The sequence below is a fragment of the Phoenix dactylifera genome, chromosome 18 (assembly GCF_009389715.1).
Source record: "Phoenix dactylifera cultivar Barhee BC4 chromosome 18, palm_55x_up_171113_PBpolish2nd_filt_p, whole genome shotgun sequence".
Taxonomy (NCBI): Eukaryota; Viridiplantae; Streptophyta; class Magnoliopsida; order Arecales; family Arecaceae; genus Phoenix; species Phoenix dactylifera.
Window position 1 is genome coordinate 3040184 of NC_052409.1, and position 121274 is coordinate 3161457.

The 121274-nt window shown below is 38.4% G+C and overlaps 11 protein-coding genes across 29 annotated transcripts in view; 4 read left to right on the plus strand and 7 right to left on the minus strand.

The window, feature by feature from the left end:
• LOC103724253 (sucrose synthase 6-like) overlaps positions 1-5 on the minus strand; it is a 720-nt gene extending 715 nt beyond the window's left edge. Inside the window, exon 1 of the mRNA XM_008815456.2 lies at positions 1-5. This exon is cut by the window's left edge and continues 133 nt beyond it. The gene's annotated coding sequence lies outside the window, so the exon portion shown is untranslated.
• A 5096-nt stretch (positions 6-5101) lies between these two features.
• Positions 5102-9909, minus strand: LOC103723621 (protein indeterminate-domain 5, chloroplastic-like). 5 transcript variants are annotated; one of them, XM_008814608.3, is made up of 5 exons: positions 9619-9909; positions 9406-9499; positions 8923-9201; positions 8060-8456; positions 5102-6712 (listed from the first exon to the last, which is right to left on the minus strand). In XM_008814608.3, the coding sequence occupies exons 3-5, from the start codon at positions 9098-9100 to the stop codon at positions 5518-5520; spliced, it is 1770 nt and encodes a 589-aa protein (XP_008812830.2). In that variant the 5' UTR covers positions 9101-9201; positions 9406-9499; positions 9619-9909; the 3' UTR covers positions 5102-5517. The 5 variants fall into 5 exon arrangements, with proteins under 5 accessions (XP_008812830.2, XP_008812824.2, XP_008812816.2 ...); XM_008814602.3 differs by having other exon boundaries at positions 8923-9214; XM_008814594.3 differs by having other exon boundaries at positions 9406-9503.
• Positions 9910-38188: 28279 nt separating this feature from the next.
• LOC103724260 (trans-cinnamate:CoA ligase, peroxisomal-like) lies at positions 38189-40367 on the minus strand. Its single transcript, XM_017846671.3, has 2 exons — positions 40077-40367; positions 38189-39983 (listed from the first exon to the last, which is right to left on the minus strand). Exons 1-2 carry the CDS (start codon positions 40272-40274, stop codon positions 38412-38414), a joined length of 1770 nt encoding a protein of 589 aa, XP_017702160.2. The 5' UTR covers positions 40275-40367; the 3' UTR covers positions 38189-38411.
• A 7754-nt stretch (positions 40368-48121) lies between these two features.
• Positions 48122-53919, plus strand: LOC103723650. Of its 11 annotated transcripts, XR_005506806.1 has the most exons (7): positions 48124-48416; positions 48647-48890; positions 49001-49093; positions 50131-50191; positions 52691-52925; positions 53009-53135; positions 53437-53916. XR_005506806.1 is itself a non-coding variant. In XM_008814626.4 (3 exons), the coding sequence occupies exons 1-3, from the start codon at positions 48333-48335 to the stop codon at positions 52846-52848; spliced, it is 303 nt and encodes a 100-aa protein (XP_008812848.1). In that variant the 5' UTR covers positions 48122-48332; the 3' UTR covers positions 52849-53352. The 11 variants fall into 11 exon arrangements, 2 of the variants coding, with proteins under 2 accessions (XP_008812848.1, XP_008812862.1); XR_606685.3 differs by lacking the exon at positions 53437-53916 and having other exon boundaries at positions 53009-53389; XR_606682.4 differs by lacking the exon at positions 53437-53916 and having other exon boundaries at positions 48122-48416; positions 52691-53352.
• Positions 53920-59325: 5406 nt separating this feature from the next.
• On the minus strand, positions 59326-61395 carry LOC103724267 (trihelix transcription factor ASR3-like). The gene is made up of 2 exons (XM_008815480.4): positions 60586-61395; positions 59326-59888 (listed from the first exon to the last, which is right to left on the minus strand). Exons 1-2 carry the CDS (start codon positions 61292-61294, stop codon positions 59572-59574), a joined length of 1026 nt encoding a protein of 341 aa, XP_008813702.2. The 5' UTR covers positions 61295-61395; the 3' UTR covers positions 59326-59571.
• A 4457-nt stretch (positions 61396-65852) lies between these two features.
• Positions 65853-71654, plus strand: LOC103723680 (ras-related protein Rab5). 2 transcript variants are annotated; one of them, XM_008814669.3, is made up of 8 exons: positions 65853-66084; positions 66181-66258; positions 66354-66521; positions 66639-66687; positions 66872-66945; positions 69099-69192; positions 70570-70670; positions 71374-71654. In XM_008814669.3, exons 1-7 carry the CDS (start codon positions 66046-66048, stop codon positions 70668-70670), a joined length of 603 nt encoding a protein of 200 aa, XP_008812891.1. In that variant the 5' UTR covers positions 65853-66045; the 3' UTR covers positions 71374-71654. The 2 variants fall into 2 exon arrangements, with proteins under 2 accessions (XP_008812891.1, XP_008812900.1); XM_008814678.3 differs by having other exon boundaries at positions 66872-66933.
• Positions 71655-71811: 157 nt separating this feature from the next.
• LOC103723692 (tropomyosin alpha-1 chain-like) lies at positions 71812-74671 on the plus strand. The gene is made up of 5 exons (XM_008814690.4): positions 71812-72481; positions 72574-72786; positions 73710-73793; positions 73906-74031; positions 74297-74671. The coding sequence occupies exons 1-5, from the start codon at positions 72296-72298 to the stop codon at positions 74426-74428; spliced, it is 741 nt and encodes a 246-aa protein (XP_008812912.2). The 5' UTR covers positions 71812-72295; the 3' UTR covers positions 74429-74671.
• Positions 74672-74865: 194 nt separating this feature from the next.
• LOC103723699 (probable adenylate kinase 1, chloroplastic) lies at positions 74866-87434 on the minus strand. 3 transcript variants are annotated; one of them, XR_003383112.2, is made up of 7 exons: positions 86939-87434; positions 84838-84978; positions 82005-82277; positions 76273-76630; positions 76016-76183; positions 75661-75934; positions 74866-75557 (listed from the first exon to the last, which is right to left on the minus strand). XR_003383112.2 is itself a non-coding variant. In XM_008814704.4 (4 exons), exons 1-4 carry the CDS (start codon positions 87248-87250, stop codon positions 76487-76489), a joined length of 870 nt encoding a protein of 289 aa, XP_008812926.1. In that variant the 5' UTR covers positions 87251-87434; the 3' UTR covers positions 76216-76486. The 3 variants fall into 3 exon arrangements, 1 of the variants encoding a protein (XP_008812926.1); XR_005506807.1 differs by having other exon boundaries at positions 74866-75177; positions 75411-75557; positions 75661-76183; XM_008814704.4 differs by lacking the exons at positions 74866-75557; positions 75661-75934; positions 76016-76183 and having other exon boundaries at positions 76216-76630.
• Positions 87435-90471: 3037 nt separating this feature from the next.
• On the minus strand, positions 90472-104080 carry LOC103723706 (polyamine oxidase 5-like). Of its 2 annotated transcripts, XM_008814716.4 has the most exons (10): positions 103603-104080; positions 101666-101781; positions 101382-101470; positions 101163-101276; positions 94578-94665; positions 94408-94493; positions 94202-94304; positions 92809-92906; positions 90960-91389; positions 90472-90865 (listed from the first exon to the last, which is right to left on the minus strand). In XM_008814716.4, the coding sequence occupies exons 1-10, from the start codon at positions 103646-103648 to the stop codon at positions 90557-90559; spliced, it is 1479 nt and encodes a 492-aa protein (XP_008812938.1). In that variant the 5' UTR covers positions 103649-104080; the 3' UTR covers positions 90472-90556. The 2 variants fall into 2 exon arrangements, with proteins under 2 accessions (XP_008812938.1, XP_008812946.1); XM_008814724.4 differs by lacking the exon at positions 101163-101276 and having other exon boundaries at positions 103603-104079.
• A 5902-nt stretch (positions 104081-109982) lies between these two features.
• LOC103723717 lies at positions 109983-111296 on the plus strand. Its single transcript, XM_008814736.4, has 2 exons — positions 109983-110444; positions 110822-111296. Exons 1-2 carry the CDS (start codon positions 110218-110220, stop codon positions 111138-111140), a joined length of 546 nt encoding a protein of 181 aa, XP_008812958.1. The 5' UTR covers positions 109983-110217; the 3' UTR covers positions 111141-111296.
• A 3038-nt stretch (positions 111297-114334) lies between these two features.
• Positions 114335-115850, minus strand: LOC103724275 (F-box protein At5g49610-like). The gene is made up of 2 exons (XM_039115653.1): positions 114877-115850; positions 114335-114434 (listed from the first exon to the last, which is right to left on the minus strand). The coding sequence occupies exons 1-2, from the start codon at positions 115848-115850 to the stop codon at positions 114335-114337; spliced, it is 1074 nt and encodes a 357-aa protein (XP_038971581.1).
• Between the last annotated feature and the right edge of the window lie 5424 nt (positions 115851-121274).

Here is a 121274-nt window from a genome sequence, read left to right on the forward strand (position 1 = left end):
TTCTTGATCTCTATCTACATATATATTGCTGCTAGAGGGCAACACACTTTCGAGATGATAGCTTTAAAGGTAGAGCTCAAAGCAGCATGGAAGAGTATCACCTACGTGAGACGGCTAGACAGGTGTTGGGACTGGAGAGTATCCTCCTTGAAGGAGACTCAGCCACGGTGATACAAGATGAGGGGCGGAGGAGGGTTGGACAACTGCTGCTGTGTGACATTCGTTGGCTAACAAATGAATATAGCGCATTTCAGGCCGTGCATATGTATCGAGAGACGAACAGAGTAGCAAACTTGGTCGCTTCCTTTGCTGCTCAACACTTTTGGAGATCCTCAAGACATATCATGCAACTGCTACTCTATCCCTATGTCATCTTTTTTTCGCTTGACTGGGTTGGCAGTACTCATGCTAGATTCATGTGATTAGTCGTTGGTTAAAATATATATATTTCGGCAATTTCCCCATGACTTATGTGCTTACCGTCTGTCCTGTAGTAGCTTTTTGACCGTTGCCTTTTTAAACTTTTTAAAAGAGACCAACTGGCAACGCCGCTAAGAAAAGAAAAGCAACTAAAAAAAAAAGGATAAGTTTGTCGTGCCTGATCAGATTCAGATGACGTAAAGTCGGAATCCGGCGGAATGCAGTGAGGCCGCAGCCGGCTTGGAGCCTCGCCGGGGAGCCACCTGAAGGGCGAGACGAGGCTTGGGAGGTCGCGAGCGAGCTCGTCAGAGACGCGAGGACGAAGGGGACAGAGGGGATGAAAGCAGGAGGATGCCGAGATCAAAATTATCTTCATACCAATCCGGCTTTTCTTGATGGAGTAGTTTGGCCGTTCTTGGATGCGATGGAGATTTGTGAAAACGAATCTCGACGCGGTTTCTTTATCCGCCTGATCCTGATCGTGCGACGGGGAAGAGAGAGCCTCAGGTGGAAAGCAGGATTTCAACGTATTTTTGTTCAAAAATAAAATGAAACATCAATGACATGGCCATGTATGGACAAACTCATAAAAATCTTATGCGGAAGAAAATACGCATACAAACAAATATGCGGGAATTTGCACCTGATCCACCTCGAGGCGAAATAAAATTAAGAATAGAGCGATTCAGCGCGGAATCGTGTGCAGACGCGCGCATAAAATTTCTATGCCGAAGGAAAAGGCTGCACAAAAATGTATATGCAAAAGTACGCATACGATGAAAGTTATGTACTAATGTACGTACAGCCGCATAAAATAGCTATGCGAACATACTCCGCGTAAAAAGTTGGTATGCGGACTACCACACTTGGGGCTTGCATGGGGAACAAGAAGGCTTAAACGGTTGAATGGTCTAGGTTTGGCCCAATTCGAAAACGGGCCAAACCTTTCATGTTGAACCAACCCAGTAACAATCGACGCAGCTCACAACATGCATGTTGGGCTGAGCACATGGCGTGTGAGCCCAACCCTTTTTGCATCCTTCCAACTAGAAGGTGAAGGTCAAGCAAAAATGACAGTATGAATGTTTGTAGTTTGCTCAGCCTGTTGGTATGTTACTCTCCAAGTGACAGGTCTCATCTCTAACCATTCTTTATTTAGTGATTAGTCCATAGTGTGGATAATTGTGCCTTGTTTCATGCCTATTTAAACATGCACAGGGACTAAAATAGAGTTATAATCAAACCAGTGGCAAAAAAAAAAAGGTTATTAAGGACTAATCATAAAATGGCAATCAAACCAAGGGCAAGCTTTAGTTCCTCTTTGAATTTATGATGTACATATATGTAATTATACCTCCTGGGCATCCCATCTCTCTCTCTCTCTCATATATATATATATATATATATATATATATATATATATATATATATATATATATATATATATATATATATATCCTTTCCTCCCTCTGTGTAAAACTTCGAACAATACTTTGGACCAACCAAAACATGGCAAGAGTTGGAGTTCATCCAAGCAACAAAAAAGTTAGCAAGGTGCATTATACTTGCAGTTATTTTATCAACCATATATGATTGGGGCTGGACATTTGTTGACTTGTTAAGAGCAAAATATGGTCATATATCTTCAGTATAGAAGGGCACAAATTTAAGGTTTTCAGTTAGACCTAGACATTAGCTTGAATTGATACCAAGCGCCGTCCAAAATGACACATAACATACAATAAAAGCCGGGTGGCTCCCTTTAGCCTCCCCTTATCCTCAAAATGACACATGTAAATTAATTACCCTCCTCATTACGTGGATTGATGTGAAATGATATATCTCAACATGTCAACTAAATTCTTTTATTTTAATTTAAATAAATTTTAGTCCGTTAATATCAAAAATCAACCAACATGTCAACCATGTTTCCACACGGCCCGTTTAATTCGATCAGTAAATGGGCTTGGCTATGGACCAAAAATGTTTGCAAAATTGCCATTTCAAAGGCCCAGCCCAAACAATAGAAAGAGTTGATCCGCTGGTTAGCCCATTTACATCACTATCGGATACCCTACCAAGATGGCTGAAGCCACTCGGCTTTTGATCATCAAAGCACACAGATACAAGGAATGTTCCTACCATGGAGCAAATTATCCTTTGTATTGTAGCACTCACGGGGTCATGATGTTGTCGTCTTTGCATGTGATATTGTGGCCCTATGAGTATTATGAGTCAGAAGCATCCATGGGTCACATTTGGAATGTCCTCCTAAACTTAGGATTCACCTTTTAATCAAATCAATTCCCTTGAAAGCTAGTCTAAATGTCGTACCAGAAGGCATGCCTCGAAACCATATAGGCCAACAACATCGAGACAACACCAGAAAAGAAGCCCATGTGCTTAATATAATTATAAACAAGATCGACAGAGATCTATTATCTTGGCATGATGGTATTAAATTCTTATTTTGGTTTTATTATATGATGGTCCTAGAAATCACCAGCAATACGGATCGAATATTGTTAGAGGAGTTTGATTAGGTCCCCGTGAGCATTGGATCCAGAAGTCTAGGGGAACATGGTCATAGTTTCTTTTATCAATAATTTCAAGCCTAGATTCCTTGCTTGTCCTCTGATTTTCGCAGCAGTGAATATCTTGCTGCACCACCGCGTGGCCTCTTGAGAGAATAAAATGCAATCTTTGATGTCTCAGTGCTCGGAGCGGAGCTGAGGGCATCCTAAGAGAGTATCACTTACGCGAGGCCCATCCCATGAGCAGATTGTATTCACCTTTAAGATGACTCTGCAATGATGATTGGATGGATTTAGGACCCATCTAGAGCGGATGAGGAGTACCCATTGCTGCATGATATCCGTAGGCTGGTGATGGGCTATGTTGCCTTTCAGGTCAGTCATGTGTACCGAAAGGCAAATATGGCAGGTGTTGGGGTCGCTACATATGTGGTTCAGCATTCTGAATGCATTTTGTGGGAGACTATTCCTTCTTTTTTTAACTATGTCTTATGTTCTGATTCTTTTTGGATGTACTCATACTAGAATCATATGATCTATCTGTGTCCGTAGAGAGTTTGTCGTATTCTATTCAAAATATTAAAAGAAATTCGTATGATCATAGAATAACTCTCTCTCTCTCTCTCTCTCTCTCTCTCTCTCTCTCTCTCTCTCTCTCACTCTCTGGGTAGTAAGTTACCATGGAAAAATGATTGTATTCTATCAAAAAAAAAAAAAAACCGCATGATCATCTCTCCAAATGTAAACTTTACCAATGGCCACTTCCTTGAGTAGCTGAATTCAAGATTTGCTGATGTAAAACTATGACCTGTGCCCCACAATATTATCAAGTACCTATAAGCATCACTGGGATACTTTGAATGGGTTGTCGGTGTGAAAAGATGGGCCTCGTTGAAAGATTGGAGTGCCCTCAACCATCGGGTTGGGTTGTATCTTTCATGCAAAAAAATAATTAATTTTCTTTCATGACATTGACTATTGAAATACGCTCCACATAATTCTTCAAGCACTTGTAATTTTTTTATTCATCCATTTGCACATATTTTAAAAAAATCGTCGCATGATCCAACAATAGATTAGATTCGTGCAAAGGAAAGTGATTCCTTCTTTGAAAGATACAACCCCATCCTCCACCAATCTATCCTCCACAGGTAAACACAACTGAGCGACACTTCACCAACGATAGGCGTACAAAACACTTGGAGATAATACATGCAATCATAGACCATGACACAAACAAGCACATGCATGTATCATACCTTTACAGTGTCACTGTTTTCACGTGGACTCACAGAGTGATATGCCTCATGTCCGGAACATTTAAAAACTCTGACGGTAAATGAAGAGTGTTCATCATTGATGGAGCCATGATGGTGATTTGAGAGGAGAGGAACAGGTGGATTAAAGACCAAAGCTTAATCAAGTTCAACTTTAACACTCAAATAAAAGATGATATGACTCCTTAAGTCCAAACGTAACCCTCAAAAATGCCACACGTCAAACTGGTAGACTTATCCCTTCATCTAGTGGTCCTCGTAGCTGCATCCTGTTCGTGCAGTATATTCTTGATAACCCCGAGACCCAATTACGACAATTACGACAGCCCAAGTCGGACCCTCCTGCCCAGATTCGGAGGACAGAAAAAGGAGGAGGACAAGCAGACAGCAGGAAACGTTAAAAACACACTAACCTGCGCCGCTCTACGCAATCGGCGCACTTTAGCAGGGTGGGGCCCGGGTGGCGTGCACCTGCAGCGGTCAACCGCGTCAAACTGCCGGTGGGGAATGTCAGCATGGAATTATTTATTTATATATGCTTGTGGAATTTCCAATGCAGTAGAGAAAGAATGTATAGATATTAAATTATATATAGAGTTGAAACCTTAAAAACATTCTCCACGTAGAACGAAGGATAGATTTATTGTTACTGAAAGCCCCTCTTTATTCTCTCTCTTCTTCACTTCGTTCCCAACACAAAAACACACGCGTGCATGCACTCATTTGACCTCATAACCCACCATTCTCTTCATCTCCCATGGCCTCCTCTCCCTCTCTATCTAAACTCGCACAAGGACATGCTCACTTGTGTGTCCATGTGTCTGCCAGAGAGAGAGAGAGAGAAGACAGAAGCAAAAGAACACAAGAGGATAATGACAGTGCATGATTATATTGATTCACAAGCGTAAGGAGGTATCCTTACATTAGGCAGAGACGAAACAGGTGTACCAGCGCTGTCCCAAGGAGAAACATACTTTTTATCAAGCAGCGACAACATCTTAAAGAAGGAGAAAGGAAGGAGAAAAAGATGAGAAAAGAAAGAAAGAAACAAAACCCTGTTTCCAGTTTAAAGACTACCTACAGCCGAGAACTTTTAACTAAAGAAAGTAGAAGAAATGAGAGATAGGACTTCTAGGAAACATGCAGTTACCGGGACCATGCTACACTAATAAAACAACCACCCTAAGGTAACAATAACTTCCTCTACCAGTTGACCAAGTTGAGTCACTTACCTACTAAGTATTCCAGCTTCTTCTTACTGCCTCCCTTGGATGTCTTTATTACTGTCACAGATTTCCTCCGCCAAATGATCGAGCCGAGGAACCAGACTTCATTTCTGAATCCAAGGAGCCTACGTCGATACCAAGATGCTGTTCCCTTGGAGATATCCCTCCCCCCATGCTTCTGACCATGCTGTTCACCCCAAGAAAGTCCCTGGTTAATCTATCGGACCCTCCGATGCCGCTGGGCAGTAGGTTCGGGTGCAACTTGCCATCATCCATGTTGCACAAGCCTGGATCGAAGCCACCAAACCCAGTCTGTTGTTCATGTCCTCCACTAAATATTCCAGTGCTCCCATTGGCGAGGGAGTTCATAAGGTCTTGGAAATGGTTCTCATTCTCTACCTGAGACCTTGAGCTCTCTCCACCACCACCACCACCACCACCACTAAATGTGACATGGAAACCAGCGGCTTTTGATCCATTGAAGAAAGAGCTGCCAAATCCTCTAAGCAAGGAGCCACCGCTGCCGCCACTGTTGGTCGCACCCATTTGGGCAGCCTTCTGAAGTAGTGCAGTTGCCGACATCTGGGGTACTGAAGATTCATTGTGCATTGAGGTGTTATACAGAGAAGATATGCCCGAGGCCATGTGATCACTCATGAGATTTCCCGAGAAGAGGGTCGTTGGTTCACTACTTCCGTTCCCATTGTTAAAGTGATCGGAGATCAGCAGATTGGTGTTTTGGTTGCCAGTGTTGTTGCTATTGTTCATGGTGCTCGTGCTGCCACCATTAGAGAAGAAGCTGAGATTGAAAAGATTGGCAGCAGTGGCAGCAGCCGAGGAGGAAGATGAGGCATTATTGCTGTTGGCTTGGAGATCAGGGAGTTGCATCAAGCCATGGAAGGGCTTGCTTTGGAGCAAGGGATGAGTGGATTGAGGGTCGTCATTGAAGCCTTGGCTTGAGCCACCACCAAGAAAGAAGGGAGAGGAATGTGGGGGCTGAGGCTGACGGAAGGAGGAACGATTGAGGTGGTCAAATTGCGTCCCACCACCACTTCCTCCGAGGCGGAGGAGGTCGGCGGATGGGTGGTTTTGGTCTTGTAAGGAGGACATTTGGGAATTAACTTGGGAGAGGCCCAAACTCATGCTGCTGTTCCCATATAAATGGCTGCCAATGGTGCTCAGGCCTGTCGGAATCCTCGCGCTCTCTTGTGCTAACGCATCGCAGAAGGCTCTGTGAGTGATGAAACTGTCGCGCCTGCATTAGTTAAACTAAGCCGTAAGATAATTCAACTGTTTCCAATTCATTAATTAGAAGAGCACACCAGTAGAAGCACAATATTTCGATTAATAAATTTTCAGGTCAAGGTCATGAAGTCACTTGCAGTCTCGAAATGAAAGGAAGAAAGAGAGATCTTCTTAGCAGGAAAGAAAGTAAAATAGTATCTATTTCAATACCTAATCTTCCTTTATGTCCTCTTAAAAATTTCTTCTTAAATATCAGAAAACCACATCAAGGAATATATAGATCCGAAGGAGACTAGGTTTAGAACAGAAGCGGAATCTTTGAAGGTACCAACCAGATCTCCAAGTTCCCCGATATAGGAACTTGGATGGATGGGGAAAGCTGTCACCATTCACCAAGAAAATTAACATATGCAGAAACAAGAGGTGTCGAGTTCGTCCACTTCCATCAAGAGGCATTTGGAAAAAGAGTAAGGGAGAGGAAACTCTCCTTGAAGTTGAAAAAGGGTCGGTCTATCTGAAGAGAAACCCAAATCTGGGACTGGCCCTTCAATTAATGCAAAGTGAGAAACTTTGCGAGAAACATGAAAACTATCTACCATCTACTAGCTCTCATTCCTTCATTAAATTCCAAATGCCATGAACGCCTTCATCCATCCCAATGCAAGATTTTTAACCAAAACCATGAAAGCCACGAATCAGTAAACACAATTGTGGGACATCCATCAATGCCCAACGCCCATCAACATCCTGCGTTCCAGCATAAGCAGCAAAATTGCAACACCTCCTTTTCCTACAACTCCTTACACCGTGAGAAAATAATGCATGTATGTGTGTGTGTGAGAGATAGAGTAGGCGAGCTGTACCCTAAAACCGAAGGTTTTGACGAAATGGGGACCTCCAATGAGCAAGGCCATGCCCACTGCAGGCCAACCCACAAGAGAACAAGATAAACCTTCGCCTAGATGTCACCACGTGAATAGGAGAGAGAAAGGAGGGAGAGAAAGAGGAGGATAAAAGTAGGCGTTGGTTTCAAGGGAGAAAGATGAGTGCCTTTTTTTGAAATCTAAATGACCATGGCAGTTCAGTTCCATAGACAATTCACGTGGGAGCAGTTCCTCGATGTACCCAGATCTTCTCTCACTCCAGTCGCCAGGGAATCCAGCCATAACAACCCTAACCCTAACCCTAACACAGGAAACCCTAATCACCAAGCCCACGGGCAAGCATGTCTGTCTTGTCCGTCTGTGTGAGTGAGTGCAGCTCAGTGTGCACCACCATCACCATGACGGCATGAATGATGATGATGGTCCAATCACTGATGGATTCGATGGTTGTGATGGATGGATTGGTGTTGTACCTGGAGAAGAGGGTGCCGCAGTCGCAGCGGTACTCGCGGGTGCCGCAGGTCTTAGAGTGGGCCTTCCAGTCCGACTGCACGGCATAGCGCTTGGAGCACTTGTCGCACTTCCACTTCTTCTCGCCGTGTTTGCGGCAGAAATGCTTCTTGATGCCGGTGAGGTCGCCGAGGGCACGCGACGGGTCATGGTGGACGCAGGTCGGCTCCGGGCAGAGGTACACCCGGCGCCGCTGCTCCTTGGGGTTCTTCTGACGCAGTTTCCATGGTAGGTTGTGGCCGCGTCGGTGCAGCTGAAGGTTCTGCTCCCGCTGGAATCCTTTGTTGCAAACCTCGCAGATGAAACGATTTGTTGCGAGGAGCGTCTTGGGCGACAGTGCTATCACCTCGGCATCTGGATCTGCAGTCATGATTGAATGAATGGTGATGGTCATCTCATTCGATGTACAAAAACCCGACAAATATGATGAAATGATTCGAGGCAAATTTGACATGTCATGCGCAAAAGGATAGGGATTATTGCTTGTTCTGATGTGCCAATAAAGGACCAACAGATCAAAAGTAGATCAACCCATCAAGTTTGAAGCTTAATTCCCTGATTTTTTTTTTTGTTTTGTTCTTGGAGGATAAGAAAAACATGGAAGAAAGAAAATGGAAAAGAGACCATTTCATCAACACTCCAGTACCGATATCCAATCCATCAGACAAGCGAATTGGGCTAAAGTAGAGCATGATGGAGAAAAACTATGCATCGATTCTCAGAATTAAGAGTTTAAAAAGGAAAATCAGAGTTAGGGTTTGAGGGACTAAGGAGGAATTAAAGGGGAAGTGGGAGTATGCGAAGGAGTGAGGGTGTGGAAACTTGCTTGGATTTCCTGGGAGATTCCTTTTCTTCTTTTGAGGAGGTGGTGGTGGCTGAGAAGCAGCAGGTGCGGAGGAGCCCGGAGTGGACGACGATTGCTGCTGCTGAAGATGCTGCTGTTTGTTGTGGTGTTCTTCCTCCCTGATTCCAAAGAAGGGTGCCGACGACGAGGCCGCTGCCATCTCTTGGACCAAAGCAGCAAAACAACACCGCCCTTTTCAAACCTTGATGGTGTTCTTGCTCTTGGTCTCTTCCTCGCTACTTACTGTTGTTTTTTTGGTTTCTGGTAAGGATCACTGACTAGCCCAAATCAGAGCCACAAAAAAAAAGAAAAAAAGAAAAAGAAAAAGAAAAATCCTCACTACCCAACATAGAACCATGAGGTCCCTTTTGTTCCATCTATGTATCCATCCGCCCACCCTTTCCTCTCTCCCTCTTCTAAATCTACGAGATAAGAAAAAAACCCAAGAGAGGAAGAGAGAAATACCCCAAAGCTTAGTCCATAGGGTGTAGTCTGCGGATCTGTATACTTAGCAGACAGCCCTAACCAAAAGCCTCCAAACTCTACCTCCTGACTCTTCCTACCTTACAAAAGAACAAAGAGAGAGTTTCACTCAAAACAAGCAAAAGGTAAGAGAGAGTGATAGAACAAAACAAAGTAAGCGAGAAAAAAAAAAGAAAAAAGAAAAACAATACAAACCAGTCCAAAAGACCTCTTCCTTTCCTCTCCTCCTCCTCCTCCTCCTCCTCCTTCTCTTTCTTCTTCCAGTCCTCCCTTCTATAGGGATTAGGGAGAGAGAACTAAGGGGTGGCTATCAGATTTCTTTCCGTTGCTTGTCATACCTTTCCCTCTTCCATTCTTCCCCATGGCTGATTCTCTTTTTTGTGTTCCCCTGTTTTCCCCTTCTTCCCCTCTATTCTTCTCCCTTTTGCACCACAAATAAGAATTCCAACAAAAATCTTTGTAAATTGAGAGAGAGAGAGAGAGAGAGAGAGAGAGAGAGGGAGGTGCTGTTGATGGAGGCTCACGCAGGCAAGGGTGTCGTTATGTGGCGAGGGGTGGGCCCCATCGGGCTGTAGACCTTACCCTCTCCCCACCTCCTCCTCCTGTTTCGTGTCTCCTCGCTGGAAGGCGAGGACAAAAGGATGCAACCTATTCCCACCCGCTTTTCTCCACCTGGTAAAATATTCACACTCCCCCTGTGCCACTACAAATGTGATAAGTAACAAAAAGTGATTATCTGAAAATAAAAGGTGACAAAAAAGTTATTTAAATAGGATGGGGATGGGTAGATGGAAGGGGCACTCTTACCCTTTTCAATGTTTCTGTACTTTTCTCCTTAATTGTTCCTCTTCCCCTCCTGGATATATATGCTCCAAGTCATTATATATATATATATATATATATATATAATCTCTTTTCTCTAGTTGGTTGGCTGCCACAAAGAGAAGTAGAATTCAGATTCTATCAAATTCAGCCATCTATCATCCATTTAGATAGTTATGCTTATCAAAGGTATGTGATTTGAGATGAGGGAGAACCTAATTTATTTATATGTTAATTCTTTAATTAATCGCTTATTTAGTTATTTATTTATTGATAATACGGTGGGAATGATGTCACCAAGGTTAATTTGAATGCTAGCCAGCCGGGCTAGGGCAGATTGGCAAATCCTTATTTATTCTTATTTCGTCTTGTATAATTAGTAATGGGACCACCTGAAAGCACCGAATGGTGGTTGATGAATATAAATTGAATTATGCATGCACTTGAACTAAAGAGGATATGATAACAATAGATAATTTGAGAAGTCTTGGTATCTACGTTTTTGCGATTATAAGATTTAGGGACTGCTTAGAACCCTATAACTAGAGCCACATGCCGCTCAAAATACGGATGCACTCGAGCCTAATTTTTTGGTAGGTTGTAACTCATACATTGCATGTAGCTTGAGCTGATGGAGAGGTGCAACTCAAGCTTTGATTTGCCAAAGCTTGTCTCATGGCCAAAACAAGCGCATGACGTGGTGCGGCCTGTTGAATGAGGCACCCTCGCTCTCTTGCTCTCCTATCTCAATTTGGATGGCCCTAGCCTCTCCATTGGATTCTTTTGTACACTGTTTGACCCTCCTTACTCTCCTTCGTTGCATGTCCAATTAGACCTCCCCCACCTTCCTTGCTCACACCTTGCTAGAATCCCTCAACCACACCATACCGGACCTTCCCAAATCTTCCTTGCTTTTTTTGTTTTTGCTGAAACGGATGATTCATACAGATTTAGTATAGATATATCCAAAAAAGTCACAATACAACATATCTCGGAGTGTACTAGGTAGCTCGTTCTTTCCAACCCAAAGGGTAATCCTGGAGTGGTTGGTCATGTACGAGGCTACCTAGTATGCAGCTCCGTTGGCTTCTCTATAGATATGCATTGTATGAAAGGCCACCCTACCACAGACCAAAGCTTGAATGTCTTGGATCAGAGGGTTGCACACGTCCGCACCGCCAACCATCTGCTAAACCCATCCAATGACCGTAACCAAATCCCCCTCAAGCAGCACCGCGCTAGACTGCAATACTCGCCAAGTATAACTAAGCCCGACCCACCTCCCTTACTCATCTTTCCGTTTTCACCACTCTCTTCAATAACCGTTACCATGCAAAGTGCCCCCCCCCCCCCCCAACCCCACCTAAAATGCCCTCCAAACATAATAATTTTGCAAAATTTTGACACTAGAAGGAGTGAGATCTATGAGAATTCTCCCATTCATGGCACTCAATCTCTAGCAAAAAGCAAACAAGTCCATCTCCACCTCCAATCTCAATCTTGATCTCATTCTCTTCTCTGTTCCATCCCTAAATTCTGATCCAGTTTTCCTTAAGCCTCATCGTCCAAATGTTGAACCTAAACCAATCACCAAACTCCAGTGGTGAGATTTTCTCCGACATCCAAGGCGTCTACTTGATCCACTCCACACCAAAGAACACTGACTGGATCACTATCGACACTAGAGGCCTCCACCTCAATTTCTCATCCTGTCTCTCCCACCCTCATCCCCCAGCACTCTCCGAACAACATATATAGGTCGAACCCCTACAAGTGGATTACTTGTAACTCAAGTTGTATTGTAGCTTGAACTATAATGATGCTCTTCCTACAAGGCCCCAAACAATCGCTTCGATGCCTCTAGCTTGATGGTATGTAATGTATTAAATGCGTAAGAGCAAGGATGGTGATAAAACCTCAACTTTTTATATATCAAAATTTTCAAGAATAACTTATTTCATGAATAAGATGTCAAACAAAACTAATACTCGATGAATAACCTATGTTATGGCTCTTGACCTCATTGATAGCGATAGTTAATTGAATTCGTAAAGTTGGTAGTTTGTGGTTTAGAGTGAATCCTATAGTAACCTAATTAAAGTTTGGGTTTTCTTAAAAAAATTAACAAGCTTCCAAATGCAGCTTCAATTCAACAAATGATCATATATGATTGGGAGAAAAATTATGCTCAGCCATGTTTGAACAAGTGCTCTCTTGCTTAATAAAGTGGCCTTTGATTCAAAAGATTTGGCACAGATTTTGGGAAAAATTGCTGTGTTAATTGTATGATTTTTATTGAAAAATATTATAATGCTTTGATGCACATTGCTCCTTTCTTAATATTATGTTCAAGGCAAAATTACATACATTTATTCCAAAAAGATACCCTATTCCTGACCATCCAATATTCTCAATAGTGTGTTGAAATATGGAGTTCCCGATTCAATGGCTCCATATGTTCCTTCGTCCGGCTCGTGAAATTCATCAAAGAGCCATAGGTCATAGTAATTATTTGCCCCTATAAAGTCATTTCTCCTTGCACTTGCAAAATAAATTCTCAATACTTTTGCTATATTTGCAATATAATAAGCAGCCCTTCTAGTAATTTGGAATACTGAAGGAGTGCAAGTGCATGTTGTCATAATTAATTAGTGAAATCTATCTTATTATCTACATATCCAAAAAGATCATGCTTGTTTATTTAATCATAAAAAAATAAGCATTCCACCATCAATAAATGATGCAAGTAAGACCAAGGGAAAGAGAAGGTTTTTATTAAATTTCATATTTCATGAGGTATACGAAGCAACCATTACATTAGCCGAGAAGAAACTGGAAATCATGAATCATGATTGCTTCCTAACAGCACAATATGAAACCTAAAAATATTTAATTTATGCCAACAATGATTTAGTATTGTTTTCTTATGAGTGCATGTTGAATTAACCCATGACTATACAAAAGGCATCATTGGCAATGGAGATCAGCTAATTATTGGAATAAGCTTAGTCTCCATTAGGGTTAATAAAAGCAATGAAGCTAAAACTAGAAACATGATCAAGACAGATCACTAAATCTGTTGTAGACTATTCTAGCAATTTGGGTAGATCTGAATGGCACTCGGGAGCAAGATCCATTACATGAAGGGTTTGGTTGTGGACCACAACTTTTGGAGATCATAATTTTCAAGCTCCATTACATAAAGGATTTTGTTGTGAACCACAACTTTCAGAATCATAATTTTCTTATCTGGTGTCCTTTATTTGTGTGCCAAGTTCTAAAATGAAGCTTTCTACAAGTACTACAAGGTGGAACCCCTCAAGGTATTTGTGGCACCTTATGAAAATGAAATTTTGATGACTTTTGAATATCAAAATGGGCCAATCAAAGTAAAAGTTTCTCTTTGAATGAAAATTTGATCAGATATATTTTACAATTTGGGAGGAATTCGATGACACGACAAACAACAAAGTTGAAATAAAATTTGAGGTGATCTAGTTACATAAAGATTTTATCTTTTTACGAATTATTTCAGCTAGTAATGATTATTTAAGAAAGTTGTAATCTCTTCTAAGTAGAAGAGAAATGAGTTTCGGATTGTAAAAGGGCGGACTCACTAATATAAATATGTCTGATAATTTTATTTGTTTAAATTAAAATATATGACTTAAAATCCTGCTTTCGAAAATTGTTAATACTCTTTCTTTGTTTTTTTCTGATATTTTTGTCCCTGATAGGATCAAATCACCTTGGGCATCATTGAAAGTTCCCTCTTAAGCTAACAGGTCTCGAATACACCATAACATGAGCCAGAGTCTTGAAGGTTTGTCATGATCACTTCTTGATCCAAAGCATTTTTCAAGTGAAAAGGGTTGAAGCTGCTGTTTCACATAGATTAGTGAGACTTGGTCATTATACTGGCCAGCTGCCTTACCGGCTTAAGCCACGAGTAGGACATGCATATCTGGATGAAGTTGACAGGTTTTGTTGGTAATAAATGATACTCACATGCATTCACTAGCCCAGGAGAAAATAATGAGATAAATAGGTGTAACGTACGTGACTGAACCATGACTGCGGGCTATATATATAGACATGTATCTCAATGTGAATTTAAAGTATAAAGCCAAGGCAGCCAAAAAACAAAAGATAGTAGGATTTTTTTTTGAGCAAAAAGAGAAAAGGCAATAGTTGAAGTAAAATAACGAATTGACGATCTGCCGTTTTGGTTCTTAGAGAGTATATATGACATGGAAAATGCACGTACCTCAAAAAAATCTAAAACTTATCTTAAAACTCTCTCTTAATAAAGGATAAGTAAAAATCATCTTACAAATGAGGACCATCAAGGCAACATGTAATGATTTTTCCACAACGTTGTTGTTTTCACAAATTTCAACACCATCATCATCATCACCATCATCATCATCATCATATCTATATATATATATATATAAAACATTTTCTGTTTCGAGTAAGGGTGCATTTCCATGAATTTTCTTTAAATATTGATTAAGTTATGACATTGTTATTTTAATAGTATAAGCATGCATTTTAAAAAAAAACATGAGGATAAAAAAAAAAAATCATCTGCTACAATTGAGGAGCACTGAGGCAGCACATGATGTTTTTTTTTTCCAAAAAGAGGGAATTTTCAGAGTTGTTTTCACAAATTTCATCCTCATATTTATATAGCATTTTTCTGTATGAAATAAGGTTGCACTTCCATGAATTTTCTTGAAATATTAATTAGGTTACGACAATAATATTTCAATTTTATAAGCAAGCATTTCAAAACATGGGGGAAGATGAGATACATTCATCTCTGGTCCCAATATCAAAACATTCGTTGACAGAGAAATGCCACCCGACCTTAAAAAATAATGGCAAGAGACATACCCGTAGGTATGTCCTTTCTTGGGACTAGAAAACATTAGCTTTCATTAATATATTCCTTCGTAACCTACTGACCTTCACAGGAGGCAATAACAGCTTTTATTGCAAACTTTTGTCTTAATTTCCCAGTTTGGTGGCTTTTCAATGTAATGGGTCTTATTCCATGGATGGTGTGAAGTTCTCGGCTTGACAATATATGAACAGGTCCGTGATCTAACATTTGGACAAGGGTCTAATAATTAAAAGTCATGTTTGGTTTGGACAAGACCTGTCCTCCCTATATCATATTATCTCTACGGCTACCAAATTAGAGATGTGAATAAGCTGAGGTCTAGGTTAAGCATAAACAAAAATTTCAATAGGCTTCCATCGATGGACCATGCTCGCAACAAAAAGATTAGGCCCATGGTTTGGACCATTTGATATCCTTAACTGAATCCTTGGCAGGTCTGACCAAATTGAACAGGAATGATGTAACATAGGTTGGGTTTTCCAAGCTTACACATTTGAAAAAAAAAAAAAAGGTTAGATAGGCATATGAGTAATTCTCTAGTTGTATTGTTCATATTTCCATCCTAATTGAGTCCGAGTCAGATATGTACGCTATACCAAACCCACTTTCAAGCATAAAATAGTGATTTAAGCTTAGCTAAACTCTCTCATCTCCTTTAATTTGATTGTAATTCTCGGGTCTGAGGTCAGGTTCCAAATTCGGGTCCAAGAAGCTTCTTTCCTTTTCTACTCCTATACTTGTACCGATGCAACTAAAACTTTGACCTCAGTCAACAATGAAAATGGCCTTGTTGGAGATTTTCTGAGCTTCGTTCACTTTGCAAAATGTCCATCTCATATTCTTTTTCTATTAATTAGTTATTCTTGGGTTATCATGGAGTTAAAATATGATAAAAAGTAGGACATGCATTTTCATTCCATCGTTTTCAGGCCCCTCTAAATTAGGTGGACACGGATGTCAGGGATTAATCAAAAGAAATCTTTAAGCTCCGAGCCTTGATGCTTATTTTGGCTCTTCCTTTGTCAAGATACCAAACATCAAGAGCCACCAATTGGCTAACAAGACCTGCGTAAAAGCCTAGACCTACTATTAGATCAGTATCTTGCATACCTCTAGCAAAAAATCTCATTATTGAATTTATAGGAAAATGGAGCACATTTAGGGCGAGTATGCGAGGACTCGTGCGGGCGTGTATTTAGTCACACATTGGTTATTCGCTGGGTAGATCTTGTGTACTTATATAGGATCAAGAAACCCAAACAATACTTTCCGGTTAGCTATTGTGGGCGAGATCCTGGGTTGGTACAAGTATCTTGCATACCTCTAGTAGAAAATCTCATTATTGGATTTACAGGAAAAAGGAGCGTCTCAAGTCATATTATATATTTTTAAAATTATTTTCAAGTTATATACTACAAGGTTTATATGTATATATTTAATTTCATTTGACAATGTGAAACTATTTAATTAAAGGGTGCTTTCAAGACCTATGCTATGGGGCACAGCACACATTCTTGCCTACTTGCAGGCATATAATTTTCTAATTAATAAGACTTTGAGAATCTCATGAGTTCTCGACATAAAATAAGCAATACCCCCAAATGTTAGGCACCCTTAACTTCAAAAGCAATTGAGCATAATGCAAAAGTCAAATTGTTACCAAGCATGATGGTTTTTGTCATATTGACTTTCAAAAAGCCATCAGATCTCCTTTGAGTCCATTTACAGAGAAGAAAATTAAAAAAAATAAAAAGAAAGAGTTTTTTGATTCACTTATGCTATTTTCCGTTATGTTTGTCATATCAATAATTATTATTTTTTTAAAAAAAGAAAGTGGATACATCCATATTATAATTACTCAGGTTCATTCTTTGTGATAGACCATCGAAAAATTTATTCCAAGTGTTTTGATTGCCAAGCATGACCGCTAGAATCAATAGCTAACTTGAATAACCCTGTAAGTATTTGCACCTACAGATTATTATTTTTTTGATGTAAAGGGGAGGCAATAAGGAGCCACACGACTTTTATTGAAGATTAATCATATTTGCAACAGAGATGAGTTAAATTATCAAGAGAGGAGAGGAACAGATACAAGAAAAGGAGGCTAAATATTCCAAACTAAGTGTCTGATGATCAATAGAGAAAAGAACCTCATCCAGACTAATAAGCAGAAGCATTTGTTGCCAGAATGTTCCAAGCAATTTTACAAATATTTTAACAAATAAACACCAGAATCTAGAATGGCCATAAGCTCCAAATTTCAAAAAAAACTTGAGAAAGTCTGACACAAGAAATAACCGATTTTCCACTACCAATTTGAATACCACGTCTGGTATCTCCTCTGTAGCATAATATAATACAATCTGTTGGAAGGCATAACATGATGAACAAAAGCTGTAGCTAAAGGAGACAAAGTTGCAATCCTTCAATCATTATAGAGGCTGATTATGTTTCAGAACTGCATAACAGTTGAAGGGTAAGCATGACAAAATATGCTCCAATCATATTTAACGTCCAAGAGAATATCTCAAAGAAGATATAGCTGGCTAAAATCTCCATCATATGCAATCAATAGCAGAACCATACTGAAAAGGAAGAACAAAATTCTCTGTCCAAGCAATCTGAAATGAGAGCATTTTCTAGCGCAAAAAAAAAAAAAAATCCAACTGATATAGTTCAAATTGTATTAGTTATCCACAAGCTTAGAGACAACATTCTGTATCTACAGATTATTGTTTTGCCATATCTTCCTAAAAATAATTAAAAGAATTAACTAGTTTTAATTCATTAAATTTATTGCAGAGAGAAGATGGAAGTATCAACAGAAAGAGCAGTAAGGATGTTTGCCGATAACCTTCAAGTATGGAAGGGACAATGACAGAATACCTTTCCATGACTTCAAGACTCATCTAAAGAATCCACAAAAGTTTCCAGAGGACAGCGATCCATCAACTTTCCGTGCCTTTGTATCCTTATCTCGGCCAGTCCTCTCCTGCTGCCTCACATCAAAAACTGTCCCAAGTCAAATGATAATTATTTGCTTTTCCTCGAATGTTTTTTTTTCTTTTCCTCATGCCATTTCCTTTCATGCACGCAGAAAAATGCCAATTGGAAGATGGTAGCCGAGGCATAACGTGGCGGCCGTTGGAAGGGCACTGAAAGCCTCGTATCCTCATCTCTCAGACAGTGGTATTGTACGTTGCAATGATGCGACCCTCCCAATTCCCAAGTCCTCTCATACTGCCGTGCATGAAGACCATCGAAATAAGTCATATGATAATTATTTGCCATTTCCACCTATGATTCTTTCTTTATTTCTCCCATGTCATTTGTTTTCATGCACGCAGAAAAATGCCGATCGGAAGAAGGAAGCCAACATGTAACACATTGGCCGTTGTTACTGTTCTGAAGGCCGGCCTTCTGTTATGTCACAAACAGCCATTATTTAATCAGTATTTGGTTATAACAGCTAAAAAAATAACAGAAGAATACCAACTGTAATTTCATTTCCATTGTTTATCTTGATGAAGTAACACATCATAAATTTAGATTTGCATGCCAGCTTTAACATTTTCACCTTCTTTTTTGAGAGAAGGGAGGGGGGGTGGGGGACGCTACTTTATGTCATGAATCATTACCTTTTGTTATGATACCTGTAATGAGCATCATGTTGCAATAATTCATTCCGAATTGAGCCGAGCAAACAATGACCGTCATATCGAATATTGATGTTATTGGAGTCTTGTTAGAAACTTCTTCTTTGGAAGATTCTTCTTTTTCAGAAAAAAGGGAAAGCTACTAGATGCACTCCTATGGACAAAAGAAATCACCTGCCCATCTTCCACATATCAAAACTAAACGTAGGATTCATACCCAGTGTGACTCCCAAGATGCTGGTATACTTGTGTTTCACGCAAACAGGTCTGGAAAAGAAAAACAGAGCTCGTACATTTATTATCTTTCCGGGAGCTTTTTCTATTGTAATGTACCATTGAACAAACTGACTGTATGTTAAAGTTCCAGTCCTTGGGCTATTATTCTACTTTTTAGTTAGCTTTTGGCGTTATATGAGTGGGTAAACCACCCTTGCCTTGGAAAAAGAACAACACGCTTGTAAGTGGCATGTTGTTATTGGAGATAATTTTCTGGGTATCAAGTGAAGATGTACCCAAGAAAAACTGCAAACGTATTTTAGGTCATATGAAGTGTAATAAGAATGATTTTACTTTAAAATCCATTTCGAACTTCTTCTACAATTCAGAAGTTCCAAGTAAGGAATCATGTATGCAAGGAACTTGGGTAAGGAAGGAACTTGATCTTGGGCTAGATATACTTTATCTGATTACATCAATTATTTTTCTAATATTTTATTTTTCTTTAATCATTTTTTGCAATATGATGTTTAATTTAAAAATAATTTTAAATCATTTTTACTAATTTTGGGTGGATAAGTTCAATCATTAAAACTTTGCTTTTAAATGTGTTCATTAAAACCTTTAATCTCACATTAGAAGATTTAATGCAAGTTAGGTTGCATCAAGCACTTCCTCAGCTAGTAGCTAGTGGGATCCAAGTTGAATGTGTGGATCTTTGGAGTGCTCGCTATACATGCTCAGGCTCGGCTCAGCTAATCATACACATGCAAGATGTGTCACGAGTAGGAGACTCCTCAGGCCAAGCTGAAGGAGTTGATCAGGGCTAAAAATATAATTTTTAGTTTGATTAGATTTTTCTTTGCTGTTTAACTGGACTTAATAATAGAAGTTATTGGGCTACTCGTTGGAGTAGCTTTTATAACTAGACAAGCCATTGATGTGGCTTTATTAGCCCAATATGGCTAATAAATCTCTCGTGCACTTACTGCAACCTTCATGAGTCAGGTGACTAGCTATTAGAGTTGTTATTCGACTAGCCATTATACAAACAATATAGTCCATGCAGTATGTAGATCTTGGACCTGAGCTTTCTCCAGCTGCAATAGTTTTTTTCTCCACAAATTCCTTTCTTTCTCACCTACAATCATTATATTTGCTGCAATTTTTTGTCAATATTTCAAAAGTATTATTTCAAGCAACTGAAGCAGTCTATTGAGTCGAGCCTTCCATATGCTCATACAAGGAGTTGGCCTGAACCAAGAAATTGTTGTACCTTGAGTGTTAGAGCCATCTGCTTCGCATGCATGAGAAGGGCAATAACGCTCTAGGGCAATGCCTAGCACTCCTCCAATCCACATTTTCATATAATTTTATTAAAAGCATTTCTTCTCCTGTTATATTATTTTATAAACACAATTTTCAGTCATATTAAATTCTGAAATTATTTTAATTTACCTTCAACAATCTACGAGTGTTTTTGGATTTAATTTTTTAAAAGTAATTTATATGACTTTTAGACACAAGCTTAAGTTCTAATTTATGTATGCAAAAATTTAATCTTCTTTATGAAATATATTCTGTACATTCTGCCATAATTTTTGTGGCTAGATATCTTTAGAATCAATTTCTATCATGTTGTTAATTTTAATTTTAAAATTAAAATAATTAATTTTAAACACAAGCTTAAGTTCCAATTTATGTACGCAAAAATTTAATCTTCTTTACAAAATATATTCTATACACTCTGTCATAAATTTTGTAACTAGATATCTTTAGAATCAATTTCTATCATGCTGCTAATTTTAATTTTAAAATTAAAAGAATTAGTTTTAGTTCATCAGTGTGAATAAAAAAAGCTGAAAGCATCCATACAAAAAAGGCAGCAAGGAATCAAGGATGCTGCCCCTATGATAGAGTTGGGATCCGATGCATCTCAAAGTATCGAATACAACGACCGAATACCTTTCTACAACTTCAAGGCTCATCTCATTCATCAATAAAAGTTTCCAGAGTACAAAGATCCAAGACCTTTCCAAGCCTCGTATCCTCATCTCGGTCGACGTTATCGCTAGGAGAAATGATGTCATGCACACGCCCAACTTCCAAGTCTTCCCACGCTACCGCAAATCCAGACCGTCGTAAGTCAAATGATAATTACTTGCTTTTCCTTTGACGATTCTCTCTTTCTTATCTCTCATGTCATTTCCTTTCATGCATGCAGAAAATGCCAATCGGATTTTAGGTAGAAACCAAGATAACGGTCGTTGTGAAGGCCTGCCGTTATATATATCACTAATATGCATAGAAGATTTTTCAATAACGGGCGTCATTTAATCATTATTTTGTTCGAACAGCTAATAAAATAACACGTAAAATACCACCTGTTTTTCTCAACATCTTCCTCTTTCTGCCTCATCTGCAATCTCCATTTTATTTGCTGCTATTTTTTTTAACGTTTATCTACTTTCACAGATATTATTTTCGGGCAGCTGAAGTCGATCCAATCAATATGGTATATATGATCACCTAATACACGATAGAAAGTGATGAAATCTAGTCTTAGGAGTAGTTAATATATAGTAGATTGGAGAAGAAATGAGAAGGGTGGGTTGAAGCTCTGAAATAAACTACTAGTATGACAGATTATGATTTATTTTTTAGTGAAGCATGATTGGAACATCAAAACTTGTTAAACGTGAGGAAATAAAGTTTGCGGTCGGGTAAGGGTGGAAATGGATCAAGTTTGGATCAGGACAAGATAGAAGCTATTACTTGTCAAGTGAACCATGTGTAATGCTCAAGAACTTGAGCATTAAAATACTCACGGATCTCAATATGAGATCAAGGGCTGGTTCTGCATCGAACCATATATCCAAAATCCAATAAGAGTTAAACCCAACCTCCTCCTCCTCCTCCTCCTCCTCTTCTTCTTCTTCTTCTTCTTCTGGTTTCTTTCAGATTGAATATCAGAAACATTTGCACTGCAGTAGGTGGAGACAATCTCAAAAGAAATCATAATTCTCATCAGTTCGAATTTGACCCAAAAAGAGCTGCACGGGAAAGTGAATGTGTGACGCAAATTATATTTCTCATCTGTTTTCGCCGTATTTTTTAGGACCTGATGATGCAGGGGACATGATCAGCTGCTAAGGCCCACTCTCGGATGCTTGTCCACCTAAAAGATGACGATGGCCATGCTCAGGGCTCAGAACTACACAACTTTCCACCTCAAGGTGGAGAAAGTCTCACCAAATTGCCTGAAGGGAAGATGTTCTTGTTGGCATCTTTATAGTTTCATCCCTCTTTGGTTTGCTCATTCTGTATGTAGTTTCAACACCAGTTGGTACTCGTGGTCCATCCTTGTCCGGGGCAATCTTTGTCTCCACACCTGAACAGATTCTCTCCTAGTAAACAACCCTTTAGTCCCTCCCTCTCTCTCTCTCATATTTTGCACACTCATTTCCACCAAAGTATTAAATTAAGTGTTCCATGTCTAAATGGAATTATGCATAAAATTACCGATTCTTCACGATTTATATTACGATTGGCATGATTGTGGAGCATAATTAGGTGTAGAAGTAGTGCAATGAGGCATATATTAAATATCATGGTTGGGCATGATTTATGTTAGTCTCAAATAAAAAAATTACGGCATAAACATTGGATACATGTGATATTTATATTGAGATATTTCATGTCCGAACCTTTATTTCGATTAGCAATTTTTATTTAGTCCTTGCAAATGTATTATTTTATGTTAGTCATGCATGAAATTTGATTGGTATTTTGTATATAATTAATGGTGCAAGTTTTGCACACACTTATACTTATCTTTGTATATTACTATATTTATTTTGCATAGATATAATCTTAAATGTGTACTTAACCACATAAAATAACCATCAAAATTAGAGGGTGACATGAAATTTTCAATCAATAAATAGTAAACATATAGTGGAGATCAAACTAGGGTTGGATCCCAATTTCTCATGTTATATCCATTCAGAGGTCCCGAGTTGATGAATATTTTGGCTAAGAATAACTATTTAAAACTCAGAAGTAATATAAACAGTTCAAAAAATAAAAGAAAAGAATTACTTGTTATTTTTCTCAAAAAATAGTGATATATTTGTGAAGATATATAATTGATATACTAATGCATTAATTCCCTTGTATAAAAAATAAGTATCAGAAAGACAATAATCATCAATAAGGTCAAAACATACAACATTCACAACAAACCATTTGCATCGTCTTGCATTGTTATTATGTCTGTCGATGAACATATTTTGCATTGTTATTACGGCATTCAATGTACATTCTTCTAATAATTTCTGAAGAATTTGTGAGTAATCCTATGAGTTTTTGAATAATTTTTTATTCATAATTGTACTTGAAAACATTCTAAACAAACAACAGATCAATGAAAAATTCAAAAATAATTCAATACTGTACCAATAACATGGACAATATTTTGATTACCATGATTACATCCTATCCTGGGTGATAGATCCAAGCTGGTACATTGGTGGGCCCCGGAGGCCCCGCCTATGCAATGTCCCTTTCTCGTCATACACTCATATATTAATTGCTTGTGCAAAAAATAATTATTAGAAAGACAATAATCATAAACAGGAGCAAAACATATTGCATTGACAGCAAACAATCTGCAAATATTTGCATTATTTCTGTCTTTCAATGAACATAATTTACATTATTATTATTATGGCTTTCAATGAACATTCTTTTAATAATTTATAGGTAATTTGTGAATAGTCATAACATTTGTGAGTTATTGAATAATTTCTCTACTAATCAAAAATATTCTAAACGAACAATAGATTAACAAAAATTTCAAAAAAAAAAAACAATACATGGTCAATATTGTTACCATCATTATAGCTTATTCCGAGTGACTAGATGCAGGCTCATATGATAATGGTCCATGGCAGCCCCACCAATGAGATGTCTCTTTCTCGTGATATCCTTGTGTATTAATTGCTTGTGCGAAAGATAAGCAATAGTAAGACAATTGAAAAAAAAAAGAAAACAAAACAAATACCACTAACAACAAATAATTTGCATCTACTTGTATTATTATTATTATGTGTCGATGAATATTCTTTTAATAATTTCTGAATAATCATAGCATTTGCAAATTATTGAATAATTTACTTAAAAAATTGTAAACAAGCAATTTATTAATGAAAAATTCAAAAATAATTAATTCGATAATATAACAATAACAATGGCTCGTACACTGGTGGTCCCCGGCAGCCCCGCCCAGGCGACGTCCCTTTCTCGCGTTGGGACCTCAGGTCCTCAACCCGTAGGCTGATATCATGCGCTGATTACTGGATTCGAGGACATCATCTCTTGCGGTCCAAATTTTGCACTGAACTTGAGGTGAGCTTCTCAAGAACTTGTGTGTCAGTGTGACCTTTTTGAAGGTCATATAGTACATTAGCAAAAAAAAAAAAAAGGTCATATAGTACACATAGAATACTTTTTGATGCAAGCGTATGTTACAGTACTAATGGTTTTGGAAAGGAAACTGTGATGCGCCTAGGAAAGCCTTGGGTGATCATTTCGTTTTTTCACCCATGGATTAAGTAAAATTTGCAATGGTTTTCCCTTTTTATAATCCAACATTATTTTCTACTTTCTCCCTTCTTCCAAGCCAACAGCTTGAAGCTCAATGGTGCGTAGTATACCGCCTGCTAGATTGAGGACAACATGCACCTCAATGTTGGGGAGGACATCTTAAGCAATAGACGCAATCACTCTCCCATTGATTCTTATTAGTATGAGTGCTTTGATGCAAGCTAACATAGGCCAGGAGCACTTTGAAACAAGATTGGTGTTTTTTTTTTGTACATTTCATCATTCTTCATAGTAGTTTAGGCGCCCATTATTATTGATTTTGACTATATATGGATAAATTAGGTAGAGGGTGCACCTTGGTGTAACGATAAGATTGCTCCATTTAAACTTAAAAGTCGTGAATCTGAAATATGAAAACAACTTCTTTTTTTTTTTCTTTTTTTCTTTTTTGGTCAAAACGGCAAATTATATAGCTCTAAAGTGAGTACATCCTGCCAGATCACAATAAAGTAAGGAGTACAGATCAGAAGAAATACATATGGAATAAGACTGCATATATTTAACTCTTCTCAAACTCATCAATGATGAGAGCCTCGTGCACTCCACCTTCTTTTTTTAATGGATAAATCATATAATATATTGTCCTCTGCCAGATTTGTATAGAAAGTTTATTGTATGTAGGGAAGAGAAATAAAGTGTTCTTTTTCTCTCATTTTTATTACAAAAATATAAGTTTTTTTCTATTTGAAAGTTTTGATAACTTAAGTCCACTTCTCAATAATTTTTCAATACTTCTCTAAAAAATAGTAAATTCCCAAATAAGCTAGAAAATTCATCATGCGCAAGTTCCGATGCCTGAATAGATTGTCCATCGGATTCTCCTGCATATGGCTATGGGTGGCTATTGGGGAAGACGAGTTGATGGCAGAAGAAAGTTTAACTGATCGGAGAATGTTGGATCACCCAATTCTCAATAAACTAAGATATTGGGAACCATCTCTGGGATGAAATGAGATCCCAGTGCTATATAGGAGCTGGCTCTCGATCGCATCAATTTTTTCTCTTTTACCACCCCCCTCTATTCCCCTTCGATTAATAGTCAAGCCTATCCAGTGGCAGTTTATCTAGTATATTCAAAATTGGCCCTACTTAACCATCCCATCTCCACCACCATCATATCCCGACAAATCTAGCTACCTAACACCACCATCAAGCTCGCGAGCTAGTGCAAACATCACATTGACATCATGCCAATGCGCATGCACAAATTTATACTTTAGTGATGAAGGAATCAACTTCTACCTTTGAGTGCCAACAATATTCAAGTGTAAAAAGAAAATTAATGCTCATAACTCATCCATCCGAGAAAGAATACGGTAAAACCCTAGAATATTTATTTTTTTAAAAAAATTGATTTATGTCTAGATTCAAGGGATCCTTGGGGGAGATGATTGAAAGATCTTGTAAAACTTTATTTATCACCAAAGAAAAAAAGAAAAAAAAAAAACATGGATGCCTTATCAGCCAGCAGTTGCCAACGTGGCAATGTGGACAACTCTGTATTTATATTTGGTGAATCCCAGATTCCTCGCCCGCTCGCTGCGATGCCCCTTTCCCCAGGGAAGCATGCCATGTGAGTCCACGAGAAATCATACCAAGTTACATCCCTATCGTACTACCCCCATGTCGTCCCCTCAAATCAAGACTACCCGGCAATTGGACCACCTTTTCCTGTACGGTCAATCATGAGACCTCTGGGCCACATAAAACTTCTATTTCATTCCTCTGCAATTATATCTTTTCCTTGTTCGAATACCTTGCCATTTGGTCTAAATTATTCTAACCTCATTAACAAAGAAAAAGAAAATTACTTCCTTATCAAATTATATACTTCATATTAAGTTTTATAAAAAAGTAACAATTCAGAATCGATGATGATGGACTATCCAAAAGTCAGGATCCAAATAGATCAATGTGATTTACTTTATAAAAATACTTAGAAACTAAAAGTTATGTATCTTGGTGGTTCTTAACTGAATCATCAAGTAAGTGTCAAAATGAATGGTTTTACTAGCACGATAATATATTTTATTGTAATTTAATAATCAAAATCTAGTGACTTTAAATCTATCTGCATTTCATGATATGTAGATTCTGATACATAAAGTAAACATTCAATTCCTACGTCCTTTTATATATTTTACTATGCTAGTGCAATCTGATATTATTATTTTTTATGCCGACTTGATGCATAGGTTAGGAAACACTAAAATATATGAATTTTTTATTTTTAAATATTTTTATTGTATAAATCATATCTATCAGTTTGGATCTTCAATTGCAGTAGTCTATGATTGATTTATTTACATATATATGTTTGCACTCTTATAATCATATTAGAGATATTCATTTTTACTGAACTTTTTAGCTCAGCAACCACACTTTATGCACCTCGACTATCTGTATACTTTTTCTCTATAGTAATACAAAGTTCAAATCTTCTCTACTTTATGGTGGAAAAAAAAAAGGTTTCAATTGGTAATTAGTAACATCTATATATCACACAATAGCTAGCGACCGAATGGCCCTACGACACGCTGCTTCATATAGACCTATACCGTATGAGTATTGAAATACATCCAATCATGAATTATTTATGACACAAATAGTTGCTGCTTGCCAACTTATCCTCTCCAATTCATCCCCAAACTAAAAAAAAGATTCCAACCCAAATACTAATGATTTGATGCAATTTTTCCTTCAAATTAAACAAAACAACAAAAATCACAATGCAGATGACAACTTTGGATATTTTTTATATCACCCTATTTGAGGGCGTATGTGTGTGTCTGTCTATATATATACACACACATCAGGTGTGTAATTTTTTTGAAAAAACAAAAATTACTGATGGTAGATTTCAAGAAAAAACAAGCAAAAGTCAAAAAAAAAAAAAAAAAAGTGGGGGTAAGTGTAAAAACTGATGAGCTGAGCGATGGGGCACCCCTTGTCGTCTAGAGAATGGACCCAGGCGGTCTGCCTCGATTCCATGCCTCCTACGGCGCTGACGTGGAGTGGGGCCCGCCCTTCTACCATGCACGGAAGGGGGGTCACGGGCACGGAAGACCAGTGGAGGGTCCACCTCTCTCCTTGCGGGCCCCCCACAGGAAGAGGACACCCAAAAGAAAACACACGCACAAAAAAAAAAAAAAAATGTCTTTGTTCATAGGAGAAATATCCGCTGCTGGTCCATTAGATATTCCTCCTTCCAATACTCACTCTATCAAACACTCTCAATCCCATTAGCTTTTTCTTTTTAATCTTATGACCCAAAAAAATGATGAGTTAAAGGTCATACCTAACCCAACATTTTGCTTTTATTTCAGTGATGTTCGAACTAGGTTCGATTCTATCAAATGGAGTATTTGACATAGGATTGGGACCCCATTGGAATTTAAGTTTTTCGATATTTAATTCATGGGATTGGATTAACAAAGATGGTGAGTCTAATGGTCTCCGTTGGAAATGCATAGAAATATAAGAAAGGAGGACTAATGTACACATACAAGATAGCAGAAAAAGAAGGATTTTAAACAAAAAAATTATTTTCAATTTGTCATATTATATACAACCATAAAAAACTTTGAAATTCGTATCTGGACTGCACATGATAGTCTCCACATATGGTCCTACATTATCTGTAAATCAATTTGTATTTATGTTGAAGATGCGATTTGATGAAATTTTTCTCTTGTTTCATCTCCCTTTCTACTTTCTCTTGTACATTGCTGTTGTCTTATATTGTTGAGGCACTAATTAAACTTTGCCTTCATGGAGACTGTGAGAGACCCTATTGAATAAAAAAATGCTAGCACCGTAAAAGTTGGTTAATTTTTTAGGAACATAGTCCGACCGGACTACGAATCTTCATCATATTTCAACGATTATAACAAGCGATGGATTGTTGGTGAGGATGGACTACTAATAGGCGAGGCTAGATTGAAGAAAATTAAAAAAAATAGAAAATTAAGAACCATGAGAAGATACTAAAAAGACAATAACTAGCAATCGGAGTTTCTTGGTTTAGGTTGCTATAGGATTCTAGAGCTATCTAATGAGTTAGCTTTTCAGGTTGCTCGTAGAAATTGATATTGAAGCAACATTTTTATGAAAGTTTTTTTTTGATATTTCTTGCTCTTATTTTCGCTCTTTCTAAAAGCAACCGAGAAGTTTGCAATCAAAAGTTCTAAAAATCTTATAAATATTTTTTTTTTGAAGTAAGAGGAGATCAAAGACATTGGGTTCCTACAAGGGTTGCCTATTGAAGGGCAAGATCTGGGCAACTCAACACCATGGTCTTGGCCCATGAGAAGGTCAGTTGGAAACAGGCTGGTTGTACATTTTGAGTCTCTTAGCCTATTGGGCTTGATCTAAATAAAAAGAACATACTAATAGGCTTATTCATAGGGATGGAACGAATTCACATCTCCTTTTGTAATATTTCACTCGTTATGAACTCTTTTATTTCTAACAATAATGTTGCTTTTGTTCGATTTCGGAAAAATGCTATGAGATGTGGATTTATTCCAACAAAAGTCTTCTCTTGTTTTCTCTCAAAACAAAATTGCCCTTGTCATCATGGCACAAGCTCGGCACATCTTGTTTGGAAATATATGCAACCTTTTCACAGCCTTTATTTTTTGTTATTTTCCTTTACCATATGAATTATTTTCAAATTCTTTCCCTTCCTTCTTTTTTAACAAAAAAAAAGTTTTGTACATTTATCCCCTGCCAAACTCTTCCTGTGTGAGTGTAACTTGTGAGTATGTACGTTAATTAGAAATTGATCAAAAAAGTCCAGTAATGCTGGCTCAAACATTTGACACTGTTATTTTTTTTTACTTTATTTTTTGGGGAATGATTGGTGGTAAGTGTGACCAATATAAGCATATACTTTTTCTTCTCTTACTTACAAAGGCCCAGATAGGGCCAGGTTATATGCCAAGCCATTTGGGCTAAGATATTGGACCCATTTATCCAATTTGCTGAACATTGTCCCAGATCCACCAAATCACATTTAATCTTAGAGACAAGTCTTTCGAATATTGTGTGGGATTTGATTTGCTGCAGAATCTGAACCCGATTTTCGTCGGTAAAGCAATGAGTGTCGCGGGATAGAGTTCGATTAGCAGAATATCCATGCAGCTTGTAGCAATTAGTTTTCCAATGTCCGAGAGCCCAACAATAATCACATTTGGGGAGACCATGACCTTGTCCTTTGGAGTTAGAAGAACAGTCGTGATTTAGATTTCAATTAGCCGCCACTACAATAGCATCAGAATTGGGAGTGGGAAGATGAAGATTCAGAGTTGGGCATGGTAGAAGCTAGAGGATCATATTGGCTCTGATACCATGATAAGAGTGGCAATGAGAGGCAAGTGAAGTTTTCTGTATTTTATTTATGCAGCATGAACAGTCGTATATATACAAAGTAATAAAATCAAATCCCACATAATATTCATCAAGAATGGAAAATATATATTGTACAGAATCAAATTCCACATAATATGATAGAATCAAATTACAAAAATAATATGCATCAAGAATAAAAAAAATACATATTATATAGAATCAAATCTAGCATAATATGATAGAATTAAATCCCACACAATATGCATCAAGAACGAAAAATATATATTGTACAGAATTAAATCAAATCTCACACAAAATTTGTAAGAACAAGAGATATGCTTCTGTACATAAAACAAGTACTACTCGCCGATTCCATGCATTGAGTGAGACTATCAACATATCATTGGCATGGGATTTGGACTTCCAACCTCTCTCTCTAGAAAAAGAAGGTATCAATACTTGGGCGCAATGCCTGCCCGGTCTTCTATTTGTTTATTTATAAAAAATAGAAACCTGTAAATGACTTAAATGCAACTAAACTAGCAGCATTCGATGCCATTCCGGATAAAACACTAGTACAAGCATGTTTCGGCATCGATCGCCAATATGTCTTTTATTGAAATTATGGAAGGAGATTTGACAGCTATTGCTATTTAAGAGACACCTATAAGTCCTTCAATCCATTTCACCTCAAAAGAACGTAATAGGAGGGGTCACATCCTGGTATTACTACATGGACTGCATATAAACCTCACCCTAGGAATGCAATAACATGTACGGACAAAATTCAATTTCCAGGGAACTTAGTATGCTTCCTATTGATACCGATTCCATAACGCCGATGCAATGTTTTCTCCATGAACATACAAGATAATAGGTAGGGTCAAAGAGCGCGAAGCTCTCCAATACTTAAGTTAGAAATTAGTAAAAAGTGAGAATGAATGAAAAAAATACCAAGATAAAACTTGATAGCTATTAAGATAGTATTTATCCATACACTACTAGCATCCATAAACATATATTTTGGGCACCAATAGAATTTTACAATATATATATATATATATATATATATGTATGTATGTATGTATGTATGTATGTATATATGTATGCATGCATGCATGCGGGGGAGAGGGCCGGTTAGTTTTTCTCAAGAGAAAAAGGGAGAGGGGGTAGTTTTGCTCAAAAAGGTTTAGATTTAATTGTTTTTCTCTCTTTTTCAATGCTTGCGTCATTGATTGGATGTGGATGGTTAAGGTGAGAGACAAGATGACCATAAATGCGATATAGATCCCTTTCCAGTCGAATGGCATGCATAACGTGGCCACGTTTTTCTCCATGTCAAGTTAACAATTGAAAAGGAAACTGCCTTCTCCCCAACGCACGCGCATATAAAGTATAAACGGCTGCGGTTGCTGTTTTCCCAGTTGCTGACAATTGCCATGGAGATTCTTCTTTGAAAGGACAAGACGACCGATGTCCCCCGCGTTCGCACGGCAACCTCGAGAGGCGAAGAGCCGTGCAACATGCCATCAGCCTGTGACGTCGCAACATCTTATCAGGCCCTGGTGCTGCTGTTCATTGGGTGCAACGTGCCTCCCCCTGGCGGAGCCAGGGATGGCAAATGGCAGTAATGTCAAAAGGTTCTGGATTTCTTTTATTTTGTTGCTCACCTGAAGCACAATATTTCATGTCTGAAGGGCAATATCAAAAGATTACACTACTTCACAACCTAGGCATCACATGTTGTTACTTTGGTATCAAGATGGAAGAGAAAAAAAATTCTTTACATGAGCCATGGATCTTGATTGTCAACATTATTGTCGAACAATAAGTCTAGTAATATATCAAAGTTGCATTTTCTGAAAAAGTATGTCGAAATTGCTATGAAGGTGTGCCACAATACTAGAAGTGTTTCCTTGGTTCTCTTGGGCTAAGGAGATTGAAGCTTTAGCTGGCTTTGTGTTATATTTATATGGCGGTGGTTGCTTTAAATCTTATGATTTAATGATGTAACTCTGGGTAGGCTACGCATGATTAGACCAATTACTACTGGTAATTGGCTGGCAAACTACTCTTGCTATTTTTGAGCGAATATTTTCAGAATTATCTAATCATGACGAAAGAAAGAGATGCGCTTTAGGATCTTTTTGAATATTTGTTCAAGATTAGGCTAAAAATTTTTGTAGGAATCGAATCTGTTGACTCATTCAGTTCAAAATCTGACCTTAATCCCAGCCTGCAAATCTATTAGGTTGTAGAAAAAAAAAATACATGAAGGACTTTTTATTCATTCCATAAAATTTAGATTGAAAGATGTTTCGGTTGATAGAGTCCATACTAAAATAAACTGTCCAATCCACAAATTCAGCAAAAAATTCAGTCTAATAATTCTTCCGGTTCACTCAAACATGCCCGATCTTAGTAATCCATCTTTCTTTTTGTACAATTCCAGTACTACCACACAGGCCAGCTTGAAGGACACCATGCAAGACACGCGAAACTGGAAAGATCAAAAGGATACTAGTTAGTTTCTTTTGAATATACTTTTCTTTCTATCAGACGTGATTCCCACTTTAATTTTCACTTGTTCAACGTCAACAGCACTTTGGAGCAAGGCGTTCAATAAACCTGCGGTCAAAAGTGGTCGTATGGAGAAGATATTAAAGTAACATGGAGGGCCCCGTGAAACATTCTGCTAGGACCGTAAGACCGAGAGAACAGTCCTCGTATGGCCTTGCCCTGCGATTAAGCTGGGAACGACAGGCTGGGGCTTACGACCATAGAACTCTCTCTCACCAACCCTGGTTTCTAGATGCTTAGATTTTTTGACTGGTTATTAATTCGGACGTGGCTTGGACCGCCACATTGCAGTGTTCCCCTCACACAAAGATCCAAATCAAATACGTACTTAGTTGAAACTTCCAAACGTTTATAGACCTCCATTTGTCATGGCCCGAACTCGCCATCTGGTTAATCATATCAAATACTTTGTTGAAACTTCTAAACGTTTATAAGCCTCCATTTGTTATATCCTGAACTCCCCTTCTAGAATTTTAGATTTTTTTGACTGGTCAATTGGATGTGGCTTGGACCGCCACATTGCAGTGTTCCCTCACAAAAAGATCCAAATAAAATACTTAGTTGAAACTTCTAAACGTTTATATGCCTCCATTTGTCATGGCCCGAACTCGCCGTCTGGGTTAATCATATCAAATACTTAGCTGAAACTTCTAAACGTTTATAAGCCTCTATTTATCATACCCGGAACTCGCTGTCTGGTCGATCATGTGACACGACAATATTAACTCTTGAATAGTGCCCTAAAAATTATGCGAGGTCTAAAATGAATAAATTTTTAATAACTCTATAAATTTAAATCGACAGTTAATAGCTTAATAATCTAACTAAATAAATCCATCTTGATCATATAATCAAACTTATTCTATTATATATTTTTTAAAATATTTATTGGTTTCAGAAAACAAACTAACTAATAACTTTGATGTTCGAACTTTATACTCAAATGATTCAAAACTATGTATCATGTAACTCTGGAAAAAAAATACAGCAGATAGATAGGAGATTTTCAGCCCAATAAGAATTTTTAGATATCCACACCTTTTTAATAATAATTAATGAGAAATTATCAAATAATTGTTACTTATATAAATTTCACACCACAAAATACCATCATCATAAAATGTGCATAGCAAACACATATTTTTTAGTGCAATAAATCACATCAAATAAATATCTCAAATTACCATATATTGGATTCGATAATATTTAAGTTCTCAACTCTGGATTACCACAATTACGTTTCCAACCCATGGTGGGGCATCAACAATACTATATTTTCTACCGTGGCAGGGCATCTACAGTACCACATTTTCGTCCTATGGTGGGGCATCAACAATGTAGCTAGCACAAAGTACCACAACATGTCACTAAAATATACAATTCAATTACATGCTTGTTATGTAAATATAACTCAAGATCATACTTTTTTACATAATTCGATGCATGCAAGTATCAAAGTCCACACAAATTAGGGTCAATAATATATGATACACAAATTCATAAAGAATCACATATACCTAACAGATAAATATATATTGAGCAATTATTATATCCCACATAGAGCAAAATCATCGTTGTACAAAATAGCTTATACATAGTTGATTAATGTTCGGAAATTCTTACCTCTATTAGTAACAAACTCAACTCTGTACACACCTTGATTTAAGAATTGGGATGTCAAGAACCCTGCTTGACATTCTTCTATCTAGAAGATTGTTCTCCTACAAAACGAAGTCCAATATTAAAATAAAAATCATAAAATAGAAACCAACTATCTAGAATCCTGGATTGGGGTACCATCAAGTCCCCTAAATTTCCCTTCCCTAACCTTTTAGTCCAACTAGAGAGAAAGGAGGAGAAAAGAAGAGTGGGAAAGGAAAGAGAAAGAGAGAAGAGATGGAAGGATAGAGAGAAGAGAGAGAAAGAAAGAGAAAAGGGAGAAGAGAGAGCTCTCTTCTGCTTTTTCAAAATAGGAAAGACTCCCTCGTCCTTTCCTTCTCAAACATAGCAATGGAAAGGCTGGTGGATAGTGACCTACAATAGCATCCGACGGTAGCAATGGCGACAATCTCGTGCAAAGGGTCGCGACTGGCGATGGTCAAAAAAAAAGAAGAAAAATAAAATAAAGGAGAATGTCAATTCCCATCTGGCAGCTCGTTGCTCCAAATGAAAGCAACGACAACGGCTAGAAAAGCGAGAAAGAAGGGAAGAAGAAGAGCTTAGATTCTTTACCTAAGTCCGGCGAGGCCAAAAGTGTGATCCATCAATCTTTTTTGGTAAAGATCTAAGGAAAAAATTCTAAAAAAAAACTTAGAAATGGCAGCAATTTCTTAAGAGATCGGTGATGTAGCTTAAAGAAGCAAGAGAGAGTATTTTATAGAGGAGATTCTAGGAGTTTTAGGCTGAATTTAGTACACCCTAGGATTCTCGGTGTCCATTGGAGTTAGAATAAAGAAGACTCCTGATCGAAATCTTCTTCTCCGCCTAGCACGTGCAAACCAATGGGCTTAGGCCTCTTCAGGTCAGTTGATTGGTTTAAAGAAACTGGGTTATCACACCATTAGTGTCGGAATTTGTACACACACACACACACAGAGAGAGAGAGAGAGAGAGAGAGAGAGAGAGAGAGAGAGAGAGAGAGAGAGAGAGAGAGAGAGAGAGAGAGAGAGAACTGAGTGAGGCATGATAACTTTTAGACATTAGACCATCACCATCAAGGCCAGATGACGAAGGTTTACATGTATGCTATATATGTTTGCAATTATCTGAGAGCTATTTAATGGAGGACTACTTGAATTAATATTTTGGATACATTTGATTGATCATGGTCTATACTATGTAGGGTGGACCATACTCAATAAACATTGTGGTTGGTGCCGACGCCGATAGCCCGGGGAGGAAGTACATGATACACCTTCTAGAAAATTTTATGGACCGAGTGTTATTTTTAAGTTCCTTTATCATTTTACTATCTCCTCCATGTGTCTAGTTGTGAGGACCCATGCGGGGGTGTATTTAGTGCCACATTAATTATTCGCCGAAAAGATCTTGGATACTTATATTGGACTAAGCAACCCAAATAATACCTTCCAGCTAGCCATTTTGGGTGAAGTACTGGGTTGTTACAAATAGTATCAGAGCTAACTCGACCCATAGCCTATGTGGATTAGGAGACACTGCAGCACGGGTTAATAATGAAGGCTGACCACAGACCTATCGTGGTGCATGTGCTTAAATTTGAATGGATTTAAATCCTTAGCCTGACGAAAAAGTCAGGGCTTAAAGGGAGGAGTATGTAAAGACCCATATGGGCGTGTGTTTAGTCCTATATCGGTTATTTGCCGAGAAAATTTTGGGTACTTATACAGGACTAAGGAACTTAAATAATATCTTCTGGCTAGTTATTTTGGGTGAGGTTCTAGGTTATTACACTAGTAGTTAATTTATGTTAACTAAAGTCTACAACGAAGTTACCAATCTATTCCACTTGGAGAAACTACACGGAACTTTTTCTACTCACGGTCCAACATAGATCGGTTCAACTGCGACCAAATTGGTTTTTGGTAGACAAAATGATGATCTGGCTTAACAATAGCTATGTGAAGCTTCTGCGCTCATTAATGTACGGTGTAGTTCTAGCTCCTGGATATTGCAACAAAGACCATGGGTTCCTATGTTCTTTGGAAGTTTATGAAAAAAGAAAAAAAATAGGTTTGTTGCCTTCCAAATGTACACGCTGCTAAAATAAAGGAAATATCTTATCCACGAACTTCTTATACAATTCTATTTGCTGGCATCACAATGCGTGATTAGAGAGTATACTTAATTTATCCACAGGACTAGAGTACTAGTACCCATCTCTTCATTTCTCGTTCAATTTTCAGATCCTATGTGACAATCAGGGACTGGTGCAATACATGAAATATAGGCGACTTTTTTTTTCTTTTTCAGTGTCGAACTATCCTCAAAATACCACATATAAGTATCTGTTAACTGCCACTTGGTGCAATAATTAAGAAATAAAGCTATGTTGCTTAGGAATTTTAGCATGATGAAAGTTTTTTTGTTAAAATAATCTGAGGCAACTTCCAGTCAGTACATGCTCCTGCATTGTCTAAGATCAGTTAAAAACAATGTGGGTGAATATGACTTTGGTTTCTTTCTGATGCATAATTATCACCTATTATTTTACATCAAACGAGTGATTGTTGGTATAGCATGCGGGGTTGTGGTTGTGGTGGTGGTGAAGATGACCTTGCCATCCGATAAATTCACAAATAGCAGTTAATAATTTAATTGAACATCTATGAGAGGATCTCAACCACATGAGCACAAGGTTAGGGGCCAGTTTCCAGCTGTGAGAGATGGCGATATCTCGGATTTATGATAGATATGGATCTCTTTGGACAGGTCTTGGATGTAAGTAACTTTTTATTTTTTTGATAAATCAAATGCATTAAATTAAACTAGATGTGACTAGAGACATCCATGGGAGTCAAAAAAAAATAAAATATTTAAAAATTGAACAGAAAGATGAGCCTAAAAAATCCATAATGTTGATCTTATATAGTTCGCCATCTACATAAGATGCCATCCAATCAGCAATATTATTAATCTCTCTGTAAATATGTAAGAGGTCATTAGACAGCTATATGCACATTATTTTCCAACAATTTTGTAAGGATGCAGACAACTAACAGCGCGAGATAGATTAGAAAGCCATTTGACAACCGTCATAAAATCATCCTCTAAATAAATTTGTGAATCCCCCAATATGAATATAACATAACTCAGTCCCTTTTAAACCATCCTCAATTCTGTTATTGAAATTGCAGTATTAAAATTCTAACACCATCTACTCAATGAAAGCACTACGAGCACTTCTAATAATAAAACTCCATCCCTCAGAAGCATCTTATTTCTATACATTATCATTAAAATTGGTCTTAAAAAATAAAGAGTGATAGCTTCCCGAAGAATATGTTATTTGTAATTAACTTTCAACCTCTGATCCATCTAATGATAGCGGTATTTTACTTCAAAATGTAATCTTCCAGCTTCATTCTTTTGCAACGTGCCCAGGCTGTACAAAATTCCCGACATGTGACAAACAAAGACTATCTACTAGAAAAAAAAATAAAGTAATTAAGTACCACCCGTTTACCCCATCTGAAGTTCCTCGTCACCAATAAGAATTAACTCAACCGCCACATAAAATTATGTGCTCTTAATAGAAACATGCAGACAGTCAGGAAAATCATGAGTCTGTTTTTTTCTTTTCATCATTTTTTTTTGACTTTATTGAGTATACTCATGCTTGATGAGTGTAAGTTAACTTACCACTTATATATATATATATATATATATATATATATATATATATATATATATATATATATATATATATATATATATATATATATAAAAGAGCATGTAGAAAAGCACATGTGGATACAACATGGCTCAAAAGCTTGACTTCCCATCATGTCTTTTTCTGTGCGCCCTTAAACACTAACCAAGTCATATAAACAAGGATAAATTGACTCAATAACTAGTTTTATTCAACAATGCATGTCTATGATAACCGTGCCGGCCCTCAAGGAGGCGTGCACCACGTTGGATAAAACGCTGTCGATAAAACCCAACAATATCTTAGGCGGCATGCATAGATCACACCAGACACCGACTTCATATCACTATACCCTTCCCCTTCTTTTTCCTTCTTTTTTTATTACAAAAGTTTACCAACATCCACTTGTCTCCTCTTAATCCAGCTACCAGACTCAAAGGCGAGAAAAGGCTAACACTTGCTCCTGAGCCTCCGGTTGGCCGTGACCGTTATTACGGTTTACATAACCCACCTGGGGCTTTCCTTGTGGCGCCGCCCCTCCTTGCGGCGTTCGGTTTCCCTCCGTTACCTTGAGGCCACGAGCCGTCTCTCTCAGCAGAAACTTCTGGATTTTTCCCGTTGAAGTCTTTGGCAACTCCTCCATGAACACCACCTTCTTTGGCACCATAAACCTGGACATGCTATTCCTACAGTAGGATATGATATCCTCTTCTCTGATGCTCCCTGCTTCGCACTCTCTCTTCACAGTTAGGAAGGCGCATGGTGTCTCACCCCAGTGCGGGTGCGGCATCGCCACCACCGCCGCCTCGAGCACCATCGGATGCCGGTAGAGGATCGTCTCTACCTCGACGCTGCTGATGTTCTCGCCGCCCGATATGATCACATCCTTCGATCGGTCCTTGATCTCCACGTACCCATCGGGGTGGATAACCCCGACGTCGCCGGTGAGGAACCAGCCGTCTCTGAATGCGGCGTCGGTGGCCTCGCGATTCTTGTAGTAGCCCTTCATGATGCTGCTCCCTCGGAGAACTATCTCGCCGAGCGAGTTCCCGTCCCGGGGAACGCTTCGCATGGTTTCGACGTCCTTCACGTCGACGTCGGCGAGGGTCAGCACGCTGATGCCCTGCCGAGATTTGAGCCGGGCCTGCTCGGGGGCCGGGCGGTGGTTCCACTCTTCGCGCCACTCGCATACCAGGGCCGGACCGGTCGCCTCGGTGAGGCCGTAGGCATGGGTGACGCGGAAGCCGAGTCGTTCGATCTTCTCGAGGAGAGGCGCAGGGGGCGGGGCGCCGCCGGTGAGGACGGAGACCGGGGCGGCGAGCGTTCGGCGCTCGGCGGGGCTGGCCTCGAGGAGGATGTTGAAGACGATCGGGGCGCTGCACATGTGCGTGACATGGTGGTCGGCGATGGCTCGGTACATGTCGCGGGCCGTCGTCGCCCGGATGCAGACGTTGGCGCCGCCGCGGGCCGCCATGCCCCATGTGAAGGTCCACCCGTTGCAGTGGAACATCGGAAGCGACCAGAGGTACACAGGCTCGCTCCCCACCTCCCACTGGAGGAGGAGGCTAAGGGTGCTCAAGAAAGCCCCCCGGTGGCTGTAGACCACGCCCTTCGGGGCCGACGTCGTGCCGGAGGTGTAATTGAGTGCTATTGGATCCCACTCGTCATGGAGGGGGCAAGGAAGGTACATGGGATCGCCGCTTGCGATGAGCTGCTCGTACTCGAGCTCGCCGAGCCGGATGCCGGTCGGGGCATCGATATCATCGATGACAACAACCAAAGGCAAGGGTGCGTTGGCGTCGTCGATTAGGTGCTTCAGGGCATCGCGGGCGAGCCGGACGTACTCGTAGTCCACGAAGAACACCTTCGCCTCCGAGTGCTTCAGAATGGTTGCCACGCTGGCCGCATCGAGCCGGGTGTTTACAGTGTTCAGCACGGCGCCGGCCATGGGCACGGCGAAGTGCATCTCATACATAGCTGGAACGTTGGGAGCGAGCACAGATACCTGGAATGAAATTAATATCGGTAAATTATCAGAAAATATGCGACGAAGCATTGAAAATAGCAGAAGGTGACGAGTTGTATTGCCGATGCTCACCACATCATTCTTGGAAACATTCAAAGATCGAAGGGAAGAGGCCATGCGTCGGCAACGGTCATATGTCTCCTTCCAAGTGAATTGGATCCCTTCGAACACGACAGAAGTGCGATCGGAGTAGACCACAGCAGCTCTTTGCAGAAAGGTGATGGGGCTAAGAGGAACATAGTTGGCTTGGCATTTGTGTAGTTGATCCATTTGTAACTGTTAGAATGCTGTTTGTGGTTGGGGAAGTCTTGGAAGAGGAGGTGATTAGGGAAGAGAGAGACAGAGCAAACAAGAGGATAGAAACGATGGGTGGTGTGAGGCAGGAAGGTGGAGGCGATGAGGGGTTTATATAGAGGAGATATCTTGAGGAAGTGGGGAAGGTGGCATGGTGGGCCCCTCGATTCGAGAAGGAAGGCCAAGGGATTTGTGTGGAAGCTCCGAGGAAAGGACCACAGAGCTTGGACTGTTGACCCGTGACAGACCCAACGGTTTGAGTGTTTCACATGAATTGCCGGGTCCTATGTCTTCCTCGGGAAAATTAGCCGGCCATCGTATTGGGTTGACCATTTAGACAAAATATGTATTTCGTTATAAATTAGGTAGTTTTTTTTATTACCAACCACTCAAAGGTATATTTATGGATGGACGAGGCAAAGTTGCCTCGTACTTTTCAAAATATATTTCTTTTTAATTTTTTGGACTGCATTCATACATATTTCATATGATATTTTCGTTTCAGCAAAAAAAATAAAAATAAAAATAAAAATTACTTTTTTTTTTCCCTTGCCTTTACTTTGGAGTTTCTTAAGTACAGTTTTCTACTCTTAATAATTAAGGATTTGAACAGAGAGTTGGGTCAAATGGGAAGAGATCAACCACATATCTCGGCCAGAACAAAGAAAAGGCCTTGAACTTATTTTTTTTTCATCTTTTTTAAAATTAAGCAGAGTCGTGCTGCAAAAAATCTGAAACAAAGTATTTAAATTTTCAAAAAGAAAATATGGCACGTCTAGATTTACATGAAACAGGCCTACATCCATGAGCAAAGATATAGCAAAAAATTTACTATAGTCAAAAAAAAAATGAAGTATAAAAAATAGAGCTATCTGTCACCAATATCTTAATCTTCAATATGCACCATCTCACCTGCCTCCCGAAAATGGAGTAAACAAAGATCTATATGAAAATTGAGTAGATCTATAATGCGGACACTTTGCTCATACGCCAACCGCAAATCTTACAAAAAGCTCCAGATAATTTATTCTTTTTTTCTTCAAACTTGTTAAATTGAATCATGGAGCATAGGGCAGATAAAGAAATTCAAGGCAGGCTTAACAAGCAGAAGCATATAAAAGCTTGAAGTAGAACCGATAGCAACAAGAAAAAGGGTATGAGACCTAAGTGCATGATTTGGTTTTGTTCCCAAGAGAATCATACTTGGCCAAAACTATATTTGGCCCTCAGCTTGTATAGACTTGGATGCACAAACATCCAAATCCCCTCGTCCTCCCGTCTCCCACTAGGTAACAAAATCATGTCGTCATTCTCCGAATGAACCAGTATGAAACGCAGAGTGCCTTTCTCTGCCGCGTAACAAATGTCCGTGTGGTTTCATGGAGAAAAGATGAAAGGCTGAGATCTGGCAGCCAGGTTGTGACAAACAAGTCTCATTGTCATGCCCCAAAGGCGCTTGTCACAACTTATATCTGATGAAAACGGCTAGCTCGCTCTGAGGCAATAGCTTTTAGCTTTGAAATTCATGCACAATCGGTGATGGCAGAAAGACAGTTAGCGATGCTGCCGCAGGTGGGAGCCGGAACGATATTCTTCACCTGAGAGCCTCCACTCTTAAATTTTTTTGAGGTCAACTTCGATGGATGCATGGTAGACGATGGTAGGAGGGGTGGTCCATGCTTCATCATTAGAGGCCCAAACTCTAGGATAGTTTTTGATGGTGGGTGTTAGATCTTCGACATCTTTGCTCCATGAGCGGAGCTAAGGGCGGCGTACGCTGGTCTAGGTCATACTTGGTGCGTTCTATGGGCCAGAGCAGTCCTGCTTGAGGAAGACTTGGCCACGATAATCGGCTGGATCTAGTGGACATTGGTGGCGTGGGTGGGTGTCACCCTTTGTTCCGAAACATTCGGGTTATAGTTAGTGGTGACGTTGTCTTCCAGGCCGAGCATGTTTGTAGAAAGGCTAATGGAGTTGCGAATTGGATGGCCTCGTATGTGGCCAATCACTCGGAGGTCTTATGGGTTGGGAAGAGAGAGTTATCTAGAGTACTCTGAGACTTGCTGTTTTTGGACATTTTTGGATGTATCCATACTAAAAGAGTATGAGTCATCCATCGCAGAAAAAAAAAAAAAAAAGCGGGGCTCTTGTCACTTGATACGTACCAATAACATTAGAAAATGGTGACAGAGCCATTTAATTGGTTTACATGCCATCAAAAAACACTAAAAGATATGTGAGTATTAATTCATAGGATCTTACATGACTTGGGTAATAAAAATTTCTTTTTGTCAAAGTACTTAGTAGTTAGATGGATATAGATCATTTTGATTATGATCGGTATATCCTTTCTCAGTGTATTCACCAATGAGAAGGCTCAAATTCAAGCCTAGAAGGTGATATTTCTATTATATTTGTCAAAAATCAAAACAAAAGAGAAATATGCACTTAGTTGTTGTGATTGGATCTAGCCTTGACAACAAGCTTGTCATGAGGTCTATAGTGATTCACGCTCTAATTCGGATCAAAACTAACATTGTTGTGTAAACAAAAAAACAATATATGTTTGTCAAGATTTATCCTTGCACAAATATATTTCCATCCACATGCCTAGAAGATAACAATATTCTAGTTGCTCTAGTATTCTTGTATAATTTTTTTGACTTCAAATTTATTTATTTATTTTTTGGTACATGAGAGATATAGATTTTAAAAAAATCAAAATGAGGAAAAAAAAAACACATCCATAAAAGCCCACATTTACAAGTAAAGAGAGCTCCAAAGGTAGATCACCATCGCCAGCAAAATCTAAATTAAGGTTTCAACCTAACAATCAGTCAGTATGTTGATTACCTACCTTCATAGTAAATATGGATGGCATTAAACCAAGACAGAAATTTGGAGTGGTAATAATATCCCTCAACAATGGATTTTCATAATCTCATCTCACAGAAGTGGTTTTTATCCGGTTAACTATGGTTGACTCGCTAAATGGCATGTTTTAGTTAATTAATTGAACTCTAAATTATTGTTTTACATGAACAATAATTTGATTAATGTTTTGCAAATTAATTAAATTGAGAATGAGATAGGAAGGGTCTGTACTATGAGATTGGAAGGGTGTGTACCTCAAGGAATCGAAGAGGAATTAGGAAATATTTTTACTTCCATGTGGGAGAAAGTGGAACAGACAGATTTTAGCTGCCTAGCTTGGAGATGTGGTTGCTAATTTTATTGGAGTAATATTTGAGTTATTAAAGTATTAATTAATTTATAATGCACTTGGTTAACTCATTGAGTGCAAACCAAAAGAGAGAGAGAGAGAGAGAGAGAGAGAGAGAGAGAGAGAGAGAGAGAATCAAAGTATTCAACACATTATTTATCTTTTTATCTGAAATTCAATTGTTAGTAGAGTCTTTTTAAAATACCAGGATGTTTGGTATATGCATTACTTTAGTTAGAGGAAGCAATCTTTGATAGATGGCTATGAACCAGTATTGTTTAAATCTTAAACTCTCTCTCTCTCTCTCTCTCTCTCTCTCTCTCTCTCTCTCTCTCTGCATTGGTATATTTTTTCTTTTTCAGATTAACAAAAAAAAAACATTTGCAGATAAAGTGGAACTTTTTTTATTTTTTATAAATATAATATTAAATGATCTATATAGAGAATCACGAATTCAACAATATTGAGTGAAAAATAAACATTACTGTCACGCTCCGATCTCAGAATCAAAAAGTTCTGATAGTGAGCCAAACCATTCAACTCATTAGGAGATAATCTGAACTTTTGCATTACGTTCTTTTGTTCATACGGTTGCCTGGGTTTATATTTGAAAGTTTAGTTAAATAGGCTGAGGGTGGGTCCCAATGCTTTTGTTTTTTTGCAGCACTCGGTGCATGCGTTTCATGTGTGTAACCCGGATGAGGCATGCCCTAACACGAGGGTCAGCCAACAACTCCATTTCCCGGCTCTTTTGCGCCGTAAAACGCGACAAGTCCGTGTACGTACCACCATTAGATACAAAAGTTCTTAAATCAGGCATTATACTTTTCGGACTAAACATGTATACCGAGAGACCAACAAAATAGCAGACTAGTATTAAAAAAATATAAAATATATAAAATAAATCTACCTCATCCTATCAGCTTAAACTTTTAGGATAAGTGGTGATTTCAATATGGTATCAGAGCAGAGTTCCTGAGTTCGAACTCTGTCTCCGCACTCTTTAACCCTACTATTAAAAAATTTCACATGTTGGGCTAATCCATTAACAAAAAATCCGGCTCACATGTGTGAGAGAGAGAGATTTCAACAACTAGATGACAGCATGTGTGGTCAGGCACGTTATGGACTGAAGAGAGAGAGTTGTTCAGGATATTATATAACTTGCTGTTTGCCGATTCTATTGGATATATCCGTATTCGTGATGTATGAAATATCTACTTTAGTAAGTAAAAAAATACAGGCATTACCATCAAATTAATAAGTGCTTGTTGAGAAAAAAAATCTAACGTTAATGGAAACATGACATGCGCATGCCTCCATTGAATAGAAACAGTCTCATTCTCTGACTCTAATTAGATAGATGGGGATTAGAGGATCCCAAACTTGTCAAGATACTGACTAGAATAAATATAGTTCCCCACGAAAGGTGTATTGTTGGCAAAAAAAAAAAAGGCCAATTTGCTATTTTAGCGGTCTTTAGACAGGTGCAAAACGATGCAATAGAAAACTTGTAATTTTGCTTTATTGAGGACTTGGGGGTCGCGCTAATCACGACAACCTTGAGATAAATTAGTGACTTAATTAATATATGCATCCTTGAGTCAAAACGATGCACATATAATTTTTGGGAGAAAGAAAACCCTAATGCCGTTTCTTGCGAAGTGAGTCGTCTGATAAAACGATGCACATGTTTGTATCAAAAAAAAAAAAAAAAATCACGTTTAACTTTATTTTTAATGATAAATTTTATATAAATAAATATTAAATCATTGACTCAAGTCTTTGATCTTACGGTCAATGGCTATATAGAGAACAGGAAGCCACGCGAGGGGACACATCCCACGCACCAACATAATAGTAGAATATTGTGTTGTATGCTTAAATAAATGATAGTTTTTGATCTCTTTGGATTAGGCCTACTAGCTCAGCGATGGACAAATCCAAAGCTGGCTAGAATTATCTTCTTGCTGTTGTTGAATGTGAAGTTGTGATCAGCTTAGCAGTAGAATGGCTCAGCAAATCAATGGGCCGATCCATGGGTCTTAATCCTTTCCCAGACCTGAGTCACTGGGTTCCTCACCCAACTCATGCATCCCAATCTTTCTAAATTTTGGACTCCCGAATTGTATCCACTCAACATCAATTTGTAGCTTATTTAACACAATTGGAGTGGCAGAAAAATTTTGAGCCCCTCGTACCCAGTCTAATGTCTAAGATCAAGAACTCCTCTAGATGCCTTCAAGCCGACAACAGCCGCTTGATTAAACACTACTCTGTGAAGCCATTGAAGTAATTGAGCGCTGGACTTCATTGTGGCTTTAAAGATGTTTTATTATTATTATTATTATTATTATTATTATTTGGTAACAGGAAGTAAGGTAACGAATGAAAGAAATGCCCTCTATATCAGCTCTAATGTAGTTTGCCAGACAATCTGCTACTTGGTTACCTTCCCTAAAGATATGATTGCAGGAGGAATGAGAAAATAGGAAGTAAATTTTCCATATTTCTCAAAGCTGGATGTTGTGCAATCCTGTTGCCATGAATGCATGTCTTCACAGTCTTCGAATCTCCTTCTAAGATAATTCTGCCATTCTGAAACATGAATATCGCAGTTTGGAGACCGCATCAAGCAGCCAGGCTAAGTCAAGGCTATGTATTCGCTGCCAAATGGAAGATTCTCTCCCTCAGTAAAACAGCATGTGGTCTAGAGTTTCATGGTGGCTTCTGCATCTTTCTCACATTGGTGGTAATGAAGAACTTTTGCTTGCTAAAAGAGACATCAGTGCTATCACCTAGTTCAGTCATCCTAAAGGATGACTCGGCCACGGTCATCAGTTAGATCCAGAAAGGTCCGAGGGTTGCTGCCGGTGACCATCCATTGCTTCGTGACATATGAATGATGATGAGGGATAGAGGTGTTGTCCAGGCTAAGCATATGTTTAGAGAAACCAATGAGGCTGCGAACTGGGTGGCCACCTATGTGGCCAACGATGCCGGCAATACCCTGTGGATAGGGAACGAGGAGCTGTCTCGAGAGCTCCGTGATATTTTGTTTTCTGACTTTATTGGATGTATTCATGCACGTGTTGTATGAATTATCCGTCGTAGCAAAAAAAAATAAATAGAAAAAGAAGAAGAAGGAGGAGGAGGAGACATCGTAGGAAGTTTACCCAGCACCAACTTCCATGAAAAATGTGGTCTAGGAACGAAGTTGTTCAGTATGGTGCTCGTTCTCTTCATAGCTGAAGAACATGTTTTGTTTCTTTCCTGCCATCTTTCTTTGTTTTATGTTGGGCTGCAGCCCAAACGCAGATGCAGAAATGCCCAATTAAAATATTGGATAACAGCAGGCGATGGCATCAGTAGAGCCCGGGTGTGAAGTTGTCGGCCCAGAGTTTGCACAGTGGAACATTTTTGGAGCTGCAAGGCCCAGTGGAATTGCCCACTACATCGACAGCCTGTGGGCCAATAATATGAGCCCAATAAAGCCTGTTTATATCCGCATCGCATTAGGACGCTTCCAGATCCACCCCACCAATTAGATTTGCAAATCCTTTAGGCCTCTTCAGAGCCAACAAATTTGAAGAATACCATGAATGAAAATGATAGCCTCAACTCAATTCTGTTTGTCATTTGTTTTAATTAAGAATACCCTCTCATCTCAAAAAATATATTAATTAATCTCTCTGAGCACAATTACGGCTCTCTCTCTCTCCTCTTTCAAAGATTACCTTATTTTATTCATATATTTTTATTAATAAGAAATAAATTAGAAGATTGAACTCTATCTTATCCTTCCAATTAAAAAATCTCAATTTTCCAGGCACTCACATTTAGCTCTCTCTCCCTCGCATTTCCACTCTCACCCTCCTCCTCTCTCCCTTTGTCTCTTTCATGTATCAACCGTTATTGCTTTATTCCTAATTACACTTTATTGTTGTAATTCATTTGATTTTTTATGTTTGTCATATTCTTTTCTTGTTTTTCATATTTTTCATGTTTTAGTTCGATTAATCGTATTTGTACTTCCATTAATCGTTTTATTTATCATTTCTAGTTTATCCTATCATTTGCCAATTAATCTACTTTCATTTTTATGCTAAATATATAATTTTTAATTATTTTGGATATCACATCAGTTATTTAGCATCTTTAATTTCTTTTATTCTATTCTACTTAACTCATTTTCTAATCTTAATTCTTCAAATTGTTTCCCATTTTTTTATCTTCAGTTTAGGTATATCTGTATCATATTATCTGATTGCATGCATGCATACATACCTACATACATACATATATATATATATATATATATATATATATATATATATATAATATTTATTTGGATATCTATTTTGTGATTTATATTTTAGTTTTACTAGATTTGCATTATAATGTTTGTATTTTTTATTTATTTTTATTTCTTATTTTATTAAGTTTATTATATTTTAAGCACTCAGTATATTTTTCCAGTGATCCGATTTCACCATTCTTTTATATATCTTCCTGTTTCATTTCATGTTATTTTTTTTTATGTTATAATTTTTTTACTTTTATATTAATTAATTTATGTTATTTCATACCGCAACTCTCCAACCGCACCCACGAAACATTCTAATTATAACACAGTAATCTTTGCGAATAATCGTCTCTCCAAGCCAACGAGCAGCTTCATCGACTTCTCCTGGGCTTCAGCCGCTCTTGGTTTGTTAATCCCTTCCTCGAAACCCTAGTGTTTCCATAATTCTATCCCCAAATCCCAACCGATTTCTCGGTGGAAGTACCGATGGAGAACGTCCCACCGCATGACGAGAAGCAGCGTCTCGTCTCGTCTCGTCTCGTCCTTCCTCGTCGGCCAGACCGCCGACACCGCCACGCAGTTCCTCGAGGTTCGATTTTCTGCCGGAATTTGTTTTTTTTCTTTTTTGCAGAAATCTGTTCGAGATTGCGGTTTTAATATCTTTTTGGCTGTTATATCCTTCTATTTTTACCGAAAGTTTAATTCCTCTCGACTTAATCGAACATTAAATGAAAAAAATGGTGTTTTTTACGTTATGGAACGTATAGTTGTTGTTGTGCTGCTGCTATTCTTGATTGGGTAACCGATGATTATTTGAAGGGTTCTTTGTCTGCCCACGGACCTGGGTTTAGAGCGCTGAGTTGGAAATTTAGGGTTTTGATGTCAGGCGTTGCGTAGTTCAGTGAAGATACCGAGCGGCTTATTTTGGATTTGAATGCGTTGTATGGATCGTACGGGCCACGAGTTGGAAGCTTGAGGAAGCTATCCGGCTGTTCTATGCTGAGAACGACAGTGATGCAGTGGCATCATTTCCCTTGCCACCGCCAGTGAATGAAAGCCCTAGGTGAGTTTGGGAGGAGCGGATCAGAGTTTTAGGGTCTGCAGTATGGAAATCATGGTATTTCGTGAATTTGATTGCTATAATAAGCTTCGCTTCCCCTTTGCACTTTGCAGGAAAAGGGAGAATGTTGGGTTGAACCAAAACATAGGGCAAGGTGCTGGAGATGATGAAGTGCGTGCGCCCTTACCGGTCAAAAGGGATACTTTGTATGAAGATGCCTCCTTTATCACCTTCGCTTGCTATTGCTGTATTCCATGAGATATAGTTGATGTGTTATTGACATGGCTTGGTTAGTTTTTAATGGATAAGTTATCATCTTATCACCATATTACATTAAAAAGAAACAGGAGGATGATTATCATCTGAAAAGCTTTATTCTAGTTTTTAATGGACCAGTCAGTTTAGTTTCTTTTTTTTTCTCCAGATTTTCATGTATTGACAGATTCTTTGTCACATTGGAAGCCACACTAAAGATCTTGGACATAGAGAGAGGATGATGATGGAGAGAGGATAGGGTTCACAGACGAAGGAAGATAAAGGGGAACAAAAAGACTAGGAGAGATGGAGAAGAAGTAGGGTTGGATAGGGACAAAAAATGGCAGGGGCTTGTGATGCCTCTCTTGTCTCCATATAAATTAGTTATGATAATTGTTTGCCAATTGCATAAAGATCCAACTGTGGTGATTATGATATGTATATTTAACATCGGGTTAAATTGTTATCAGGTCAGATCTTGTCTAAATATGTTCCATTTGCTGCATTGGTAATGGGATATGAATCTTATTGGGTTAGCATTGTGGAAATCCCTGCTAGTTTTGGATAGTTGGATCATATTTGGATTGGATGTAGCTTATAATCCAATCCATTGATAGGCTACTCAGTTGCCCACCTAGATGTGGCAGAGGATAAAATTGATTTAGGCACCATTTGGTCATGTAGATGGCTTAGGTAGGATGTAGATGCTTTTCTAAGGGCATGTTTGATGTTGCTTCTACTTTATAAAAAGTGAAGCCAGAAGCTAGGTTTACTAGCCTCTACTAGAAGCGCTTTTTTTGTATTTTGCTTCTTGTAGAAGCACTTTTTAGATAATGTTATCAAACGCTTACTTTTTTTAAACACATTTTCTTTCGAAGTCGCAAAGGCAGTTTTTAAGCAATACCAAACATGCCCTAAGTGTTAATAGCCAGCTAAAATAGTTTAAACTTATATAATTAATGTTTTAAAAAGCGGCTGGATTATGCAGGTGGTCAGGGGACTGTGTGGCGAAAATGCATTATGCAGGTTGCATTGTGGGTGCATATGTGGTTAGTATTTTTTTTTTTTTTGTAAGTGCTGTGATTTAGCAAATTAAATGTTTAAATAAACAAAACACACTATATGCAATAATAATATCAATACTTTTTTATAAGTAATAGCCATAATAATAATAATAACTCTAGCAATTAGTGTTAGTATTTAGTACTTGATTCTTAGCAGCAATAATTATAGCATAATGGATATGTTGACATTATTAATGTACATGTATCCGGTCGGCTTAAAATCCACATCCAACCCAACCATTAGCTTGAACATGCCTTAATTGTGTGGGCCTCAACAAGTAGCACATAGGTGGTTGCACAATGCTAAAAGGGCTATGTATATTATTGTACAATGATAAATAGATTGCATATGTAGTCACCAAATGCTCATCTTACTGCATATATATCCACAAAGTGCTAAGCAGACCATATTTTGGGCCATATGAGGCCTGATTCAATGTAGTAGCTGCATATCAGGTCAAGGTTAGAAAACTCATGACTTGGATTTGACCTATCCTCTACTAATTTTTTTTACTTGGTTGAGCGAACTCAGTTAATTAGACGAGTCTTATATATCTCTCCTCCACATGTGCCCACACACACATATACACAAAGTTTGCCGTCTTGGTATCGGACTCTGTACTAGTACCATTTTATTACAGTATCGGTACGCGGTACGGTACAAGACAACAAAGCGTATTGAGTGTCGATACGGTATGCTCGATACGGTACGGCATGGTACTGATAGGTACGGCAAACATTACATATACATATATATTTGTGTATGTATATATTTGCTTCTATAGAATAGTTAAAAAAAAAGACTGATATCAACATCTACAAATAACTTGAATTTAATACACTCTAATTTTCTAAGAATAATGAAGTATATACATGACTCAATAAAGGCAACTATATGCAAAAAACTAAGTGGGATAATTGTATTACCAAAATGATCATCCAACATTCTAGGTTATCAAGATCAATCATGTCCAAGCTATTTACTATAGAAAATATGCAAAGTCCAAATTAACACAAAAAAGAGACACCGCATTTTTCATCTTCTTGATTATCTATGTGATTAAACTAGTCTTTCATAAGCACCCAAAAGATTATAACCATCTTTAGCCATTATTGGTGGAGAAATAGGATCTTGCTTCCACAACTTTTTTGAGACTCCGCTCCCACAAACTCACTAATGACTCGGTTTGACTTGCCTGTGACTTAGTTTAGCTCAGCTGAGTTAAAGTCTTGAACAGATATAAATTAATTCTTTGACTTGGTCTCTTTTTTTTTGACTTACCAATTCAATTGAGTCATGAAAGACTCGACAAGACTAGGCCAGGTTTTGCTTATTTTATAATCTACCCCAAGTCATCTCGACTTTTGATTCGATAGGCTTAGTTTTTTGACCCGACTTTGCCAAGTCACGAGTTGACTCGTCGAGTTTTCCAACCTTGTATAGGATATGCAGTGCAGTCAAGGGACCACATATCCATATGCGGCTTTATGCACCACATTTCAAAATAGTGTTAACAACCATACATCGAGCTTATGAAGTAGTATGATTGATGTGGGAATTAAATGTTTAATGCAGATATAAGTGAAAAATAACAAAGTGAAGTGAAGCTATTTTTATATTCAAATGATTGCAATATATTATCAAATAGAAATATCCTTTGTGATTGATGATGCTTTTGAAAATCAGTACTAATATTTTTTTAGAACTTATATGAAATACGGATGCTTAACTTGCAAAGTGGGATCAGGGATGCTATGTGTCAAAGAGGGTCTAGGTACGGCCCTATCTAGACTTGGACTATTAGGGTGTCTGGATCTAAACTTTGACTCAAACTCTAGACATCCATCAAATGGGTTGGTTTTGGTCCAATAAGTATAAAATTGTAACATAGTGAGTTTATAGGTTGGATACAAATCGAACATGGATCAAATCCATGTGTAGAGTTTCAGGTATTGAATGTGTGCATATGTGAAAAAGTAGTGAGTTTATACCTCGTTTTGTCAACTGTTACCCAAATGGAACTGGCTTCATTTCCAGCACCTTAACTGTGGCCTTCTATCTTCTAACGGAGGAAAGGTTCATGTGATTTGAGTGTTGAGATTTTATCTGAACATATCCATCTTTAGCATTTACTCTTCAACTTGGGTTGACCGCATACTAAAAATTGCACAAAAACCTCATTGAGTTAATTCTTAAATCATGGTTTTTACCAACTTTCTTATAGTAGTAATTGCGAGGACTAAATCTGTTTGATCACAGAACTTATCACTGACCCAACAGAAGGCCATGGTTTGATGGTCCTGTTCAATAAGCTGTTGCACATAGATGGTAGCTACCATCTTTTGTGCTTCCGACTCACTAAATACCAGCCTGTTTTATATTATTCTGACGAAAGCTGTATATAGACATTTTAGCAACAGCAAGATGTTCTTGGTCACTTTTCTGGCTATTGTAATTGCTGTGTTGCTGTTGTTTGCTTTTAGATAAAACACTTGTACCAAAGTATACAGAGGCTGTGCAGACAATGGCAGCTACCTTGGAGGACACGGAAGGGCCTATCAGGTTATGTGCCATTCGTGATGAGCCTAAACATGAGAAAGTTGCTGAAACTAGGAAAACCCGTCTATCCTGCACTTCCTGAAGAACCAAAAGGAAGCAGGGAACTTCTTTGTACAGTTGGAATTCGTCTTCCTGATTGACAGAGGCTGACCGGTAAAGGTAAAAGAATCACTGAAAACTCATGACATTTCTTATCCCCTTGTAACAAGATTTCCGCGTTTTTTCTCATCACATTTGTGCAGTTTTTGTGTTCTTTCTGCTGCTTTCAATTGGAGGACGGGAAAGCAAGACCTTTCCATTTCACACTGGCAATTCCTGGCGCATCAATAGTCTTAAACTATGAGAGCAACCTAACTTCTGAAGAAGCAGGTTTGTCAAATTCAATGATTTCTCTGACTTTAGATCGAAGGGATAGTTGGCGTGCAGGCAAACTCTAAATTTGTAGCTTATCATAAGTAACTAATTTATAATGAATATTTGAGTTTTTTCTCTCCTCTTTTTTTAGTTTATGTACTTGAATTATGTGTTGATTGTAATTTTGTATTGTTTATAGAAAGACAGTTTGCTTTGAAAATAATTCACTAAATACATCCTCACATGATCGATGAAAGTCTCGAGCTCTTCATGATCTTTGCAATTTTACTGTCTTTTGGTAACACCACTGCTGCAGGAAATAGGGCTACTTGTGGTTGAAGCAGAAAAAAGCAGCAAAGTGCTGCTTCTCTTTTGAGAGTGCAAGCCAAGGGCATGTTTTGCGTACAATTTGGCATTCACTCAAGTAGGCCATGAACCAAAACGGAGCATGCATGGTTAAGGCGGTCTAGAGTTTGCTTTGCAATTTAAGGCCTCTTTGTTTGTCTGTCTGTATCTGGACATCCGCTACGGGCATTTGGTTGGCTCGAAGTGGAACCGGTTCTTGAAATGTGCTCCACTGAACTCCCCTTTAAACCTCTTTATTTATTTTTTGAGCCCCATGCTATCCCGAGTTCTAACTTTTTTAACTTGCCCTCCCTGATTTCTCAAACCATGATCTTCTAAATATTCTTTTTATAAATAGACCTGAAAGGCATTCATGCAAGAGAGGTGTAATGCTTACATGCATGACCATCACCCACATCAAAGCCCCATATATTTATTTATTTATTTTGGTAATATTGAAACTAAACCAACAAGCACAAAGAAGAAACAAGGAACAGAAGAAACACATAAAATGAATGCAGAAACTAAGGACGCACGAGAGTAACGGAAACCCATAGAATACCTATGAACAAGGACGGCACAGAGAAGTAGTTTCCTGTGGGATCCAGCCAACCAATCCGCTGGGAACGATGCAGCTAGATGTTTAACGGTTTAGGTTGCATCTTTTGTGAAAGAATGATTGATCTTATTGTGCTACTTTGCCGGTTGGATTGCACTTTATATAGTTCTCAAAGCACTCCGAATTTTTTTATTTATATGTATATATAAATTTCTAAGCAACCATTGGCCAGGATACTATCCTTCTGCTATGCCTTTATATGAGTAGCCACCAAAATTTCCTTCCAGGCTGCCCGCCATAAGAGACACAAACCCCAGCTTATTCATAGACTCTGTTACAAGAACGAAATGCCGGTGGTTCACACGATATGCAAGAGTTTTTACTTGGACATGAACATAAAATGAGCAATTTCCATGTATTCACTGACCTAAAAGTTTGATCATCAATAACCCTGTAAGTCCGGGAATCTTCTGACCTAGATGGTGTTCTAAATAACTTACGGCCAAGGTGTTCCTGGATCAGAATTCCTCCTTTTCCTTCCTTTTCTTTTAAGAAAAAAAATACCATCTTTTCCTTCTTTAATATTTGTGATTGGACTTTAAAAAAGCCTATTTGGATACTAAAACCCAACTTAAAAAAAAGCTCCATGACCTTTCATATCTTGCACGTTTGGTCCCCAGTGCTTTCACTAATCCCTGCTTGCAATTTTTCAATTTTGTTTTTTCCTTTTTTTGATTAATATCAATCCCACCTTTTTGCATGGACTGCCTAACAATTTGCTTCTTTTGACTTCTGGAGTTTGACTCATAAAGCAAAAACATACTTTCGGCTACATAAAGTGAATCGAAGGCGAGCTAAAAAAGTTTTTTAGATTAATACTTTGAGCCGAATCCTCCCAGGAAGAAAGAGAAGTGCTGTTGTGGACCTGTTGTTTGGGAATTCCTTGCGGCTTTCCTTTGTCCTTAAAAATGTTTCTTGCCTTAGAAATGTTTCTTTCTTGATTCCCCCTGGCAGGAGTTCCTCTTGGCAAGAAACCACATAATAAGCAAAAGGAAAACAATGAAAAGTGAAAAGGCTGCATCAGCGTAATTATGTTTCAATTTTTGTTTCCCTTTTCTCCTCTTGGAATCCTATGAGGTCTGAATGCTCGCATCATCGGATGAATGTTCAGCTTTTCCAAAAAGAACATTTGAGGACACCCTGCTGCAGTGCTTTAATGAACCAAGCATGATCATGGAGTGCAGACACCATGAACGGCTGTTGAAAGGTGTTCAGAGTATACCGTATAAGTATTTGATACGTGCAACATGCATGACTTATTTAAGACAAAATAGTGTTGAATAATTTGCATGCATTAGCATCACTAAAATCCTTCCTCCATTTCACCTTCCAAAAAAAAAAGAAAGAAAAAAAAAACATCACTAAAATTCTTTAGTACTACTTGTCATCTATGAAAAAGATTTCTCCCTCTCTCTAAGCATCCTAAGGACATGATTGTTGGAGGTGTGTGAGATCCATATCTCACATCGATTGAACTAATAGCTGCAACAAATGATAAGGCATGATCTCGCATGGATTCCTCGCAATCACAGTCCATTCTAGACGACAAATCCGGCCCATCAAATTAATAAGAATTGCCTAAGGTGAGTCAGAATCCTCTGCGATGCATGTTTTACACTCTGGATAGCCGCCATTCTATCTATCTTAGAGATTGATAACTATTGCTCATGTTGCGCGTGCTATGTCTAGCATCGAGCACAGCCTTGCTCGAATCCTAAAAACAGTCGACAATTATGCCTCCAAAATATTGTGGCTATTCAGAATTGTACAGTTTTTTACGCACCATAGAGGATTCAAACCCGATCGAGAGATCGCAGCCAAAAGTGCCCCTATTTTGGGGATGTGAGACACTTGGCTACTCAGCCCACTGTCCACGTCACCAACAAGGTACCAATCAACACCAGCTGCCAGGTTCTACATTGATTTCCTTGTGGATCCTGGCGTTTGGACGGTGGGTTCACATGGGAAAAGCTTAGTATCCATTGTGAAAGAGAAGTGCAAGGTGGTCTTTTCCTTCTCTCCAGACTCTCAGCAGTGTGCAGTTGGGTTGCAAGTGGTGATCATGGTGGTGCCATTGTTATATATAAAGGTTTATTGAAGGAAATTTTTGACTGCCACCTTTGACCGCCCAGGAGACACCCATCATCTGTTCTGGTTGCATTCTGTGTCAGAGCCCTCTGACTCCTCCTGAGAAGCAAAGCAGCAGCCAGCAAAGCTCTCAGCTCAGCTGTGTTCCCAAGGATCCAACCTCCATACCATACTTCCCATGTATGCACTCCTCCATCATCACCAATTTTTAGCCCACAGAAATTTATCATTGAGGGACAGAGATTTGGAATTCGAAAAGGTATTGAAAAAAAAAAAAAGCTGCAAAAAGTTCAAAAATGATTCAGATAATTGAATTATTAAAGAATACAGAGAAAGATTGTAAATCATCTGCATATCGAAGCTTGGGAGTCGATGCCAACAACAAATGCATAGCTTATGGTCCATTAACCGATTATAAAATCACTAATTGATTGAATCTTTTTATTTTAGTAAATCATATTATAGAATAGTTTAGATCATCATTTGAGTAATTTAATAACAAATATAATTTAATACTTTTTAATAAGATGAAAGATATTGTCATTATACTCCTTGCCAATCTATTTGAATTGCTAGATGTGCTTCTCCTCTTCTATCCGACCTAAAAGCCTGACCTCCTATGCAAGGCCACAAGCATACTTAGTACTGCGGAAGATTAAAGTCACTCGTAATTAGAAAGTGTCATACTAAGACTAACTACATCACAACTATCTGCTGAAAAAAATTATTAAGATGTACCGCTCTATTGCTTGCTCTGATCTGATACTTGGAATAAAAATCATATGGGGCGGGCGTCATAGAAGGAAATATGGGGTGAGGCTTCTTTTTTTTTTGACATATTTCCTCTTGCACTTATCCTAAAGAGAAAATTCAAATCAAATAAGGATAAGGGCATTCTTACTAATAGGTCTGCCAGTCCCCTAACTTAAAAAAATAATAAAAAATAATAATAATAAAAAAGCATGTGTCATTCTCTTTTTCTCCTCATCAAACCTTTTCTTTCATTCTATTCCTCATCAATCAATCCTCTCGCCCAGTATGATTCTTGTTCTGATGCTTGGTGGATGGACTAGCCCTCACATGAAATCCATGTACTCTCCATTTATTGCACCAGTTCTCAAATGTACCCACAAAAGACAAGACACTTGGCATACAATGTAATAGGGATGTATAATAGTACTCTGCTTGTACTATGTGATGCAAGGATGGCCATTGTCGCACATCCTTGTTTCTTAGTCCCCATCAACCATTTAAACCGAGGCAAGGGAATCAATCACATTGAAGACAATATAAAAAGCTTATTTTGTTGGCCTACCTATATACGAAGAGAGAAAAGGAAAGAAATAAGAAGCATATGGAAACATGGGATTCATGTCTTCTTTCTCCTTGTATCGAAACTTTTTCCATCTCTTTTTGTGCAATGCATATGTGCTCGAGTACATTGGTCAGGGAAAGATACAAGTTTTAGCCGCACCTTAGTCCTGGCATGTAAACAGATGGAGTCCATATAAGTCAATTGACTCAAATAAACAAGTGCATAATAAGCTCAACCTCGGTTTCAAGAACCAATTTTCCTGAAGCAAATTACAACCCAATTGATTGAGGACGCCTCAAAGCCAAAACCAACCTCTTACATCTTAAATATCAAATATCAAGTTTGTCTGTTCAGACTGGTGTGTCTTCATCTGTAATAAGATGACTTTTATTGACATAAAAGAAGATTCTCTAGACATCTCAAGTTGAGTTTCTGTCCCATATTGCTCCTGGCCAGGCTCACTTGCGCTCTTAGCACGAATGATACAAATAACAGTAGAAAAAAGTGAAGTTTTCAAAGACCGCTCCACTTAATAGTAAGGGTGGCAATAGTAGGGATGGTAATCGAGTCGCATTGGATGCAAATCAGGTCAAAAATTTATCAACCCAAATTCGACTTGTTTATTAAGCAAGTCAAAATTTTAAATTCAAATCCGACCTATTTATTAAACAGGTAATGCGACTCGACCCACATAACTTATTTATTCAATATGTCAAGTCAGGTTAAACGAGTTAAATAGATGAATTTAAACATGTTAAGTGGATCGGGTTAAATAGATTGGAAACAGATTAAATACATTTCAAACAGGTTAAATAGATCGGATCATAACTTGCTCCAATTATTAAACGGATTGAAGCTTCAAACATAAACCTAACCAATTTAATAAACTGATTTAGATAGATTGATTTATTTACGATTCAAATCTTTTTTTGTCAAATCTAAATCTGCTTAAAAGCATGGGTCAAATTGATGAATTGAGTCATAAATTGCCACCGCCATCTAATACTCCAACCAGTAACGTCTGCCGTTACATCGAGACAATTCTAAACATCGCCATTAGGTCCACCCAACACCGGTTCCGCCGTCAATGAAGCCGTTACGGGCGCGAACTGGGCCGCGGGTGTCGGTGCTGCGAACGGCATTCCAAGAGAAAAAAGGACGAGACCGTAATTTAAAACCCGGCGAGGGCATTTCCGGAAACGAATAGATCCTGTCACAGTGGGATCTCGGAGACGCCGGTCAAACCGATTTGACCACGGCTCTGATCGGCCAGCCAGGACTGGCATCCCGTGTCAGCGCCTTTTCTACCCCGCCCCCCTGTACGCACCGAAATCTACCGCCCCCAAATCCTCACCATCCATCAACTCTGCGGGCCCCGCAAGAAGGTGCGAGCTGGGGCGCAGCAACATGGGTGGAATGTTTGGGAAGCATTACGAGAAGACAAACGAGACCCGCACCAGCCAATGCCCTCTGACGAAAATGCCCCCACCGTCCGAGAAAGGGACAAAACGGAAGAGGGACAAAAGATATCCAGGTGTTCCTGTAGTTCGCCGTATGGATCAGGGGTACTTTTGTCATTTGTCATTTATAAAAGCTGACTCTTGGGCCCCACACACTTTGACCGAGGGGGGGGTGATAATAGGAGAAAACAGAGGAGAAATGGAACTCAAGAGAAGAACGGCCCAGGCCCATCGAACAGGGCCGTACGACGAGTGGGCCCAAAAGTTGGGGAGTCGGACCATATGACCGAAAGAAGCACAACCGTCCATCCAATGGTCCCACAAATCCTAACCGTCCCACCTTGTGCTGGAAGTGGACTGTCCAGTTAAAGTTGTAAATTCACTAAAAAATAAGGGCATTGTAGTCATTAAAAATTACCCCATGCATCAATGGAAATAGGGCCCACCACCTGATTTTGGTACGAAATAGAAAGGAAAAATAGAAAGAAAAAAAAATCGATAATAGCACAGAAAAAATAACAATGCCATCATTTGAGGCCCTTATTTACATCCGAAACCAAGAAGCAACTAAGTTGGTATGGTCCGGTCCGCTTCGGTTCGGTTGTCCTGCGGGTTGGTTCGCTTTTACCTGCCGTCGCCGTTGCGGTGGTCGGAGACGAGAGCGTGGATGGCGCCGGAGAGGTTGTTGACGGCGGAGATGAGGCCGGCGAAACCCTGGCGGCGCATCTCCGTCCGCTCCTCCTCCATACGGAGGCGGCGCTCCTCGAGCTCCACCATCTCGCGGTGGCGCTGCTCCCGCTTCTCCTCGCACGCCAGCAGCGTCCTCGCCAGCACCGTCGCGCTCCGCACGACGCTTGACCCCAGCCGCCGGAGCCTCCGCCGCTTCGCCTCCGGCTCCAGCCCCTCGTTCTCCGACGACCCCGACGTTTCCGTCATCTCCACTATAAACATTAAAACCACATATATAAAATAAAAGGCTAATATTCTAACACGTAGCCTAAAAGTTGCCAACTTGGTGTCTACGATACTAAACGAATTGGATTCAATGTTAACAATCGTATTTAAGTTTGGGAGCCAAAAGGAAGCCCTTTTATATACTTTTTCGAACTTTATATTTTGGAAAGCGGCTATTTATGTGTGAGAAGCGATAGCTTTGTATTATAAAAGAAATTGCATGGAGGAAAGTGGAAACTTTGTGTGGTACGATAGGCAAGTTAAATATGGTATTAGAATGAATCCCTTTTATTATTTTAAAACACTATATGAATGCGGATGCATGCAACATAACAGCTTTGATAGGTCAGATATTATATTATATTTTAGCTGTTAAAACGAAAACAGATATATATCATATTATAATCTTTCTATAGTTATGGATTACTGTAATGAAACGCGGGTGTGGGGGTGGTGGAAGAGGATACGCGTATCACAGGAAAGATTGCGATTTTTGTCCCACACCACCTTTTTAATCTCGGGAACCCCGGAAGCGATTCATAAACCCCACGCTTGAGAGAGCCTTTTAAGCTATTTTTAACTAGTAAAATGTCCTATAAAGAGCTAAAATGGAGGTTGTATATTTATTAAAAGGAATATACGTATGGATATAATAATTACGTGCATTAATTCTTCCCACCATACCGGAAACGGAGGCTTGCGCCGGTGGAGGTGGCGGGGGCAGCGGGGGAGTAGGGGTGACCGCGGGCGGCTGGGGCTGGGATGGCGGGGCGAGCGAGGAGGGAGGCGGCGGCGGCGGCGGCGGCGGCGGAGGGAGAGCGCGAGAGGAGGCGGCGGTGGAGACAGCGCCGGCACCGCCGCGGCGGGCTGCCCGGCGGCCGAGGACGTCGGTGAGGGCTTCGAAGACCTCGGCTGCGAGGTTGGTGGGGAGGTTGCGCTCCTTCCGCTCGTGCCGCTCCATGGCCCAGTAGGAGGGCCGGTCTCCGGCGGTGCTGCCGGCGACGGAGGCGGTGGCGCGGGCCTCGTAGTTGCGGACCTTCTTGTAGTCGCGAAGGAGGTTGTCCCACTTGTCGTTGCACTGGTTCTGGCTCCGGAGGCAGCCGTTGTTCCAGCAGTAGTTCTCGACCCACTTCCACCTCTGCTCGGCGGAGCGGGGGGCGGCGCCGCCGGAGGAGGAACTGCCGCCGCCGGCGCGGCGCTCGTCGTCGAGCCGCTTGGCGGTGATGAGAATGAGGGTCTCGTGAAGCGTCCAGTTGCCCTTGCGGTAGTCTCGGGCCAGCGCCGCGGAGGAGGATGACGGAGAGTACGCCGGCGGCCGCGGGTGGTGATGGGGGTGGTGGGGGTGTGGGTGTTCCAGAAGCTCTAAGGGAGCGGTGTTGGAGGGCTCGGACATGGCTTTTTGGGCATCGGTGGTGGTCTTCGGAATAGAATAGATTATAGAGTTGGAACGGAGGAAGAGCCGAGGAAGGGACGGGGTTTCAGGGAGTGGGTGGTGAAAACTACTTTCTTTTTAGTAGCGTTTTCTTTTACATGTTAACCCCTCACCAATTATATCTTTCTCGAAACCCCTTCGCCTTTAACACCAGCTTAAATTGCATTTACGTAATTTCGAGTGGCTCTGCTGTTAACGCCCGTCAACTTTGACGCCTCACCGGCTACAACTTTCCTTCATCTCCTTGAAAGAGAAAAGGGGCTTGGGGATGCACACCATCAAAAAAAAATCCATCAAAAAAAGTGGGTAGGGATCATAACTTACGTACGTTCATATCTGTAAACTGATGGCCCGGTCTAAATTGACGAGTTTACGTGGAAGAATGATGGCTGTTAAGATGTTTGCAAAGAGCGAGTGGAGAGTTAAATGGGTGTGCCGTGTCCAGGGACGGCCGTTACGGAAATAAGGGCCAGTAAGCGGCGGAGGTTTTCATGCTACCGTTAAAGGCGAAAGATTTATGTGGCCAATTTGGAACCTCGTTATGGTTTGTAAAGAGAAAACGGTTCAATTGGGATGATGGAATGCGAATTTGTTTCACGCATTTCTCGTGGTGGATTGCTGCGTTTGTGTGTGTCTAGACTAAAGCAGGCAGAATTCTGTGACTAAAGATTCGACCGATCGGCCGGTTTAAACTTGAACCGGACCAGGCTGAATTAACCGGCATTGGTGCACTTTAATTGGCGAACTTTGGTGAGTTTAATATTTAGATGATGCAGGCCGATTCTATCATTTTGGAGGATGACTCGATCACTGTGATAAAGAAAAGTTGCCTAGGATATTTCGCGATGTGTTGTTTTTGAATTTTATTGAGTATGTCCGTACTTATGTAGTCTAATTCGCCCGCCTTAGCAAAAAAAAAAAAAAAGTCACAGATCGAAAACAAAATGGATGTCGTTTGGGTCCATGCCAAACCGGTTCTTGGGTTGCAAAAAATAGGTAAACTTGTTGCCCGGGTCCGGTCTAAGCTGAGATCGTCGAACCGTTCTCGCATTTGACAAGGTAAATAAGTAATGGAAACCGCGACTCAGTCTTTCTGATGCCAATGACTTTGTTGTGAACTTTTACTAGAATTAAGTGATTTGTCTTTGAAAAAAAAAATTGGACGCCAGTGTCGAGAAAAGATATTCGATCATTGATTTTAAACTTGCATTAAACCAAAACAAATTAACGAATGGGAATGAAGGAAATCAGATCGAAAGCTTTGAAATTCTACTGAATTCTCTAAATAATAATGAAGCAAGAGGATGTCCTATACAAATTAGTGCAAAGATGTTGAACTATAAAATAAAGGCTTAGTAGGAAAAAAATTAAAATAGTCATTATATCTAGCTAGAACATGCTTAGGCTTTGAGTGTTGTGATTGGCTGATTGTATGACAACCAGTGATGATTCTGCAGTTGTTTAATGCATGGCTTACATTTTCTTTTATTGATTGTAAAATATGGCACAAAGTTTAAAAAAAAAAACATCTAAAAAATATAGATGAGAGCATTCTGTTAACAACCTGGTCGCTAAACTAGTATATTATCTCAAAACTTCGGAAGTATTTACATAAACTCATCATAACTGAACTAGTAATTAGAAGCATAAGTTTCTGATATTTATCTTGAACAAGAATAAACAAGCATTGTCTTTAAGGGCTCGTTTGGTTCGCAAGAAAATAAGGAGGAAAAATGTGGTTAACAAGAAAGTAATAAGATACCTCTTGTTTGATTGAAATTTTCAAAGGAGAGAGACGGAAAGTTGTATTCCCATGGGAATATAATTTCTACGTTTCATGGAAAAGTCTTTCCCATGAGATATATAGAAAAATTAACCGGAAATCACTCCATTTTTATTTTTTCTAAAAAAACCCTTCAGCATGAAAGAGGCATTAAAGACCTAATTTTTATTAAGGGTATAATAGGAATCACACATAACTTTTCTATAAAAGTGGATGGCCAACCAAACAAAAACACTCTAAAAATCTGTCATTTTTCCATTGTCAACCAAACATGCCAAAAGTAATTTTCCAAGCATCCTCTTTCTAAGAATTTGCATATCAGAAATCATATTTTTAAGAGAAAAAATACTCCCCACAAACCAAACAAGTCCTAAGACTTAGTGGTATGAACTACTCCATCCCTAACTACATCCATGAAAAAGCCAAGAGTCAAAAAACTTAAGGCTACATTAGAAGTAGGGAAGGGAGGAAACAAATGGATGAGTCAATATTCTTAAAGTAAACATAATCATTAATTTTTGACAATTGGATTGGTTACAACAAATTTTTATTTTCTTTTTAGGTTCACATAGAAAACGACTTGTAAAAAATGCTTCAACGCCTTTTTGGTTGCTTTTTGTCACCTTGGCTATGTTTGTAGTAGACTACCTTTACTTGCCAAATGTAAAGTAGATACCATAACACATTAATATTGCACGGCATGCACTAGCTACATGCTTGCAAATCAATGTAAACCTTGTTGGCATCACTATTTACATGCGAAGGGAATATTCCAAAAATACTCTTGTGCGAAAAGAATTAACGCACTCCATATTTTATTGATATAGTCCATTAAGCATGTCTTTAAATGACATTAAGAATTTAAATGTCTCAAAGAATTGTACCATAAGTTGGTTCTTGTAACAATACTACTCAAGATTTCTTTTTCTTTTTTTTTTACTTGCAGCAACAAGTAATCATATCTACATGCTAATGCATTATAATAAGAATTTTTTGCATGGATATCTTTCTAAATATCGGATTTTGCATGAATACCCTTCCAAAATTAATATTTGTATGTATACCCTCATAAAACTCTGTTATTGTACAAATGCCCCTAATATAACAGTTATTCTTACCGGGTTAAGAAAAATCAAATTTATATTAATTAAAAATTAAAAAAATAAAAATTACACTATTTTTCCTATTTTCTTCCGGGATCGTGATCTATTTTTATGTCTACCCATTAAGGATATTTTAGTTATTTTAATTTGAGACCATTAATTTTTTAACATTGTTAGATAGTATGGGTACATATGCAAAAATAAAAATAAAAAAAGGTACAATAGCAAAACAAGTATTTTATGAGGGTATACATGCAAATATTAATTTTGGAAGGATATTCATGCAAAATCCAATATTTAGAAGGGTATTCATGCAAAAAATCCTTATAACAAATCTCTGTTTAATAAATACTTCATGGCGATGTCATAATCATAAATTACCATGCCATCTTTTAATTTCATATAAAGGTCATTAAAGAATAATCGATTCGTTGCATCAACGACACATGTGAAATTAGAGAGGCACCATCTTGAGCTTCACATATGCATAATGTTTGAGTGTTTCAGCTTAGCAATAGAATAGTTGTTTGAGGGCGGAAAAAAGGTATCATTGTATCTTGCATTATCTTTCATATAAATACTAGTGCAAACGATTATTACTAATAGGAAATATGTCATATGTGCATCTTAATGTGTTTTAGATCACCTTGAATTAGATTTGCTTGTTGGTAACATTTTTTTTGCTTGGTAACCACAGATTTTGAATTTGATTATTGGATAGTTGCATTTCTCTTGCTAGTCTTGACATCGTTGTTCAAATCTAATAAAATTTATATCAACAATGTATCTTGACCTTAATTTCAATTATCTAAAACGATTTGTTTCTTGATAATTTATAATGTACAATTTAAGAGAACTTTCAGCTAAGCAACAAGCAATTCCTTCACCCTAACAAGTGCACCCTCCCTGGTTACTTTTTTTATTTTTTCTCTCTCTATCTAAAACTTCGATGGATCCGCCTTGGATGAAGGTACGAAAGGCGACGCGCGTTTTGTTATTTGGGACCCGTCTGCCAGGGTCGTAGCTGCAGGAGGCAGTTAACTCTTCGACATATCGGTTCCGGGTGCAGAGTTGCGGGCCTTCGTCATGCCCGATGTGTTTTACGAGTCAGTTCCATCGTCTTGGAGGGAGATTCGGCCACGGTCATTAGTTAGGTCCGGAGGGATAAGGGGTAATGGTAGTGCCCACCCTTTACTTCGAGATATCTGGACAATGATGGATGCAGGAGGAGATTTTCAGACGAAGCATGTGTTCTGTGAAGCTAATGGAGCTGCAGACTGGGTGGCTGCTTATGTAGCCAGTCACTCCGGTAGCATCCTGTGAGCTGGAGATGAGGAGTTGCCCCGGCACTTCGAGATATTTTATTTTTTAATTTTATTGGATATATCCGTACTTATCAGGTATGATCTATCCATCTTAAACAACAACAACAACAACAATAATAATAATAATAATAATAATAATAATAATAATAATAAAAGCTTCACCACTCACCGTGTGGTGAGTGGGGACCACACGGTGGGTTTCCAAATGGCTGTTACAGGCTGTACTCCGCGTACGTTAGACAGCAGCATACGTATAATTTCTCCAAACTATAAAAAACGCTCTACGGCGAAAAATAAATAAATTAGCATCGTGTTTTCGTTAGAAGGCTTCAATCGATACGGCGGCAAGGAATCGCCTTTCCCTCTCCTCTCCCCTTCCTCTGATCCCGAATCCCTCGTCACCCTCTTCCCTTTCTCTTCTCTGTCTCTCTCTCTCTCTCTTTCTCTCTCTCCTTCGATTTCGAATACGAATCCAAAGCCCTTCTCGCGATCGCTTCTCCCATGGCAGCCATCGGCAACAACAACATTAATGCCAAGCTCGTGAGTTAACTCCCTGCTCCCCCTCTACCCCCTCTAAATCCTCGTTCTTTTGCGCTAAATTTCTATCTTGGGTCTTTGATCCATTTGATTTTTCAGGTACTTCTTGGAGATATGGGGGCGGGCAAGTCGAGTCTCGTTCTTCGTTTCGTCAAGGGTCAATTTCTTGAATTCCAGGTATTTTCTCATTCTATGGGTTCTAGAGTTTCTGTTTGGATTGATATCTGTAGGGGGTTTGGGATTAGGATCATGGTTTTGGGGTTGAACTGCAGGAGTCGACGATTGGGGCCGCGTTCTTCTCCCAGACGCTGGCGTTGAATGATGCCACGGTGAAGTTTGAGATTTGGGACACGGCGGGGCAGGAGAGGTACCATAGCTTGGCTCCCATGTACTACAGGGGTGCCGCTGCGGCCATCATCGTGTATGACATCACCAGCACGGTGAGATCATGGCCGTCCACTTGGTTTTGCTCTGCCATTTGTTCCTAAGATTAGTTTTTTTTTTCGTTGGTTTTGAATAAATTGTTGTTCCTCCCTGAGTTACTATTTGTGAATCAGGAGTCTTTTGAGCGAGCTAAGAAATGGGTGCAGGAGCTACAGAAACAAGGTTAATGTTGTCCAAAGATCCTCCTTTTATGCTTCCTCCTACCTTTTTGGTGGAATCTTTTAAATAGTCGATAAATTTGGTGGAAGGCGAATCTTAAATTACTAGAATTAAAACTGGGAGAAGTTTGGATTTGTTTATATTATTTGTCGCTAAATTTGTATGCTAACATGGATTCTGGATGCAGGTAATCCAAATATGGTGACAGCTCTAGCAGGCAATAAAGCTGATTTGGAAGATAAGAGGAAGGTGACAGCTGAGGCAAGCCTACTGATTCCATTGTCTTGATTTGTGCAGTAGTTGATGAGACAGTTTAAACAGATGGAAATTTAGGTTTAAGACCATCTTGTGTGGCAGTTGTTTTATTTAAACCTACTTGCTGTTCTCATGTTAAATATTGATTTTTTTTTTTTTTTGGCATATAATCCATATGCACATACTTTCATCTTACAATTATGTTTTAATATGCTTTATATCTGTCTGATTTTTTTTTAGTTTCTGCATTTATTGAGAGTGGCAGACCACATAAGGGTAGTTAATGACTATTGCGAATCTATGATTTTAGGAAAATATAGTTGAATCATTATGTAGCCTGATTACATGAAAGTGCATTCCTTGAATTTGTTGATAGTTTGACAATGTTGTTAGGCTGTGGATTTGAGAGTTTCCAGTTTGGTCTTTTGTTATTAAGATGGTCCCTTTGTTTATCTTCTCCATTTGTCTTTTTACCTTTAATGTAATAATCTTTCTGTTCTTATTACAGAGTCAGGATAAGAATATATAACATCCACTAATATTTCCCCCTGCATAGATGTGTATAATGTGACCTAACAGCTTAAGCGATATTATATCATGCCTTGATGCATGTATCTGGGTGACTTGTTTATGGCTTCTAAGCATCTTCTTATTGTAAGAGCAGCAAACATGGTGGGCTGACCAAAATCTGAACCAATTTCATTATCAAATTCACCTCAGCCTTCTAATTGGATATGTCCTTTCGGCATCAGACTGAGACCTGTTTCAGTGCATGTCGGATTTGAACATAGATTACCTAATTGTTTGAGCAGGTGATGTCAAGGACACCTTGATAACTTGTTGCATTCTTGCATGCTCACACAAACAGGTCAGTGCGTGTGTTCACGTGTGTGCCTTGTGTGCTTAGGTGGATTCTTTGGAGATTAAGTTGGGAAAGGGAAAAATTTATAGTTCATGTTCAGGGAAAGTTGGGACACAGATTGTCTTAGCAAAGAATACTAAAGAGATAGAAATACAAATGATAATGAGGGAAACAATTGAATAGATGAGTCAAAATCAATAAGAAAAACGAGAGTCAGCAAAATATAGGGGATGCTTGGTTTTCAGGTTTTACTAAAACATTTTCACACATAAAACTGGAGATAAGTTATGAATAATAGGTTCCCCCTGTTTTCCAGAAAACCAGTTGTACATAAAATCAAGTCTAGTATTCATTTGATTTATATGATTCGCAGGCATCCAAACAGCCTATTAGGATAACTTATTATTCTATATGATCAATTTTTGTTAATTTATGAATTGTTTGAAATGCTCTCATGAAAATATCTAAATAATTTTTTACAAATTAGATCGACAAGGACATAAAACTTACAGGAAAATTATTGATAATTTAAGAATTTTATAACACTAAAGAGAAATTTGTGAGTTTTACTGAAAATGACATTTCTGAGTGCATAAGATTAAGCAATAATGTTTAAGTAATAATTATTTTCATATTACTGGTTTCCAATCATATATTTTCTGTAGTTTGCATGTCTCTGATTAGTCAAGATTTTCTATCTCCATGACACTGGTCGCTCATTTGGCCTTGAAGTATATCCAGAAGAACAAAATATGACGTACTTGTACTCATTGCAATGCCACATAAAATGACTTTTGCCCTAGAAATCTGTGTTGATACCATTAGCTAGAGGTGGTTTCTTTAGTCTTTTAGCAACTACCGACTGGATAGGTGGTTGCTTACAGTGATGAATATATATCGAGTACGTCAGTCTATTCATTCAACTTGGTTACCTTTAGCCTTTTTTTGACATAAATGTTAGGCTTATTTTTGGACATGAGGTCTAGGATATCATCAAGCACATCTGCTTTGTCCTTAGTGGTGGACTACTATAGTGGAATTTCCCTGCATTTCATATGGCATAAACAAGAAGTACTGAAATTTTGGTCCTCGGACTTGGTTCTTATTATCTATGGGGTTTCAATTAGCATGAGAACATGCAACAGTACAATCTTTTTCATTCCATACTATTTGCAGAACGCAAATTATGACTGTACCTTGTAGAGATGATATGCTAATGTATGTTTAGTTCCCTTATTTGTTGTCATTAGAATTTATGGAGATCTTTTATAATTGCTGATGATGCCTGATGTTGCAGGAAGGATGCACATATGCTGAGGAGAATGGCCTCTTCTTTATGGAAACCTCTGCTAAAACTGCAACAAATGTGAATGACATGTTCTATGAAATTGGTGAGAATGTTAATTCTCCATTTGCCATGTTCAGAATAAGGATTTCGTCGTTCATAAATTTTACAAATATTTTTAAAATTTATGGAGGTGCACATTCATTAGGTGATTAACTGATTCTGATGTTGCTCTTATCATGGCACGTGTTCCGTGCTCCTGCTTACTTAGACGATTGATTGTCATTCAATTGCTTTCTTTTGGATGGTGCAGTAACTTGCAGGTGTCCCATAGTTGAAGGTTAATATGCATCTTTTTTCCCTAAAAGAAATTTTAGCCATCAGCACCACAAAGGACTCTTATAATTTGGTCATGCAAGGCCAATGGGTTACTGAGTAGTACTGCCTTAGTTGCCACTTAAGGATCCTGCATATGCAGAACCATACCTTGGAAGGACTTTTATATGCAAGGCCTTAATATACCTGAGTATTGTTAGCAGTCACGTTAGTTCTTACCATGACCATTTTATAGGTTTAGTTGATAAGTTATTTGTTCACACAGAGAGCAGTAGTTTTAATTAACTGGGTGATTTGATTAAACTTAATGATTTTCATAGAGTTGAAGGAAAACTTTTACATTGGCACCCACCAATGCTGCCTTTATCGCCTTCCTCATTGTCGTCCTCCTCCTAGAGTGATTTCATTATGAGTTAAAGTGAAACTTGTACAGTGGCACCCGCCGATGCTTCCTTTATCACCTTCATCCTTGAATGATTTCATCGCGAGCTGAAGGGAAACCAATGGCACTACCGGTGCTGCCTATATCAATGCTTCCTCCTCTATCTTCTTCATTAATAATAATTACTTAATGCAGCTTATGCTAATCTTTGTAGAGAGTAATGCTTCTCTATGGCATGTGTCATGAGGGCATTGTTGTGACAAGCAGGATTTGTTGCCAAACGTGGGGATGGTTAATTATTACCTTTCCCAGTCAGCACTAGTGGGATTCACAAAGCTTATTTGTCTTTGTTTCTTTGTCTCCGTATAGACACACCATAAGATGATAAATGATTTGTGTTCATTGTGCCGAACATCATAAAATACTCTTGTCCTACGTTTGAAGGATGTTAATAGATATGTATTAGTTACAATCTGGAAAGGAAACAGAACACTCTGTTCCAACTTCTTTTCCCCCCTTTCTTTAAAAAAATTGATCAATATCATTGGAATTTAGCCTTGCCTTGGTGTTGATTAAATGACTAACCAACATCTGTTGAATCTGCTCTGGGCTATAACTACTGTTTTTATTTTGCTCCCTCAATTTATTTGTTACATCACTGCTAAAGTATAATGGCCCCTTTGTTTGGTCAATTTCTGCACTGTAACTTTGCTCGTTTTCTCACAAATTGCTGATTCTTAGTTACATTTTTTTGGTTGCGCACAGCGAGACGTTTACCCCGTGCTCTGCCAGCTCAGAATCCAACAGGAATGGTTCTTGCAGACAAACCTCCTGAGCGATTGCAGACTTCATCATGCTGTGCTTAGGTATTGACTTGCAAAGTTAACAGGTTCCAGATAATTTCACTAGCAAAATTAAAGGAGATAAGATAGATTTGTGAGGTTCTCTTTCTCATATATAAGAACCAAAAGATATACTGTCATGGATGCCCAACTAACCCGAATCTTCTGCCAAACTGAGATTTGCAAAGCAGAGAGGCAAAGAGAGATGTAGGCAGAATGAGTGAAGATGCACAATGGCACCCTACCCTGATATCCTTGAGATGATGATCAATGAAAACGTGACCTGAAATCTTGGGGTGGTTGGTTCGTAGCCTGTCTGATCCCTTTGATTTCTACATCGTTTATCCTCATCTCCTTTTCCCTTCCCATCTGAACAGAAGATATGCTTGAATTTTATGCTTTCGCATTCAAACAGCTGGTAAATGGCAGTTGTGAATGAGAGTCCGAAATTAATCAACTCCAGCATGTTTTCACCATAATTCTCAGTAGAACCAGGATATGCTGATTGAATTGAGTGCAATTTAGGTAGCACCATATGATTATTTACCTTAAACATCTCCAGCTGCCCCGTATCTGAATATGTAAGCTATAATTATTTTCAACTGCAAGACGTTTTTTTTTTTTTCACTTTTGTTGAGTAATATAGTTATTCTTGAGCTGGATTGAACTTTTTTTCTTTACGTTATTTCAACTTTGAGGTAATCTGTAACTGCATGGTTTGTTGAAGGTGAAACGAAACCACGGATGCTTTTGCAAGTGCAAGACACTGAAGACAGACAAGTTGAAGATTTTGATCTGTCCTGCCACCTGCATTTGGGGAGGCTGCCATTCCTGTTTAATATTCTCCTTTTTCTGGCTTTTGTAAATGAGCAATATCATGTTTACTTCACCCAAAGCCTCAATACAAGATGGGCGAATTTGTGTAAACAGCATTCTTTAACCTATGTTGGTTTTTCTTGGATATGTTCTTGGAGAAGTAAATAAATATATCGAACCAATTTCATTTAAGTTTGCTTATAGGACCAGGATGCATTCTAGAAGGCGCCCCTCGACCTTCTCGCTGACCTTCGCACTGCCGGCGTCTTTCTTTCTTCTTCTCCTTCTTCTTTTTATATATATATATTGGCTGCTCACACTAATCTCATTTAAAAGAAAATGGGACAGCGGCGGAGCAACAGAATTATGCTTTAGAGAAACACCCCATGAACCGAAAAGGATTCATCCAGTTCCTTCGTTCATCTCCTCACATCACTGGCAAGGTTTCACGCGGTTCCGAATCTCGATGCATAATTCAAAAGCCTACGAGTTCTATGCTAACCTGCGCCTTCGGCGCATGTCACCCTCACGAACCATTAGCGTTTTGCCATGTATGCATCAGTGGTGGTCCCCGCGCCTCTTCCATTTCAAATCGATCCTCCTAACGGCTGGTACAGCCCGTTTAAAACCCCTCATCTTCTTTCGGACAAAAGAAAAATCCCTCTCCCCTTCCTCGATTTCTCGTCTCGCTTCTCTCGGTCCCTCCTAGGGTTAGGGTTCTCTCTCGATCCGCCCTACTCTCCCTTCCTTGGGCTTCCGAGGTTCCCAACTTCTTGACTGCAGCCAAATATTTAGGATTTCTAGGGTTTATACGTTTTCTTGGCCAAGAGACCATGGATCCAGAGACCGACGAGTACATCCGTGAATCCATTGAGAACTCGCTCGGCCTCCCAATCTCTGACAAGAACCTCCGCCTCAAGGTTCTTGCTTCCGAAGACGCCCGCCACCGCCTCCAAGATCAGATCTTCGTCCTTGAGGAGCGCCTCAAGGAGGCCGAGAAGCGTGTAGAGCAATATAAGGTTCGGGTTCTTTGATCTTTTGCGGCTTCTTCTTGTTCCTGGGTTTCTAGGGTTTGGTTTTTTATGGGGAAGTTTTGATTTTGATGTGGTAGGCGGAGGCGACCATGAATGCCCAGGGGTTGAGGAGGTGCATCGAGGAGAAGGAGATGGTGGCGTCGGGATATGCTGATTTGGTGAATCACTGCGCCAAATTGGAGAAGGAGTGCTCTCTGTATGAACGGGATCTTGAGAGGGCCATGGAGTCTTGCGATGAATTAGCCAAGGAGAATGACGAGCTTCAATCACGGATGCAGGACAACTCTTATGTAAGTATTAGATTCTGTTTGTTTCTTTTTCTCTTGTGCATATATTTCTTATTTTTGTGGATCAGAATAGAGGAACATATCCTGAATCCTGATATTTTAATGCTTATTTTGAGCGAAACCTTTGTTCTTTTGACATCAAATAACAATCTTGTTAACGGGATAGGCATTTTAGGATTTTACTGTCTTTGCATTACTCTAATATCCTTATAGGTGGCTCCTTATGGAAAGAAATGTCATTTTTTGCAGTAACATGCAAGGATACTGAGTTGAATGTTGTGATACCACTGAAAATAAACATTTTTAATGTAACCCAGTTTTTTTTTATTTGAGGAAAAAATCGGGGAAGATGACTCCCAGCTGGAGTCTTCCTCCCAATCGCAGATGTCTATTGTGCCGGAAACACCGGCGATTCAAGGCAAATCGAACTGGGACTCATGCCTATTTAAGATCCCCCATCCTCCTCTATGAGATCCATCAAGGAATAGAGTTAGAGTTCTCCCGATTCCAAGCATTCTTCCCGAGGTTCTTACCTTGTTTCTCGCCAGGAAAGGTCGCCGGAGATGTTGCATATCTATGCCATGTTTGTATGGAAAATGGCATCTCTCTTGATCCTTTATTAGTAATTGAGGGTTCCATTTGACCTTTTACTTGTACTTGGTTTGCAAAGTAATGTATTCTTGAACAACATTAGAGATGATCTTACATACTCTCTAATGCTTGTGATTTTTTTAAAAATTAATGTAGTTCACCTTTTGGTGGCATCTCCATGTTTCGTCCCCTGTTTTTGTTCTCCTAACTTTAGTTATATCATCCTGTTTTATCCGTGCTCCTGAACTCCTTTCTCTTTCTTCTGATTCCCATTTTACCTGTATGCTCACTTGTATTCTGATTATTATATGTTTGGAAAATACTGCATGCTCTAGATAACGGCATTAGCTGCTGAAGTCGAATCCTTGAAGAAGGACAAGGAAAACCTGAGGATTAATCTCCATAGAGCTGAAGAAGAGGTATGTTTATTGGAATTCATATCTAACCAGGGAAAACTATTATGGATGAAATGTATGGGGGGGAAACCAAGGCTTTCTTTATATAAGCTTATCCTATTACATTTTATATAAGGTCAAGGTACTGTTCGAAGAAAATAAAATTCTGGATGAAGAGAACAAGAGGCTGCTTGGGCTGTTTAAGAGAGAACGACATCACCATGGATCTGACAGCAAACGCTCTGCCAGTGCTTCTGCTAAAGTGAGAAGAAAACTCAATCCCATTTTCTTTCAAGCTTTGACTAGTTTTCTGAATTATGAATTTTGTTTTTAACAGTTCATACCATACTACTAATTCATAAAGGAAATTAGGGATAAGAGAAATAATAGGGAAGCACTTGTAATACTGTCATAGCAATGATTGACTGCTGTTCCTTAGCTATATATATTGAGAAGCAATGTTCCTTATATATTACTTCAGTTCATTCTCTTGAATCGTGTGTTTATCAGATCCACTTTTTGTGTAGGGAAAGCGTAAATCAAGTCAGGATTGCAGCCCTCTGGGACGGGTAATTGATTTCAATGTTGCAGATTCATCAAGACAGCCATTATCCCCTCTGCATCAGAACCCTCCTGATTCTAAAATGCATAAGAAGTAACATGGTGCTTGATCATCATTCCGCTGATCTTGAATGGTTCCTACTACTAACTGCCTGCTATTTTCCTCTTAGCTATTAATCCGAACTTACTAATGTTGTACAAAGCATTATGGAGTTAAATTTGGAGATTTGTTTCAAGTGATAATTGTTACTTTTTTCACCACCTTACTTATGACACGATCGCTGAGCAATGCTTTCTGGTTTATCTTCAACTAATCAGAATGATTGCAATGTTTATGGTTATTCTAGTAGAGCGAGCTCTCCTGGTACCTTGCCTTCAGTTTCTTGCAATCCAGATGTCTCCTCTATGAGTTGTAGATGGATTTTAAGAGTGCTCTTTCCATTGGAGTAAGAACAGAAAGCAGTAGTGTGCGCAATGTGCTTCAAGAAAATGAACATTATTTGATCAAGCTACAAGTGTAGAGAGGATAAGGTACTTATAGTAGGGGGCAGGTTACCCTGTTGTATGTATTATCATAAAATATTTGCTTGGTTTTATGTACAAGTTGGATTGAGAATTAAAAGGCAGCCATCAGCACAGGCCTTCAGACTGCTTCATGAGCTGCAAACTAATTGAAGTTGGCTCCTCTGAGGTAAAAAGATTCTTGCTTCCATGTCTTTATTTGGCTTCAGATGAAAATGATGCAGCGAGCTGTCACAGTGTATCCAACCTCTTCAAGATGCACTTTCTTTTCAGTTTAACAATGACCAGGCTGGCTGGTGTTGCCATGGCTGCTTGCACGCTCATGCTACTGATGCAAGTTTATATCAGTATTTCAAATCCGGTAACAAGTCCTATTATATTTAGTGGATCGACAACAGAAGAGCTCTCACAGAGTCAGCATGAAAAATGGTGAATAATAACAACCGATAAGCACTCTTGCTAGAGTAAATAAGGATATAATTCTTATTATGTCAATATAAAAAATTTTATCAAGGATACTTGTGAAAATTCAACTGATTTCTGAGTCATATTACTCACTAGAAAGCAGGTAGTAGGGCCAACCAGGAATTCAGTGTTCCAGGGCCAATCCCCCATTGCATGAGCCGGTGCCAAAGCAATGGGCTGGAACGCCACAAGGAACGAGAAAAATGCCATCTACGTTCACAGCGGATAAGCTTTCCCTATCTTTTCAGCAGGAATAGCACAGAAAAAATCCGTGTCAGACTAATTCCAGTATTCAAGCAAGAAGTTTTCTCTCATCGTTTTCGTAACTAAAGAGGAGAACTACCTTCAGTAAGTTCAGCACTATCGCTGCTGGGGCTGAACCAAAATAAAGATGCATCTCCATGGGAGCTACCATGTTTCCAGCAGTTGCCCTCCGGAAGAAACAGAAAGCCATCTAATATCTTTTGCTCCAGTCCATTCCAGCTCATACGATCCCAGGCTTGACTCAAGATGAGTCTTTCTGGTTCTGTGAGCTTTAGAGCTTGTCCACTACTCAGCAACTCCCAGACCTCACTTCACTAACTTGAAAGTCTAATTTGCAAGTCCAGATATTAAAGCTAATAACAACAAAATTAATGTCCGGGTTACGATTATATCCGACCTCATCAAACCAAGAAATATATGTTTTGGCAACCAACCAAGAATCTCTTTTTGGTGAACAGACTGCGCCACTGTGAGCTCCTTTGATTCCAAAAGACCACCGAAGGCTTGCTAGCAGTTAGGTGACTCAAATGTTTCTTGGCCAATGCATCATCCTGTCGCTTCATAAACAGCTGCGACAGTTTACACGTTTGGAAAACCAAACCCTATGGTGGGAAAAGTGGAAGAAATTAAGCACTTGTGCAACATTAAAAATTTAACTCAATATCTGTAAAAGATCAAAATTAGTACTTACATAAAATTAGTTTATCTGAAAAATTTCAGCATACATAATCCAAAATTATCCTATTACTTCCATATTGCACCTTTCCTCCAATAAATAAAGCTCAAAACAATTAGCATCCTTTATAAATCGTGGGCTTGGTTTGAAATTTTATTCAAAGAATTGTTGAAAAATCACAAAGCACGCACAACGCACATGCAGAGAATCTGTGACCTTTGACTTATAATCACGCTGCTGCTGATTGCTTATCATCATGGTCTTCAAGATTCAAAACTTGCAGCAGCTTTGGCCAAGACTCTGGGATCCCTCCTGGCAAATCAAACTCCAAGAGCTTCCCTCGGCTGCGGTAGAACTCCTCGACTGGTTGGCTCTGCAGAAAACAAATAATTTTGTTCTAAAATGCTAGTATACAGGCAAAAAGCATTATGACATTGATACATATTCATAAAGCAAAATCTATGGTGTATTGCAACGTATGCTACATATTCCAAAACTAATATTAGATGCTGTTCCCTTCAAATCGGTCTCAGATCATGGAATTTAAAAGGTTGACAACAGATGAAGGCACCCAGATGCCTGTATGAATCACCAGGTTTTTAATGACTAAAGATCATATAGATGGCAAAGGGAAAGAACGCTCCCTCTTCCTCTCCATGCCCTCTGCCCGTCACATTCTCTCCTCCGCGTTGCATCACCATTGGTTTCTCCGTTGAGAGCCACTGATACCATGGACCCCCAACAAACCCCAAACCCTTCCCCACCCCACCAACCAGCAACCCATTGCCACCATGCTCCCAACTCCACTTCCAACTGCCACTAAGCCAACCTCCTGCAATGCCTCCACATTTACATCCTGTCAGTATGCCACCTTCCATAATGCTGTCTGCTTCACCTCGCCTTGCAGTACACCCACCTACTCCTACTATGCTCCCTCTTTTACCTCGCATAGCAATGCGCCCACCTCATCCCGCCATGCCCCCTCAATCTTTCATCATATCATGCCTCCTTTGCCTCCTGTCTCAACATGGCCTCTCCTGCTACTGTGACTTCCTCCTCCCATCTACTCCACCTCTGGCTGCCACTAGGTCCACCTCCTACTATAAGCTTGCATCCCCCTCATTCCTTGCACTACCTCACGAGTCCACTCTTCATCACCATCCCTCTGCTGCACCAGCTCCAATTGCTGGTGACCCATCATGGTGCTTCCTTCTCAGCCCCATCTCATAACTCAGTCAGTTGAACTGGAAAACTACAAATTACTTCTCTCTCTCTCTCTCCCCCCCTCTCTTGTCTCTCCATCAGTACCCCTCTGCTGCACCAGCTCCAATTGCTGGTGACCAGTCATGGTGCTTCCTTCTCGTCCCATCTCATAGTTCAGTCGGTTGAACTGGAAAACTACAAATTACCTATCTATCTATCCACCCTATAAATCTATCTATCTAGCTATCTATCTATCTACTTTTTGATCCCATGCACCATTGTGAAGTTACCAGCACAGAGACAAACCTAAGAAGTAGGAATTAGCAGCCTTTGTTAGCAAACTTGCATACTCCTTGCAGAGATGATCACTCTGATCCTGCTCCTTAAATATTCCTAGTCTAAGCTATGTAAAGTCGGTCATCCCTACCCTCCTTTCTTGTCTCTAATCTGGTTGTCGCTCTCATTCCTATCTTCTTGAAAACTGAGAATCCTATATGAGGGGTCAAATAACTACTGCGCAAACACTGGGTCCGGAATAATATTGCTTTGCATCTTGTGCACCAGCCATCACCCTACAATACAAAATGCTACATATCATAGGGTTAGTGAAAAATTTATCAATGTTAGATTTCAGCAATGAAAGTTTGTGTCATAGCTATTGGTGTTGCACCAGATCTGTAGATCTATACCATTTTTAAGATTTTATAATAACTAATTGTTTTCCAAACAAAAGTTTTTAAAGAATTGGTATGAGAATAAGATTCCTTTTATTGTCTTATATGCATGGGTGAGATTTGCTTTCCTTATGAGATATTTGGATGGCATATATATTGTAAACAAATGTGTAGATTAGAAAGAATATAGCAATTTATAGTTTACTTGAAACTTATAATAAGAATTTCAAAACAGTACAAGAAAAATTGTTTATATTCAAAATTTGAGTATGCAAATACTTTGATAAGAATTGAAAGTTTGCTTGAAACTGTAATGAGAATTTCAAGAGAGAAAACTAAAATATGGAGACATCAAATACTTTAATAAGAACCTAAAGCTTACTCATTGAAGAACCAGAGAATGCCATCAACATGGTGAAATGTGTTTGTTTTAGGTGTTGTTATTAATAGTAGCATGGATTCAAAATTTGTGTAGGTATAATTAACTCAAATTCATGTGTAAACGATTAAAATGACATTCAATTCAGAACTAAACAAATGAGTAGAAAAGTGGTTAACTTATTAAATTCAGTGTAGCTTAATTACATGTAGCTTAATTGCAATAGCATTTGGCGCTGCACAATTCTGTGCAAGATAGACATCTCCAATTTGATAGGTATGGTCATGAAAAGTGGACTTAGGAGTTTGCTGGAGGAGGTCATTTAAAATTCAAGGGAACATATAACCTTACATGGTTCACTCTCTCTAGCCTCCACGGGGGTCAATGCGCATGTCAGTTGATCATGCCAGTATACTACAACTATTGTTTTGATGAACCAAGCTTAGATAATGGTAGACCTAGGAATTTTTGAAACCAAATACAAAACTATTTTTAGAAATTCAGCAAGCAAACATCCCCTGCCCCCGAAAAAAAAAACAAATAAACAAACACACACATACCCACCCTAAAAAGAAAAGAAAAATCACCACCACCACAAAAAATACAATGCCTCTAGTTCGCTCCAATAAATGCTTATTGACTGGGTGTAAATGATATCTGTCATGTACAATAGTTGTCGTCAAAAGCACAACTCAACTCAAAGTCAACTAAGCCTTAGTCCCAAACTAGTTAGGGTCAGCTACATGAATCATTTGCCTCCATTCCGCTCTACTTCATCCCACGCAATTTTCAATCTGCAGCTACCCTTCTTTCCTTCTACGTATATCAAATTACTCCTTCATGATAGTGCATCCCCCCAGCCTACATTGTACATATTTAAACCATTTAAGTAGCCATTCTCTTAGTTATTCTTAATTGATATTAAGACAAATGAGGAGGGCCCCTGATCTATCAATAGAGGGAGCAAAAAACAAGCTTTGCTTTCCTTTTTGAAAATGAATAAAGAAAGAATGGTCGAAGTTTAGACTGCTCATAGTAGTTCTACCCATAGAAAAGATCATGAAAGAGGCGATAAGAATGGTACCCAAATCCATTTATGATCCCAAGTTTCCAGACACATCGCACTTCCACTCCTGAAATATGCTAGGAGCTTCTTCTCCACGTATCCTAACCAGGCATTTGACTATTTGATCGAGCGGAAAGCCGATTTATTGGGCAGAATAAACAGAGGAAAGAAAGGGAACAAACACTTACTCTTACTACTGATTTCATTCCAAAGCGAAGGAAGAAAGCTACTTTCATCTTTTATTGTCTTTTCTTGCTACTATACATCCATCTCAACATTTCTATTTTGGCCATAGTCATCTTGTGCACATGTTGTTTTCTAACTACCTAACATTTTATACCACAAAGCATAAGTAAACATATGTATATTCTATAAAATTTTCCTTTCAACTTAGTAAGCATCCTAAAATCACATAATATCCTAGTTGTGGTTTTCTGTTGTATCCATCCTACTTTGATCCTATGGATAACATCCTTTTCAATCTCTCCTTCATTATGAATAATCAAATACTAAATACCGAAAATGTTCTCTCCTAGAAACTTTGTGATCCTCAATTTTCACTCCACCCCCATCTCTATTTCTAATTTTACTAAAACTGCATTCCATGTATTCCATCTTGGTCCTACTTAAACTTGGAACCCCTAGATTGTAATGCACTCCTCTATAATTCCTACAATTTAGTTTCATCCACTATGATTATATCATGTGTAAATAGCATGCATCAAGAAATGCCATCCTGAATATATCTAGTAAGCTTATCCATAACGAGCTATAAAAAGGTAAGAACTTAGAGCAAATTCTTGGTGTAAACCTATTGGAACTAAAAACTCACTAAAATTACCACCAATGGTCCTCACACTTGTAACCACTCTATTGTATACGTCCTTAATTGCAGTGATATAAGTAATGGAGACTCCTTTCTTTTCTAAGGCCTACCATAAGACTTCTCTAGAGTCTCTATCATATGCTCTCTAAATTAATAAAAACTATAAGAAGATTTGTCTCTTTTTTCTGTATTTCTTCATTAATCTCCGAAGGAGAAAAATAGCTTCCATAGTCGACCTTCCAAACATGAAACCAAATTGGTTCTATGATATTTTTGTGTCACATCTTAATATATGCTCAATCACTCTCCCCCAAAGTTTCATAGCATGGCTCATGAGTTTAATACCATGATAATTAGAACAATTTTGAATATCCTTTTAATCTTATAAATCAATACTATAATGCTTTCTCTCCATTCATCAAGCAACTTGTTGGTCTTTAAAATCTTATCAAATAATTAGTCAACCAAATTATGCTCACATTGTCTGAACACTTCTACAACTCAATAGGAATTCCATCAAGTCCAACCGCCTTTCCCATTTTCATTTTTTTCTTAGCCTTCTTTATCTTAGATACTCTATTTCTACATGTATACTTAATATTTCTATACTCAATGGAACTAACAAAGAATCCCAAATTGTTCACATAACTTTCATTGAATAGCTTAGTAAAATAACTCCATCTTTCTTTGATCTCATTTTCCTTAACAAAAACTTCTTTGATATATTTAACCTATGGTTCACCAATATTGGTATATACCGCCCTATACTAGCATTGAACCAAGACTCAATACAACAAACCGACCCCTGCATAGGCATACCGACATTGTACCAATGTATAGGGTCTAATACCAGGCATACTAAGCCTCCTCCTAGTCATTGTATCTATTAATTCTATCAATTTCTTATCAAGGGTCTTATATTCCAAGTTGTTAAATATATCTTACTTTTATGGAGTAACTTCTTTACCCACACCTATCCATTAAAGTGTGAAAACCTATGCCTACTTCTCACCATATCCGGGCGCTATATGGCATGCCACTTCTACGGAATGCCTTAGCTAACCCTTGCTCACTTTCCACTGCATCGAGGTTCAATGCAGCGCATCCTTATTAAGAAACATCCCAACAATTTTCTTATATGGACGCATATTCATAGGATGCGACCATAGTTTTACGGTGGCCGTCAACCTCCCACAATCCTCCTATATCCAAACTTGGGTTCGGCTATGTACAAAACATAGCCGCATATTAGTTGTTTATAATAACCGGTTCAACTATCAATCTTTGGCTTGAACAAAAAAAATAAATAAATTTGGCAGCTAAAAATTTGAAAGCGCCTAGCAAAAACAATCATTTAGGCATGAAAAAATTGGAGGGCTTTTCAGGTATAGCAACATTTACAGCTATTTCTGAAACAATTAGTTTGATTATATGCTCAGAAGCAGGCCTTGAATATTAACAAAGAAATGTCAAGAAAATAAGCAATTCCTATGAAACATTATGAAGTCATTGTCCATAAATTGACTTGAACGGGAACAAATGATTTTTGGAATTGACTTTATATCCTTAAAAAAAGACCCTGAGAAAGGGGTGCATTACCGTTTCATGGTATATGCGTAAACGCTCTTTTACCACCTCTTCGGTATCATCAGCTCGAGTAAATAGCTTTGAAATGCACTGTGCAGGAGGTGGAAGTGGGGCCATGAACATGCCAGGTCTCCCATTCTCGCCCTTGATGTTGATGGAGGCGACGTTGAAGTTCTTTCCACACTGGCTGCAAATCCTTCTACCAAGGCACTTTGCAAGCAGTACATCTTCTCTAAGCTTAAGGTTCACAACCAGGTCAATGTCTGTCACTCCCTCCAGTATTTCCTGACATATCAGAACACATGCAAATAAGCACAGAGTATATTGCAATTCTTGAAGGCAGTGCATCAGAATTCCAATTTGCTATCAATCAGCATATAAAGTGATTTTCAAGCTGCATTTTCTTGGATTTGTTGACATTAGCATCAAAAACATGCAGGCAAATTCATGATGAGTTTGATGAGTTATTATGTGAAAAACAGGATTTTACTTTTTGGCTTTTCTTGGAACAAGGGATGGAGTTAGAAAACAGTAAATAAGAGATTCCAAAATGTTGGACAAATATTAGAAAACAAATTTAAATGACATGGTCATATGCAACAGAGATTCTAGAGGTGCTTATAAGGGCTTGGATTTGTGTGGAAGCATCAATAAGAGGAGATAAGCAAACCGAGATTAGTTGGATGACTAATACATCGAGATTTTATCTGTGGACTTCAAAATAAGTGCTAAAGTGGAGAGAGAGATGGGGATAATGGCAGGATTCCTGAGAACAAAGTAGTCGTATCGGTATCGATAGGCGTACCGGTCGCCTACCGGACCGGCCAACAGAGCACAGCGCGGGCACGGTTCCGAGCATGGGGAACTGCGCGCAGACGCACTGTAACGCGCGGAACCGTGCACGGGCATAGTTGGTCGGGCCCATGCGGGCTTATACCGCTGCCCAGGGCGCTTGTACCGGTGCAAACCAGGCTAGTTCACACCGCTACCGGGCTTGTACCGCTCGGTTCCGGCCCCAAACGGGCCGGAACCGTTTTCCACGCTTGAACCAGACCGGTCAGGGACCGGACCGATATGGTACGGGCTGAACCGGCCGGTACGGGCCAGTTCAGTATACCATACCTGTGAATTACCTTATTCCAGTTTATTGGAAGTTTCAAGTGGAAAATATTCAATTACTTATTATCCAAATGATGTCCCGTTTGCAACAAGTTTGACCTCACCTTACTTCTCCTTATATATAAAGAAGACTGTCCTGTTGAGCATTGGGCATAGTCAACACCAAATGCAGATGCAGGATTTATAATACTGTCCTGGTCTGTTGAAGACGGCATAACAATGGAGAATTGTCTTAACCAGAAGAGCTTCTAAGGGGCATTTTACCCCCAACTGTATTTCAGAGATTTCAACAGTTAGGAATGGGTTCTGGTTTAGTAGTTTGTGAGGCTTCCTTTCTTCTTGACTTGAAAAGAGAAGGGTGGCAACTGGTGTTCATGCTTAAGTTTTGTTACTTTTGTAGCATACCAAAGTTTCCGAAATTGTTAAGTTTGGTACTGATGTTTGTAATGCCTTAATATACCTATTGTTGATTTAGAAAAGAAAAGATTTCTTTATCAGATTGTTCACACCAGATATCAGACCTCTTGAACTGTGTGAAAATCTTTTTGAATAACATTATTTGAGATGGTACCATTGTTAGGGGACACCTGTGGAGATTAAGTTTTTGCAATTTACTACTGATTTTTGTTGTTGGACAAATTTTGAGTTAGAGTAAAACACATGAGTGACGTCAACTTGCTGGTGGATAGCATTGCTAGTAATTTTACATGCCTAGAATTATCAGGCATTGCTGGAAATACCTTAAATCAGAGCTTCCATAGGGACAATATCTCGGATACAGATTAGGTAGCTATTTAGATTGCAGGGTACTCATAATATTTATCTTTTATATTTGACCCATTCAAAGCTTTGTATTTGCCCTGTGTTTTTTTTGTGCACAGCTTTAACTTTTATAATTCCTTACCATTTATCCTTGTTTTTCTTGGTCTTTATTTTTGTACAGAGTCACACCATCATAATGCTTTGATCAGAGAATCAAGCCCTATGCTCTTAAACATTACTATCAATGATTGATTTTCCATTTGGCTCTTTGTTTAAGGCCTCGGACTTGGTCCATGTCTAGGGATGTTGTTCTGTAGTTGCATAAGCTCAAGTTGTATAACCAGAATGTAGCTCTTTGTGACTGCCTATTGGTGTTCTAGGTTTCATAGTGGGTCTATTGTCCAAAGATGCCCTGGCCAGAACTGTACCATAGCTTGTGAGGGTTGACATCATGTTGAGATATGATCAAAGACAATCTCAGAGCTTCAAGTACCACACCTTGATCATGGAAGCCATCCCCACATAGATGGAACAAGGCTTGTGGATTAATATCAAGGAATTAGCTAGCTAAGTGGGATTGTGATTCTCTATCTACTTGCAAGACATCTCTAGGAAAAGCTAGACACCCTTTTGTTTTGAACGGTTTATTATTTTCTAGCTTGAGGCTGCAACAGTTTTAGCTGCATTGATGTGTGATGTTTGATGTCCATAATAGTCAATGACGGCAATAAGAGGACAGATAGAAAACATTTTAATACAAACAGACTTTCGAAGGTATCCAGATAGCAGCAACTGTTTTAGACCAGATTTAATTGTGGATGATTTTAAAGGTAAAATAATAGCAAGTAAAAAAGCAAAGGAGGTGCTATATTGATATCCTACTTCAGAACCAAATACACACTAAAAGACATAAAATATCATGTGAATTGGTTTCTTATGTTTCCTTTGAATATTAATTCCTCACCGCTTGTCTTATTGTTCTTGGAAAACCATCAAGAATGAATCCTGATTCACCCTTAGCTTCTCCATTTTCAAGACGTTTAGACAACAAATCGATGATGATCTCATCTGACACCAACTTGCCTTGATTTACGGTATCAGCAAGCTACAAAATGAAAATCAAACTCAATGGCATCAATCTAAACAATGAGTTTTTGATATAAAAATAACAAACTTGCACTTAGTACAATGTAAAACAAATGAAGAGATCCTGATTACTGCAATAGCATCAAAAAGAAAAAAGGTCTAGTCTAGAATGCAATCTCAATCATCTCAACAATCTCCTGAATGAAAGTAAAATCGAGTTCCTTGGGCAAAGACTAATAACTTCAATTAGAGGATTTAATTAACATGTGTTGAACTTAAGAAAAAAACCTAGTTCTTGCTTCCAAGGTATTAATTCAGAAATTAAATCTTACATCCAACAAAAAATATCAAGAATGAAATTCAAAGAGAAGGTTATAAAGTTTAATGATTTTATAATTTTTTAAAACAAACATGCATAACATCTTTATACTTCCCACTATTTTTATAAATTTTAAAACAAACATGCAGAACATCTTTATGCTTCGCATTATTCTCTAGAAAGATCCTTCATCATAAAGTTCTTTGCTTTTAGAAACAATCCTCTAAAGGTTATCATCCCAGTAATAGCAAGGCTGTTTAAACTGTGTCACTTGATAAAGCTCAGGCATTGACCTGCCATTTGAACAAATCGTAAGTTTTGAGGGTCTATATTTATCCTAAGTTTATCAATGCTCATAAAGAAACATAGAAGAATATAAGGATGGGTTCAGTCTAGATATTTCATTATTTGATTTATCAGTGGTTAATATAATGTACATCATTGCTTTCCCTATCAATCATAGCACGACCACCATGCCCTGATGCCACTTTAACTGTAATTTATCTCAAAGTTCTGTGAAGCATATCTACTAAAAATTCACGTTCAATGAGATGTTATCATCCCTAAGGAAATCCAAGAGTCTCAATGTCTATGAAATATGCTCGTCACGTTACCAATGGGTTGTGTAAAGTGACTTCTTCCTCTCTTTTCCTTTTTGTTCAAGGGAAACCACTCGTCGTTCAAGGTTTCATGTTCTAGGAGGAAGACTATTTTTTACTACTTGATCATATGCTGAATAAATAATATTTTTGTATTTGGCAAGAAAAGAATTCTTTTTAGTATTCTATTGCTATACCTTCCTCAAATGAGTGCATCTTATAAGGTTACGAGGTTTCTTTATCATCTTACATTCTCTGATAGTTCTGTATATAAAAGAGATAAAATGGTGGCCATTTGAACAGCATAAGTGATGATTTTCTCATGTTCTCATATACTTATATAAGTTTGGCGCTGAAGAGAATTAAACAACAAGCAAGACAAATATAAAGGGCGTATCATATACATGTCATGCACATCAATGTTTCTGATTTCCTTGCTATTCCTGAGCAAGGTCGAGCAAAGAGTCACAACAAATTAAAAGTTGAGACCCCTTTGAAGGAACCACCAGAGCTAAAGGGAATTTGATGGTTTACGGTTAAGCAAACAATACAATAACCCACTCTAGGAAAAAAAAAAAGATAAATTTTTTAATTATATATAAATAAAATTTTCTGAGTTAATTCTTTAAGATTCAACTAATATTGTAGCAACCCCAGCTTCTCTGATGCATAATTGCTATCTTCTTGCCCATTAGAGAAATCCCAACCCTCCAAAACATTTCTAATTACCAAGATTCCATATCGGAGTGCTCTAATTGTTTTACAAATGCCTTTCTTTATATAATCTAGTTTGTCATTCTACCCTAACAGAATCCAAACAACCTCTTCGCAATCTATATTAACGTGATCAGAAACTAATCCACGCCACGCCTAATTAAATCGAAGTCATATCAACAGAAACAAAAGCTACCCCTAACACAAAAACAACAAGAACGCCACGAAAGATCCGAGGAAACAATACCAAAAAACAAACATTAGCTAAGATTACGATCTTCCAATAAGTCCCCAGACTCCCCACCATTTAGATCAGCAAGAAAAGAACAAAAACGCCATTAAACTACCTGTTGGGCGAGGAGACCGGAGGATGCGAGCTCCTCGCGAACGAGATCGCCGGTGGCGATGTGGGGGACACCGAGGAGCTGGGAGAGTCGGCTAGCGTAGGTGCCCTTCCCCACGCCGGGGCACCCAAGGAACACCCACTGCACGTTCCGGCTCCCAGGATCCCTCCTCCCTGGCATCGCCTGGCGGGCGAGGCTCGCGGCGACGCGGGTATCAGCCTCCGAGGAGGCCAGCGACGAGATCCACCTCCTCGCCGCCGCTGTCGGCCGACGGACAGCGGCGCCGGCCCTCAACAGGCCGTTTAGAGCCGCCATCGCCGAGGAGAAGGGCGGGAAAGCTCGGATTCTTGTTTTGTTTTGGGTTTGGGAGCGGGCGATGGCGAGTGGTTTTGGTTCAGAGAACGTTGGAAAACAGCAGTGACTCCGGAGGACGGCGGCGATGAAATAAAGGGGAGAGGACGGGAGAAGAAAGAAGAGAACAGGTCAGGTCACGTGTGGGTAATTGCGTCACACAGTAGGGCAATGGTTTCGTTTATTAATAAAAGAGTAAATTATGGAAAACTTCTAAAATTTAAAATAAATTCTACTTATGTCCAATAACTTCAAAATTTTGTACTCGTCTTCCCCTATTTATTTTTATCTATTATGTTAATCTATAACTTAACAAAATATAAATTAAGTAGTTAATTTTAATATAAATATTATATAAAAATTCAAAATAAGTATTAGTGGTATAACAATTACTTAAGAGCATTAAAAAAAAAAAAGTGTATACTCTTCTTCCTATCTACATGATTAAATGATTTTGCTAACATCATTAATTTAACTGGATGTAAAGATAGATTTTAGAAATTATTTAATGTAACTGTAATATATGTAAATCTTTAAAAAAATTATAATTTACTTTTAATAAAAATTAAGGGTTTTTTGACAAAAATATTTATTATTTTTTATCCAAAAAAATTATAAACTAATTTATTAGATCTGATGCATGAAGGCATATGCTCGTATGCATCTCAAGTGGTCTTTTTTTTTCGAAATATCTTAGTTTATAACTAAAATTGGATTATCAAATGATTTGAAGATTAAAATATTTCATACTAATAAATCATAAAGAGACCATTATTAAAACATTGGGCCGGTCTTTGCTTTTCTGAGGTATCTTATTTTCCACGACCATGTGAACCAAGCGGGTGGGTCTGCTTCATTATGTTTTGGAGATTATAGGTTCAAAATACACACACTATAAATAAATAAAAAAAAAAAACTTCATCATCGCTCCACATGCAAGATTAAACCTTTATACATCCAACTTCTTTTGGATCATGCAATAGTAGAAACCTCATGCACCGTAATGCCTATGGTGCTATGTGCTTGCAAAACCTACGGCCGATCCATGTTTTTCGATCAACTTCTTTCTGTTTTCCAAACAAGATAATGATTGGGTTCTGAAATTTGATGCATCCTCTTCCCCCTTTTTTTAAATATTCAGAAAAGAGAATAGAGTTTTCTTATTGCCTTGGTTCTATATATGGATGGCTAATACAAGAGCATTCATCACAATTTAAACCATGCCAACTGACCGCAAATTGAGTATCTGATCATGCTTCCAAACTAGCAGCGTTGATTGTATAGGCAAGTCTCATTCATGCAAAACAGTGGAAGAATTGAAAATGGTGTTTGGCTTCTAGCGTTGCTCGGTTGCAAGCAGGGCAGGGTGATTTGCAGCCTAGAGAATTGCCTGCTTCGTGAACTGACGTCCGCAAATGGGAACATCACAATCACAACGCGCTTCACATGGAACTCGACCTGGCATTGAGGGGTTTTTTTTTTTTTTGGCTAGAGGAGGCACGTCATACTACATGACTACAAACACATTCAATAAAGTTCGAAAGCAAAAGTCATGGGAGTGCCCTACACAGCTCCCCTTCTTAGGTCCACAGAGTACCGTCCGAATAGTTGGCCATATAAGCAGCTACCTAATCTGCGGTCTTGTTGGCCTTCTTAAATACATATTTGGGAACTGGGGGAGATAGTATTTGCTTTTGGCTGTGATTGGTGGTAGCCAAGACACTGACATGCAACAAATTGCATGCATGGCGTGGTTGGCCTGGCTACGTGGACATTTTGAGGTCGTTGTCTTTCTCAAAAGGTGGTCAAGCAGAGTAAAAGAAATAGGCCATGGGCTTAATTTTCAGGCCTGTTATTTGGTCTGAGGTGGGACTGGGCCGTGGTTTATGAAACATACTTCATTGTAGCCTTGTAGGTGTCGGAAAATTTTTCATGAGACCATAAATGATTACAATCGAGACTTTGAGAGTCACCACAAATGCGTCTACTCTTTTCAATTCAAGAACAGAGAAGATAATAATAATAATCATCATATCCTTATAGCTCATTATCTTGAATTCTAGTGTCAAGATGGTATAGATTATTTATAAACTTTTGTTTTCATCTGACAACAAACCTGAAAAGAGTTTCTTCTTTTCTGAAAGTTTTATGGTTATATGATTCTTTATGAAGTAATGACAACATAAGTGAATATTATTGTAATGAATCTACAAAACATGCGGCTTGTGCAAGAAATGACCATGTAAGTGAACATTGTTGCAATGATTGTTTGGTTCAGCAATTAGACATGCATGTAATAGATATATTACTAAGTGGAGTTGTTTCATTTTTTACGTCAGACATTGGAGTCTCTTTGCTATTATTTAATAACCAAATTCTTCCCATTAAAAAAAAAGTTAATGGATTCCTCTTTTCATAGATACAAAATAATGCTTCATTGAATCATTCTATTCGTTTCAATATTTAAATTTATTATTTAAAACAGTTAAAATATCAATAAATTCTGCAATTTTTCTACACCATATATAGCATTCCGCAGAATATTTTAAAAATAGTTATTCACAAATAGTCTCTATTTATGCTACAATTAGAGGCTAGTTTACAGTATAGATTCGTGTAAAATATAAAGTAGAATTGTCGATATTGATAAGTATTTATCATAACTAATTTTTCATATTTTTAAGTTTTAATAATTTTAAAATTACATGGCTTTCACTCTACTGCAGGAATCCACTGGAAAGTCGGGCCGAGTCTGGTTCCTGGGTCGAGTTAGGTCTCAAAGAAAGCAGATCGGGTAGGGCTTTGGGCCTGGAAAGGATTTGAACAGATCATTTGTTAATTTTGAAGAGGACCATAAACAGGAAGATAAGTTCACCAAGAAATCAACAATTTGGGATTTCTCTGAAATCGACAAATTTGCCTAAGAACTGCAACGTTTTTGTAATGTTTAAAAGGGTAGTTTATAAGGCATTGGTAAAAATCATGTTACAAAACACCAATCATAAAAAAAAGAGAGCCAATAGACAGATATAAACAGAATTGCAAGAAAGGGTGGCTAAAGATGTTTTTTTTTTCTTTTTTTTGGCTGACAAAGACCTATGTAGCATTGAGAGTGTCAAAAAAAGCACAGCATTACCATCAACAAAAACCAGATATCTCAAGGCTTGAGGATAATGAAGGCACCATTTGAAATATGATAAAAAAAAAAAATCTACTTCCATTTATTTCCATATAATCCATGGTTTCGTTATTGATCCAGCAAGAAATAAACTACATCCTAGATATTTGGAAGGGTATCATTTCGGACATTTTCTCCCTTAATATAATCTGGAAGCGATCTGAGATACCATGCTGCAATAATAGACGCCTTCGGCAGTCTTCAGCAGCCACGATACCTGATGTATAAGCTCCATGAACAGACCCAGAATGATCAACACTTGCTGCTTCCCCAGCAAAATATAAATTATCCACAGGAGCACGAAATCTCTCATACAAATCAGCTGGCTTCCCAACCAGATCACAAGAATAGGACCCAAGGGAATCTGGATCTGTACCCCATCGAGAAACCAAATACTGAACCTGAAAAAAATTACAATTAAAAAGATTAATGCGAAGCTAAAACACCATTGGAGTGCAGCACAAACACAAATGGATACAAGTGATAGAATCTTACCGGTTGTGTGGCATCTGGAAGCATTTTCTTGAGCTGTAACATCACAAAGTTAACAGCTTCTTCATCAGATAGTTTCTCAATGTCATAAGCAAACCTTCCAGCAGCCATGTACACAAGAACAGGATGTCCTGTTGCTTTGTGGAGATTGAGAAAATAGCCACATGCATAAGATGTTGGAGCAACCATTCCTAAAACTTCTACATTAGGCCAAAAAGCAGTACTAAAGTGAAGAGCTATCTTGTTTTCATTCCCAACACCAAGATCGGAGATAGCTGAGACTTTCCACTCTGGTAGCTTAGGATCAAATTCAATCATATTTGCTTTAAGAACCCCAAGAGGAACAGTGATGATAGCAGCATCCGCTACAAAATTTGTGCCATCCTCCACAGTGATCATTACTTTATTGCAGTGTTGGATAATTTTTGTGACCCTAGTTACCATGATTATAGAAGAGTAAATGGACAGGAAATAGATTCTGAAAATCCAAGTTTCCAAAAGAATTGCCAAAATACCTGAAGTGTAAATGTGCAAATCTTTCAAGACATTTCCCTTCATCATAATCAAGCACTAGGAGGCACCACACGGCCTTAAAATGGTGATGCTATCATGCTACAATATTCAACTAGCCTTTGAAACAACTGCTACAGCTAGCGTGCAAGTACTTTCTTTAATTAAGAGTAAGATTTGCAACTTTAGTTTTCACATCCGCATCTAACAAAAAAATGGTGTCCCAGTGCATGAAAGACTCCCGCTACTGCATGGTCTAGGGAGATTCAAACGTATGTAGTCTTACCTCATGTATGGAGAGGCCATTTCCAAGTTTTGAACCTATGATACCTAGGTCCCAATGGAGCAACTTTACCATTATGCTAGGAATGCCCTCTTAACATCCACATCTAACAACAAATTTAAAAAGTAAAATCACATAGCAGCAGAGCTGAAACTAGGCCAGGCAGACCTCCCTCTTACGGTCTTACCTGAGCCTGAAGCCCTAGGCTGATGCTAGGCAGGGGAGGGGGCAGAGGATTAGGTGGACGGATAACAAATTAAAAAGGAGACATGGCCCTTGAATTCAATGGTGGGGTGAGAGAGAGAAAACGGGACATGGGAAGAGAAGAGGTGCGCATGGGGTTGAAGATGCGAGATCAGAGGAGAGGTTTGCGTGGGGTATGGGGTACAAACTCTAGGTTATGTTTTGGGTGGCGCTCGAGTATCGGACTCGACTTTGAACTAGGATAAGCTTTGTCTATTTTGCTCGGCCCAAAATTTTTCGAGCTTTGGATTCGAGACCTGAGCCCGACAAGCAAGCCTAACCCAACAGGCTGTGGGCCATGTCAGGCCCATTTCTGGTCCTACAAAGCAGCACAGGCATCAATGTATGTTTAGAACAATATTCAGGAATTCACAATTTTGATGATTGTCCAAGACTGGATGAAAAAGGTTGAGGGTTGATTTTAGGCCGATAGCTTGTCCCAAGAAGCATGTCCAACTATAAAATGGATCCAAATAGGAATCAATGTCAAATCAAGGTCAATGAATCCAACCTCAAATAGGTCCAGACAAGGCTTGACGGTTATTGTTATGTTATCCAAAAAAAAATCACAGAATGGAATCAGGCAGAATGGTTCAGGTCATCCATTAACAACCACTCTCCAGAATTTGAAGGCATTCACCATCACATGCACAAGACCAATGTGAACAGCAACTAAGAAGACTAGCATAAATGCTGTCAGCAAAAAACAACTCTACACCATACTCATAAGGACAGGTTAGTTTCGAGATGTAAGAAATTACAATTTCTGCTTATTTCTTAGTTAATACGATTTCTATTAAGAAGATGAAAACACACCTGTGGTTCAGACGGATATCAAGATCTTTGGCAAGAGCTTTGATAACAGGATAATATCCCTGCACCATAAGTCCATGGCCACCAGAAAGAACATGCTCCTGTACATAAAAGAAGATGGTAACTTCCAGCAGACTAAATAATTTTTCGCAATTATTCAGCAGTAAATAAGATGGTTCCCTTGAAATTGCTATTCAAAACTGACAATATTGTGGTCAAAACCAATTCCAAACATCATTATATAGGCTTCTCAAGGTTGTGGAATAAGACAAGGTTTGCACTGGAAATATCATCAATTACTTTGCTAAGGAGGTAAGACGGACTTGATTTTTACTTAACAAGTTATGCTTATTTATGCATATGATTAAAAGTCTCTATCATAAAAACTTGGAAAACTTTCCTCCCCAGCCGCTTAAATGCCTACGCACTATAGACCATACAGGAGGTCCACCGCCTAGCCTTGCCTAGTTTGATAACCTCGGTGGTATAATTTCTCTAGAACCAACAACCTTAGAATAAACCTACTTGCACTTTCCTTGTTACTCCAGCAAACATAAACTTAGGACCAAGTGTTGAACCACCCCTTTTGATACCTATATCGATATCTTACTAGTACCGAACAATACTGTTTGGACACCTGATACACCTTTTGTTGCCGTCATAGCAATAGTAAGGTGGTACCATGTGTCAGCATGCTACCATTCCAACAAGCATACTGGTACCTCACTTTTATAGTACATCCAACAAGTGCTGGTGTCTAAATCCTTACAGTAAGTACTTTTCATCACAATCCTACCTACATTTATTCTAAAAAATCCTCCAAGGTTCACAAGTCTCCCATTAAAAGAGATTAAGTAGTAGATATGGTGAACACGCATATTTTGTCTTGTCATACATGTAACTAGGTGATAATTCTATTTTTACTCAAATAGGGAACAAAAAAGCAACTCAAAAAGCCTCGAGCTATAAGCATCAAAATTCCCATCTAAGGCCTATTCTCCTAACCAGTGAAAAGTGGAAGGTAATGTTAAAGGTGACGTGTATTCATTATCATATATTGTCAAGGCAATCATACGAAAATGACTAATGATTCAATATATGAACTCCACCATCCATGTCTAAACTAATAAGGTTTTGGATCCTATTTCCTAGATTCAATTAAGATATCAAATTGGATTAAAAGGTTTTCTGGAAGAAAATCCTTCTTTTTAGATAAATAACAAAAATATGTAAATATGTGCCTACTTATGTACTTATGCACATGTTTATGCATGTCTGACCTATCTCTTCGAGGTACAATATATGATTTGGAAAGAAAGCTTCCATCATCTTGTTAAATCGTGTTGCAGAAAGGGGAACCAACTTTGTAGCAATGATAACTTAGGTAAGTCATCACCTGATCCCAGCTTTTCAAAGATATGGTATCCACATCTGCAGCAAACCACGCCTCCATTCTGCATATATACCATTGCAACACTTCATATGCCAACACTTCTTGCCTACAAAATGAAGAAAATGTGTCAGGTGAACTCAAATACTCCACATTGCAGATCATGGCACATCAACAACACATTATAGTTACATGTACATAATTATCCATACCTTAGCTGTGGATTTCTGTCCAAAACAATAGAAATAGCTTGGAGCAGGGACATGTCTTCAGCATGTTCATCCCTTACTTTCTCTGTCTGCAGTACTCCAAAAGGTAAACCTCTAATTATCACTATAAGAAAACCAAGTAATGTGGGAGGGAAAAGAGTGAAGAATTAAACCTCTTTGAGAATTTTCTCAAATATTTCTCCAACTTTAATGACTAGCTGTTGAGGTACTTGGCGACCAGCCATATCAAAAAGTGCATAGCTACATAAACCATGAAAAAGGTCAGCATTTGATATGTAAAAACAAAATTTACTTATGCAGATGCATAATCATATTGAAATTAAATTATAATGAAGAACACAAACACTGATTTTTCATAAATAAACATAAAATGCAAATCAAATTACAACAAAGATCCACTTTGTAAATACACAAAGCTAGTTTGACTTGTTATATGCTAAACTTAATTCAACTTTTGGTGCTCATAGACTAGGAGAAGTCTTGAAACTAGAATAGTTAGCAAAATGAGCTTGAATCAAGATTGGAGGGCTCAATTTTGTTTAGGTTCACTCAGATTTTAATATGCAAGTTTATTATATGCTACAAACCTTAGTACAACCATGAGTGTTGATGGTTAAAATTATGGTTTTGAATACCAACGGAACAGGATAGTACAACTGGCACATTACCATTCCGGTTGAAAAAGGCACAAGGGCACTCTCGGGTTGCTGAAACTACAAAAAATGGGGCATGCCAACAAAGTTGGGTCGGTTATAGTTGGAAATCCCAATTCTACCGATGCAATGCACAGATCGAGCATCCTGGCCAAAACGGGTCAGCACTACTAGGTACTAAGATTGGTTTAACTGGCTTGAAGGTTATACCGACATGGTGCCTTCTCTTTTAAAATCGAGGAGAGGGGACAGGAGGCCATGCAGCATGTCCTTCCCTCCAATTACGCATCCCTGAGAGGCACTAAAAGAGGAGGGAGAGAGAAAGAGGAGAGCAAGAAGGGAAGTAAGAGGAGAAAGGGAGTGGAAAGTCTTGGCAAGGAGGGGAAACCAATATCCTAGAAGAAAGGGCTAACCAGTGAGACCCTTCTTTCCTCCATTAGTTTAAATGACAAAAATGGCAAAACCCAGGAAAATAAGGGGAAGTTATGCGAAATTTTTCTTATTTTACATGATTTTCGAATATGTTGTAGGATGGCAGCACCCTACAACATGATGATTTGTTCTTTATGAATGATTTATTTTTATATTATGAATATTTTATACTTTATCATTTATTCATATTTTATATTAGAATATTTTAATAAAAATAAATTAATTGGGAATGAAAAATTGTAGCATACATGCACCTTTACTGTGCACATGCTACAAATTTTTTTGGCTTTGATCAGACACCATTAGATCGCATCTAAAAGTGCCTAAGTTCGAAATTGTAATCATTTTTAAATTATCCTAGCAAAAGAATATATAGGAATCTATTGAAGCCCTTAAAGGAATCTATTTTTTAAATTATTGAAGCCCTTAAAGGAATCTATTAAAATTTTATAATATTTTAATTAATTTTTCATCAAAAAATAATTAAAAGTATACAAATTTTGAAAAATCTATAGGAATTAATAATGTCTTAAAGTCTAAAAATATTTTATAAAAATAATTGTCACGCATTTCAATAATTAATGAAATTAAATGTAAAAAAAATGCAATACACAAAGATAATTAACAACATAAATTTTAAAAATGGTGATCTTCTATTTTGTTGATTAACATATTTTTTGTAACTGTAAGTTGTGCTTAAAATCATAAAAAATATGATTAATTGTTAAAACATGGAACATGCAGTGATTATTAATAAGGAAAAAAATTAAACCACTTATCTTGTACTTTGTTTGTCGACAGCATTTAAATGTTTTTAATTATTTTAAAATAAAAATTAATTATACATTATAAAAAATATGATTAAATTTTAAGAATATGGAATATACGCCAATAATAAATATGTGAATGCTAGTTGTTTATTATTGAATATGTAGGAAAACAGATATTTAAGTTGGCATATGGCTTCGAGTAAAAAGTCAAAGAATTGGATACTGGATGATGCAATAGAAAGATACAACCATAGAGTGGATAATAAAGAAAGTTGGGTCACTCAATTAAAGCAGCATATGGCAGGAGATTAGCAAATATGTACTAAAATGCCTAGGGAGGTTGGACGAGCAATGACGGACCACTCACTCTGCCTAAAGTGAAGCAAGTGGCATGACTAAAAAAGAGAGAACCTGGAAAGGCCGCAAGGTAGCCAAATTCAATAGTTAGCCTATCAGGGATGATCGGATAACATGTATAAGTAGCCTAATCAATATATCTAGGATGTTATTTGGGCTTCAAAGTAGATAAATTGGGAGTACAAAAAGGTGATGAGACATCATGGACAATTTGGACCTTCACACTACAAGATACGTGGTACAAGGTTCGCCGAACCAGTACCAATGGTTGTACCGGCCGACGATCAATTCAGCATGGTACAGATCCATAACGTACCATTCTGAAGCATACTGAAACAAGGAGAGAGGGGGGGCGTGGGAGGAGCAGGAGGACGAGAGAGAAAGGGAGAGGGAGCAGAGGAAGAGGAAGGAGGATAGAGAGGGAGAGATAGGTTGAAAGCTATCGACGAGGAGCTCCAAGAGCCCCAAATCCGGCAATGAATCGAGAGAGGGGAGAGAGAGAGGTCAAAGGCCATCAATGGAGAGCTCAGAGAGCCTAGACCCAACAACGAACTAAGAGAGAAAGAGGGGGGGAGAGGGAGAGGGAGAGAGAGGGTGGAGAGAGAGAAGTAGAAGGCCATTGACGGGGTGCTCCGAGAGCTCCGGATATAACGATAGACCGAGAGAGAGGGGGGAGAGAGGGTGAGGGGAGAGAGGAGAGGGAAACAAAGCGACTTACCTAGGGGCCTCATAGTCGTCATCGTCCAGCAACAGCGTCAATTCACGAGGATGAAGGCAACCAGGGTTAGAGTTTTCAAATCATCCGAACTTCGAATGGGGGAGGGGACTCATTTATATCCCGAACCAAATTAATAAACTATGTCGATAACCGATTGGTCTAGTTAGGTACGCCCCGAACTGGCCAGTTCAGCATAGTTTGGCTAACAAGAAGGTGGCGAATCTGATGCATTAGGAGGCACACAACTAGAGGCAGCCCTGAGTTATGAAGAGTCAAAGGAAAAGGTAGAGACATCAGATCCATGTTCAATTCATTCGAGAGCAAGGAAACAATACCATTCAGGACCCAATAGCTAAGCATCCTTAGATAGATGACTACATCAGCAAGGACAAGAAGACCATGATAAGGACCGTCATCACCAAGTGGTTCCATTATAATCAAATCCTAGCTTTCGCTATGGTGATTAGTTTTTTCGGCAACATTATCAATTAAGTGCAAAAGCAGAATTCAACTATTGAGCTTCCTACACCATATGAGATACACAGGTCATTTTTGAACAATAAGGTTTAGGATCTAAAAAGGTGCACCAACTCATATAAGCCTCAGTATGGGTTATGTTGATGTGAAAAGGCTGGTCTGAGCCAACTAGGAACATCGTCAACTTTCTAGTATATTGTGATAGGTTGACTTTCTTCCACAAGTCCATTGATACATCTGACAAGGTCCATGATGCTGAGTACATCCTGAGGCTAATGAGGCAGGTGATTCGAGAGATTAGTGAGGGTAATTTTGTTTATGTGGTGACAAACTATGACTAGCAATATAAAAAAGAAGTGAAGGATCTGATGTAAGAGGTGTCACATTTATTAGACACCTTGTGTAGCCCATTGTACAAACTTGATGCTGAACGACATTGGGGACATGCAATATTTGAAATCAGTTGTGGAGATAGGGCAAGCTATTCAAAGCACATATATAATCATTGATCGATACTTGCTTTTATGACCTAGTATATGGGAAGAGAACTAAAAGGCTAGGCATTACACAATTTACCATGAACTACACAGCCTTGGAGAACCTCCTTGAAAACAAACCAGGTTTCAGAATAATGTTTATCTGCAGCGAGTGGATGAAGTCCAAGTATGGCAAGTCATCTAAGGGCCAGAGAATGAAGGATATTGTTCCAAGTCAGAGCTTCTAGGATAAATGTGCAGATGTGGCAAATGGAGTGCATCCCTCATATGTAGTGTTGTGAATGGATAACGGCAAGAAGTGGCCATAGATGGGCTTTCTTTACCCAAAGATACAGGAAGCCAAGGAACAAATTATTGAGGTAATGATTGAGGGGAAGGCTTCATTTAAACTTGTGCATCATAGACAACAGATGGGACCTATAAATGGGCAGGTAATTCCATCTGACAGGTATAACATGATCAAATGAGATAACCTAACACCTAGTGTTTGCTTAAATGACATATCTTACATCTCAATGACTATACATTTTGTCCTTCATTACACACAACTTAATACTCAAATCCAAAGAACCAATATAATAAGTACATAGGCCTTGATGAGGAGCTACTATGGCAATCAAGGCGGTGGTGCAACAAAAGTCAAGGGATTTGGGTTTGGCTGCAGAAGTAATCAACAAGAAAATAAACTAAATAGTGTATTTTATATCTAACTGAAATTGACGTCAAGTCTATACTATCTAATCAAGGAAAAATATTCCAGGAGAAGCGTGAAAGTTTGAGAACTAGGGCTCAACAAACAATTTCTAGGATGTCTTTAGGTACCATTAGGAAATTGTTCAAATGAGTCACTCTTCTAGTGTTCGTTAGGATTTAATGCATCCAAGGCTTATGTGACCTTGAATTATTTGGATGCGAGGGAGTGGTGGGTCCAATGAGCACCAATGCACCCAATGTGAGGAAGATTGCTTCCAAGTCCCCTTGTAGATAGTTCATGCATCTGATACAAGCAGAACCAGTGTACCTTTGCCCTAATCCAGGGCAAGATCCTTAACTACTAATGAACAGGAGACTGCATGACTTGGTTTTCACATTAAGACATGAGGCCAAGATAGAAGTACCTAAAACAGGATAGAAGAACAAACAGGAAGACCTATTGGCAGATGACTTTTGTTTGTGATGATGATGCTTCTATAGCTGGATAGCTTGTAGATCAGTAGGCTCAAGACAAGCCTATGCTAGATGAGCCCAGGGATCCTCCACAACTTGGCAGAACATCATGGAGGAGGTGAGTGTGCGTGATGTGGGCAAATGGGCACAGAAGATTATTTCACCCACCACGAGCAAGACCTAATAGGAGTCAAGATTGATCAACAATCCGATCGCCAAATGTTTGGTTCATGACGGCATATATGGGCTTTTAGGGCCATTTAGGGCAGAAGGTAAAGCAAGTCCAAAGAAAAAGCAATGACATACCAATCCATGAAGATGACGAAAAGACACCAGAGCTATCAAATCCTAGCTTGTCTAGATCATCTCGCCATACTAGTAATAATGACAGTTCCAATGATGGACTAGAGTCAAGGGTAGATAGAGTGGCCATGTAGAGGTGGTGATGGTTATGCTCAGAGGCTTGGTCCATTCATCAGGCATAGTTCACACACCACGCACGATCAGGACCATTAGGTCGGAACAAAATCTAGACATGACAAGAAGATCTTGTCCTACATGAGAGAATTCAAGGGTTGTGCAACATATGACACACAAAATCAGGGTCATGGGGATAGATACATAGAGATTGAATAATTGATAGAAGCCATGTTTAGGGGTAGGAGGATCATATGTGCACTCCGTGCAATAGAAGTTGAGTTGATTGAAAAAAAATAAACATGTGGCAAAAGAAGATTAGTACTAGGATTCTCCAGAGCTGTTACATTGAAAGGAGTGGAGACTAGTGGAAAATCTACTATATAGTTATAGCGACGGCAGATCACATCATACGTCGGAGGTAGGTCTCATAGTATATAAGATATTCAGAAGTGGACAGTATGCCCCATTCACGTATGATCCATATGCATTCTTCCACTTATCTTATCTGGGAATCAAACATTACCCCTTACGAATATGAATATAGGCATAGCCAAGAGAATACAATGCTGCCTCCTACTATCCTAAGTAGGTATGGCCGAGCTACCAAGACTACCACACATACACATAGCCACAGCATCAAGAGCCATAGCCAGAACACTATCAGATATTATATAACCAATAGAAATGGGGACAGTATCCAAGCTGGTATAATATCCAAGTCCAAACTACGAACAAGATCTGGATGTCCATGAGAACCATAGACACTGACACTCTACATGGGATTGAATTTATAAAATGAGTTATTATAAATTTTTTACAATATTATACTTTATTTACTATTTTTCACTTATAAATGTTGTTAGTTTATTGATCCATGTTGACTTAATGAGTATTAGTATTGATATTGTCAATCCGGTATCATATCCATTAAAAAATGCAACTAAAATACTAAAATATAAAAGAAAGTTACTCCAATAACCTTGTTGTGTATAGAAATATATGGAAAAAAAAAACAAAAAAGGACTTTTTGCCATCACTATATGGTATTAGGACAGAGCCCCGTACCGTGTATCGATACAGGATGGAGTAGTATCGTACTAATCTACGAAAAATCAGGGCCACCACCTTACCTTTTTTTTAAAACCTTGGTTACAACAAAACCCTAAAACCACTTATAAATAATTTTGAACTATTCTAAAGCTAAAATACAACAATAAAGTCTAAAGAATTAAAATCAAAATAGTACCTCTCTAGATCATGGTCATACAACACAGAGTGGTCGCCACTAGTGCGGTATAATCTTAGGCCTAGACCACGAATAAATGGTGCCAAAGGATTTTCATTGCAAACACCATGTAGCCTGAATGACCAAATATCAAAAAAGTAATCTAAAGGGAACGTTGCACTGCATTTTAATCAACAAAGACAATATAAATAATACGTCAGCTGCCATATGAGAACTCACCATGATGCCCCCATATCAATAGGACAGCCAAAAGAATAGTCAGTATGCACTCGACCCCCAAGCCGATTACGAGACTCTAATAGAATGACCTGAATAGAACAAAAAAAAAATAGTTACATGACAAGCATACCATACATCAGTTTTTTGATTGTTTGTAAGTCGATTGCAAAACATTCAAAAGTAAACTTTCTAATTCTCATTTATTACTGGACAAAGTAACATAAGCAATAACTACAAATAAATACAGAATCCCCAAGACATCATTATATGAGAACATGTATTACCTTAAATGAAGCATTAGACAATACACGCGCAGCTGCGATCCCTGAAATGCCTCCACCAATCACAATGACTGAAGGGGAGGGAGGTTGTTGCCTCTCAAAGTGTGAGAGAAAAATACCTGAATCATGCATGAAAAACATTAGCAATACCATAATTAGCTACCAATATAAATGGAAATAGAGAGAAAGAGTGTGCCTGTTCATGTGATCAAACTTTACTAATTTGGAACCGATTTTACTGAGATAGAAAGTCAGAAAAGATGCATTATGTAAATCAAAGTTTTAAGTCCCGATGGGATGGGGGGTCTTGGCCATCCCATCTCGTTCTTATAAGAAAACGGGACTGGGATGGGGTTGGGACTCTAAAACCCATTCATAGGGGAGAGAAGAAGTAAGAGGAAAGAAAAAAAAGAAAGGAAAGTGAAGAAAAGGGAAAAAGTGAAAGGAAAGAAGAATAAAAGGGAAAGAAAGAAAGAAAAAAATAAAGAAAAAATAAAGAAAGAGATTAAAAAAAAGAAAAAGAAAAAGACAAATAAAGAAAGGCATGCAAGAAGGAAGAAAAACAAAGAAAGAAAGAAAGATAAAAATGAAAGAAAGAAAGAAAAGAAAGAATAAGGGAAGAGAGATGGAGGATATCTACAAGACCACTACTAGGATGGGGCGGGACAGTAGTGCATCCCATTCCACAGAGAAACCGGGACACCCCCCTCCCATAGGATTTAAAACCTTGGCGTAAATATCCATATGTTATTATCTAGAAACTAAAGAGACTAAATTGTTAAGAGAGAGAAAGCATGGATGGGAGAATTTAGGGTAACTGCATTTCTTTTAGTTTCTTGGTAAGATGAATTTGCAATATTATAGTCATATAGTGACAAGAAATATTTTATGCTGTCTAACAATACCGGTAAAGCATGTGAAGCCATCCATGCAAACACAAATTAAGATTGCTTGCTTAGAACAGAGGTAGGATAAAAAGATAGATCTGACAAATTATAACGACAATGTGCAACCTCCTTAAAAACTTTTTGTTGTTAGACAAGGCAAAAGTAAAAATAGATTCACTGATAATATGCTATGGCCAAGAAATGCAAATTCCTATTTCCTTATGTTTAAATTTTCTAGAATTCTCTTTCTTTTATAATGACTCATTTGATCAGGCAAAAAAAAGAGCAAAATAGCATGGTCACACACAAAAGCATCTACTGGGACAATTTTCCTAGTTCAATACCTTATGTTTTAAATGGTGCATTTGCTTTTTGACTACTTGAGTTGAGCCCATCCATTCAATGATGATGTAAAGACTAGGTTTTAAAAACATATGTTTTTTTAATCAAAAAATTAAGACTCTTTTTCTCATTAAGAGATCCACTCCTCAGGGATTGGAAAAGAAAATTTCCAGTACAAACATACATTAGTGAATTTTTCACATATCTTACTACATCTTTCAGAAATCTAATTCATATTTGTAGAAGAAACAATCTAATGAACAAACAAATATAAAAGTATCCGAGAAAAGAACCAGCTTCACATACATCAATGCATAAATTTTAAACCCAACGCGGCACCATTGACCATAGAAAGAATCAGTAGAGATATCAGCAAAACATCCAAACCATTAAAAATGGCACATTATAAACAACAAAAAAAATTTAAAAACTTTGTTTCTTATTCTAATAGAAAAATCCAAGAATCTATTAAAAAGACCTAGAAAACAAATCCAACGAAATGATATCAATCATAACAAATCTCTAAATAGCTTGTTACATTCATCGAAATAATGATACCGTAAAACATAACGGCAAGAGCTACCGACGGAAAACCAATCAAATCCCATCGTCCCACCGACCAAAAAACCATCAAATCCGGCATCCGTTACATTAAAAAGACAGCATAACAAACCCATCAAACAAAGAAACCTTGGAAAGATCGATGATTACCGCTGATGGCAAAATTGTCGCGGTCCGAGCGGGTCTGGGGCTCCATGCCGGCGATCAAAGACGGAGGTTCGAATCCCTCGAACGCCGCTTAAGATTGTATAGGATCTAAGGAAAGGTACGAACGTATAGGAATCGAATGATGGAGGATAAAGATCATCAGGCCGTCCATGAATCGGCTCGCATTCGACGAGCGAGGTAGCTTATCAAACCAACTCATGCCCTCCAGGGATCGGCAAACCGGCAACGACCGAAGGAGACCGAGAGATCGACAAAGAGATCGATCAAGATTTTTTTTTCTTTTACCTTCAGGTCTCTGCAGGTAGCAGGGAAAGAGGGGGGAGGCTGGGGCTTACATTGATGACAAGTTGGAAAGAAGAAGACGGGCGTTTATACCACCAAGATGGTAGCACGGTGAGAGCGGGACTTTAATTTCACCGGAGTGGTTCAGATTCGAATCGACGCAGGCATCAATTAAATGTAGAAATTGGATGTCTTTCACCTAATTTATTAGATGAAATTGTTATCCCCAGGGGTCAGTGTGGGGTTGCTACGCGGAAGAGGTCTTTCTTTCTCCCTCTTTTCTTTTTTTGTTTGGCAAAAAAATAAAAAAAGGGTGTTTATTTTTTTCCATTTATTTGCGATACTGACCCTGACCGAAGAGAGGATGTTTCGTTTTGAGTATTTGCTATCCCTCATTATGTATGCGTGGAGAATTGATGCATTTGGTGTTTAGCAAACCAAAGTGCGCTTCAGTCATTTCACAAACGAAAAAAAAAGTAAAAAGTTTAATTTTATTTTTTCAATTTTGAAATATAAAGTTTTAAAAATGAAATATTAAAAAACTTGAATGATAATATTTATCTATTTTAGATTTTTCATATTTAAATTGTCAGTCTCATCTTAATAACCACCTCATAATCTCCTACTCAGCAAGAATTTTTTCACCTCATCCACATTTCATTTATTTTAATTGTGAATTTTACTTGACTAGTTAAAGACAAACTTTATGTTACATGATTCGGTAATGTTATATAATATAACTAGTGTGTTTTTTTTAATTATTCTATGGTTGTTTCTGCATTTGAAACTTTTATTTTTTATTAAGAAAATATTTCATACGTGTCCTTATATTAATTCGCACACAAATCAATAGTAATCCACATTTTGTTTCCAATTATATTTTATAATTTTATAACTTTTAAGAATTCTCTCTCAACTCATTTTGTAGAATAGATATATACGTAAATTAGAGATAATCTGATATTTATTTTTATTTAGATTTTATTATTAATGTTGTTTGAAGTCTTTTCGAATTTTTGGTTTTTTGATGATTTTTTTTACAACGACTGTTCACGTTACTTTGGTGTGCGCACAGCCAACAGAGTCAAGAGAGAGAAAATGACAGAGCATTGGAGAGGCATTCTTGAGCTATGACCAAAAGATTTTTTTGGAGTGCAGGGCTGCATATGTGGCAATCCAGTCTGCAACTTTGTTTGTCTCTCGGTACACATGTATGACTCGAAAGGCGCTACAGTCTACTACCAACCATAAGATATCAGAGATATAGAACTTTTTACCGAATTCTATACAATCGGCTGCGGAACTTTTTTGTTAAACGGTGAGGGGGTAATTTAAGAATTTAGAAAAACATGGTTGTAATTTAGATTACTGTTGGAGGGCATTCTTGTCTTTTTCTGTGGCAACCAGAATTGGACCGCGATCTTGCGGATATTTTGTGAGGCGAGGGAAGGCCGGGGGAAATGGAAAGATTTGACCCATTTGTGACACCAAATAAATTATGCAACCAAAGCAATCAATGATAGAATAATGCACATATATTTAATCACAAAAAATACAGCTCCCAGGCAAATATATATGAGGCTCCTTTCTATACTCCAACAAGGTCGCCCATGGTCTAAGCTGGCTAGATCCATATTAGGTTAGGTTCAATATTTAATAATAATTGATATTTGACACTTGCTATGCCTATAGTTGCTTTCATTGAAGACATAGCAAGTCTATTATTAGATAAAAATTATTATTAGGAAACATATTACGTAAAGATTTCAGAAGGTGACATTGTATGTTTGCATTATAAAAAACAGATTCTTTGAACTATGATGAAGGGAATAATGCTACCATGCATATCAATTGCTATGATCGAATAAAAAACATCAATCACATCACATCTAATTGGACTAGGCTCGTATTGTGTCCAATCATTGTCCGCTCGATTTGATGGATAAGCTTTAGGTAAGCTAAGTGTTAAATTTTTGGTCTATCCCATCCAACTTTCATGCTCTTATTTCTTCCTTTACTATTGAACAGTGAAAAAAACTTTATAGATATCAACTCAAATTAGTTACATATCATAGCCTCGACCATGATAGCCACCACGTATACTTGCAAAAAATTTACCTAAGTGAACAAATTGCTTAGAATGATCTCTATTTGCAAAACTACTAATCTCTAGCGAGATATGTGGTAAATAGGCCTAGGTATGTTTACGACAGTCTGATTTTTCAATGAAAGTAGTGGAATAGATAAGTCAAGATGATCATATATATGCTTACGAAATGCCCTCATTGATTTAGGGATACCTAACATTTCGAGCTGTGATAATCTTGCATATATAGCTCAACATCAATGATTCTAACTCAACATAGCAAATACTTTGCCATTTATTGGATGGGGTAGGAAAAATTCTAGAAAGATGTTGAGGATCTTGTACAAGGTTTAGTCCAAGATAATCAATTAATGTGAGAAGGATTCTCCATCTTCCTAACAAGTGGTATCAGAGCTTATAGACGATGATCCTTGGTTAGAATTGGTGGCTCTTATAAAAGAGGTGACGTGCATTTGGAAGAATAATTAAGCGTGGAACATTTTAGTTCAATATAAATGAATAAAATGTTTTCATCAAAATTCCTAGAACATCATCATGCTTTTGCTACTGCACCAATGTTCTTCATGCTTTTATTATTTTTTGTTGGAATCATGAATTATACCAGTGATACTCCCATCCCTCTCTGAGGACAGGTTTCACATTCTTGGTTTATAAGGAGATCCCAGAGGCAGTGGGTGCCATCTGATTCTTTAAACCATAATATTGGATTTTATCCCATCCAGTCTTTGTTCTCATATCCGGATATTCCAACAACAGATCTTGAAAAATAGAAATAATAGTTATCTTCCTAAATATATAATTATTTTTCTTAGAGAAGATTTTCTTAAACTTATCATAGTGATAATGAAGCATTATCTTGTTGGCTAGTTTCTCGTCAGCAACAAGGCATCTAATAATGTCAGAAACTTTGACACCACAAGTGCCAAATAAAACATACTTGCCAGGGTTTGAGATTTGGGAGATGGAGATAGAGATTTTTGGTGATATCAAGAACATGGTAGATGCACTTTTTTTTTTTGTGGTACATCGATTGCTCACACTAATCTCACATGAGCACAGCCAGCTGAATCACTAAAAAGTAGATTGTACAGTAGTAGAGCAACAGAGGCATGCCCAGTCCAAAAAAACTCTCCTGAATAGTAGATGCTCTTCAAAGTTTCCATGGTGGCGCACGTGTGCCTCCACCAAACGTGCGAAGTGGCCTCAGCCGAACCATGCTCTGAACCTGATCCCCTTGCAATTTCCTAGTTCTTGTCCGTTCAAAATCCATGGCCTCCCATATCCATCTTTAGAACGGATAAGGATGTGGTGGTGGACAGATGTGCGGCAAGGATTAAAAGTTGCTCGCGTGATGAACGGGCATCGCTTTCTCATGGGGCCTCTCTCCATGTGCACAAATGCCCCGTTCACCCGAGAGTACACAAATATAAAGTTTCTTTTCTTCTTTTGCCCCCTCTCCGTATGATATATAATATGACTAATTAAGAGTAACAAGAAAGAGATATATTTTGTCTACCTGCTAATTAGCTCATAATGTTAGTGAAATCACTTTTACATGATGAATTGTACATCATCTATTATATTAGATAACTAAAAAATTATATATTTTCTTGAGTAATAGCAGCTTATATTATATTGTAGCTAATATATTTAAGGGTTAAAAAAAAATCCAAAATCTGCTTCATAAAGAATAAGAAATGATATAGGGCATTCTCACAAGAAAGGTTTGTCCATCAAGCTGTATTAGATGATTAGTAGTATGGTATAGTTGAAAATAATTGATTCAATACGTAAGATGTTGCTCGAATCATGAGCTACCACGTCTCTCATGGTAGCTTAATTACTACTTTTTATTTTTTATTTGTTGATCGATCACCATTCTATAGCATTTTTCACAATGGCTATCGGTATATCCATAGTTTAAGCATGGCGGGCAAACTAAACAAAGGTACGATGGATGATTATAGCCATTGCATCCAAAGCTAGCCAATATAGAATTACCACAATGGTGATCCATGTGTACCTAAAACATGGTGGACTAGCTAAATGAATGTATCATATAAAAGAGTTGGTAAAGATCTTTTTATTTCATTCCTCTTTTAAAGTAGGAAGAAATGAGCCAATTGAAGTTTCTTGGTCCCCCCACAATGGGCCAAGTTAGGTAAAGGGCACAAGATAAGCTTTGGATATCGTACATGAGTTTGTGGCTACGGTCCCCCCACAAGGGCTTAGGACGTCAAAATGAGATGATGAAAGGTGTATTAACTAAATAACAATAACATGAAAACTTTAAACTATATAATTCCATCGTCTCTATCCAAAAGAGGTAGAAGAGATGGATGAAAGTTTCAACCTAAAGTTATCAATAAGCCGAAATCTCCGAACGACCAATCTGCTCAAATCATTCTTTATAATATAACAAAAATAAGTAAATAATCATAGTTATTCGTCCAGTTCTATTAAAGAATGACCCTTGTTGTGACTAATATTTATCTGATAACAGGAAAAAAAAAATAAAAGTATAATTGTGTAACGTGATCTTGTCACAATTTATGAGATAAAGAATATTTTTTTGAAGTATCATCATAATTTCAGTTTAAAATGCATCATCTTACTAGAATGAACAATAAAATGCTCAAATGACAACAATTGATTCTGCCATATAAAGACTGTGCAACAGGATTATAGTTAAGGCCTTGTAAATTGTTATAATGGCAGATATAATGCTATGCAGCTATAACATGATGCATTTCCAAAACTTCTCTCTGTACTATCCATATTTATTATTATTATTATTATTTTGTTTAGGAAAAGAAGGGGAGCGGAAGGGAATTAACTCCACCTACATAGCAGCCCCCACTGGGTCCTTCTTCCACCAGGAAATATCCGATGCGGATAGACAATACGCTCATACCCTTTCCGACCCGTGGTTATCCACGTGTGAGTACGTTATCCCAGCATCATCTCAGTACCAGCGGATCAGAAGTGAAAAACTCTGATGCACCTGCGACCGGTGAGAAACCTATCTACAGGACGACTTTCGGGGTTAAAGGAGCAGGCTCAATGGACAACGGGGATGGAATAGCTGTTGGATGGTTAGGGCTATGGGCGACATTGAGAGAAAACTCGACTACTTTGAACCTGAAACTAGGGCTGATAAGATCGTGGCCGTCTGCCCGGAAGAAGAGCTCGTGGAGAACGAAAAAAGTTGGAAGAACATTTAGATGAAAGTACCTGCTCCCATTGAGTGCGTCCAGACGGAGGGCATCCGATCCCCATATTTAATCGACGTCCGCGCGTTTCGAATCTAAACCACGCTGATAGAAACAAAGCCGTGTTCCACCTGTGCTACCATCTTGGTGGCCCATACTATCCATATTCAACATGGTAGAAGAGGACTGGTCTCCGGTTGGGCTCCACAATATTAAGTCTATTTTAAATCTTGAATAAAAGTGGGATACTTTTGTGCATAAAAATTTTTTTTCCAGCTCGGCACAATATTTTTAAACTTTCAAGATGGCATCTCTTCATTCCCAAAAGCATTTTTTTTTTAAATATACATCAATATTATACAAAAAAGAATGCATTAAAGTTAGGGGAGAGTCCTTATCTACCAAAATGAAAATATTATAGTACTATATATATTATGAATAAGTATATTAATTCTAGAAATAAATGCTGCTGTTTTCATAGTAAAGAATGGGGAGAGTCCTTATCTACCAAAATGAAAATATTATTACGTACATCTCACACGCCATCAATCGCCGAATTGTATTGCGGTTGGCTACGAGTAAGATGAGCACGAAATGAATGGAGCCATGCTAATGCCAAAGAAGTTGACAGCTCGTACCAGTATCGCCGTTGCAATAATGGCTCGCCAGAAGGGGAGAGTACGGAAAAGTAAATGCGGATAACGCCGAATCTACGTCAAAGCTGAGGCAAAGCCACCAATGCTTATCCTCAACAGCCCTCCTCCTCTCATAGCTTTCCGGTCCCGCAGCTCACATTCCATCCCTTTTTACGTGTGCGCCTCCAAAACAATCTCCTCTCCCACACTCAACTTCATGCTTGTTATTTGTGGGCATCATATGGAGGGAAGCACTTCGGATCCAAAAGGTATTAGGGATGGTTTCTGAGGCTTAGGTGCATGGTTGTGGGGTGGAAACTGGGCTGTAGGCATAGATCAAGAGAATTGAGAGGACGTCTGAATGAGAATGGATGCTTCTTTTATCCCACAAAGCAACCATGGGACCATGGTTGAGAAGGAGGACCTTGGGTCCATGTCTTCTTCCTCCGAGAACTCTTCGGCGTCGTCGGACTTCATGGAAGATGCAACCTCTTCCGCATCCTCCTCGTCGCTGCTGAACAAGGACGATCATTTCGAAGGTGGACCTCTATATCGCATGTCTTCTCTCGCAGCCCAGCTTCCCTTCAAGTAAGTTCTTGCCTTCTTCCCCCTTTGCCTACCCTTGATGCCTCAAATATTCTGCAGCCTTTGATGTTTTAACTATTAATTTACAATTGATTATATTTTAATTGTTGTACGAGGAACAGCTTACATGGCCATCACAGGCTAATAATTTTTCACTTTATTATTAGATCCTATGATCTGTGTGGGCTATAGCACAAGTTGCACCAAATAGGTGGTCTTAATTAATCATAGCAATTAAGACCAAGCTATAAAAATAAGCATGTTAATTCTATGGCAGGATACTTTGCATCATCCTTTCTTTATGCACCAATATATCATTTAATATATTCCTCAAAAAAATAGTTTCTTATTTTTTTTAACTTATGCATTTTTTTTTTCAGTTATAGGAGAGGGCTGTCGAAGTTTTACAACGGGAAATCTCAGTCATTCACATCTTTATCCAATGTGAGGGGCTTAGAGGATCTTGCCAAGCCTGAGAGGCCATGCAGGAAAAAACTCAAGTCATCCAGGAGCTGTGGAGGGGATTTGGACTGGCAGAAATCACTGTCCCTTAAAGGGTGTTCCAAGATTATCACGAAGAAGGCTTCAAGGGGCTCCTCATTTTCACTCGGTGCAAGGAGTAGGCCTCCCATTCCTCCACAGAAATCTAGCAATTTTTCGAGCAATAACCTTTTGTTTGCTTCAAGGTGTTTCGAGTGATGCATAGAGATTAGAAACTAATCGTGATTTTGGTTTGAGTAGTTAAGTGATCTAATTTTGTTATGATGCAAGAGAAGTTGTTCGTATACATTTATGAATGTTGTTGGTGGGCTGTTTTCTAATAGCTAATACACACAATTGTCCAGATTTTATTGGGTTCGAAGTGGCAATTAGGCAGAAGTTTAAATGTTTAATAGCTAGTTATTACTTTCTGATATTTTGAAGGCAAGCTACAGGGATTCAGTTCCGTGGCTGCATACATCTCCTGTTGAAGGAAGTATGATTGACCTTTAAAAGGTGTTTCTGGTAGTGCGTGATATGTGATGAGGTGTCCATCTCTTATCAATAGTCTTAATGATAATCTTTAAAATATGGCCTGAATTCATAGCGGTGAGAGGCAATCACTTTTCTGAGACTAAGGCCCATCTGGGGGAGAGCTTTTCCAAACAAAACTGTCGGAAAAGAGTTTTTGAAGAATAGCTTTTATAAAAAATTATTTGCTATTTAGTAACTATATTTCTAAAGTATTATATATATTTGGTAAACAAACTGAGAAAATACTTTTACATAACAAAATTATCATAAAAGATATTACAGAGTATAATAAAATATAACATATATTAATATATAAATATATGATATAATATAATATTACTATAGTATAATATAATAATATTATAATATAGTACTATAATATTGTATACTATAGGATAATAATTTAATATAATATTAAATTATTTAACATAATATATCAATGTATTATGATATTATGTAATATAATATTATATTTATAGTATAATACTACAATAAATGTATAAAATATTATAATTATTAGTGTAAATTAATTTTTCATCCTTTTTATGATCATTTATCTCTTTAACAAATTATCTTTTTACTTGACTAATTATAATGATGACAAATTCACTGTACCTATCAATATCATAAAGATCAGATTATTTGCCACTTACTTATTATTATTTTTATTTATATATTTATTTATTTGTTCCTTCGTATATATATTTACTTTACGCATTTTATTTATTTTTTATTTTTTTATTTTATTCTTTGAAATATATTTGTTTATTATCTTATTTATTTATTTATTCATTCATTTATATACATATTTATTTATGCATTTATTTATTTTTTTTCTTTTTTTTTCTCTTTTTTCTTTCCTTTTCTTCTTCTTTTTTTCTTTTCTTTTTTCTTCTCTTCTTCTCCTTCCTTCCTCTCCTCCCGCAAGGCCGGCAGCACCGGCAGGGGGCCGGGCCGCGGCCGGCGGTGCCTGCGGCAGTCTCGGTGGCCACGGTTGGCCTCCTGTGAAGTGTTCTCCTCCCGCGAGGCCAACGGCGCCAAAAAGGGGCCGAGCCGTGGCGAACATAGGAGGGAGGTGGGTCGTGGCCGGCGGCGGCCGCAAGAAGCGGGAGGGTGCCCCCTTCTTCTTTCTCTTCTTCGGCACCTCCCCACTCGTGGGGGTGGCGACATCCATGACGACCGACCCCTTCTTCTTCGGCACCTCCCCATCTGTGACTAGGACATCGTGGCCCGGCGGCGGCCGCGGAAAAGGGGAGACCGACCCTTCTTCTTCCTCTTCTTCAGCACCTCCCCACCGTGGGGGCGGGGGCATGGGGGGCGGCGATAGGGGAGAGGAAGGGGGATGGGTGGGAGGAAAGAGGCGGTGAGATGGAGTGTTTTGGGAGGAAAAAAGAATTTTTAAATGGAGATATTTTAGTCCAAAAAATAGCTTTCCAACAAAGCTCAAAACAGCTTTTTTGGAAAACTCCAAAATGGAGCTTATGCCAAAATTTTTTTTTTAGTTTTCTGAAAAAGCTAAAATAGCTTTCCGAAATTTTTACCAAATACTATTTTTTATCTAAAAGTACTTTTAGAGGGCCAGAAAATGCTTTTTGGTCCTCCAAAAGCTCCCTCAAATGGGGCCTAAGACAATGGAGGAATAGTTGATCCTAAGTAGCTTAGGCATACTTAGGTGGAACTTCCTAAAAATATTGAGGAAGCTTGAAAACCTGTTAGGCTTAAGAGTGGCAATTAGGTCGGGTCGGACAAGATACAGATCGGGTCGAATACATGATAAATCAAAAATATATCAATTTGAATTCAATATTTTTATTAAGTGGGTTTAAATCCAAACTTGAACCTGATTATTTTATTAAACAAGTAACCTGATTTAATCTACAATGGGTTGAATCATGGCAAATAGTTAAAACTAATCGAGCATTGCCACCCTAGTTAGGCTCGGGTGCTTTATCACCTGGTTAGTCAAAGAGTGTATATTATACATGATATCCTGAGTGAAATCTAGATCCAGATTATCCAGTAAGCCAAGGGAAGATGAAGTAAAGAGTGCTAATCTAAAGTCCAAATGAGTGGGAAAGGCAATACCGAATGCTCGATGGAAGAAATTATGAAGGATGAAGGATGTTGGCCATTAGAGTAGGATCTCTAGTGGTTTCTTCACCCCATGATGAGGTGGAGATGAAGTTGCATTTTGCCCTAGGATGTTGGCCATTAGAGTAGGATCTCTAGTGGTTTCTTCACCCATAAGGTGGAGATGAATTTGCATGCATTTTGCCCTAACCGATGCAATTCTGTGGAAAAATTGGACTTCTCCAATTCAATCTGAATCAGAGGATTCCAACTTATAAACTATATCACATATTGATAGGACTTGGAGACTAGCAAGGGTGAAAATCCAAGCTGATATAAAGGCGGTACGGCCAAAAATATGGGCTAATATTGACCAAGACTGCACGAATTCGAAAGTACCTGGTTTCAGATGATCTAAACCTAATTACCTGATTTGCAAAAGTTACTTGATAAAAATTTACATCTATTATTATGAGCTTGACAACATCCCAAAAAAAAAAAAAAAATCCCAACCTAGTGTCCTAGACCAATAATTCAAACTAAGTACAATTCAAGCTGGAACTAATGCAAGCCCTAAATATGACAAATTCAGTAGCACAAAAAGAGGTCACACGTGTAGGTGTTGCTAAATACATTTGCATAGAACATCTTAGTCACCATAATATAAGATGTAACAAAAACAATACTCCCAGTTGTACCAATTGGCACCTATCACAAGAACAAAAAGCTATGAATTTTTTTTATTTTAAATCAAAACAAAGCAGTCAATTGTTTGACCATCTTCAAAATATTGCTTCTTCAAAATGTCGTTACTCCACTGGTACTAGATCGGACTCGAACTTGAAAACCTCCTGAGCAAATAAATGATCAATCTCAATCTTTGCAACCACCCCTCGTGAAAGGTCATACCTACAACCAACATAGATCAATTCTAACTTTAAAGATAAAACCTTAAAATTAACAAATGCGTACATACATACAACATACATACATACATATATATATACACACACACAATAAAAAGAAAGTTTAGTGTATGTGCATGCACCGTAGAATGTTGAGTAATGTTTGATAGCCACCATATTTTCCGATCAAAGAGATGGATGGTTAGCTGGATGGCCTAATATGCTATATAAGGCATGTCCTTCTTGATAGCCATCCATCTCGTGATGGCGGCTGGAGCAAATACTGCGGTGCAAAACATGAACAGCAAATGCTAGATGAGGGTGTACACACGTTAGAGCTATATGAATTGCCCTTTTCACCCTAAAAAAAAAAAAAAAAAAAAGAAAAAGAAAAAAAGAAGAAGAAGAAGAAGAAGAAGAAGAAGAAGCTAGATGAGTAACCTCACCATGCAACCCTGAAGAAACTGCTCATAAATGCTACATCAGACAAACATAAATCCTCGATGGTCAAAGCTGGGTCATTGATGCAGGCTTCTAAGCTCACCACCTTTCTCTTCTCCCATCTTTGCTCCTTGTAATTGGCCATGACCCAAATCTCCATCCACTCTTTCTCAACGAGCACCAAGCAAAGTTGGCCTTCACACTTCACTAATTTCATGCAGTCCCACCTCATCTCATCTTCCCCAACCTCTTCAGGCAATAGAATCAATTTCCAGGTCTCCTCGCGGATATCAAATGCAAAGATATTACCATCGTACATCCGCCAATGGAGGGCTCCGTTGACTGATACTGCTGCCTCCTGCCTGAGTGAGCCTGGAGGCAGCTGGACGTCCCTCGACCGCCTCCAAGCTTGAGACCGCGAGTCGAAGATCTCACACCGCAAGTAGTCGAACTTCTGTTTTGGCTGCGAGAACCGAATAATCTTGTACTCCAACGGTCCAGTGGAGCAGGTCACCATAGCAATCTTCTTAGTGAGATACCTGGTCTTTGGATTTGGTATCCGCCACCATTGTCGAGTTGCTGGCTTGCAGACATAATACCGGGGGATGCCGTGGTACCACTGGCTGGTGCAAAGCACGATGCCTCGACATCCCACTGCTTCGATCTTCACATCTTTGGGAAGGAAGTCGAGGAGTAAAAGTCGGACCGAGGGCGGCAATGGCTGGATGGAGACGAAGCTCGAGTGGAAGTGGTTGCGCCGCATACTCTGGATGAAGTAACCTGATATCGTCTGGGTTCGGCTGCAATGGAGGGAGGTGAAGATCGGCTCGTAGGTGATCTGACGCCATTGCCGGCACACACGTCGGCAAGCAGGGAGCGCTTCGAGTGAGACCCGGGTGAGGATCTCGAAGACGACAGCCTCAGGCAGCGTGGAGGAGCTCTCGATGTCTTCATGTCGACCTTCTTGCATGGACGCCATCTTTCTTGATCTGCAGGAAGACACAGCTGTGTGAACTCCCCAGGTACGTTATATAGTGGAGTTTACTTGGCGGAAAAGATTGTGGGCGAATCGAAGAGTTCAGGAAAACTGCACTCCTACTGGGACTTGGAGGGAGAGCGGTAGCTACGGAAGTGGAGTATTTATCGGAGTAGGATTTGTTTCTTTCTAGCCAAGTTAGGGTAATACACGCCTTCAAAGTGAGAATTAGTCATTACAGCATGGGCCATAACTGGCTCGAAATAGATTTTGTGTCCACAGATGGTCATCTTTAGTTTGCAACAATCAGAGATCGACGTGGGATAGATTTGGCTTGGGCTTTGATCTTGAAGATAAAACAGAGATGACTAATGACCAGGGTTGAAACTGGTCAGGTTGGATCCAGATGGCCTAACACAAAGCTAGCCCGAACTGGCTTCTAGTTTAAGCTTCAGACTCTAAAGTGAACCGATTACTCATCTTTGCAACGTAATCCTGTTTTACGTCCAAGAATTAGCAGTCTAAACAAAATAAGACATCGATAGGTTATCTTTTCTTTTTTCCCTCCAGCCTATGGATGCAATGTATGGATGATGGATCCGTGAACAACTTATAATAATAAAGAAAATCCAATCATTAAGAATAAACAAATCTTATCTTCTGGTAAAAATTAAAATTTAAAAAAAAAACAGTAATACATCGTCAAGCCTAAGAATGACTCATGATCCTACAGTTATCTGCTTGAATATGGTCAACGGTTTCGTAGATACTAGTAATTTGAGGAAAAAAAATAGATATGACAAACCCAAAATAGAACAGCAGCCAAATCGGTATTTCAGTATCATGACACAGATGGACACCTGAAAGAGGCGACCGATACTTAAGGTAACAGAACAGAATTACATGCTGAACTCCCTGAAAACACAAGCAAGATAACTCTCTGTATGTAGGGTTGTGTAGATGTAACAGATGGGCAATAAATACTTTTAGGAGTTGTGCAAACAGGACCTCAGTCTTTGTGCACAGATAGGTACACTAACATGGACTGACTCATGCATTGCAATGTGACCCTGATACCAAGCAAAGCCTGAAAATGAGATACAAATTTTGGGTGCCCAGGCCAAGCGGCACCTATCACTAAATTGCCGTTGGTGAAGCAGTGATCAATGGGTTCAGGCTCCGACCATGTTGCTTAGGCCAGCATCACATTAAGCTTCCCCTACAACAACATAGGCACGCAAGTACTTCTAATGTATTGTCAATTAACAGAAGAAAGAGTATACATTTTTCCATTTTTGAAAAACCATGAGTACGATGCCTGGCATGGATTAGCACAGAAGACCAGAAAGCAAACATTTGAGTAGATCCGCTTATAGATAATATAACTCATGAAAGGGAAATGCATCCCATTCGAGAGTAGGGTGTTTCACAGAGATGAAGGCGAGAAAAGCGGCAACTGAAATTATGTAATGGATGTCAGATTCATTATAGTGGAAATGCGAAGCGAAACAAGTGCCTGCTCAAAGCGTAATGGATCAACAACATTTAAATTATATAACAGATCTAGAGGCATACCACAACATTCAGCAAATGTCAGAGTCCAACCGAGCTAGAAACCATTTCATGTTTGTCTTGGGATTACCTGAAAATGGCTTCTTCAAGAATAACTAGGTAGGGTCTCAACTCTCAGGTATTATAATTGGACTTGTCCATAGAGTAAGGATGGATCATGATAGTTATCTATATGGTAATCTTGCAACCTTTGATGAATTGCCAATTACGTAATTAAGATTTGATGCAATTAAGGTTTGAGGAATGGAAATCCATGTTAGCAATATATTATATAAATAAACAAATAAATCTATAAATGCAATTAATGGAAAATCTTAAAAGAAATAATATGTATATCATTCAGTATCCAAATAATTCTATTTTAATGTAAAATAAATCTATGCATTTAATAAATTTATATCATAGAATTTCAAATCCTACAGATCTACTAATATTAAATTAAAAATAAAGGTAGAAGAATTAAAGTAGCCTAATTGAAGGCAGGTCGAAGCGCGTAGATACTGTCCCAAATAAGTATTTGCCCCCACGTACGGATCTCCCGGCAATCTTTTTCTGAGATACGACGACCCTATAACTTCTTCTTCGGCACGTCTCGGAAGAAGTCAAAGCGAACCCGATTAGACTTGCAGATCCAGCGAAGAATGAAAGAAAAGGCTAAAATAAAATATAAAAGAACAAGAATAAAAATCACAAGTGGCTAAGAGGAGGAAGAACTTTTCTTCAGAATTTTTTCAATATTTTTCTCTAATTTTTCGTGTTTCGAAAGAGATGAAATTGAGGGGTATACATAGGGGTATGGGATCAGGGGCAAAATGGTAATTTTGCGGATGCGTCTGCGGTAATTATGCTGCCAACGTTGGCGTTTCGCTGATTTTAAACGTACAAACCCGCTGGCGTTTCCTTGTTCTCAAACGCGCACGTGCATGACTGGCCAATTAGAGCCACGAGGTGCGTGGTCCCCAGCTCAAATCCAAATAACACGATTTTAAACGCGTAAAACCGCTGGTGTTTCCTTTTTCTCAAATGCGCACGCGGCCCGAGATTTGGTCGTGTGCGCATTTAAGTTTTTTCCAACAATCCCCCACAAAAATTAAAATAATTTTAAACTCAAAATAAAATGTTGGATAACTTATATTATGTAATAGGTGTAGGTACCTTTCGGTTTGAACCTTCACTTAGTGACAATTGATTACATCTATGGAGCCAAGGTGGTCTTAACCTTGAACCTCGGTCCATGGCTTAGAATAAATCAATAGCAAACATAATATAGCCCGATCTGGGTTCTAAGCGGGTTGCGCTATTATGGCCATGCGCAGGTATCTATCATGTGCTTTTTAGGAAATCAACCATTTGCCATAATCGCGACATCACGACTACACATATAGGTGAGTCCTAATAAGGAAGCTAGCAAGAAAGCTTCTGCCTCTTGGATCTCGGGCTCATTAAGAGTTATACAAACGAACTCATTCTACCGCTTGCTTTTATGAGCACTAGCGCCATAGGGATGAGAAAAACATGAAATAGTGCTCCTTTTAGTCACAATCTGATTTGTTTCTACCCATTGAATCTTTTAAGATTGGGTTTTCACCGTGGTGATCTATCTTTATGGGCTAAGCCACATCCCCCTCGACGACTCTAGAACCACTATTCTAGATAAACCTTTTGTAAGCTGATCAGCCAAATTATTTTCTGATTTTACAAAATTCAGAGCAATAACGTTATTTTTTAATTTATATCTTAATGATTTATAATGCACTTTTGAGTGCTTGTTCATTTTTACATTGGTATTTTCTTGGTTGCACTTATCTATTGTAGATTTACAGTTACAATGTAAGGAGACAGGTGGTAAAGGTGACTCGTCTACATGAAGGTCTATTAGTAGATCTCCAAGCCACTCAGCCTCAGTGCTAGTGGTATCTAAAGTTATCAGTTCAGACTCCATGGTACTCCTAGATATTAAGATTTGTTTGGTGGATTTCCAAGACACAGCAGCACCTCCTAGAAGAAAGACGTATCCTATGGTGAATTTAACATCTAGGGTATCGCTGATTCAGTTGGCATCACTATAATCTTCTAGAACAGCAGGAAACCCACTAAAGTGCAAATTATAGGACTTGGTACCCTTAAGATACCTAAGGATCCTCTCTAATGCTGTCCAGTGATTTCTATTTGGATTAACAGTATATTTACTAAGTCTATTTACATCATATGCTATGTCTGGCCTGGTATAGTTTGCTAGAAATCCTAGTGAGCCTATGATTTGAGCATATAGGCTTTGAATGATAGAAATTTTTAAATTCTTCTTAAGGTGTGTAGAGGGATCAAAGGGAATTGGAATAATAAAATTTATTGAGTATCTTGTCAACATAATGACTTTGGGATAACTCAATTCTATTTGCACTTCTAATTATTTTGATATTTAAAATTAAGTCAGCTTATTCCAAGTCTTTCATATCAAACTTATGACTTAAAAAATTGTTTTACTTCATCAATTATCTGAAGATCTGTCCCAAAGATCAGTATATCATCTACATAGAGGCACAAGATAACAAATTTATATCCAACTCTCTTATGATATACATATTCATCTATGCTATTGATTTCAAAACCAAATGTCATTATGGTTTCATCAAATTTCAAGTGTCATTGTTTAGGTGCTTGTTTAAGACCATAAAGAGATCTGACTAGTCTGCAAACTTTATTTTCTTGGCCTGGGATTACAAATCCCTCTGACCGGTCCATATAGATTTCTTCATTTAAGTCTCCATTTAGAAAAGCTGTCTTGACATCCAACTGATGAATTACTAATCTATGGATGGAGGCTAATGATATAAGAACCCTAATAGTTGTAATCCTAGCTACAGGTGCATAGACATCAAAGAAATCTACCCCATGTCTCTAAGTAAAACCCTTGGCAACTAATCTAGCCTTAAATTTATCTACAGAGCCATCAGGCCTAAGTTTCTTCTTAAAGATCCATTTGCACCCTATAGTTTTACAGCCAGGAGGAATATCAATCAATTCCCAAGTATGATTTTGGATGATTGACTACACCTCATTGTCCACAACTTCTCTCCAAAAAGGTGAGTCCAAGAATTTCATTGCAGCCTCAAAGGTAGTTGGAGAGTCTTCTATAAGAAAGGTATAGAAGTCATCTCCAAATGTTTTCTCTACCCTGAATCTTTTACTCCTCTTAGGTTCTGCTTCTACTTCTATTTCACTTGTCCTTATTCTACTAGAGTTAAAAGCTATACCGCTATCTACTCTAGTCCTAAGTGGAAAGGCATCTTCAAAATATGTTATATCTCTGGCCTATATGATGGTGTTGTTACTAATATCACTTTCTTCTGAATTAATCACCAGAAATCTATTGGCATTACTATTGACTGCATATCCTATGAATATAGCATCCAATGTTTTAGGTCCTATTTTCTTTCTTTTAAAATCAGGTATTTTTACTTTTGCCAAGCATCCTCACACTTTCAAATAGCTAAGATTAGGTTTTCTATGTTTCCAAACTTCATATGAGGTTAGATCATTATTTTTAGAGGAAATCCTATTGAGGATATAATAGGCTGAAACTAGAGCCTCCCCCCACAAATTCTCTGGTACTCCTGAGCTTATAAGCATGGAGTTAACTATATCCATTAAAGTCCTATTCTTTCTTTCTGCTACTCCATTTGATTGGGGAGAATGGGGTGTTGTTACTTCATAAATGATTTCATGATCTTCACAAAATTGAGTTATATCATTAGATGTATATTCACCTCCCCTAAGTATTTTAATATTCTTTTCCTGTTGGTTCTCAACTTCGATCTTAAAAATCTTAAATTTGCTGAATACCTCATTCTTGAT

Coding starts and splice junctions, on each gene's coding strand:
- LOC103723621 (XM_008814608.3), bottom strand. CDS start 9,100: ATGGCAGCGGCCTCGTCGTCGGCACCCTTCTTTGGAATCAGGGAGGAA. Junction 8,457..8,922: donor GAATCTCCCAGGAAATCCAA/GCAAGTTTCCAC, acceptor TCATGACTGCAG/ATCCAGATGCCGAGGTGATA. Junction 6,713..8,059: donor TGCGGCACCCTCTTCTCCAG/GTACAACACCAA, acceptor TAACTAATGCAG/GCGCGACAGTTTCATCACTC.
- LOC103724260 (XM_017846671.3), bottom strand. CDS start 40,274: ATGGATCAACTACACAAATGCCAAGCCAACTATGTTCCTCTTAGCCCC. Junction 39,984..40,076: donor ATGTTTCCAAGAATGATGTG/GTGAGCATCGGC, acceptor ATTTCATTCCAG/GTATCTGTGCTCGCTCCCAA.
- LOC103723650 (XM_008814626.4), top strand. CDS start 48,333: ATGACGAGAAGCAGCGTCTCGTCTCGTCTCGTCTCGTCCTTCCTCGTC. Junction 48,417..50,130: donor CCGCCACGCAGTTCCTCGAG/GTTCGATTTTCT, acceptor TGGATTATGCAG/GTGGTCAGGGGACTGTGTGG. Junction 50,192..52,690: donor GCATTGTGGGTGCATATGTG/GTTAGTATTTTT, acceptor GTTTGCTTTTAG/ATAAAACACTTGTACCAAAG.
- LOC103724267 (XM_008815480.4), bottom strand. CDS start 61,294: ATGTCCGAGCCCTCCAACACCGCTCCCTTAGAGCTTCTGGAACACCCA. Junction 59,889..60,585: donor GGCGCAAGCCTCCGTTTCCG/GTATGGTGGGAA, acceptor TAATGTTTATAG/TGGAGATGACGGAAACGTCG.
- LOC103723680 (XM_008814669.3), top strand. CDS start 66,046: ATGGCAGCCATCGGCAACAACAACATTAATGCCAAGCTC. Junction 66,259..66,353: donor GTCAATTTCTTGAATTCCAG/GTATTTTCTCAT, acceptor GTTGAACTGCAG/GAGTCGACGATTGGGGCCGC. Junction 66,946..69,098: donor AGAGGAAGGTGACAGCTGAG/GCAAGCCTACTG, acceptor CTGATGTTGCAG/GAAGGATGCACATATGCTGA.
- LOC103723692 (XM_008814690.4), top strand. CDS start 72,296: ATGGATCCAGAGACCGACGAGTACATCCGTGAATCCATTGAGAACTCG. Junction 72,482..72,573: donor AGCGTGTAGAGCAATATAAG/GTTCGGGTTCTT, acceptor TTGATGTGGTAG/GCGGAGGCGACCATGAATGC. Junction 72,787..73,709: donor GGATGCAGGACAACTCTTAT/GTAAGTATTAGA, acceptor TGCATGCTCTAG/ATAACGGCATTAGCTGCTGA.
- LOC103723699 (XM_008814704.4), bottom strand. CDS start 87,250: ATGGCGGCTCTAAACGGCCTGTTGAGGGCCGGCGCCGCTGTCCGTCGG. Junction 84,979..86,938: donor CCGGTCTCCTCGCCCAACAG/GTAGTTTAATGG, acceptor TTCATTTTGTAG/CTTGCTGATACCGTAAATCA. Junction 76,631..82,004: donor TACGCATATACCATGAAACG/GTAATGCACCCC, acceptor TGTTTTCTGCAG/AGCCAACCAGTCGAGGAGTT.
- LOC103723706 (XM_008814716.4), bottom strand. CDS start 103,648: ATGGAGCCCCAGACCCGCTCGGACCGCGACAATTTTGCCATCAGCG. Junction 91,390..92,808: donor GATATCCGTCTGAACCACAG/GTGTGTTTTCAT, acceptor CATGGTAACTAG/GGTCACAAAAATTATCCAAC. Junction 90,866..90,959: donor TTCCAGATGCCACACAACCG/GTAAGATTCTAT, acceptor AATTTTTTTCAG/GTTCAGTATTTGGTTTCTCG.
- LOC103723717 (XM_008814736.4), top strand. CDS start 110,218: ATGAGAATGGATGCTTCTTTTATCCCACAAAGCAACCATGGGACCATG. Junction 110,445..110,821: donor GCAGCCCAGCTTCCCTTCAA/GTAAGTTCTTGC, acceptor TTTTTTTTTCAG/TTATAGGAGAGGGCTGTCGA.
- LOC103724275 (XM_039115653.1), bottom strand. CDS start 115,850: ATGGCGTCCATGCAAGAAGGTCGACATGAAGACATCGAGAGCTCCTCC. Junction 114,435..114,876: donor AGTTTCTTCAGGGTTGCATG/GTGAGGTTACTC, acceptor TGTTGGTTGTAG/GTATGACCTTTCACGAGGGG.